At 51.8% G+C, this 136,866-nt stretch overlaps 2 protein-coding genes across 2 annotated transcripts; both read right to left on the minus strand.

Moving 5' to 3' along the window:
• Window positions 1-28,574: 28,574 nt before the first annotated feature.
• On the minus strand, window positions 28,575-111,227 carry LOC121062987 (ciliary neurotrophic factor receptor subunit alpha-like). The gene is made up of 9 exons (XM_040543299.1): window positions 111,153-111,227; window positions 50,611-50,803; window positions 49,010-49,127; window positions 48,040-48,206; window positions 41,163-41,310; window positions 34,048-34,060; window positions 30,817-30,819; window positions 29,787-29,967; window positions 28,575-28,720 (listed from the first exon to the last, which is right to left on the minus strand). Exons 1-9 carry the CDS (start codon window positions 111,225-111,227, stop codon window positions 28,575-28,577), a joined length of 1,044 nt encoding a protein of 347 aa, XP_040399233.1.
• Window positions 111,228-120,640: 9,413 nt separating this feature from the next.
• On the minus strand, window positions 120,641-131,817 carry LOC121062992 (endogenous retrovirus group K member 8 Gag polyprotein-like). The gene is made up of 2 exons (XM_040543308.1): window positions 131,639-131,817; window positions 120,641-124,539 (listed from the first exon to the last, which is right to left on the minus strand). The coding sequence occupies exon 2, from the start codon at window positions 124,474-124,476 to the stop codon at window positions 123,016-123,018; it is 1,461 nt and encodes a 486-aa protein (XP_040399242.1). The 5' UTR covers window positions 124,477-124,539; window positions 131,639-131,817; the 3' UTR covers window positions 120,641-123,015.
• Window positions 131,818-136,866: the final 5,049 nt, after the last annotated feature.

Here is a 136,866-nt window from a genome sequence, read left to right on the forward strand (position 1 = left end):
GCGGGAGCTGGAGCCGGGACGGCTGCTGGAGCTGGAACGGCTGCGGGAGCTGGAGCCGGGACAGCTGCGGGAGCTGGAGCCGGAATGGCTGCGGGAGCTGGAGCCGGAACGGCTGCGGGAGCTGGAACGGCTGTGGGAGCTGGAATGGCTGTGGGAGCTGGAGCCGGGACAGCTGCGGGAGCTGGAGCTGGAACGGCTGCGGGAGCTGGAGCCGGAACGGCTGCGGGAGCTGGTACGGCTGCGGGAGCTGGAGCCGGGACAGCTGCGGGAGCTGGAGCCGGAACGGCTGCGGGAGCTGGTACGGCTGCGGGAGCTGGAGCCGGGACAGCTGCGGGAGCTGGAGCCGGAACGGCTGCGGGAGCTGGAGCCGGAACGGCTGCGGGAGCTGGAGCTGGAGTGGCTGCAGGAGCCGGGACTGGAACGGCCGCAGGGTCTGTCACTAGGTTGATAGTAGCATCAATTGCAGCTCGATAGGCACAAGCCAGACCCCAGCACGCCACAGTGATTTGTGTCACTTTGGAACTGCCAGAGTCATGACACCTTTTTTTCAAGCATTCTACCAGTTTTTTAGGATTTTGCAGTTGTTCAGGGGTGAATGTCCAAAACACTGGAGGTGCCCACTGCCCTAGAAACCTGCCCATATCCTCCCACACTCCCTGCCACTCGCAAATATCCCGCCTCAAGACAGATCTCCGGATGAGATTCCTAAGTAGTTGTTTAACCTTAAACAAAACCTGAAGCGCATTCAGGAGACATAACAACAAGAACATGCTGGTCTGAGTATCCCAAGGATATTCAACATCTTGGAGAGCTACCGTAACTAGCTCGGGGGATAAGAGGGTGGTGAAGGAGGAAGGGAGAGTGAACAGGTAGGAAAAAATATCTTCCCCTGTCCCCTCCAGAGACTGACTCAGTACAAATACCAGGTTAGAGTCACGACCAGATACTTCATCATTTCATAAGCCATCGTTACACCACACAGTACCATAACAATCTTAAACCAGGGCCCGGAAAGGGTAAACAGCACGACAGGGAGCACATACAGAAAGTAACTTGCTATAAAACTCAATTTGGGAAACAGGCACAGCAGACTTGAGATTAAGGCAATCAACATTGTGACTAGCAACTATTAAGCAGGTCGAATACTTATACCAATTTTAGTTTAACACACTCTGGTCAAATCTGTCGATATCTCAACCCTTCGAGCCCCACGTTGGGCGCCAAATGGGCTGTTGTGGTTTAGCCCGGCTGGCAGTCAAACACCACACAGCCGTTCGCTCACCCTCCCCCCTCCCTCTCCGGGATGGGGGAAAGAAACGGGAAAGTGAAGCCTGTGAGTTGAGATAAAGACAGTTTATTAAGACAGGGAAAAGAATAACAACAATAATAATAATAATAATAGTATTAATAGTAATAATGTGTATGAAATAAGTGATGCACAATGCAATTGCTCACCACCCGTTGACCAATGCCCAGCCCATCCCCGAGCAGCCGGCCACCCCTCCACCCCGGCTAGCCACCCCTATATATTGTTCAGCATGACGTCAGATGGTATGGAATACCCCTTTGGCCAGTTTGGGTCAGCTGTCCTGGGTCTGTCCCCTCCCAGCTTCTGCTGCATCCCTAGCCTGCTCGCTAGCAGGACAGAGAGAGGCTGAAAAGTCCTTGGCTTGGTGTAAGCACTGCTCTACAACAATTAAAACATCAGCATGTTATCAGCGCTCTTCTCATTCTAATCCAAAACATAGCACCCTGCCAGCTACTAGGAGGAAAATTAACTCTGTCCTAACTGAAACCAGGACAAGTGGACACCAAGGTTGCTTTAAGGATGGGGATAGATTTAAACCTGGCTCTTTCCTCTGGCAGCCCCAGCAGCTCCCACTGCCGTGAGCGGCAGCATGCCAAAGACTGCATGCTGCAAGCCAGGGGCGAGCTCACAGCTGAGGAGGGGAGGCAGAGAGAGGAGACATTATGCTCCCCGCTATTTATAGGGGCTGCCATTTGCCAGGGCTTGACTGGCAGCAGCAAGAGCTGAGCTGTCACCGAGGGAGTCAGAAACAGCAGCCAGAAACCTGGGGACATGAGAGCAAACCTGCCAGCCCTCGGAGGGCTCCTTATCCCAGCTCGCAAGCGGAGCCACATGGCTCACCAAGATGCCTGGCTATTAAAGGGAGAAAATGCCAGTGAGACGATAAACAGGGGGAAGCGAGCCAGCACCCAAAATCCATGGGGAGTTGGCAACTCTTCCCTTGCACAGCCACCAGTCCCTTTCCCTCTGCTCTTCCTTCATCTCCCCGTGTTTCGCCGAAGGCTGTGCACGTGCCCCTGTGTTGGGGGGCAGAGGAGAGGTGTTGGGAAGGGGATGCTTGGCATCCCCCTAAGTCCTTTGCACCTCTGTGAGTGTTATGAGCAGCCTGGCGACACATTCAGGCCCCGATGGTGTTTAGGCACTTGGTCTGAAATCATCGACGGGTTGGTTTGGGCTGCTGAGAGTTAAATCTGTGGAGAGCACAATGAGCCACTTGGAAAGAGAGTTTTTAGAGCTCCATATTAGTTTTGCTCTCTTTTGGCCTCTCTAGTATCTGTGTTTTCCACCAAAAGAAGTCCAGGGAGGGATTCACTGAAGGACCATGACGACATTTGATTCTGACTTTCTGAAGACATGACATTTATAGCGTGAGATAGCAAGCAACAACCAAAGAGAAGTGGAACACGAGAAATTATTTCCAAAGGAAAACTTGAATGTTTCCTTCCAGAAAGGCTGGCTGTAATGCCTGGATGCTGCTGGACTCCACCTCGCCTCTCTCCTTTTGCTCAGGGTGGATTTCTCTGGCTCTGGGCAACATTTCCCCTGTGCTGGACCTAAGTAGCTGGATGCTGCCCACAGAGCTGCCCCAAGACACCTTGGCCCAAGGAAGGGACTTGGCTGCTTCCCAAAGCCACCAGCGATTACAAGTTGTCTTTTGGTCTTTCAGACACAGGGATATATGACTCATGTACTTGCTCCTCAGTTGTTCAGCAGAATAACTCCATCTTCCCAGTAAATCTCAGCAGAACTAAAAGGATGCTGCTGTTCCTGAACTGCCTTCTCTGGCTGGGGATGCTTCTGCCCTGCCTCCCACACCAGCTCCACCAATGTCTTGGCCCTGCTCTGGCTGTCTGGCTCTCCTGGAGAGACCCCCTTAATCCTCCCAGGTTGGTGTAAAATCAGATTAGGGCCATCCCTGGGATCTGCTGCTGGCTGCAGATAAGGGGTTCCTTCCCATGCCTGTACTCCAAGAGGCTGCTCCTGGTCATAGCTGGGAGAGAGAGAGTAGAACTAGGATAGGATAGGACAGGACAGGACAGGACAGGACAGGATAGGATAGGATAGGATAGTTCAGTTGTCAGGGACCTACCAAGATGGTTGAGTGCAAGTGCCTGAGCACTTGAGGACTGAGCAGACACTGAAGCCTGGAGATGAAGGCATTATCCAAATGCCTCTGTGCTGGGTCTGTCTGGAATGGAGTTAACTTTCCCTGCAGCAGCCCACACAGTGCTGTGCTCTGCACTCGTAGCTGGAACAGCACTGGTATCACTCCAGTGTTGTGTCTATTGCTGCATAGTGCTGGCACAGCATCAGGACTCCCTCCAAGCCCCCAAGAGCCAGCAGGCTGGGGGTGGGAAAGTGATGGGGAGGGGACATCACCAGGGCAGCTGACCTAAACCAACCAAAGGGATATTCCATACCACATGATGTCACACTCAGCAATAAAAAGGGGGGCTCTTGTGCGGGAGGGGGCTGTCCTCCTGAACAAACGAACAACCGTTATGCGTTTTGAGGCCCTGCTTCCCAGGACGTGGCTGAACATCGCTCGTTGATGGGAAGTAGAGAATAACCTTTTTTCCTTTCCGTGTGAAAGGAAAGAGGCCGTGGTGGAACTCAGTTGCCCACCCGAGTAAAACCACCACAGCCTCTTGCCCAGTGAGACGCATGAGGCAACAGCCAGCTCTCTGTGGAGCCCCTTGCAGTGGTTGAGCACCCTCACAGGAAGGACATTTTTCCTGATGTCCCATGTGAATGTCCCCTGGCGCAGCTCTGTGACCTTCCTGCATGTCCTCTTGTGCATTAGCCTATGCCTGATAATTGCTTTGTTCTTTAACTACTTTCAATATCCCTGAGGATAATCTTCTCTATAACTTTTTCAGGAACTGAGGATAAACTAAAAGGTCTGTAGATGCTGTGATTTTTTAGGGGGCTCGCCACTACCTATTGCACCAGGGCATTGCTCATCCAGCCCTGAACTTCTCTTGACATCTTACTTGCTTTTGCAAAGACAGGACTGAAAATGAATGAGATAAAGCAGCCAAAATGAAGGGAGGGAGAAGACCAGGAGGGTTCCCCTGTGCAGGAAGCACTGTTTTATTGGCTAGCTCCAAATGCCATAAGGGGCTTTTCAAAGAATCATAGAATGGTTCGGGTTGGAAATGGTCTTAAAGCTCACCCAGTCTCCCCCCCACCCCCCACCCCGCCATGGACAGGACACCTCCCACCAGCCCAGGTTGCCCAAAGCCCCATCCAGCCTGGCCTTGAGCACTGCCAGGGATGAGGCATCCACAGCTTCTCTGGGCAGCCTGGGCCAGTGCCTCACTGTTATAAATTACTCTTAGTCAGAGAGAATTTGAATTAAGTCAATTAGTTTATTGAGTAAGCGATCAGCAAGCAAAACAGCGCTGGGCGGCCGGGGAGCTCATGCTCCTCCAAACGGCGCGCAACTTCCCCCTTTTGCAGTCCCCTTTTATCATCAGGCTCTTCCGGGGTTACGTGGCTTTCTTCTACGCGGCTGCGTCAGTTGTTGCTAGGGAGTCGTCTCTGTCCCTCTGGTGGTCGCACAGATGAAGGCAGTCATCCCTCTCTCTCTTCCTTATTTGGTTATATTAGTCCTCAAGACAGGGGAGTACGTTATCGGTTTAGCAACCCACTATTTACACAATGTTCCCTTAGCCATGTATCTGAGATATCCTGTTTCTGGGGGATGTCTCAGCATTCCAACCTTGAGCAACTCCCTTTGTTCCCTTCTTAATGTAGCAAAATAATGAACAAACATTCTTATTGTCCATCACACTCACCACCCTCAGAATAAAGAATTTCTTCCTTTTATCTAATCTAAACCTAACCACTTTTAGTTTAAAGCCATAACTCCTTTACCTATCACTATACTCCCTGACAAAGAGTCCCTTCCCAACTTTCCTTGAGAAAAACAAAACGAAAAAAAACAAAACAAAAAACACTTGCCGAGGTGATTGGCTCTGGGGCAGACGCGTTCTGCTGCGGAGCGGGGGATCGAGACAGGCAGGGCTTTTGTTTTCGGCATCGAGGCCACTCGAAGCAGCCGAGGGAGCCGCCAGGACCCGGAAGCCCTCGCGAGGGAGGCTGACGAGGCATAGGCGGAGCCAGCAGCGCCCCTCTACCCTGACGTTCAAAAGCAGCCCCTAGGGAGCACGAGCGACCAGGAGCGCGGCGTGTCAGAAGGGCGGGGCGCGGCGCGGCGCGGCAGGGCGAGCAGACAGGGCGAGCAGGCAGGGTCCCTCGCCGCTCTTCGGCAGCAGTCTTTCCCTTCGGTACTTGTAACCTGCCTGCGAGGAACCTGGTCATGGTATCAACCAGGCAGAAAAACATGGCCTCTGCATCTCTTGCGGTCTCTCCAGCCGCAGTCACTGATGTGGCTACTCAGACGGAGGGCTCGGGGAAACACGCAGCCATCCAGGTCTTGGGCTGCAGGGTGTGCCTGAGTCTACTGTCGGTGTCCGACAGCAGCAGCGAGGGGTATGCCTGTGGCAGGTGTGCCCAGATTGAAGAGCTGCTCAGCCAGGTAGCAGAGCTTTGGGAGGAGGTGAGCAGGCTCAGGAGCATCAGGGAGTCAGAGAAGGAAATTGGTGGAGGTGTACCCTACCCTCTCTGAGACAGACTCACGAGCCTGCCACAGCACAAATGTCTCCTGCTATGCAGAAGACAAAAGTTCCCTCATTCCGCCAGGCAGTAGGAGGAGACCTAGGCCAAGGGGGGGAATGGAGGCAGGTTCCTGTTCGGGGTGGTAGGCGAGCCCTGTCCCTGCCCACCTCACCTTCCCATCTACCCTTATATAACAGGTATGAGGCTCTAGAACATGACAGTCAGAACAACGAAGTAGACGAAAGCCCGTCCCAGTTGGAGAGGGTGCCTAAGGCAAGGCAACCTACCCCCCCGCATTGCTACATCAACTGTCAAAAAAGAAAGAAGGGTTATTGTCATGGGGGACTCCCTTTTGAAAGGGACAGAGGGCCCAATATGCTGACCGGACCCAACCCACAGGGAAGTCTGTTGCCTCCCTGGGACTCGGGTGAGAGACTTCGCTAAGAAAGTCAAGCGCCTGGTACGGCCCACCGACTACTACCCGCTACTGGTCTTTCAGGCTGGTAATGACGAGGTAGCAACGAGAAGTCCGAGAGCGATCAAAAGGGGCTTTAGGGCTTTGGGGCGACTACTTAAAGGATCAGGGGCACAGGTTGTGTTTGCCTCTGTCCTTCCGATAGGGGGGATCGATGCTGACAAGCAGACTCATCACATTAACACGTGGCTTCGGGACTGGTGCAACCAGCAGAATTTTGAGTTTTTCGATCATGGGAAGGTCTACGCGACACCGGGCCTGCTGGCACCAGATGGGATGCGCCTCTCTCAGAGAGGGGTGAGGATTTTTGCTCAGGAGTTGGCAGGGCTGATAGATAGGGCTTTAAACTAGAGTCGAAGGGGGAAGGGGATAAAACCAGGCATGCCGGTGATGAGCTAAGGGATGGTGTGCTCGAATCAGAGGGACTGTGTGCTAGTGAGGCCCTTCGGTCGGCTACACAAGGTGCTGCGTGTAGGGAGGCGCATTTGAAGTGCTTCTACACAAACGCACGCAGTATGAGGAATAAAATGGATGAGCTAGAAGTTCCGACATCATCGGCATAAGCGAAACCTGGTGGGATGAGTCCTGTGGCTGGTGTGTTGCAATAGATGGTTACAGGCTCTTCAAGAGGGACAGGCAGGGTAGGCGAGGTGGCAGGGTGGCAATATATGTGAAGCATGGGCTGGACTGCGTGGAACTTCAAGTTGGGGATGGCAAAGTTGAGAGCCTCTGGGTAAGGATTAAGGGACGAACAAATAAAGGGGATGTCGTTGTGGGAGTCTATTACAGACCACCCGGCCAGGATGACAATGCCGATGAATTATTCTTTGCAGAACTAAGAGATGCCTCGAGATCAACTCCCCTTGTCCTTATGGGGGACTTCAACTTGCCAGACGTCAACTGGGATTACCGCACAGCCGACACGAGCAAGTCCAGGAGGTTCATAAAGCACCTAGATGATAACTTCTCGGTGCAGGTGCTAAGGGAGCCAACTAGGAAAGGTGCCCTCCTAGATCTGTTGCTGGAGAACAGAGAGGGTCTTGTGGGAGACGTGGCAATTGGCGGCCGTCTCGGTCACAGTGACCATGAAGTGGTTGAGTTTAGAATTTATGGTGACAGAAGGAAAACTGCCACCAAAACTTCAGGCCTGGATATGGGGAAAGCAGACTTCAGGTTGCTCAGGGAACTAGTCAGCAAGGTCCCCTGGGAAGCTGCTTTTGAAGGCATTGGCGTCCATCAGTGCTGGTCAATCTTTAAGCACTGCCTCCTAAAAGCACAAGATCAGGCGATTCCAAAATATCGGAAGGCAGGAAAGCAGGGCAGAAGGCCGGCCTGGCTGACCAGGGATCTTCTACTGGAGCTTAGGCGGAAAAAGAAAGTGTACGGCTACTGGAAGGAGGGTCAGGCGATGAGGAAGGAACACAGGGATGGTGTTCATGTTTGTCGGGAGAAAATTCGTGTGGCCAAAGCCCAGCTAGAGTTGAAGCTGGCCATGTCTGTGGGAGACAATAAAAAAGGTTTTTTAGATATGTGAACAGAAAAAGGAGAACCAAAGAAAACATAGGTCCGCTACTAGATGGGGAGGGTCTCCTCACAGACAGTGACATAGGCAAAGCAGAGATGTTTAACGCCTTCTTCGCCTCTGTCTTCAACACTGATGATGGGCTTCGGGACCCAGGGTACCCTGAGCTGGAGGACCATGACAGTGGGAATGACAAACTCCCAACCGACCCTGAACGTGTGCGGGATTTGCTGCTCTACCTGGATCCATACAAGTCCGTGGGTCCGGATGGGATTCATCCCAGGGTGCTTAAAGAGCTGGTGATGTCATCGTGAGACCTCTCTCAATTATTTTTCAATGATCTTGGGAATCTGGAGAGGTCCCATTGGACTGGAAGCTGGCAAATGTGCCAATTTTCAAGAAGGGTAAGAAAAAAGACCGTAGCAATTACAGGCCTGTCAGTCTCACGTCAGTGCCTGGTAAAATTATGGAGAGGATGATCCTTGAAGTACTGAAGTGCACCTGGGGGACAATGCAGTCATTGGTCCCAGCCAACATGGGTTCATGAGGGGTAGGTCCTGCCTAACAAATTTGAATTCTTTTTATGATAAGATCACCGATCTAGTCGATCAAGGGAAACCAGCTGATGTGATCTTTTTGGACTTCAGCAAGGCTTTTGACACAGTTTCCCATAGGATCCTACTGGACAAAATGTCCAGCATACAGCTAAAAAAAAAAACCATCATACGATGGGTGAGCAATTGGCTGACGGGCAGGGCTCAAAGGGTTGTGGTAAATGGGGCCACATCTGGCTGGCGGATGGTCACTAGTGGGGTCCCTCAAGGCTCTGTTTTAGGGCCAGTCCTCTTCAATGTCTTTATAAATGATTTGGATGTAGGACTAGAAGGTGTTTTGAGCAAATTTGCCGACGACACCAAACTTGGAGGAGTTGTGGACTCGGATGAGGGTGGAAAGGCCTTGCAGAGAGATCTGGACAGATTGGAGAGCTGGGCGATCACCAACCACATGAAGTTTAACAAAGGCAAGTGCCGGGTCCTGTACCTGGGACAGGGCAACCCTGGCTATACGTACAGACTGGGCGACGAGATGCTGGGGAGCAGCCCCGCAGAGAGCGATCTGGGGTTTGTGGTTGACAGCAAGTTGAATATGAGCCAGCAGTGTGCCCTGGCAGCCAGGAGGGCCAACCATATCCTGGGATGCATCAAGCACTGCATCGCTAGTCGGTCGAGGGAAGTGATTGTCCCGCTCTACTGTGCGCTGGTGCGGCTTCACCTCGAGTACTGTGTGTAGTTCTGGGCACCACAGTACAAGAAGGACGTGAAACTGTTGGAGAGTGTCCAGAGGAGGGCGACGAAGATGGTGAAGGGCCTAGAGGGGAAGACATATGAGGAGCGGCTGAGGTCACTTGGCCTGTTCAGCCTGGAGAAGAGGAGGCTGAGGGGGGACCTCGTCGCAGTCTACAACTTCCTCACGAGGGGGAGTGGAGAGGCAGGTGACCTCTTCTCCGTTATCACCAGTGACAGGACCTGCGGGAACGGTGTTAAGCTGAGGCAGGGGAGGTTTAGGCTGGACATCAGGAAGAGGTTCTTCACCGAGAGGGTGTTTGCACACTGGAACAGGCTCCCCAGTGAAGTAGTCACTACACCAAGCCTGTCTGAATTTAAGAAGAGATTGGACTGTGCACTTAGTCACATGGTCTAAACTTTTGGGCAGACCTGTGTGGTGCCAGGAGTTGGACTTGATGATCCTTATGGGTCCCTTCCAACTCGGGATATTCTATGATTCTATGAAAACAAAACAAACAAACAAACAAAAAAACACTTATTTTGGTGCAGCCCAGGACACAGCTGGCTTTCTGGACTACAAGCACATGTTGCTGGCTCATATTGAGCTTCTCATCAACCAACCCCCCCAGGTCCTTCTCAGCCCCTCGCACAGCCTCGCTGCATGCCGTGCTGATGTGAACCCTTTATCCTGATGGACCCCTTGCTCCACTAGGCAGCGGCATTGCTGGAGGAGGGGGCTTGACCCGGGGATGGGCAGGGAGCAGGTAGCAGCCCCCAAATTGGACCCGAGGGGGGGTACTCAGAGAGGCTTTGGGGACCCCAGAGAGGGGACCAGGGGCATCACTCCGGGATGCCCAAGCAACCGGCGGCTTTTTTGCTTGGGCTGCAGCTGCCCTCTGCTGGCAGCTGCCGGGGGCTGAGCTCGGCCCCGCCATTTCCTGAGCCCTTTGCCCCCTCCGCAAGGGCAGCAGGGCCCAGAAGCTCCGGGGATGGCTGTTTGGGGTTTTGTCTCTGAGCAAACAATACTCTGAAAAGCCAAGGTGGCAAAATATACTAGAAAAACAAAAAACAAACAAACAAAAAAACCACCAGTAACTATGCTTGAAGCAGAGAAAATAAAAAAAAAAAAAAAAAAAAGAGAAATAACGACGGTTTATTCCCACCTGCACATGTGGTCCATGCAGGCAGGTCTGCTTTCCTGGTGAAACACCCATCTGCAATACAGCAAACTCCAGGATGCTGGGGGAGCCCCTCTCTTAGCCCCTGCCTGCTGCTCCCTGCCTCTGCAAGTAGCCATGGGGCAAGCAAGGATGGCAGGATGGCAGCTCCTCAGCACAGCACAGCTCTCTGCACCCTATGGGACCCATGCCCCAAAGCTGTGTCCCTGAAGTTGCAGAAAACCCACTTTGGGCAGCTGAAGCTGCTGGTTCCTCACCCCAGTGCTATCAGCAAGTGGATGCAGAGCCAGAGGACCAAGAGAAAGTGCCATTCAGCACCCTACAAGGCCTCTTTGAGCTCCCTTTGAGCCTCTGCCATGCGAGGATCCTGGGACCATGACAGAGACTGATGTCTTCAGCGCTGGCAGGCTGACAGCTGTCCTTCCTGCCGCCCCGTGATGAGCCTGCCGGCATCTCCCAAGGGTTGTGGCTGAGGCCAGGAGTGGGGCTGGATGCTGCCCCAAGCTGGCATCACAGAGGATGCCTGTCAGAGAGAGATTTCCCAAGAGGGGACAGGCTGTGCTCCCTCCATCACCATTCAAACTCCTTCTGGGTTTTGAATTTTGCAGGCACAGCCAAAGGATGGTGCACTGGGCAACAGCTTTTTGATCTGGAAAAGGGCAAAAGTGTCCAGTTGGAGCAGTGTTTTTGAGCAGCCCAGAGCAATGCTCCAGGCAGAGCCTGGCACCTAGGGGAGGAGTAGTGTGATCCAGGGGTGTCTGTCCATCACAAAAAGATGGACCTTGAGCTGAGAGGCAGCAGAGGAAAAGAGGATATGGTAATTAATGGCAAGCACCCCTTGAGCAGGGCCACGTATGGATGGAGAATAGCTCACCTGTATATAAAGGGAGGGAGTGACAGCCACCCCCTGCACCAGGAAGAGATGTCGTGGTTGAAGCACAGCGAGGGAGATTGAGGTGAGACATCAAGAAAAGCTGATATCTACACCCAAACCGATCACCTGGAGCGAGGTGTGGGTTTGTAGGACAAGCTCAGGATGTTTTAGTGCCCTGCTGTTGGAGGTGGGATTTTCTAAGGGCCATGAGCAAGTTGTGGTTCAGAGACAGCCATAATATTTTCTGCTTAGGATCACTGGGAAAGCACAGACTGGGGGCACCCCACCCGTTGGGTCTGGAGCACCTGTATCAACAGGAGACGAAACTGTGCACTGAGATCAGTTTTCCTGAGCACAACTGTTGTTTTTTTTTTAACCCATCCATGAGAAAAAACACCTGTGGAGGAGCAGGTGCCATTCTCAGGGGCACAAGCAGCACGGCAAGTGTGTGCAGGGGGAGGAGGGAAGATGGGGACGTCTGTGAGCAGAAACGAGGGATTTGTGCATGGTGACATAAAACCATTATCTCCAGTAAGCCCCTGGGATTTGCTGTCTGATTGAGTTATAGCTGGTTGCTGGAAACTGATCTGAGGCTCGTTATTGGGGTCAGGGTGAGAGGTTGGTGTGGGAGAAGGGGAAATATCCTCCCTTAAGGTATGTCTCTGTCCTTGTCTGTAGGACTGTGCGAGCTGCTCCCATGCAGGGTCCCAGGCAGTGTCCCCAAGGTGGGGGTCCCCACGGGATACGTCACCAGTGGAATAGCACATGTCAGTAAATCCATGGGTGTTTGAGGATGTCCTGCAGCCTTTGCAATAGACCTCCAGCACGGACCAGATGTATGAAGGTATATCATCCATGAGGAGTTTCCTTCTGCTGAGGAAGCTGGCAAAAACGCTGCTGGGGAGATGTATTTCAAGACAGGACCTTCTTCTGTCTGTGCAGGTGCTGCCAGCTGAGCTGGGAGCTGCAGACCCCATCCCCATGGCCACCCCAGGATCGTGCAGCCCAGAAGCACCCAGCCTGCAGCGCAGCACAGCCGTGCGATGGCAGCACAGACCGCTGCCCGTGCTGCAGCCAGAGCTGGAGCAGAGCAGGGCTTGCACATCGCATCCAGGGCCGGCTCCTGCAAACAGCTGCATGTCAGGCAAAGGCAGTCCAGAGGGAGTGACCTCCTGAGAAGGATGAAGAGGATGGACTGGGGAGAGACCTCAGGCATGGAGCAGGCAGAGGATCAGATGAGGTGAAATTCTGCAGCCAGAGCTGCTGCCTTATCCCTGTCTCAGTGCCCCAGCAGGCAACACTCCTGGGAGGCACCCTGCCTTCAGGATGCTCACACTGCAGCGGTCCTGCTGCCTCCCCCCAGCCTGCAGAGCCTCGCTGTCACAGCCCTTTGGGGGTCCCTGTCTGGTATCTCCATGCCACCACCTCGCTGGGGCAGGGAGTGGGGTCAGCCCAGCCCACTGCCTGCACAGAGCCCCACAGGGGCTAGAGGCTCTCTGGTGGGATGGGAGACTGGTGCTGCTCCTGGAAGGGCTGGGGATTGAGGCTGGGCCTGGGAGAGGTGGCAGCACAGGGCATATTTGGGCTGTGAGCTGCCAAAGGGACCAGTAGGCTTTTGGGAACAGCTGGCACTCAGTGGGGTGAGGAGACGGGGTGGTTCAGGTAGGACTCTGCTGCTAATCTTGCTAGCATTCCTCATTGTGGACATTTGTTAGAGACAGAAAGGCACGGGGGGGCGGGGGGGGGGGGCGGTGTTCCAACATTTCCCCAGGTACATGATGCCCAGCCCAGCACAACCAGCTTCCAACGGACTGTGATGGGACAGACTCTGCTTTCTGCACCTGCATTTGCCAAAGGGCACCAAAAAAGTGCAAAGACAGTAAATTCAGGCATCGGTCAAATTTGTCCTTGACCAGATAACTTGGAAACATTTGAGAAAGACCCATCTTCCCCCCTGTTACAGCACACAGTGACACCAGGAAGATGTCACACCCCAAGGATTCCCCTACACCAAGAAGAGAGAAGGTTGCTCCATCCTTGGAGCACAGGGAGAGCATCTACCCATGAGCTGCAGACAACCTTGGTACCTGTTATAAAGTTATATTAAATATCAGCACCTCCTGGATTTCATCTTCCTTCCTTTACGGTTCCTGCAAACATCCGCTCTCTTCAGAAAAGCTGCTCTTAGGAATGCAAAGTGCTGGGGGATGCCGGGCTGTGTGGATTTAAGCACCGTGGCAAACCCAGCATCACCCTGTTGCAGTGCGGCGCCCAGATGGCGAATCACCGGCCTCCCTGCTGGGATGTGCCGCAGCAATCACACGGCGGCTCCCACCCCAGCTGTTGGACTGAAGGCAAGCACCTCTGCTCGCTCACGGCTGTGGCAGCTTCAGAAAGCATCAGGGGACCAAGAAAGGCAGGCCTGATGCCGCAGACAAGCCTCGGGTGGGTGAGCTGGGGGCACAGCTGTAGGACCATGTTTCGGGATCTGGAGGGGGTTGCTGGTGGTTCCCATGTCCTGATCCTGCTATTGCCCTCACCCCTAAGCCCCAGCCCTGTCCATGCTAAAAGCTTCAGGGCAATGTGCATGCAGGCTTCCCTGCAGGACTGAGCAGCCAGTCATCCCAACAATCCCAGCAAAGCCGGTGTAGTGGTGTGAGCGAGCCACCCCCCTCCAGCTCAGGCATCTCACCGCCTGGCACAGCCCATAGCGCGGGTCATCCCCAAGTCCTGCCATGCACCAGGCAGAGGGCATGGACATGGGGCAGGCAGGTCCTGCTGAGCTGGGACTCTCCTAAGTCTGTCCCCAACATCTCTGCAGCTGGGGAAGCTGCGGACTCCCCTGGTGTCTCCTTCCAGGTGATTTGCAGATTGTGATGATAGCAAGGACAATTTATTCTCAGCCATCTGATGCTTTCTCACCCGAGCATACTCCCACACCAAGGGAGTGCTCAGCAAAACACACTTTTGGAGAAGAGTCCCCCGAGACTGCAAGAGTCCATGGGCTTCATCTCTGCAACTTATAAAAATTTTACTACAAATCTTCTGGCCCAACTGAGCCAAGAGTTTGCTCCATAAATTACAACCAAGCCAGGGATTAGGAGTACTAAAAACAGACATACTTCGCAGCTAAAAATAAGGCACGGCACAAGCTTGAAGATTTGTTCTGCCTAGAAGTTTTCTTACACCCAAACTGTATGAGATAATGTGCAACAAAGAAATGCTTAGCGGATCCATCTGCTTTTGGACACATTTGCCTGTGCTTTGGAACGAGGCAATGAAACCACAAAAGAAAGTGGAGTTAGATGGTGTCACGGAGTGCAGTGAAACTTTCTCCAGACAAAGGAAAAGGCGACCCCGTCCCCTCGCAGCGCTGTGCTTACCCTAATCCTGCAGCCCTGGAGAAACTGCATCCCCTGTGCTCCTGGGGCCTGGAAATGCCTCTTGTTTGCCCTGACTTTACAGCTGGAGAGCATCCAGGGAGCCTGGATGGGGACCCTGCAGGGACCCTTTGGGTGAGTGAGGCCATATCCTGTCCCTTCCGGGAGTTTGGGCATGTGGAGCTGTTTGGAAAGGAGTGAACCCTGCCAGCACTGGTTCTGGGTGTTGTTCCTGAAGGTGGCTGGGGTCCTAATGGCCCCGAGGAGGCTGCACACCTTGCTGTGCTGGTGGTGATCAGCATGGACCTAGCTCTGGTTGCGTGCCCAGCATGGAAGTGAGTCCAGCCCTGCGTGCTGGCAGCAGGTCCCTTCCCTGGATAGGGGTGGGTGCAGGAGCTGTTATCTGCTCCCTCAGTCTGTCCATGAGGGCAGTCGAGATCCAACCAGGCAACCAAAATTGTTCTCTGTATATTTGGGTCGAATGCTGGAACAAGGGTGTCACGGCAGCACTCCTCACTCACTTCATTTCCATTCCACACAGACACTTGTGTATGTGTGTGTGGATGCTCCTTGCAGTGCCTCAGCTCAGCCACGTCTGAGGTTTTCTCCATACAACCCCTGTTTTTCCCCACACTCCAGCTACACAGAGACAACACTACCCTGTGCATTTTGTCCACTGCTCCCTTCTGCTGAAGCAATGGGAATGATCATTCCCAGACCATGATTTCTCCACCTCCCTATGTGCTCTCCTGATGCTTGGCTGAGCGTGCTTCCGGGTGCACCTCCAGCACCATGCTGGTAACCCCCAAATGGGGTCCTGGCTGGGAATGGGATGCCTCAGATCACCTCCTCCCTGCTCTGGTGCTGACATGGGCTGGCAGAGGTGATGATAGCTTGGGGGCTGTGTATCTTAGGGACAAAGCATGGGCCAACACACACTGGAAACTTCACTTACTGGGAGGATTTTGAGCACTAGCAGGGAGCAATGTCTCCTGTTCTCTCCAGGATAACATCTCTCTGGAGTCCCACCACCCTGAACTGCTGGGCATGGCAATATTGCACACACAGGCCAGCATTTAGGATGGGGGTTCTGCAGAAAGCGCTGGCTGGCGGGATGCACAAGAGGGAGAAAAGCACCATTTGACCTTTGGGACATGGCAGCATTCTGCTGCTCTCCAGACCTTTGCAGGGAACTGATGCGCCTTGGGGACACCAAGCTGTGGGGTGAGATTTGCCCTAATAAACACTATGTCCCTGCTCTGCTCCTGGCACTCCCCAGCAGTGGCCCAGCAGGCTCACACTGCTGATACTGGGAGCAAAGCAGAGGGACCACACGCAGCACCATTGCAGTGTGAGATGCAGGGTCACACTGCGGTGGCACTCATCACAGCTACATGTGCTGGGATGTGGCATGTGTCCCTGCTCCAGTGCCAGGATTTGCTCGGGTGTTTGCAGAGTTAAGCCTTTTCCTGTGCAGCCTGGTGTGTGAGGTTTGTGTAGAGCATGGTGAGCGCTTCTGGGGGCTGCTGGCCACTCTGACAGCAGGAGCCAGGGGATAAATCCCCCTTCACAGAGGGGCAGTGGGTGGAGAGATTCTGGAGCCAGCAAAGCAGGACATGAAGCCTTGGAGGCAAAGCGTGGAGGAGGAGGTTTTTGATGCCTCGAGACCTTCAGCACTGCAAGCCAAGGAAGTACAAAAGGAGCTGGGAACAGCCAGGCTGGCTTAGCCAGCAGGACCAGCCGTATAACAGGAGCAGAGCAGGGTGCGTTCCTCATGCACAGGCAGAGGACACCCAGCCAGGAGCAGGACGGAGTAGCACAGTGCAGCCACTGTGCAGCACAGTAAGTCTGGTGGGACAGTGTGAGCATTGCCATCACGTGCAAGGTGTGGGTTGGCACGAGCCTGGCCTCCCTCAGAGATGGAGCCACGCTGGCTGGCTGTATATTAGAGAGCTGCATTTCTGTCAGAGAGTCCTCGGGTGACATAGAGAGCTCTGGGAGTGAAGTGCCTGTCATTTATCAGCCTCCCTGGAGTCCTTGTGGCAGGAGCAGACTCCACGGCACGTGCTTTGGGCCACAGAGGTGCTGCCTCCGGGGCTTTGCAGAGCAGTGCTGGCTGGCAGCGAGGGTGGCCATGACTGAAAGAGCCTTTATGGTCCACAAGGGCAGCAGTTTTGATGTGCAGGTCCCAAGCCAGCAGTGGGGCATGGGGAGAAATGTGACCTTGCAGCTAGATGCTGGCTGGATGCTTTTCTAACCCAGCACCTCAGGGCTGCATGCTGCACTGTGAGGGTCATCCCAGGCTGGTTAATCTTTGTGCTGTGGCCAGGATCACAGCACTGAGGAGTCTGAAATGTGTCCCGCAGCAGCTGGAGTTATCCCTGTCAGAATGAGTTTTTTTCTAGGGTTTGACCCAGCAGCTGCAGGGGAGCAGAGAACTGGGAAAAGCAGCACCAGGTCGGTCAGCATCAGCACTGTGAGCACAGCCAGGAGATGCACAGCCTAACAAAGCCAGGAATCACAGCTACCCTGTGACCCTGCAGCTGTCACCCTGTCCCCTGTCTGGGGCAGAAATAGCTCAGCCTTCCCCTTTCTCCCAAGCCACCGCAGCACCAGCTCCACAGCAGCACCCACTGCAGCTCAGCACCAGCTGGAGAATTTGCTGGGGACCTGCAGCCTCAGGTGTGCTCAGGTGGTCATCAGGGCCACCAGGAGAGAGCCAGCCCTGGGAACATACAGACAAAGTTGCGTTTTCGCAATAGAAGGTGTTTTTGCAGTGGAAAATTCCACTAACCTTGCATATTCAAAAGTCATTGTGCAGCATAGCAGTGGGGAGTATGTTAAGCAGATAAGGGGAAGGTCCCACTGTCCCAAAATAAGGAGGATAGCTAAGAAAAACAGGATGAGCAGCATGAAATCAGTAAAAACAAAAATCACAGGCCCTAGTCACGAGAAAAGAAGGAAAAAAAAGGAAAAGGAAAAAATTAATGGTTGGTCAAATCAAATTGTACATATATGGTATAGAAGTGCGTCGAGTAGGTTGTGAACCTGTAGTACTCAGCAAGTAAGTAAAGAGGGGAGAAATCAGGTGTCGGGTAATAGGGAATATAAGGTTATGATAAACTTTTACTGTGCGCTCCTGCTTGCAGGACGCCCGCCATTGCAATGGCGAATAAAATAGCTTCACAGAAGACCCTGTCTGAAGAAAATTATTGAGATTTTTCTCACAGCGCTGAGACCAAGCTGTGGTGCGTGGTGAAGCCATCTGTTTCCATCCTGCAGCTGCTGTCCTTCCCATTGCAATTTACTCTGACTCCTATAATTTATTCATCCCAGGATGCACCTTGTACATCTGCAGTATCATTATTCGAGACGTCATTAGCTTGAAAATTTTATAAACCTCTGTGCAGGTGATAAGTTGAAAAGTTAAAGAAGGTTATTGTGGCAGGAAAAAAGGGGTATTTGCTCAGTGTTCATCTCACACCAGAGAGCTGGGCTCTGGGGGGCTGTGGAGGGAGATCAGCAGGTTGGTGTGAATGAGTAAACTGTTGCCAGCTCCCAGCCAGCTCAGCCAGCTGCAAATCCCTCCCTTCAGGGTCCACGTGCTGGCCAAGGGGCCTACAGGCATTTCCACATCTTTCTCCCCTCTTGCCTCCTCAGCTGCGCTGTTTCCTCAGGCTAATGACAAGAGGGGCTGAAAATCCAGATGTGCGCGTCTGAACTTGTTGCCCCTGTTTCTACCAGTGTCTGTGATGGGGCAGCCCCAACATCGCTGCACACCTGGGTCAGTCTGTCTGCTGACTTGCTGCCTGGTGAGGGTTAGCAGGATCCTGGATCATCTGCCTGCTGCCTGTTGGCTCGGATGCTGCAGGGCTGGATAATCCACCTTCCACCTCCCCTCTCTGTGCACCTAATCAGTCCCTCTCACACCTTGTCTCTGTCTCCTGCGGGTCACCATCCTGCAGTGCGGGTACATCACGCACTGGTTAACTCCGTTATCGAAGCCCTGAGCTTTGCCATCAGTCAGTAGCAGTCCAAGCTCAAGCTTCAGCCATCATTTCCCAGTCTGCACAGCCCTCTCCACCCTACTGGCATCTTGTGTCTCTAGAGCCACCTTTGCCTAGGATGCTCCAGGACCAGCCTGGAAGGATACAGCTGGAGGGAATTCACAAACCCCAAGCAACAGGAGGGGAATGAAGCATGGGGAGATCTGCAAGACATGTCAGCCCAGCTAGGACTGAGAAGTTCCCAGCCTGTCCAGCTCTTCCAACATGGCCAGATTGTCTCACCTCTTTTCCTTCCTTCAGGGACACCTACACATTAAGGTTACTGTTCCCCATCCCTCTTTCTTCACCGTGATTTTCTGTGTATGGTTTATTGTGGGAGATGGAAGTGAGAAGCCTGAAATGCTCCTTCGCAGGAGGACAGTCTCATTCTGCTGCCTGGCACGGGTAGCCCTTGCCTGCTGGGGTGACTTTGCTCCAGGGTAGTTCCCCTATGCTTTTTGGCGTGACAAGTCATGGGCTGTGAGAATCACCTCTCCCACATTCATAGACCCAATTCTGGCAATACCAGAATGGGCCAGGCTTCCCATCCCATCTGACTTCGGTGCATTGCTCACACCAGAGACTGTCCCCATACTCCTCCCCACAAATTCCTGGCTTCTTGGGAGCAGAGTGGCCTCCTAGCAAGGCCTGGTTATCTTCTGCAAACCACGGTGTCCCTGGGGACTTCATGACCCTCAGCAAGCCTTGAAGATCCTGGATTGACCCATGCGTCATAGTGAGCTGGGACAGAAAAGACATCCCTAAACTGCTGCTGTTGCTGCTCATCACTGGATTTTGGTGACCTGCACTGCAGTGAGGTGTGTTTGGTGGGTGTTGGCTGCTTGTCCAGATGCCATGCACAGAGGGACACTTTGGAGACAGGTCACCACCTGCCAGGATGGGATGGAGCCAGACAACTGAGAAGAGGTAGCTGGAGGAGCTACACTGAGACTTTGACCATGATGATTACTTCTGGAGTGCAGAGACCAAGCAAGACTGAGCTCGATAGCCAATGCTGGCAGCCAAAACGAGCTCCTCCTTGCTCTGCTGCTGCATTGACTTTCTTCTCCCCATGCTGCACCACTTCCAGCCGCTGATATGCAAGGAAAGTCTTTTTCTAATTGTTCCTGACTTCAGACTGCTGCCAGGTAAACAGCATGGAAATTAGTGGAGACAAGTAAATAATTTGTAAATAATCATTTATTTATTACTTTCCCCTCCTTTCCCTGTGCAAGCAGATTACAAGATGCCTCAGAAGTGTTCGCAATTTGGAGTTAGTTCTCTTGTGAGGCATTTCCCACTCCCTATAAATAACTGATATAAATGAACAGATCAGAGTGAATATTAAAGGCCTGAAAATCCAGAGACTTGCACTGCTGAGTTGAGTAAGTACCGCCCCAGCTCCTCGAATAGATGAGCTATCCAACGAAACAGCATGAGGAGGTTTCATGGTGCTGTAATTAAAGTGTACGCACATTTGTTAGTCAATGGCTTGCCGGTGGGGTAGGGTAGGTAGTGTGCAGAAGAGGATTGGTGCACTCTGAGAAAGAATGCTGTCTTGCTGCTGAGGGCCCATGAATGTCTTCTGGACATTAATAAAAACATTTGCTTTTGGGGCTGGTTCATGCTATACTGTGTTCCTGCAGAGCTCTTCATGGGAAGCAAACACGACTCAGCCAGCTGGACTGGGCTGACACTGGAGGATCACAGAGGAGCTTTCTGGATAGCCTTGCACATCTGTAAATTACCTGAGCAGTGGTAGAAGGCATGCACGGAGGGTTTGCGCCCCAAACCCGCTGACAGCATGAGGATACGCTGACTTCAAAGAGTCCAAGGCCGGGCTCACACTTGTCTTCAGCCAGGTGCTCTGTGCTGGGCATTTATCCACCTTCAAGCTCAGCCACCTGCTTTGTGTTATTTTTTTAAAAAGATTATTATAATTCACTCAAAGAAAGGCTCTCCACCCCCTACTTGGCTCCCGAGGCAAGGATTCAAGTCAGCACTACATGAAACAGGGGAGATTGGAGGCAGGCTGACATCTCTGATGCTCTTGCAAAGCCCCCTGCCAGCCCTGTGCTCGATGCTCTCCAGCCTGGCCAGACCCGCTGCCCAAGGTGATGTTGGCAGGATCATGGCTGCATCTGATCCTGGGTGTTTTTCCCAGTGTAGATCTTAATCGTCTCTTGGTGTTTGAAGGATGGGCAGGGGCTCCCGCACTCAGGGACATGACCTGAGGCAGGTGGCAGAGGTTCTTTCATGTCCCCTGGGTGATGTGAAGGCTTTGGGATGGCAGCAGGGAAGAGGGACTGGATGATCTTTCCGGATCCTGTTTGTTTCTTTCATCCGTGGGCTAGGAGGTCTTGGTGGGACTTCAACCAGTGCCACATATCTATGGTCCAGGCACCCACATGATTATGGTACCCAGGGGATGCCAGTAGTCACCCGCTGTCCCCCCAAAGGGCATGAGCCCTCTCTGGGCATCCTGCAACACATCTACAAGTATGGTGCAGGCCTTTTGGCTCCCCTGGGCATCTCCCCAGCAGCCTGTGTGTGGGCAACCCTGCCGAGAGCACCCACAGAGCAATGCAGCAGGCCCTGGAGCAGGTCTCTGCTCTGGAGCAGACATCCCTGGAGACATCTTTTGGTACCAGATGGCTCCAGTCCAGCCTGGAAAAGCAGGACGACCTCCACTGGCCATGATGGATTCCCATGGAAGCGCTGTGTCTTACCCATCTCTCACCTGTCCCAGTGTCCCCCTCCCCGCTCTCGCTGCCTTTGCTGAGCCCAGCTCCACTCTCCAGATTGAGGGGACCATTCCCACCATAGGGATGGGCCCAAAGCCGCGCACAGCTCCCCCTTGCTGGATCCCCCATGCATCTGCAGTCCCTTCCCCTCTCCATCAGCCCCATGCATCTGCACTCCAAGGTGGAGTGGGATTTATCCTGCCCCAGGCGCTTGGTGCGAGGGGTCAGCCCTCATAAACCTCGCTGGCACCTCAGCCCAAGCCAGCTGCCTCGCTCATGCCCATGGGGACAGCATCCGTGTCCCAGGCACGTCAGGATGGTGCCTGGGACCATCCTTTGGACCAGCACCCATCCTGGTGGGTCCAGGGCACGTCGTGGTGGCAGTGGACAGGCTGAGCACTCCCCTCCCTGCTTCAAGCCCTCCAGGTAACCCCGGTCTGTGGGAGGCAGTGTGAAGTCATTCTGGTCCTCCAGCAAGCCCCTCCAGCTGCCTGGAGACAGCGCAGATTGTGGGATGTGTCTGGTGACTGATGGGGCCTGAAATCCATATTTATGTGAGATGATATTGGGAGCTTTAATTTTTTTATGAGTGAAGGGTTGGGGGGGAGGATTCCCAGGGCAGCTCGGAGGGGAAGTGGGGTTGGGGGCGGTGGGGGTGTGTGTGTGAGACACGTTTTGTCCCATTGACCCCCAGATGCAGGAGTTCTCCACAGATAAAAACAACATCTCGTCACATCCGAGCAGCGGGAGCAGGTGGGGAGGAGGTGGGACAACGGCTGCCAGCAGCCAGCCTGGAGCGGGGATTCGGAGCTGGGCTTGGAGCTGGCCCTCCGGACCAAATCCTCTGCTCAGCCCCTCCTGCACACTGCTAAGGTCCAGGCGATGCCCCTTGGTCTGTGCCCGTGGGGTTGCTCCAGGCTCAGCCTCTTCCCCAGCAAATGAGTCATGGAAAGCACTACTGAGCTGGTCACATCCTCCCCCTGAAGGACAGCCCACTCACCAGAGTGACAGACATGACTTTTCCAGTGTTCAGAGCCTGGTGAGATGCTGTGGACACTATCAAATCCTGCCAGTCCTCCTGAAGAAGCTGCCCTACTGCTCTGCAGCCCCACAGACAGCACTGTGCATACTGGTGGTTTCTACATGGGTACCCATCTGTACATTGCTCAGTCCTGGTTTAATCCCTGCGAACTGTTGTTCCTAGCCCTACATAACATCTTACCATTGTGAGAAACCAAGTTGTGTTTTTGCAGTAGAGAATTACTCTTCTGTATTCCAAGGTAGTTGTGTAGTCATAATAAGGAGAAATGCTAAGTAGATAAGTGGACAGTAGGCCTCACTGTTCCAAAATAAGGTGGAAGCTTGAGAAAAACAGGATGAACAGTGTGGGAACAATAAAACAAAGATCCCAGGTTCTCAAAACATAAGAAAGGAGAAATTAAAGGGTTGAAAAGAAGAAAAATTGTACATATATGGTATAGAGGAGCGTCGAGTAGCTTGTGAACCTGTAGTACTCAGCCAATGAGGAAACAGGGGAGGTGATCAGGTGTCGGGTAATAGGGAATAAAAGGTTATGTTTTGTTTACTAAAATGCGTTCCTGATTGACAGGACGCCCGCCATTGCAATCGCGAATAAAATAGCTTCACAGAAGATCCTGTCTGAAGAAAATTATTGAGAGTTTTCTCACACCATGCCACTGAGGAGCAGGTCAGATCCACCACTGCTTTTTTCTGCCCAGAAAATGGCTTTGTCCAACATTAAGTACCAGAAAGACAGAAACTAAGACAAGACGGAGTCTGGATGCCAGCTCCTGGGTGCCCTGTGCTGGGTGGGATCCTGCTGGGAAATGACCTGGAGCTGCCGTTTGGCCAAGAAATCTTGGAATAAGAGGGCAACTAACTACCTGTTGCACTCCTAGGGCTGGTGGCTGAGCCTGTCCCCAGGGCCACGTTGTCATCAGGTGACTTTTCCAAAGGAAGAAGATGCCCATGGGGAGCTAAGAGCCATGTGCCATCAGCATCCCATGGTCTAGGCTGTGAGGTGGCCACCGACATCACATGGTGCCATTCCCAATGGCAGGATGGGGACTTCCAGGAGGTACCCAGCTCACCCAGCAGGAAGATCCCAAGGATGGTGGGGATGGAGCAACCTCTCCCCAGACCGGCCGGAGTGCCTGCACACAACGACTCCCGCCCGGAAAGAAGGAGGGGGGGCAAGGCCTCTTTGTAACAGAATCTCGTCTGCATGGGCCCCTTTGTTGTTATTACATTTATTTATTGATCCCCCTTGGGAAAACCTTCGCGGTGCTGGACTTGCTGGGGCTTTATTAATGGGGGTGGGGGGTGAGGGAAGGGGAGGGGGCCAAGCAGAGCACTCGGACCATCTGTTCCCACCAAAGGAATGGAGCAACAATAGCCATGTTTATAAAACTCCTCTGCAACAAATTGTGTTTGTGAAAGGAGAGATTCCACATCAAAGGCTCCTTCCATTCCGTCTGCTCGGGGGCCCCTCCATCATGGCCTCTTCTAACATCCTGCATGGATTGCTCCCTCTTGGTCCCCCCAGCCACAGGGCAAGGTGACCCCAAAGAGAGTGTGCATCAGTCCGTTCGTGTATGATGGCCTGGGGGATTTTCCAAGGGGGATTCGCTCAGAAGCGATAAATCTCTACCAAAAGTTATTGGGTAAAGTCTACCAGGTGCCGGTGGTGGGAACGCCAGTGTGCTAACCATGAGTGAACAGGAGACTTGTTCCTGGTCTGGTTTCATTCGGTCTGCTCAAACAGCTTTGGTTTTGCTCAAATTTCAGATGTGAAAAGAAAGGAAGAAAAACAAAAAACAAGGAAGGGAACGGAGCTTGGTCATGTCAAAACCAGCTTATGGGATCTTTCTTCACGGAAGAACTTCATGTTTGGCTTTGCTCTAAGCTTGTATTAGATTATCTGTTACAATCAGACATAAAATAAAGACCATTAAACAGCCATGAAATATTTTGACTGAATGTTTTTTTTTTTGACTGATTTTTTTTTCCCAAAAAACTGATCTTTATGTGCTGGGAAGATGCAGGGACCCGTTCCGCCTGGCTGATGTATTGGATTTCATGCAATGATGTCAAGCTGAGGCAGGGGAGGTTTAGGCTAGACATCAGGAAGAGGTTCTTCGCCGAGAGGGTGGTTGCACACTGGAACAGGCTCCCCAGTGAAGTAGTCACTGCACCAAGCCTGTTGGAGTTTAAGAAGCGTTTGGACTGTGCACTTAGTCACATGGTCTAAAATTTTGGGTAGACCTGTGTGGTGCCAGGAGTTGGACTCGATGATCCTTATCCCTTCCAATTCAGGATATTCTATGATTCTATGATTCTATGTTATACAATGCACAGGTCTCTCCGAGCACTGTAATTCCCTTTCTTCCTCTATGGATTTATACTGCTAAGTGGATGGACTTTCTGCTTGGCAGGGACTCTCCCCTGGACCTTCCTGAGTTAGAAACATCTCCGCACATCTGTAGGCAATATCGCTGGGGCACCTCATGAGCGGGCTTTTATGACACCCCTTGCTTTATGGACTGCTGCTCGATCCGGAGGGGCTGACAAACAGCTTCCTGCATCTGGCAGCAGGACCCCAGGTGACAGAGGGTGCCCAGGGCTGGGTTCAAAAGCTACCACTCCCCATCAACTCCTTATTCAGTTGCCCTGGGCAGCAGGAGCACTGCTTCCCTGGCCCCTAAAATCATCTTGAGAAGGCGAGGTTTCCTCTCTGTTTAATGCCCTGAGCCAGCAGCCAGCCCTAGGAAGGGCTGGGAGAGCCTGGTGGAGATGAAGGCAATCTGTCTGTCTGGGATGCTTCCCCCAGGCAGGGGCTGGGCCTGACATTTTCTTCCCTGCTAAGAGATGTCCCTTCCCCCTGCCCCGAGAGCCATCTGCTATGGTAGATTAGCCTGGCTTTTAACGCTGTGAATCCATAATTAGTGCATAATGAATTACCAGATGTTTTTAACACTAATGAAACATTAATAAATGATGGAGGCATGTTGTCTGGTAATGGGACATTAACCAGTGAACCAAGGCAGCGCTGTCTGAACCAGAGGTAGGGCTGTGTGGGGCTGAGCTGTCCTCTGATAAAGCCCCAGCACAGCAAAAACCACAGTGAGAACTTGGTGGGTGCTGGCAGCTGGCTTGGTGCTGCCTTCAGGCTTTGCAGATCCAGGGATGTGGTTATTTCAATTCGCTCTGTCTGTCCATCTGCCCGCCCATCCATCCATCCATCCATCCATCCATCCATCCATCCATCCATCTTTCCCTCTTGTGAGGCATGAGATCTGGGGTCAGGCACACCAGAATGCAAAGGTAAGGCCAGGTGAGGGTAGCACACAGGGAAAGCGCTGCTCAAAGTACCTGTTCCCTTCCCGTCCCTCCCTGCAGACCTGGAGAAAAAGGAAGGTAAAGGGACTTGTGGTGTGCTCCAAGCTGGGACCAGCTGGACACAAAGGTCCTGAGAGCCCCTTGAGCATCTCCATCATAGGCTGCAATGCTACCCTTGGCAGACATGGCTTTGCACTCCCTTGTGGCTGGTCCAGCTGCTGTTGGGACACTGGGCATTAAAATTGGGCCACGCTGCAGATGGTGGGAGCTGGTCCCTGCTTTGGCTTCATCTGTGGCTTGTGGTTCCCACCCCTTCCTTTGCAGCCCCCCCAAAAGAGACACCCCCCCAGCACATGCTGCTTCATATACTCATGGATATGTGTGCCCACCAGGCACCACAGCAGAGGGAAACTGAGGCATGGCCCTTGTCCCCAGGGCTGCAGTGCTTGGAGAAATGGGGGTGCAGACCCATTGCACCCTGCTCCAGAGCCCAAGCCACCAGTGCAGGCTGTCCCCACGCCCGGTCCTTGTCAGCCCTGCCCTTAATGGAATTTTAATTCAGAGCATTTGGGCCACTGCCACTTTTCTGATGTCAAATTATTAATCAGACAAGGAAAGCGCATTAATTGGGACTGTGTTGTCTCCTACCTCTGGAGATGCCTCCAGCTCCCCATCCTCCTGCATCCCCAAAGGGTGACAGGGTACGACCAGAGCTCAGGGGCATGGGGTATCCCCCAAGACCCAGAAATGGGGACTGGTGGCACCCAGCCACCTCCCTGACACAGCATGGGTGCCACATGAGGTGGTGACAGCCATCCTCTTTACATCACCAGTGGGTACCCCCCCGAGCATCCTTGCACCTTCTCGGGATGTCCTGGAGGCCAGGTTTTGGGTCCCCCCTTGGGGAGGTGGTGCTGTCTGTGTCCCTTTTGCTACTGTCTCCACAGCCTCCCTGTCACAGCTAGGGCTGTGCCTGGGTGTGGGAAGCCAAACCCACCCGGCCAGAGGGGAAATAATGCCTGGGGCTGCCAGTGGTCATGAAATGATCATTTAATGAAGACCGTCTCTCTCGGTGCATGTGTGTGTGCGTGTGTCTGTGTGGGCTTTTTTTTCTTCTTCTTTTTTGTTTTTATATATATACATCTACAAAAAAATCAAATACAGCATGTCAACAGTTGGAATAGTAGGACGTACGGTATTAAATATTGCGCTTGGGTCCGGGCAAGGACAAGAGGAGCTGTCTTTACAAAACAGGGCCTGGGGTGGGATGGGGAGGAGAGCAGAGCAGGACTGGGGACAGTGGGGGACAGGTCTGCAGGGCTCCAGCTCTAGTGCGGACAGCAGAGCTATTCTTATTTTGTTGAAGAGTAAGACAAAGACATTGATGGAGATGATTCCCTGTATCTAACGTGATTTAAAGAGCGTGGGGGTGTGGGGATGGGGGTGATGAAGGCTTGTCTGGGCGCAGCTAGGGGCTGGCCGGAGCGGCAGGCTCTGGGATGCTCTTCCAGAGGGAGCTTGGGCTTTTATCTCTGTTTCAATCCCTTTTATCCCATTAAAACTGAGCCAGCTCCCTACTTCCCACCACACTTGTGAAAGCCACCAGTTCACCCCTCCACCGTCCCCTTGGAGGGGACCGAGCCCCCACCCTGCACCCCTCCAGCTTTTCCATGTGGTCAAGAACTCGTGGTGACGAGTCCGGTCCTTGGGGTTCCCCCCTTGACCATAGGCTGGGAGTGTCCCCCCCAAATCTCCCGTCTCCTCTTCTGAGCACGCCACCATGCTCTCTGTCACCTGTGTCCTGGCGGTGTGGCGGTGGCACGTCTTTGGTGTGGCAGGTTAGCTGTATGAGCGATGGAGGGGCTGGCCCCCAGGGTCCAGGGCTGAGGCACGGTGCCTGGGCTCGCTGTGCCTTGCTGGGAGAGGGGACAGGGTGGGTGGTAGGAGGACAAGTGCATGTCCTCTCTCTGGGCTTGGTGAGGTTTTCAGGGCAGGTCCCCGGGGGCGGGGGCGGAGGCGGCTCTGTCCTCTTCCACAGCGATGGCGGGAAGCGTGATACATCCTCAACGTGTGTAAAATTGAAGAGATAAGAGACTCAAACTGGGAGGGAGGTGGAGGGAGGGTGGTGGGGGTGGTGGCAGTGGTGGTGGGAGGTTGTCTCCTCTGGGCTGTGATGGACAGGGATCTGTGATGGGGAGGAGAGGGGTCACCGGTCTCACTCTGGGCTCAGCTGTGTGAAGCCACCGATGTGGTTCTGAGAACACACCAAGCTGGCTCTGACCTTTTCCCAAGAGGAAATTCACCCCTCCCTAGAACTTGTGCATCCAAAGCCCCCATGTCCTCCTCCCAGGGCCAGACCCCACCTTTCCACCCCTGGCTGTGTGCCACCGCCTCTCCCATTGCCACCACTAATGTCATGCATGGGGGGACACAGCCAGAGGGGAGCAAAAAAACCTGTGCCCATGGGAGTTGCAGTGGGATGGCTCCTCCATGGGTAAGTGACAGGCTGTGGCACCTGGTGGGTGGCACACGCTCGCCCACAGGGCAATGGTGGCACATCCTTTATGCCCCATCGCTGCTGAGCGCGAGGCATCTAAACCCGACCCCTTTGCAGGCTTTACGGAAAATGTTTGAAAAGCCATTTTGAGATATTCCCGCCAGAACGCCTGATTTGGAAAAGCAGTCAAATTCCCAACCATGTCAGAGCTCCTGGGCCCTCCATGCCCTGCCCCCAGCACCCAACCCCATCTCTCATGCCCCCAATTTGGGGCATACTCACTAAATAAACAGGACACCATAAGCAGCCAAGACCAGTCCAGCTGTCCAACACACTGCCACGGCCCCACTGCCCACCATGGCCCCCTTGTCGCAGATTTTAGTGGTGGGGGGTGGCACGAAATAGGAGGTGCTGGCGCTCGTCGTCTCTGTGGGGAGGGAGAACAGGTGGTGAGGGGAGCCGGGGCACCCCAAGATGCATCCCACGGGGACAGGGCACCTTCCTGTCCCCAAATTGCCCCTCGCTTGCTGAACTGGGTGGCTGGGACAATGAGACGGGATAGTGTGGTCCATGGGACTTTCACTGCTCTCACACAGAACACAGAAGGTCCCAGTGTGTGCCATGCCCATGCTGGCCCTCCCCTGGCCCCGCACAGGACCTGCAGCCACCCCTGCCAGCATTGTCCCCAGCCCCGTCTCAATGCCATCCAGCAGGGTCTGGACATGGCACACCCCTGGGTCCCCAGTCCTGTGTGTCCTCTTCCGAGCTGCCTTGTGCCCTGCAGCCACCTGCTGTCAATCCAATCCAAACCTTGCTGGGACCCAGCCCCATACTTGGACCAGGGACCCCCACCCTGTGCTCTTGGTGCCATCAGAGGTGGCATTTGCATTTTGCCCACACACCTCCTCCCCGTGTGCACATCTGGCCAGTTGTGCCCGCACTCCTGGCTGGAAAAGCACCCTGTGTATGCTCACACACACACATGTGTCCCCGGCACCGAGCGGCTCCCGGCACTTCCCTGCCTGCCCCCCAGTGCTTCCCAGCCAGCCTGCAGCTGGTGCCAGCTGGGGGAACCGCGCAGGGCCTGCTCCCATCCTTCTGGGAAGCTGAGGGCTGATAACATGCATTTGGACATGGTCCCAGCCCTTTCCTAGAAACAGAGGGTTGTTCGTGGCTTTTATTTCTAATTGGCATCGCTCCGAGCCTTTGTGCGGGGTCGGAGGTGTGGAGGGGAGGTAGGACTGGAGAAGGAGAGGGGCAGAACTCCAGCGAATAATAATAAATCCCAAGCTTCCCCATTGCTCTTGGAGCATTCCAGTGAGGAGGATGCCAGAGGCAGACAAGCTGAGTCAGCACTTCATGGGCCACTGTCTGACCTGCTGCTGGGGCCACAGTGGGGGTGAAGGCATGGGCTGAAGGGCTGTGGCACCCCCAGGGCTGGGGGACCCCAAGACGCCCAGGTGCAGGGTGTTTGTGTCAGAGGGGGGTCTTACCTGTGACCTGGGCCTCCGTGGTGAGGTGCTTGGGCTCTTCCGTCCAAGGGGTGGCATGGACAGCCACGCTCCAGTCATTCCATGTGCCGATGTCATTGTCTTTGGTGGCCGCCTGGATGATGTACTCCTTGCCCGCATAGGCATCTGTGATGGTGTGAGACGTCCCGTCCAACAGCTCGACCTGTGGGCAGTAGGGTGCGGGGTCAGCTCAGTGCGGGGGGAGCAGCCCAGAGGGGTAGGGGGCAGCCAGAGGAGCCCCCTGGCACTGGGAGGTGTAAGGCAATCAGTGGGTTTAGCCCAGCTAGAGGGTGATAAAGAGACCTCATGGCACTTATGTGAGTGAGGCTATCAGGCTCTTCCAGCAAAAAGGCAAAACAAGGGTGTTAAGGGCTGGGCTTGAAGCTGGCTGTGCACAAAAGGCAACAGGTGGGGAGTCAGCCCTTTCACCTGCATGCCCCCTGACATCCTCTGAACCAGCCTGGAGGCTTTTCTGGGGAGGTTTTGGCCAGAGGCATGAGCACTGAGCCCAGCACAGGGGTGCAGGGGGAGATGCTCCAGCTGCAGCTAAGCCAAGGGTGCAGCGAGGCTCCGTCCTGCTCCCAGATTTGCAGAGCCAGAGTGGAGCTACTTCCTCTAGAGGTCACCAGAAACTAGTAAATGTGCGGGCAGGCTCCGCTCAGACATGTTGGAACTCTGGGAACCACGCACCCGTGGCAGTGGGACCCACACAGAAGTGACAGCAGAGGAAAGCTCAGCACCCACACGACCTGCTGGGGACGGAGACAGGCTGCTCGGGGCTTCTGGGGTCACTGAAGGGACCATTGTAGGATCACATTGCAGAGGTTGTGCTGTGTACCGCTGTGAACCCTTAAGTGAACACTTTAATACCCCACTGGCTTAGTTTCCCATCCGCCCTGCCTGTGTGTGGGGTACGGGGGCACCCAACCCCTGTGTGGCTGTGGGCTCCCCTCTGAGCAGCCTCTTCCTTCCCCTGTGCCCGGCTGATGCAAACCGTCTTCTCTGCCGACACGTGCTGATAATAAACGTGTGGGGGGATGAGGGGTCTGATGCAGCCCATCTTCTGGGGGAAGGGAGGGCATGGTGCTTGGCCTCCCAACCTGCTGATGGCTTCAAGCCCAAGCGTGGTGTCGAGGTCCCAGTGGCTTTGTCCAGCTCCGGGGACAGGGACATGAAGCAGGGCAGGTGCCACAGCATCTTTCGTGCCCGGTGAGCCCCAGCACCCAGCCAGGGCTTGCAGTTGGAGTGCAGGAGCAGATGGGGTGGTTCAGGGCGAGAGTGCCCAGGAGACAGCAGCAAGGTGGGTGATGCTGCCAGGAGCAGACTGCGGCGCAGCATCCCACTGCCCCAGGGAGCACCGACAGCTGAGTTTTATTAAGAGCTTGGTTCAACAACATGAGCAAGATGGAGCCGAAAATTTCTGCCTGGTCTTTGATTGCATCCCATACACTAAAGAGAAACAAGCCAGGAGGGCTGCACTGCTGGGGTACCCGGGGCACAGCACAGCAAACCTCCCCATGGGACAAGGATGCCCTGGCACAGTGACTGTGCACACACAGGGAGGTGTGTGACATGGCAGCACCCTGCCAGGGACGTGTGTGACACACCAACACTGCCTGGCTAGCAACTGGCATGCTCAGTGCCATCACCCCGCTCCTCGCAGGGGTACCACAAAGGCAGGAACCCCCTTTGAGAAATAAGCAGTCCTTTTCCCATCTCGCCTACACAGCATGCTCAACACCCCAGCGCAGATTTAATCCTTCTGGTATACAAACCTCACCCCCCAGCTTTTACAGCCACTTTGGAGATCCCCACCAGGGAGGGGGACACTTTTGCATTTCTCTCTGTGGGTGAAAGCCTTTCTGCCCTCATTCCCTCCTCGAGTGCCACATCCAGCCTGCTGCACACCAGGCTCTGCGCTCCCGGCTGCTCGCACAGCCCGGCCCGGCCAGCTCAGAGCCCCACATCTGCAGCACATCTGCCGGCACGGAGCAAAGGGCCTCCCACTGACCGCAGGGTGCAAAGCTGCTACCAAACCCACAGGGGAGCAGGAAGAAAGGTGTGCATCTGTCCCACTGATACATTTTTGGGGTTGTATGGGGGGGACGCTGAGCTCTGCCTCTCCTTGCACCCAGGGCTTGGTGCTGGTGCAGTGCAAAGAGGTGGTGCTGGCAGTTATTTGGGGTCCCAGGCAAAGAGCTTGCAGGTTTTAGGGTCCTCCTGCAGTCTTCAGCGCTGGAAGCAGGCGCAGCGTTTCGTATTATTCAGCCAGGCTCTGGGGGTTGAGCCGCCACGGGTGCCTTTAACACTCCGATCATGATCCTGAGGCCTAAAACAGCCCTAAAACTGCTCCAGCACAGCTGTTGCTACTCCTAGGCTGGGCTCAGAGGTCAGAGCATGCCATGGTGCCTGTTCCCTGTCCCCCCCGTGCCCTGTCCCCCGTCACCCCGCTGCTTGATGTCAGGAAGAGCGGTTGGAGCCATGCCATGGCAGCGCCGGGTGTCACCGCTCATTTGGGATGATGGCGAGATGAAAGGGGCCATGGCTGCAGGCTGCTGAGGGCCACCCCAGTGTGACACTGATCCCAGGGGTGGGCGGGAGGCAGCCCACAATGACCCAAGGGGCAGGGTGTGGCCGCAGCCACCTGCACAGGGAAATGCCTGCACGAAGGGTGCTTTGCATGGGGCAGGGGCAGGCAAGCCCTCAGACCCCGATATGGCTCCATGCTGGGTTTTCCTGTCTTTCCAGCATGCTGAAGAGGCAGAGAGCCAGCTCTGGGATCACATGTGCTGCCTCTCATCTCAGAAACAGGGTCAGGCTTGTAGCAGTCCTGTTTAGTGGCTCATGGGTCCCTGGCACTGTCTATGCCCAGCATTGGATGCTTGCTTCCCGGAGCGGGCAGAGCCATCCTGTCCTGTAGGAAAAGGGTTTTAGCCCATTTTACTTACAGGATAAGTGAAAAGGGAAATTCTAGGAGGTCTGGGCATAAGGGAGGATGGGGAAAAGAAGAGGAGGATGCCAGTCCCTCCTGCAAGACGTGGCTGAGCATGCCTCCAAGCTGCACTGGGTGTTGGCCGAGACCCATATTTACCCCACCCAGCTCCAGCCCTCCTCTGCCCCAAACCCAAGCTGGATCAGGGTGCCCAGCAGGGTCAGGCTCTGGGCACCTACCACTGTGCCCAGCAGACCAGAGGGGACAACCTCTGCAGCTGCTTCTCATGGGGACACACCTTCATGACCCAGGCACCCAGAGATGTAGAGCGGCACAGGAACCAACCTGTGGGTTGTGAATCACCTCGCGTCCTTCAGGTTAAATCCATGTGTCACGCATGTCCTGGAGCATGGCCAGGTCATCATGCTAGTGGGGACAGCAGGAGCCTGAAGCTGCACGGTTCAAGCCTGGCTGGGGAAAGCAAGAACCAGGCAGGAGCAGATCATCCCACTGGGCTAGGAAGCAGGGAATGAGCAGGGGGCTTGGGAAGACATACTGGGGTTATCCAGCTGCCTTGTGGGTTCTCTGGGGCTTTTGTCACCCTCTGAGCTGTCTTGCCTGCTCTCCGACCAGGGTCAGAGCAACCCTGCTGAGGTCCTGCTGGCTGCTGCTCCATTTTCTCCAGCCCGAAGAGCCTCCCAGCTCCCTTCCACTCGGGAGCAATTCCTGCCACCCCCAGGGTGCAGCCAGTCTGTAGCTGAGTGTTTGCAGTTGAACATTGGAGGCATGATGGGGTCAAGGCTGTGCCTTGCCTGTGAGGATGTTCCCTAGGACTCAGGCTGGAGCATCTTGCTTGTGGGATTAGGATGCTGCCCTAAGCTCTTTAGACGGCAGATAAAAAGGGCAGGCATAGACTATGGCATCCATCTCTCCCCATATATAGGATGTCCTGAGCTGTAGCTCAGGGTTTGCAAGTGGCATTTCTGAGCTGGGCAGCTGGGGGATGCATCCAAGAGGGGGTAGCTTTGCTGTGGTGGCTGAGAAGTTCCTGGGTGGTTGAGCACAGAAATGCAGCAGCAGCAGATGGGAAAGCACATGGGGAGCAGGTCCAACTGGACACAGACAGGGAGAGGTGGGGGGGAACAGACTGGGGAGGTTGTGGAGGGATGGATGGACACACAGCATCAAAGGGAGAGGGAGAAATTCCTTAATCCGCATCCCTGCCACACAGAGACAAAAGTTGGAGGAAGGCCGTGCATGGTAATTTTTTTTGGACAGGGGGTCTGCATTTTGCAGCCTGCCTTTGTGCACCTGCCAAACGTCACTCCGGCTGGCTGTGAAGCGCTGCCCAGATTAATGAGGGATCAGTAGCCAGTGCAATGCAGAGCTATTAGCATTTGGAAAAAAAAAAAGAGAGAGAGAGAGAGAGAGAGAGAGAGAGAGAGAGAAAGAAATGAAAAAAAAAAAGCCCTTGAGCACAGTAATTAAGCCGACAGCTTGCTTAGGACAGCATGGGCTGGTGTCCCATCCCGTCCCATGGCCACAGACCCCATGAGCCCATTTGGGAAGATAAAGGCCGGTGCCAAGGGCTGGCCAGTGCCACCCACAGCCTGGGCAGCGTGGGTGCTGCAGGACAAGCCCCTGGCCACCATCACATGGATGGGATGGGCCAGGCACCCAGGGCAGGTGGAGGGGAGGATTCCCTGCACTCCTGGCCAAGCTGGTCTTCAGATCCACATGTGGTGGGGAGGCAGGGGGCTTGGGGACCTCCACAGCATCCCAGAGGACATCCATGTGTGCCATGTCCCAGCCCCAGTCGTGCTCATCGGTGACAGATGTAGGAGAGATGCTGCAGGTCCCCATCCCTGGGACAGCAGCCCCTGGGCTCCCCCAGCCCAGATGGCCTTTGAAAGGAGGCAGAGGGAGAACCTCAACCCTCCCTGCCCTGGCAGCTGTGCCGGGGGCTGGGGTGTGTTGGAAAGCAGTGGAGGGGGTGATGGGGGGGATCTGATGCCTCTCTCTGCATCCCACATGACAATGTGTTTGCAGCTCTGCTTTCCATTCCTTAACACCTCCGGCTCCCCAGTGCTGTTCCCAGCACAGGAAGGGGGCAACCCACTGCAGGAAGGGTGGCCCTGCCACCCCGCTGGGTGACGAGGATGCTGGCAGCCCTTGTGGGATTCAGCACTGACCTGTGAGGCTGGGACTGAGCAAACCCAAAAACAGACTTTGAGCTCCTGCTGGATGATCCCCCAGGTGCCCTCCCAGCAGCATCACCTGCCCCAAGGCTAAGGAGATGTGAAAACTGTCCCCAGAATGGATATCCAGACTAAATATTTCCCTTCCTCCTTGGAAAAAGAAATCCATTGCTCCACATCAAAGGACAATCCCCTTTGCTGCCATCTTCACCCCCATCCTTTCAGATATGGAGAGGCAGCCTCTGTGCACACCTGCGAGGCTGGCAACCTGAGGTTGTCCCCTTCTGTCATCTGCTGATGCACCACTAATCTTCCCAGATTTAGCTGGGATGGGTGGGCTTCAAGTCAGAGGGAAAATCAGAGTTTTGGAGAGGAGAAAAATGTGGATACAGTGAGCACCAAACCCTCCATGTATGCTAGTGCAGAGACCACACACCTACCCCAGGTGTTATAATGATCCTGGGCAAGCCTGGCTTCCCCACAATAAAAGAAGCCCACTGTCTCTTGTAGGGCTGAAGCTCATCTGCTCACCCAGTCTACTCCACAACCTGCAAGCAGGGGAATGCAGAAGGAAAAGCCACAAGTGACCAGCCAGAGCACAGCTTGGGTCTGCCAAGCATCGTGCCTCCTCGGGGGTCTCCCCAGGTTATCCTGGATAATGGGGGAGCCAGGACCAGGAGGATGAGGCCAGGTGCTGCCATCAAGCTGCGATGAGCTTTGTGGGATTCACTCATGTTATATGGGCAGCTGCTGGTTTAGGTGCCTTCATTCTCTGCAGCCCCGGGGGGACCAGCTCCTGGTGGGCTTTGTCCTGCCCCAAACCAGGGTTAACCCCCAGAGCTGGGTCACAGGAAACAGCCACTGGTACCTGTGAAACGACGTAGCCAGTGGCAAAAAGAGGTTTTGCTTTTCCCCTTTCACAGCCATGTCTGGAGATCAAATAAGTCTGACGTTAATTACTCATAAAAGAACCTCCAAATGCCTCCTTTTCCTGCCGCACTTCAGGAATCAGTTTGGCTAACTCCAGACAAAACTTTCTCCTCGGTCTCTGGAATAACTGAAAGGCTGGGAAAAGTGAAGGACTCTCCTTCCCCTCTGCTTCCCCTCTGCCAGCCGGGTAGCTGAGGAGCCCAGCGGGGTCTAAGCCATTGTCCCTGCTGTCACCCCACCGAAAAGGCTGCTGCACCACTGCTGTGCGCCGCTCAGCCCCAGCCATCAGCCTGGGAGACGAGATATTGCAGGGCTCCTCCGCAGCCTGGCTTGTCTCACAGCAGATGAGGCTGAATGGCTCCCTTCTGGCTTAAAATGAAGAGCATCTTTGAAAGCACAGCTGTAATCTCGTTAATAACGGGACTCTTTCTCCAGTTGTGCCTTCCCCTCCTGCCAAGTGACAACTGTCTGAGCTCGCTTTGCTTGCTGCCGCAGGAGGATGGGGTCTGGGATGCTTGGGGCACTTGGCACCACTCTCCAGGCAGTGCAAGATGCATTTACCATGCAAAAGCCTCCTCCTGCTGCTGGGGCTGATGCAGTGGCCTGGGGGAATACAGCAGACATGTCTCCTACCCTCATCCTCCTCTGGAGCCTCCTCTAGCCCTACCTATCCCATACTGAGCTGCAAGTGACACGATTTCAGCCTCAACATTTCACTCCTTCCTATTAATCCCCCCTCCTTTTTTTTTTTTCCTTTTCCTTTTTTAATCACTGACTTTGCAGCTGGGAGGGGAAGGGAGAGAAGTGCTGCAGTAAAAGCTACCAGGTGTGAAGCTGTAACAGCACTGGGTCAGGGTGACCCCCCTGCCAAGGTTGCCTGGAGAGGAATGGAAGTGCAGGCAAAGCAGCACAGTGGATGCAAATGGGCGCAAAGAAGTGTGCCCGATGCAAAGTGATGTTGCTGCCACCCTGGTGGGGACGTGGCTGCAGGTCACACTGATTGCCTTCCCTCCTCTTGCTTGACATGGGATGCATTAGGACATACTTGTGGGTTATGATGCAGGTATGTGTTAGGACATACTTATGGGTTATGTCAGCCTGTGATTCACACATTTGACCAAATATGTTGCTTTGCCTGGGGAGATGTCCCTAAACCTGCCATGGCTGTCACCCTGCAGCAGTCCCTGCACAGACCCCTGCTCGTGGTCCCAGCTCCTGATATCCCAGCATGGTGTGAGGGCCTATGTTTGCTCTTCTATGTTTCCAGCCTTTGCAACTGCTCACGTATGTGGCTCTAATGCTTCCAAAACAGAAGAGGAAGGAGAGAACCCAACCACATTATTAGCTTTAAATATCTCATGACCTTTTACTGCAAATCTCAAGATCTGAGGCGCAGCCCACCTCACGGTTCATTAACATTTCATGTTATCAGCACGACCAATGGGTTCAATTAGACTTCACGAGGGCATCTGCAAATTGCTGGCAACTCACCAGAGGAAATCCTCCCTTGGCCTGGCCGCCGGCTCAAGAAGTACCTCTGAGCACCACCAGGTTCCCAGCCCGTGCACTGAGCCCATCAGTGCTCAGCGCATGCCATCTCTGTAAGAAACGGGAATGAGGAGGTCCTGACCCAGCTCCCAGTGGGAGCAATCTGGTGCACGAGCCATCCTGGGCTCCCCAAAGTCCCCTGGGACATCCCTGGACACGCAGCCACCTGCGGGGACGTGTGCATGGCCGGGGAGCCGCCTGCCCTCCTGCAGCCATGCTCGCGGGGAGCCAGCCTGTGCGCGCGGAGATGGCTGCTGTCGTGAGTTAACCGAAGAAGCCTGTAAAACCAGAAATAGGCTATTAGCAACCCATTAGGAAAGGGTATCCAGTTCCAGCCTAGGGAATCCATTAGAGGAACATCTGAGAGCATTAGGAGAGCTCGCCTGGGGCCAGGATGGGGCTATAAAACAAAAGAGGAAACCACGCTAATCTGGCTTGAATTACAAATTTAAAAGCAGGAGAAAAATAAAGGATACCCTAAACATTTAACGTTTTATATTTAGGAGACAGAACGTGAGATTCTGCCACAAGGAGAGAATAAAAAAACCCAACTGTTTAGGCTACAAATATCCCATCTCTCTTCTGGCAGGAAAGAAACTGCCAGCCCCTCTTCCAGAAAGGGAAGAGTGTGATGTTGAAATTGCTCAGCTTTCTGGGCAAGCTCTGTGCCGGTGGTGCAGAGGGGAGTCAGCATCCACCTGATGTGACACCAAGTCTGGTTATGCCACATTTGTGTCCTGAACAGCCAAGAAATGCTGGTGGCCAGGTTTGGCGGAGCTGCTGCGAGGTAGCACAATGGTTCTGGTGTGAGGATTATCCCACACAAATGGACGCTCATCATCTCTCTGTGCTAATAAATCCCAGAGCGCACGCTAATAACTCACAGAACAAACTCCAACACGAGAGCTGCTAAGCGGTCTGAGCGGAAATGTGCTGCTGAGCCAGGGAAAGGGAGGGCCGACAGGATGCTGAGGCTCAAACGCACCTTTGCAAGCACTCTGCCATGCCAGGGAGGGGACAAAGGTCCCCACCACATCCCTTGCTCTGCACATCCTGGGTTGGACGCCCAAGCATCACCGGGCTGCCCCTGGGGGGGGGGGGTCTGTGGGTGTGTGCTGATGGCTAGCTCGCCCAGCAGCGCTCTCGATAAGATCCACCGCTCCCGCCACGGATGGCTTCATCTTCTGGTGCCAAGGCCTGGCATTATTAAAATCCTAAAAGGAAGAGCCTGGGAGAAAGCAGACGCTGATTGCATCAGGCCCTACAGTATTCGACAGCTCAACATCCATCTGATCCTATTAGTGCTCATTCGGTCCTGTCTGCCGAGGTGCTGTGCATAAATCAGTCCCTGCACAGATAATGGGAGATGGAGGGGAGGAAGGAGAGTTGCTGCTTCTGCCAAGAAATGCCACGTGTGAGCACGGATGCCTGTGGCTCTGGCCAGTCCCTGGTGCTCCTTGTAGCTGTGCTCCCACAGGGATGCGGGACATCCCCATGTGGCACCCAGCCTGCCAGGAGAATTAAAACCGTGCCGTGCAAACGTGGGTCCTGCTGCATCCTATCTCAAGGCACCCGTCCCTCCGAGGAGAGACCCACCACCATCTCAGGACACGCTGGGTGGCTGAGCCAGGCTTGGTCCCACCAAGCCATGCCCTTCCCTCTCCTGGGCTGGATTTTGGGGAACAGAGGTACCCTCAAGGTGCCAGCGAGCAATAGGTTTAGAAAAGCAGAGCTCAGCACGGCTTGACTGTGCTCACAGCATGCCAGCACCATGGGGGTCACTTCTGGGGGCAAATCCCTGCATTTGCAGAGTGCCCATGTGGGCTAAGCAGGGCTGTGGCTGCTCGCATCAAGGGGGCCCAGGGCTCTGGCTGCTGCAATGCTGCCATCCACGGTGTTCGGGAGCTGATTTGAATTAGGTTTCACAGATAATTCATCTGATGAATAGTGGCAGTTTTCCTCAAATCATCCACAAATCAGATTTTTCATTACGCAGCCAGAAGGGTAGGGAGTCAGAAAGCAAGTCTGGTACCTCTCCTGTTGAATGTTTGCACTTGCTCACCGAGGAAATTATTCCCCAAACACACTTCTCCATCAGCTAGTGACTGGGAAAATGTGTCTCACAAGGGGCCATGGATTACAAGTGGTACCAGAACCACCATGCCCTCGTGGGATTCTGGGAGAGGATCCCTTCCAGCTCTCCATGCATCCACCCAGAGGACTGCTCTCCCTCCACAGCTCAGGGCATCTTTAATAAGGAGAAAACAAGTTTTGACTGCCCTGAAGCTGCCTTTTGCAGCCAGGGTGCCTTGCCATCAGTGTCTCTAATACCTCCCACCACCACTGTGTGCTTGAGAGCACTGATGGAGATGCCACACTGTCCCCTTGGAGTTATGGCTCCCAGCACCTACTGGGGGAGGCACCGGCCAGCCTGAGGGTGTTGAGGCAGGAGGTGGCTCGCTGGCACTCATCACAGGGACCAGGCTGCGGCGGGGGAAAACATCAGCTTTTTTTCCCCAGCAGTTTCACGAGATGAAAAGATTGATATTGCATTTCATATTTCCCATGCATTCTCCCCATTTTTCCATGATTTGAACATTCCCCCCCCCCCCCCCCCCCCCCCCCCCCCAATGGAAATACTATCCCAAGCAAGTGAATATCCAAACTCCCCCATCGCTGCCTTACCCCGGCAGAGTGCTTGGCGGCTGCTCTCTCCCTCTCCATGAGAAGAGAAGGGCAAGGAGAGACAAGTGGGAGAAACCTCTCCCAGCCCCTGTCTGGTTTTCAAAGCTGTCAGCAAAACGCTTCAATCTGAAACAAGACCCGTGTCGCTGCCTTATCAAAGAAAAACAACAGAAAGAGAAAAAGCCGCTGGGATGACAACGTCTTACAGAGACACAAGCATGGCACAAAGCCTCTCATCCCCTTTTCGAGCTATTTTTCTCCCTAAGAAGAGCTGTCTGGCAGAAAATCCCACTTGGCTCCACAGCACAGGTGAGCTCCCCAGGGACCAGGTGTTGACTCCTATTTGTCTTTTTTGGGGGGCAAAATGGCTCATCAAGCAAAACACCACTACGCTTGCCTAATTGGCTTTCCTCTGGCCCAACTCAGCAAAGAGAAAGAGGGGATGTCGGATGAGACATGCCAGCGCGGCAGCACCTCTCATCCAGCGGCAGATTGCTTTCCTTCACAAGTGGAGCATGCAAGCAGCGCACAGGGGAAAAAAAAAAAAAAAGCCTGTTCGTTATCTTCCTGCAGCTAACAAATGAAATCCGTCCTCTGGGCTGCCAAGGATTTCACTGACTTTTTTTTTTTTAAAGAAACAAGAAATAAAAGTAAGAGGGATGATAATATCACGGCAACCGCTCCATTACCAACTGTGCTCTGAGTTACGGTGAGCGGTATTTTATCTTCAGTTCAAAATCTAAATGTGGCAGAGGCACATTTAAATGCAGTGACATTTATACTTTGAATGCCTTTTACATCTCATTGGCAGGTTTTATATAGAACATATGTATGGAAAATAAATACAGGCCATGGATTAAAATAAGGAGAGGGGAGAGCCTGCAGAGCACATTTGTAGTCAGAATGTGACTTGAAAGAAAGAGGAAGACAGAAGGGAGGAGGGAAAAAGGGAATAAAAGGGGTTGTGTTGCTTGAGCAGTAAATAGACGTGTTTCAGTCCCTGACCACTCATTGCCAGCACATCCCCACGTTGCCACCGCGCTGCCTCCTGCTCATCGTCATCACAGGATGAGGGGCCGATACCGCAGGAAGAACTTGAGTGGGAAGGACTCGGGGTCAGGCCAGGATGAGGGGTTTTGCCATGCCACCTCCAGCTGCCAGGGGTTATTGGGCACGGGCTTGGCCACCACGCTTTCTGGAGGGTCTGGCTTTACTGGAAGAGAAGAGTCCGGCTGTTAAAGCCCAGGTGACGGCTGATGAGCGACAGAAAAACACCTTTTTGTGTCCACAGGTCAGGTCAGAGCCATGTCTGTCCTGGCACAGAGTAACCACCACCAAGGAGATGACAGTGCTGGCCAGAGCAAACTGCAGCCCTCCTCCCCACGGGTACTGGGGTCACGGCAAGGAGCCCACCAAGCCCAAACCCCATGCTTTCCTTGCTCCTCCTGACTGCTGGGAGTCTGACCCACCATCAGACTTGCTCATCCCACAGTAACAAGGCAGAGTTTGGCCCTTGGTTTAGGGCCAGGGATCCCAGATGTTGGCACATTGTATTCACAGCAGGCAAAGGACTGATGCTCACCTTCCATCCCAGGTCTCTCTCACCCCTGCTCTGCTTTAGGAATAGGGTGATATTTTCTTACTACCTGACAAGTATTTCAAGAGAATATTAATTGGCTGCTAGCTATACAACGTGATTGGAAGTTGCTGCTACTTTTAAGTGCTGGGAGCAAATGCTGTTATGAACGGCACTGCCTGCTGCAGGGTGAGCCCTGCTCCTCACCAAAAGTCTGCTCAGCTCCCAGCAGCTCAAGCTCCCACTTTGCAATAGCAAAGCTCTAAAAACTCCAAAATACAGGTTGTACAGGGACCTGGCAGGCAAAGGCAGCCTGGCTGCAAAACACATCCTTCCTGAGGAGCTGTGCATAGGGACATCCTGCAGGCTCTGCTGTAGGCTTGGGAGCTGGGAAGGCGTAGGATTGGGGCAGCTGGGGTGAAGGGGGCTCTCTGTGCACTCTGAGAACAGTGATTCACGTGCCTCTTCGTGTTCCAGGGTTGTTCTCAACATCCCCAAAATCCACATGAAGTATGCATGAAGAAACTGTCACTCCTGGCCTGAAAATCTCTGGATTAAGCAATGTAGCCCTGTTCTGACCACCTTGAGCAGAGGCTTATGAAAGCACCAGTACTGATCTCCATTCCCAAGCATGAAGTAGGGATGCTGGGGCCAGGAGGAGCCCATCTCAGCACAGTTACCCCATCTGAGAACGTGCAGCAAGGGGTGACCCTGCAAGGCAGCAGGAGTTGCTGCCAGAAGGATGATTTGCTGGGACTGCAGTGCTGAGCTACTCCAGATGGCTGTGTAATTCCCCTGCTCACTTTGAATCCCTGGGCTTGGGCTGGATATCAGCTTCCATCGACAGGGCCTTGGAGTCCAAACACATATGGAAAAATGTAAATCCATCACTGGCTCAGCGGGCTGAGCGAATGCAGATGACTGCAAACCGCGGCTCCCCGGTAAGAGATGAAAGCACTGGGATGTGGATGGCCACAATGGGATGTCAAAACTCTGAGCTGAGCCCTGGTGTAATGCAGGGGACTCCGTTTTGCTTTTTGGCATGCCAACCCAGAGCCATGACAGAGGGATGCTCAAATGCAGCCATGCCAGGCAGGGCATGTGCGCTTGGGCAGCAATGGGAGATGCTGCTGTGGCAGGTGGGAGGAGAGCAAAAGATGGTGCCCTAATGCTGAGGGGGGAGCCAGCCCTCCAGTTTGCAGGGTTGTGACCCCCCTCACATGGGTCAGTGGCTGTCTCTGGCCACTGGGGAAGGCTGTCCTGGCTCTGAGCGTGCGCAGCAGAGCTCCTGGCTGCAGCGAGCCTTCAAATGGTGCCACATGTTAATGGGAAAACCAGCAGTCCCCAGCACGAGGGCTGCGGCTGCCTCCCCACGTGTCTTCCCCTGTCCGTGGGACTCCTGCCCAGGCTTGTGTGAGTGCCAGCCCCTGCAGGAGCACAAAGCTGGAGCCGCTCCTGCCACGTCCCTCCAGCAGGGCGGAGATGCGGGAGCTGGGACACAGGGCCCCACATCACCTCTTGCACCTCGTCCAGTGCTTGACCTTGAAGGAGTCCTTCATCCTCCACAGCATCCCAGGTCCCTGCTCCACACACAAGGACAAGCACTCCACTTTCCCCCGGCTTTTGTCTGCCCAGTCCATTTAGAGAGCAAATTGCGAGGCAGAGGCTGTCTGGCTGTACGTCAGCGAGCATAATAGAGCCCTGTCTTCAGTGTGGGCCCTCAGGCAGTAATGCAATATAAGCAATAATAGTAATAATAATAATGGATGATGGGCATTAGGCTGAGCATTGGTTAAGCGGCCACAAAAGTAGATGTAACATTATCCCACAGAGCTGACGGAGCATCTCCAAACATTCCTGAGAAGGAGACACGGGATTTGGCCAGGACGCAGCTCACAGCTTGTCCTGCTTCACTTTCAGGATGAGAAAGGGCCCAGCGGTTCTCTCTGGTTTTTGCTGTCAGGCCAAGCTTTTCCTAAAGGCTCTGCAGGCTCACACAGGACCACAAGTGTTTATTGAAGGTGCTGCCTGAGCCCGACCCCTCGCCCACCACGCACCCGTCCTTCCACCCAGCACTGAAATGGATCCCCTGCGGCCGTTAAATATCCCCTGGCATTTTCTCCGAGAAGAACGATATTAAACTCCATGTCTTAGCCAAATGTCAGTCTAGGTAATTTAATTCTGCCTCCCTAAGTAGTATGAATTGAACTGACCTTCTGCCTAGGCAACTGTATACCTGTGTTCAGGGACTGAATTCCTCACAGAGATGGGCACATTCGTCCTCACGCAGCCCCTCTGCAATGCTCTGTCTTAATCACCCCAGAGTGACAGCGGGGATGATCGAGCAACTTTCCCAAGGTGACACAAGGGACAGGGATGGCATATGTGGCAAGGCACCCATGCCTGCATGGCCACCTTCCTCCTGTCCCGAGCACTGTCCCCTTTTTCTAAACAGACTCGTCCCAGCAGGCTGGCATGGGGTAAGGCAGGAAACTCCATTATTAACCCTTTGGCTCATTTACAAAACCTCCCAGCTCCTTTGGGGTGCAATTCCCCCTCGCTGGGGTTAGCACCCAGCAAGCCCTTGTGCCCTCCCTTGCTCAGCTCTCAGGGCAGCTGCAGCCTTGCCTGCTCTCACCATCTCACCATCTCACCATCTCACCAGCCCAGAATGATCAATGCTACCAGTATGCTACATTTTTAATGATGTGCATCTTCTCTTGCTAATTTGCCCCAGGCTCCCATTAGAAGGCAGGTGTTGTCACGGAGGCGGGATGCTGGCCTTGTGATTGTCCCTGCTTTGCTGTGGGATGCTCATGCCAGCTGTGTGGAAGGGGGGGGATACATTCTTGAGGGCCATTAATGTTCCAATACTGCCCCAGCCACGCTGCCTGGCACCTTCTTCTGCCTCCAAGCCTGCTCCTCTCCTGCTCCTCCAGCCCCTCTCCCACCTCCTCCTGTCTTAGGACCGGAGCCCTGATGCCTGCAGGGCTTTGCACAGCCTTGCCCTCCCCACGCTCACCTTTATTAATATTGATACCTTTGCAGAAAACATAATTATGAAAAAAATGTCCAGCAGCGAGCCAGGGAAGAAGGCAGCCCGGATGTCCTAGAGATGAAAGATGGGGGCCAGAGGGCTGGAAACCCTCTTCCAGCCATCACTGGAAATGGAAACGCAGAGCAGCCCCTCGCAGCTGGCTGCTAATAACAGGCACCACGCAACCACCAGCAAGGTATCGGCTCGGGATATCAAAAGAAAGCACCAGTCATTTTCCACTCAATTAGAGTCATCTTCCAAGCAGCTGGGGAAGGGATTTTCTGCTGGGGACTCGGGGGGGGGGGGGGGGGGGAGGAGAAGAAGCAAAACCAAAGGTCACTTCTTCCCAAGGCTCTTTTTGTGACTGGTCAGTGGGTGGTCCCAGCAGGGAGCGGCCACGGCTCTGCGCTCACCCTGGCTCCAAGCTGGGCACAAGAGCAGGATTTGTGCCTGGCCTCGAATGCCTGTGTCCTTTGGCATCAGTGAGCCAGTGCAACGGTTTTGTCCTGAGACATTTTTTTTTCTGCTCCTCCATGTAGCAGAGCAAAGCCCAGCATAACTTTAAAGATGAGAGCTCAGCCCGGGTGATGCCGGTGGCATCTGCTGGGTGCCACCAGCTGTGCTGAGACACATGCTCACCCCTGCACTGCCGCATTTGCAGCTATGGAGAGGAGACCCCCAACGAGGTGCAGACATGCTTGTGCAAGGAGAGCAGGCAGGCTGAGGCTCTCCTCCCACCCAAAGTCGCCCAAGCAGAATTGCCTGGCAAAATGTACTAATGCAGAGCACTTGTTTTTAATTGGAAACAACACCAGGAAGGCACAAGGAGAAGCTCGGTGATGGGTATGTGGCTGTTGCTTCGTGGTGGCTGAGTTCATCCTGAAACGACTCTGCTAAGCCTGTTGGCTGCCTGCTTAAATGCTCACTCACCATTGCCTCTGTGCTTCTTATGTACAGCAGCCATAAAATAACCCGAGGAGGAGAATTTCGTAGCTGTGCAGAATGTGGAGATTTTAAGGCCATAAGACAGTGAAGCTCCGCGCTGTCCTGTCACCCCTTCCCTAAATGCCTTTGAGCATCTGCCATGGGGTGCTGGGGGTCTCACCCCCCTGCAACCGCTGGGACACATCTGGTTCCCCTGCATCCCTCCGAGCTCTCTGGGAAGAGGCAGTGATATCGTGCCCATGCTAGCAGCTGGCCTTGCTCACTGCTCCTCTGACCAGGCTGGGTTCAAGCTCCTGGGCTGAATCCGGCTTGTGCCGGTGCTGGGACGGGTGGGCTCACAGCCGGGCGTGCTTCCCAGGGGGGGCTGCCCTTGTGTGCTGGAGCGGAGATGGGCAGATTCCTCCTCCTGAGGTGGTGCTGGCTGTTTTGTTCAGAAGTGGCACCAGATGTTCGCAAAGCCAGGCAGGACATGGGTGGGATGCAGATGTTACAGGAGGATGCCCTGAACTCCTGCAGGAGGGAATGCAAGGAACTTGGAAAATGCAGCTTAATTGCTGCCCTGGGCCTGCAGGCTGGAGGTTACCTTCGTTTAAGGAGTTTATCTTCCACGAAGACAACAATTTCCATTTAAGGACACCTGAATGGCTGGAACTCCACTGCTTCCCTGCTAAGCTCCTTGTCTTGTTATAAATATTCGCAGTGCATCAAAGAATCAACTTTGGACATGGACCACAGCTGTGGGGACACAAAAGGACAGTCCCTGCTCCAAAATAATTTCCCCACTCTGTTCAGAGCTGGCACCTTGATTTTTGTTTGATGTTTTCCAGGATTTGGGGTAGAAAGGAAAAATCTGTGACAGTGGCGGAGTTCCTCTTACTGCACTCTGGCACTTCCAGCTGCTCAGGACTGGCACATGCAGCACATCCAAGGCATTGACTGCAGCAGGCTGCACTTCAGGGATTCATTTCTTTGTTTCTTTGGTCCAGTAGTTGCCACGTGTAACCAGCAAATTGTTTTTCAACTTCTTCCTGAACTCCTCTCTCCCATTTTTCCTATTCTTTGAGAATGGACAATCTTGTCACTGTGCTGGCTGTTATCTGCCTTTGGATGGTGGCAAAATCCCTGTGCCCAGCTCCCTGCTTTGCCACTTTTCTCAATGAATTGCTTGCTTCACGACCATCGCTCCACGACCATTCGCACTGAATTGCTTGCTCAGCAGCCACGAGAGACCTGGACCACAGGGGATGGGACCAGGCTGAACACCTGGCCACCAATGGGACCATGTGCATCCTGCCCTGCTCCCCCAGCATGCTTAGGTGCCAGCAATCCCACATGCTGGGGGGGGTCCTACACAAAGCATCCTCCAGCACCCTTTGGCAGGAGCCAGGTCCATCCGGCTCCAAAAGAGACCCACCTCTGGCCAGAGCTGAGCCATGAAAGATGCCTCTGGGAGAGCAGATTTAAGAAAAGGAAAAAACATGCATGACAGCAGCTGGGAGAGAGGAGTGAGAGCCAGCCCTGCAGTCCCCCAGGTCAGTGCAGCAGGAGGGCAGGATGTGCTCCAGGCATGCAGCAGCAGTTCCCCTGCGGCCTGTGGAGAGGCCCCTGGTGGAGCAGGCTGTCCCCCTGCAGCCCATGGGTCCCCCATGGAGCAGATCTCCATGCTGCAGCCCATGGAGGAGCCCCTGGTGGAGCAGGTGGATGTGGCCTGGAGAAGGCTGCGGCCTATGGAGAGCCCCCGCAGGAGCAGGCCCCGGGCCGGAGCTGCAGCCCGTGGAGAGGAGCCCACACAGGAGCTCAGTTCGGGAAGGACTGCATCCCATGGGAGGGACCCCACGTGGAGCAGGGGCAGAGAGTGACCATGAAGGAGCGGTGGAGATGAAGCGTCAGGGACTGACCACAACCCCCATTCCCTGTTCCCCTGCACCACTTGGGGAGAGGACATAGACGAGGGCGGATATGGGGGGAAGGCTTTTTTAGTTTGTTTTTAGTTTCTCACTGCTCTAGCTTGTTAGCAATAGGCAATAAATTACATTAATCTCCCTATGCTGAGTCTGTTTTGCCCGTCATGATAATTGTTGAGCGATCTCCCTGTCCTTATCTCAACCCTTGAGCCCTTTTCATCTTATTTTCTCCCCCTCTTCCTTTGAGGGGAAGTGAGAGAGCGGTTGTGGCAGAGTTTGGCTGCCCAACAGGGTGAAACCACCACAGGGGGGACACCAGGAGGATGCCAGCATGGCTCCATCTCACGCACAGGCAGGCAGAGGCTTCACCTGGAAAGCCTGGCCCTTCCCTGGCCCATCTCTCCGGCAGGAGATGCTGTGCACAGAGCAAGCCAACCCCAACACTGGCTCAGAGAGGCCAAGTTCTGCTGCGGAAGTTACCTATGGCAAACTCGTCAAAGGTGAGAGTGGTGGAGTTTTTGCCCAGAGCATTCGTGACTGTCAGAGTCACCTTGTACTTCACCGTCGAGAAGAGCTGGAGGTATCTGATGTGACATCTATTTTTGGGAAAGATGTCCTTCTTGCAGACCATCTCTCTCGTTCTGTGTCTAGAAAGCAGGGATGAGAAGAGCTGTTACCTACAGACCAACACTTGGGATGGGGATGCACAAACACAGCTGGAGAGGAGGAGGCAGGAGCAGCAGAGCAGTGTCCCCGCTCTGTCCGAGGTCCCCATGTGCCATCTGTCCCACAGCCAAAGGGCTGCCTTCCTCCTGGAAGATATGTTATCCTGGCTGAAAGTCTGCAGAGAGACCAGGATGAATGTCCTCATGCTGGCCCCAAGCAGTACCTGCTGCTGCTCTTCCCCCACCCCACTGCAAGGATGAGACCCCGCAGGGGCTGGTTCTGCCTCTCCTGTGGGAGGATCAGGCTCTCCTTTCTGCTGGAGAAACAAGCCCCAAAAGCTAAGGCATGGCATTATAAGGGTTGTTCCAGGGTGGGGGATGATGCCATGCCATGGCCAAAACTGGCTGAGGGGCACCGCTGCCTGGCCACTGCTGGCACACTGTAGAAGGGAGCATGGCTGTGCCAAACTTGCCAAAAAACACCAGGCACAACTTCCAGCACGAACAAGTGGTGGAGATAAGATGGACTTTGGGGCACAGAAAGGGGATATGGGAGCTGGTGGCTTTGGCAACCTCCTCTGGGTGAACAGGAATTTCTTGAGGCAAAGCCCCAGTGCCAAGCAGTGAATTTGGATGTCCCTGCAGCATCCTTCCCCAGGCCCATTTTTTGGACACCGATCCCATATGCTCAGCACAGGTGAGACCCATGGCACCATCTGGGACCTGCTCCAGACTGCGGGGGACAAGTGCTTCCCCTGCTGCACCCTTCCCTCCCAGGCACTTACATGACAGAGATGTTGAAGGAGTTGGGGATGTAGGTGGGGCTGGGCAGGTGCCAGCTGCAGTAGAAACCCTTCGGGTAGTTGTTGGACCGGCACATCAGCACTGGCTCTTTCGGTGGAGCTGCAGAGGAAAGAGAAAGAAGAATTATTCATCAAGGTGGGCTTATCACCAGCTCCTAAATAAGGGGATGTCCCTTCTCTCCCAGCTGGAGGGGGGACGTGCTTTTCAAGGAGAGCCCTGGCTGTGTTCATCAGCTTGAAGCATGTCGCATGTGTGCTGCTGAGGTCCACCATGAGACTTTGCCTTGGACTGTGCAGAGCTGCTCACCTCCTCCCCCAGCAGGTCACCTGCTCTGATGAGATAAGGGGTGGCAGAGGAGGTTGGCGGGTACAGGGAGAAATTATCTTCAAGGCTGATACAGAGACATTTCTGATGAGGAGGAGGTGCTGCTCTCTTGACCCCATTAAGCTGCAGTGCTCATGGCTCTCTCTGCCACGTCCCTGGGGAGCAATAAACTTCTTGTTGAGGGATGATTCTCACAAAGATCTGAGGTCCATAAAAGGATGGAGAAGGACCACATACGGCAAGATGCAGTGGAACAGCCTGAAGCCAGCAGGAAAAATCCGTCTCTGCAGGAGGACTGGCTGTGTTAAAGCTCAGCAGCAGCAGAGTATCCCATGCCCATCACAGGGATGGAGGCTGGGTCCTGCATCCCAGGAGTGACGGAGGCAGCCAGAAACGGGACGAGCATGCAGCAGGGAGCAGCTACCTCTGGCCTTGTCAGATGGTCCTAGAGATTAGAGGCAGAAAGTTTTAAACCCAACCAAGTGCTCATGCTGCACTCGGCTTTCCCAGACATACAAACACGCTGTGATCTTCGCAGGAGCATAGCCAGAGCTGCAGGAAGTCTCTGAAATGCTGAGGGCTGGTGCCCGCAGGAGGAAACCTTTTAGCTGATAAATTTGGCCCTTGCAGGTTGGTAAAATCATCTGAACTGACACCGAAGTTGACTCCTCTCAGTACCTGGACCCTTGTGCTGCTGAGAGCAGAGGTGGGCTCTCGCTGCGGCACCTTGGCACAGCACCGCGCCAGAAAGTACCCAGGGCTGTGTGAGAAACTAAATTGTGTTTTTGCAGTAGAGAATTACTTTTCTGTATTCCAAGGTAGTTGTGTAGTCATAATAAGGAGAAATGCTAAGTAGATAAGTGGACAGTAGAAGGCCTCACTGTTCCAAAATAAGGTGGAAGCTTGAGAAAAACAGGATGAGCAGTGTGAGAACAGTAAAACAAAGATCACAAGTTCTCAAAACATAAGAAAGGGAAAAAAAAAGGGAAAAAGGAGAAATTAAAGGGTTGAAAAAAAAAAGAAAAATTGTACATATATGGTATAGAGGAGCGTCGAGTAGCTTGTGAACCTGTAGTACTCAGCCAATGAGGAAACAGGGGAGGTGATCAGGCGTCAGGTAATAGGGAATAAAAGGTTATGATTTGTTTACTAAAATGCATTCCTGATTGACAGGACGCCTGCCATTGCAATTGCGAATAAAATAGCTTCACAGAAGATCCTGTCTGAAGAAAATTATTTGAGATTTTTTTTTTCTCACACCTTTGACTGCTGTCTCTGCGGCCCATTGGGAATTGCTGCTGCCTGATCAGTGACAGCACCTCTGCCTGGCTGGTGACAGCACAAGGACAGCCCTTGAGGATGAAAGCAGCCCTGGATGCCCTGGCAGAGGCATAGGGTTCTGTCTCTCTCGTCACCTCTAAAGCCCAGTTGTCTTTGTATCCTGAGTCCCACTGTGCAGGGAAAAAGTGTAATTGATCAATTTTAGAAACCACTAAAAATGATCTACAATAGCTTTTGCTAGCCCTGCTAGGTCATAAGATAATGGACATTAAAACTGTGGCATTTTTATATATAGAAAAGTTATTTTAGGTCATTTTTGAGGTTTCTGAAATGGATCAGTTATAATTTTCCTCTCCCGCTGAGGGCTATATGTACTAAAGATGCCTTGTTCCACAGGTGGAGGGATACAAAAAAATAGTACCCATAAAACTTTTAAGAGGCCTCTAAAACACTTCTGTAGGAGGTATTTCTTCTCTTTCACTTGGGGCGCATTCAGGCCCCGGGCTGCTGGGGGATACCAATGTTACATTGTGCTCACGGGATGACCTGCCTAACTCATCATCCCCAGCTTGTGCCAGCAAAACCTCCAGGGCCCATGACAGCATTGCGTGCTCCAGCCCTCACACAGCCTGCGTGCATGCATGCACTCTGCCCCATGCAGGGGACAGCCCCAGCACCAGGCTCGCTCCTGCCACTCCTGTGCCTCATGCCCTGCTTGTGCCAAACGTGACGGGAAGCCCCCTCCTCGTCCTCACCCAGAGATGGCTTTCGCACCGCTGCCACGACCAGCCCTGCCTTGCAGCTTTGCTCATTTGTGCGCCGTAAGCATGTGCAGATAAATAAAAATGCACCCAGGTGGCCAAAAGCAAAGCTGCAGCGGCTGAGGGCATGACGGGGACCCAAATGGGCTGGAGATGCCAACCCAGAGCATGTGGGGAGCAGAGACATCACTGTGGATGTGGGAGCAGCATGCCTGCATGCACACCTGCCCAGCCCCTTTTGTTCCACGCACACCAGCTGCAAACTCAATGCATTATTTATCTAATGCCACTTTTCCAAAATTGTATGTGTACAACAGGCTGGTATGAAACAACAAAGAAAACAGCAATGAATAAATCATATTTCCACTGCCCGGCTGAGCATCCGTCAGCCACACACCCTCTGCCTGCTCACTCCCAGCAGCATGACTATGGCTGGGACAGTCCCTTCTGTCACCCCAAATGTAGATGTGGCCGTGTCCCATTGCTGGATCAAGGGAGGGAGGTGATGTTCCGACCATGCTTCTCTTTGCTCTGTTACCCCTCATCTGTGCTGCTCTTGGCCATCCTCCCGCTTGAAATTACACACCAAAGACAGATCCCTCTCTGGAACTCAAACCATCGCAGGTTAGCACCAGAGATGCCCACACTCAACCAGCACCTGGCCCAGCCCCAAACCCTCCTGTGACAACACCAAAGCACATGAAAAAGCTCCTGGCTGCTCTTCCCCAGGAGGTCCTGAAATGGGCCAGGGACACTGTGGCCCTACCCGTCCTCAGTGCAGGGACCCAGGGCTGTAACTGAAGTCCCCCAGCCCCACTGCCACCTAGGAGCCAGGTCCCCAGCTTCAAAGAGAGAGAATTTATTCCCCAGAAGGTGCCGAATAAAAGGGTAGACTCAGCAAAAGATAAATTTCTTAAAGGTGCTGTTTTATACTGATTAAGGCTCATGAACCAAGCTATGGATTTTCTCATTTCCCTTGCAGAAAATTCACACTGAGAGGCAACGCTGTAAATTCGGGGAGGAGGCACGCAGCATTACTCACCCGTAACAGAGTTCAGAGCCCTGCTTACACGCAAATCGTGGTGCAAGCTCCGAGCCCTAAATGCTGCCCTAAATACTGCAGGGCAGCGTGATGAGCGAGAGCACCCCAGGTGACCCCTTTTGGGGTGCCAGGCCAGGTGCTGTTGGGACCATCATGCCGTGGGGGTGCTGGGCACCTCCAGCCCTCCCCTGGGACCCTGATGTCCCCTGGGGCCACCACAGCAGAGAGCCACTCCCCACCAGCCCGTCCTCCAGCAGAAAGCATGGAGTAGCTTTGCTCTGAAACAGTATTAAATATTGAACAAAGGCAAGCAAATCTGTTATCTGGGATAATTGGGAGTAAATAAAACATTTAACCAAACCAAATGCAGCTGTTTCTACTTGGAGCCGGCACAACAGTGTGGAAGCCAGCTCAGCTACTCCATGTCCTTGTTATGGCAGCTGATTATTGTTTTGTGTACAACGGTAGCACCGCCAGCCCTCGGACGGGGACGGGACTCGCGGTGCTGCGTGCTCACGAGGGGCAGGGGCTGGTGGGGCAGGAGGGCAGAATGCAGCCGCTGGGGAAGTGCTCCGGGCATGGGAAGCCCTCAGCAGGGCTGGGATTTGCTCTCCAGCCCAGGGAGTTCACATCCAAGCCAGCTTTCCTCCCCCAACATGTCTGCGAGGAGATTTGCCTGTAACACAAACCATTTCAGAGCCAGGTCACTGGTTCGCACATAGCCCCGAGGCAGGAATGACCAAACCTCCTTACCAGCTGCTCGGTAGCCTCTGGGACCTGGCGTGCCAGGCTGCCAGCCAGGTCCTGCAGACCTGAGGAGTGGGGTGGGATGAGGGGCTGTGCAGATCCCATGGGAAGGTACCGGCAAATGGGGCCATGGGTAGACAAGGGGATGGAGAGTGTGTCCCTGGCCACGGCATGGGGCTGGAGCATCCCGGGATGCCTGGCTGCTGTGCCCAGCATGAAGGGGCTGATGTGCTTTTGCTTGCTCACCTCTGGGGTCTTTCCACCTCTGGGGAACAGACCCCGAGATCCAGGGACTGAGGTTGATTTTCCTTTCTGGAAAGCAGTTTTGCAGGGAAGCCCCGAGCTTTCTTCCTTTGCCTTTTCCCCCCACCCTCCAAGGTCAAACAGTCCTAAACTCTCAATAAACTGTCATAGGGGCTCCAGAGGATTTCCAAAGGCTCTGGTGGATTCCCCACCACTGGAAGTCTATAAATCAGGGCTGAGTGTTCTCCTAGCTGCTCTGCTGCCCTTCAGTGATGTGCCTGGGCCATGCAGGAGAGCAGCTGCTAGCAGCAGTCCCCCATGCCTCCCTAGCATCCCATGCTGGATGGGCTGCTGGAGATGCAAACGCCTGCCCCTGCAATGGTGTGAAGGCATTCGGGTCACTCCCTGAGACGAGCAAGCCCAGGACGACCATTTTTTTAGGAGCTAGACATTTAATTCCAGGCAAGGAGCTAGTCAAAGCAGCAAATGGTTTCATTTCTACTGGGAGATTAAAACAAACATGGAAATGAGGTGGGTTGGTTGAAATCTGAATCCAAGAGATTTGGCTGGAGAGTATCCCAGCCAAAAAGGAGATAAAGGATAATAAGAAGGATTTTTTTAAGCGTATAAACAGTAAAAGGAAGACTAGGGATAATGCTGAACGAGGAGGGTGTCCTGGTAATGGGGGACGCTAAGAAGGTGGAGATACTGAATGCCTTCTTTGCTTCGGTCTTTGCTTCAAAGACTCCCCCCAAGGACTCCTGGACGCTGGAGGGAGGAGAAGGAGTCTGGGAAATGGAGAGCTCCCCTCTGGTTGAGGAGGGAGTGGTTCGGGAGCGTTTGAGTGGGATCAATGCACACAAATCCATGGGCCCTGATGGGATGCATTCACGTGTGCTGAGGGAGCTGGCAGAGGTGATCGTTAAACCGCTCTCTATCATCTTTGAAAGGTCTTGGAGAACAGGAGAGGTGCCTGAAGACTGAAGGATAGCCAATGTCACTCTGGTCTTCAAGAAGGGCAAGAAGGAGGATCCGGGAAACTACAGGCCAGTCAGTCTCACCTCTGTCCCTGGAAAGGTGTTGGAACAGCTCGTTCTGGATGCCATCTCCAAGCAATTGGAAGAGAAGAATGTTATGAGGAGTAGTCAGCATGGATTCACCAAGCGGAAATTGTGCTCGACCAACCTCGTTGCCTTCTATGATGGCATCACCAGATGGGTAGATGGGGAGAGAGCAGTGGATGTCATCTACCTTGACTTCAGCAAGGCTTTTGATACTGTCTCCCATGACATCCTGATAGCAAAGCTGAGAAAGTGTGGGATAGAGGAGTGGACAGTAAGGTGGGCTGAGAACTGGCTGACTGGCCGAGCTCAGAGGGTGGTGATCGGCGGCGCAGAGTCCGGCTGGAGACCTGTGACTAGTAGTGCTCGCCAGGGGTCGGTGCTGGGTCCGGTCCTGTTCAACATCTTCATCGACGACCTTCATGAGGGAATAGTGACCACCCTCAGCAAGTATGCCGATGACACAAAGCTGGGAGGAGTGGCCGACACACCAGGAGGCTGTGTTGCCATTCAGCGAGACCTGGACCGGCTGGAGAGATGGGCAGGAAGAAACCAAATGAGGTTTAACAAGAGCAAGTGTAGAGTCCTGCACCTGGGAAGGAACAACCGGACATATCAGTACAGGCTGGGGGACGACCTGCTGGAGAGGAGCTCTGCAGAGAAGGACCTGGGGGTCCTGGTGGACGACAGGTTGGCCATGAGCCAGCAGTGTGCCCTGGTGGCCAAGAAGGCCAACGGGATCCTGGCGTGCATTAAAAGGAGCGTGGCCAGCAGGTCAAGGGAGGTGATCCTCCCCCTCTACTCTGCCCTGGTCAGGCCTCACCTGGAGTACTGTGTCCAGTTCTGGGCTCCCCGGTACAAAAAGACAGGGATCTCCTGGAAAGAGTCCAGCGGAGGGCCACAAAGATGATACGGGGCCTGGAGCATCTTCCCTATGAGGAAAGACTGAGAGACCTGGGTCTGTTCAGCCTTGAGAAGAGAAGACTGAGAGGGGATCTTTTTAATGTTTATAAATACCTTGTGTGTGGGAGACAGAGGGATTTGGCCAACCTCTTTTCAGTGGTTTGTGGGGACAGGACAAGGGGTAATGGCCACAAGATGGAGCACAGGAAGTTTCGCACCAACATGCGAAAGAACTTCTTCACAGTGAGGGTGACGGAGCACTGGAACAGGCTGCCCAGGGAGGTTGTGGAGTCTCCTTCTCTGGAGATATTCTAGGCCCGTCTGGACGCCTACCTGGGCAACCTGCTCTAGGGAAGTTGGTTTGGCAGAGGGGTTGGACCCGATGATCTCTTGAGGTCCCTTCCAACCCCTACAATTCTGTGATTCTGTGATTCTCTGATCCCAGCCCTGCAAACTGGCCCCTAAGAGTGCTGTTAATATCCACATCCCTGCCATGGATGCTGTCTGACACCAGGCTCATGGTACTGTCTGCTGGGACTCATGGAAAGCAGGGCTTGTGCAGCCCCAGACAGCTGGGTTTTGTCTGTTTGTTCAGTATTTCTGTTTGTTTTGCCCCATCTGGGGCTTTTGAAGTTGAAATGAGCACCTCGAGGTGTCTGTGGAGCACCGGAGCCTCCCTTGCAAGGCTGCAAAATGCCCCCAGTGCTGCATAGGCAGCACCACATCTGCAAGAGGGTTGTGTTACTTGGAAAAAAAATGCACATCATTATGGGGATGTTAAACCCTGTGCGGAGTCTGAATGTAAGTGGAGGCTGCGGTATCGTGGAGCAAAAACCCCGCACAAAGCACCAGGCACCTCCCAGTCCCAGCTCCTGAAGTTTGCCCACTCCTAGTAGGGGCAAAATTTGCAGCTATAGCAAGCCGGGGGGGTGGGGTGGGGGGTGGGGGTGGGTTGCCCACCTTCCCAGCTCTGTAATCCTCCTGGGACTACCACGTGGGCAGGATCCCTGCTGAAGCAGTATCTCTGCTCATCCGCTGCAATGAAGCCTGATTGCTCCTGGTGAGCCTTGCACACGATGCAGGCTGCTCACTACAGGCGCCAGGCTGCTGGCTGGCCCCATGGAGGCTGTGTCCTCGCAGAGGGAGCTGCTCCAGGCATTTTAAGTTCCCCTGACCAAGAGTTTGCTTGGTGACAGAGGTCTGGTAATGCAAAGTGACCTTGGTACAGCTGTGCTGCAGGTCCTGCAGATGGTCTGCCTATTGTATTTGATGGGAAAGCTGAAGGGCACAGGTGGCTTCCTCTGCAAAATGCCAGGTTTCTATGCAGAGTGACTGGGAAAAAACACTCATTTAGAGAAAAACACACACAGCCTTTAAGCAGAAAGATCCTCTGAGCGGAGAAAAAAGTCTGTTATGTGCCGAGACTCATTTTATCTTCATGGCTTGGTTATTATCCTGCATGATGCCCCCTTTCACTGCTAGCATGATACGACATGACCCCGTATCACAACGAGAGCAGTTGGTGTTGCAGCCAGCCATATGACAGCACGAGAGTTACAGATGGCTACAAGGAGCTGTGCAGGCCTGCTGGCCTCTCTAACAACAAATCCATAGCCATGGATTAACTGTCTGCTGAAAGAGCTGGTAGCATTTCATCAGCCCTTCACACCCCATTGATAAAAGGACTCCTGGTATGAGGGGAGACCAAGAAACCACTCTTCCCCTTTCCCATCATACAGTCACAGAATGTTAGGGATTGGAAGGGACCTTGAAAGATCATCTAGTCCAATCCCCCTGACGGAGCAGGAACACCTAAATCATGTCACACAGGAACACGTCCAGGTGGGTTTTGAAAGCCTCCAGAGAAAGAGACTCCACAACCCCCCTGTGCAGCCTGTTCCAGTGCTCTGTCACCCTCACCGTAAAAAAGTTTTGTCTCATATTTAAGTGGAACCTCCTATGTTCCATCTTGCACCCATTGCCCCTTGTCCTATCATTGGGTGTCACCGAGAAGAGCCTGGCTCCATCCTCCTGACACTTGCCCTTTACATATTTATAAACGTTAATAAGGTCACCCCTCAGTCTCCTCTTCTCCAAGCTAAAGAGACCCAGCTCCCTCAGACTTTCCTCGTAAGGAAGATGCTCCACTCCCTTCATCATCCTTGTGGCTGTGTGCTGGACTCTTTCAAGCAGTTCCCTGTCCTTGAACTGAGGGGCCCAGAACTGGATGCAATATTCTAGATACGGTCTCACTAGGGCAGAGTAGAGGGGGAGGAGAACCTCTCTCGACCTACTAACCACCCCCTTCTGATACACCCCAGGATGCCATTGGCCTTCTTGGCCACAAGGGCACATTGCTGGCTCATGGTCATCCGGCTGTCCACCAGGACCCCCAGGTCCCTCCCCTTCACTGCTTTCCAGCAGGGCAGTCCCCAACTTATACTGGTGTCTGAGGTTGTTCTTGCCCAGATGCAGGACTCTACACTTGCCCTCGTCATATTTCATTAAGTTTCTCCCTGCCCAATTCTCCAACCTGTCAAGGTCCTGCTGGATGGCAGCACAGCCTTCTTGTGTGTCAGCCACTCCTCTCAGTTTAGTGTCATCAGCAAACTTGCTGACAGCGCACTCCATTCCCTCATCCAAGTCATCGATGAATACATTAAACAACACTGGTCCCAGTACTGACCCTTGAGGGACTCCACTAGATACAGGACTCCAACTCTACCCCGTCCCATTAACCACAACCCTCTGGTTTCTTCCCTTCAGCCAGTTTACAGTCCACAAACTTGGGTGGAAAATAACAGAAAATTGCCTTGCAAGCCAGGATGGACAGATGGACGTGTCCCTCTGCTCTTAGGGCTGAGAGATGGAGGAACAGCCTGTGCAGGACAGACCTGATGTGCCCCAGCTGCAACTCAGCAAAGCAGAATTGACATGATAGGAAAGGCAGTAAGTCAGCCTGCAGATGTCCCTAAATGCTCTCCACGGAGCTGGCAGAGCCATTTTCCCCTGCCAAGACCAAGTGGAGGATGCGCGCAATGGGTCCAAGCATCTTCTGCCAGCAAGGGGTGGCACATCCTTTCTCTGACCACCCAAAGGGCTGTGCTCTGTAATGGAGAGGGATGGGTGTTACTGGGAAAAGCTGGGGAGGCTCCACAGGGACAAAGCCCTGGGGATAGTTGTGCCATAGAAAAGTCCTAGGAAGGTGAACCGACTTCCAGTGGGAGCACCAGTGGTAATGGTGTGGTGGGTTACTACAGCAAGCAAGCCCATGGCTGATTCTGGGACTTCCTCCCCCTACCAAGGGGCTCGCATGATGCTCTAAGAGCTGGGAGGCACCAGTGGGGACCCAAGTTCCTGAGCTCTTCCACCACTGTCCTTCCCCCACACCATGCAGCAGGGACCCTCACCATAGGAAAAGAAACAGGCACACAGGCCGATCCCCCTGTGGTTTCCACCACAATGGTAAAACTCATTTTCTAGTCTGCTGAGCACAGGAGCTTGCATGTGATCACTAGCCAGGCGCATCATGCCTCACTGTGCACCTCCATCCCCTCCGAACAGCGGGCATCCTGCTGAGCTCAGCAGCACCTCTCCACTCCTGAGCAACACCACTGTGTTTTCCTGCTGTGCCCCAAGCCTCCCTAGTTGTCCCAGCAGCTAGCACAGGTTGTGGCAGGTCTCCAGGCTCCTGCTGATGGCCAGGCATGGAAGCGTCCCATGGGAAATCACAGCAAGAGGGTTAGATGGACAGATGTTAACATCTGGATTCAATGCCCTCAATCCTACGTGCCTCAGTTTCTCCCTTGTACAGCGTGCTCTCAGCTGCAGCAACCACAGTGCAGGCAAGGCACCGGCATGGCAGGATCCGACCTGCTGGGGTTTGCGGCTTGACTGGAGCCAGAGGCTCTCCGTGACTCATCCTAAGGAGTCTGGAATTCAAGGCTCCGGCTGGAGGCTCCCCTTGGGAGTGCTCTGGGCTCAGCTTACAATGCCCCTGGGAGCAGGCTCGGGCATAAACACGGATGGAGAGTACAGCTCACCTGTCTGGTTGGAGACATTCACTTGGACTCCTGTATGGGCACGGGGGTACCAGGACGGCCCCCACAGCAAACCCCTGTGCACGATGCAGGCTTGCACTGGCCACTGCTGCCTGCAGTGTCTGTGTTCCTGCCTCTCTGCAGAGCAGAAGTGCACTTCAGCATAGAAAAGCATCCTTTCCCAACCAGCTCTCCACCAGCAAAGCTTCATTACCCAGCAGTGCACGCTCCTTGCCCAGCGCCTGGCCATCAGAAACACATGCACACACATGCAGACCTCATTATACCTTTGCAAATCCAGCAGGGGCCAAGGATGGTATGCTACAATATACAGCTCTGCTTTAGCTCATGCAGCCCAGCCTACAAAGCACACAGCTCTTTGCTGGCAGAAGTCCTCCAGGCTTCCGGCTTTGCAGGTCAATGTTTTTCAGCTTGGGCTCTGCAGACCTCTGGCTGCTTTGTAACACTCCAGAATAGATAATTAAGCAGGTTTAAGCCATCCAGCTGGGCTCTTCTAACAGAAATCTGCACTGGGGGAAATGCTTCAGGCTTTGCAAACTAAAGCTAGGAAGGACATGCCAGTGTGCTGAACCTGGGACAAAGGGCAGCACATGGCGCTGCCCCATTCACGGGGAGTTTTGCACCACGGTGGATGCATCCTGCCTAGGGCTGTGGTCAGGGACTGACCCTATGTACCGATGTATGCAGATGTGCAAGGAGAAGTTTTAGCCCCTTCCCCTTGTCTGCTGAATGGAGATGAAGGTGGTTTCTTCCCCCACTGCAAACCACATGCACAAAGCCCCTTCCCTAACACCAGTCTCCCCAGCACATGCCCCTGAGCAAAGGAAGGAGGTTCCATCAGCCTCCAGACTACCTTAGCTTCAATTAGCACCCAGTGGCAGCTGAGCCTAAACAATAATCTTTCAGCAAATCCTACACCAAGAGATCAATGGGCCATACGCCAGACTAATACTGCTTTAACCCCTCCTGCCTCCATCACTGTCGATTGCTTTGCAGTTTCACTTCACTTCTCCACCTGATTGGCCTTGCTGCAGCACTCATTACAAGGTGACATGAATTGCTTTTCCCCTCTGTAACAAGCCTGCCACAGACCCAGCTCAATCCTTCCTCTTCTCCTTTTCCTTATAATATGCCACAATTATATTGGCTTCTCTGCATGGATCCGCTCCATTTAGTGCTGCCCAACACTTCTTATCCTGAAAGATGTTCTTTTAATCCACAGGACAGGCTGCACATCTTGCAAGTTGTTCTGCTGCTGCTGATACGTGTCGTGTCCCAGCATGTGCTCTCCTGAGCATGCTTCATGGTTCCTTTGCTCTGCTCCTACCCTAGCAAAATCATCAGAAAACAGAGATGAGGATGCTTGGTCTCAGTGTCTCGCTGCGGCTGTGCTCCTGTTTTTTTGGGCTTTGCTCAGTCACCAATGTAGCCCCCTTTGCTACAGCCCCATACTCCTCCAGGTGGTGCCTGGAGCCACAGCACTTTGCTCCTCCAGCCTGACCTGAGATGGACTTTGCAGTCCCAGGGCACGATCCATAACTTCAGGCACTGGAAGCCCTTCAAAGCAGACAAACTGAGCAGCACCTCCAGCCCAAGTCCAGACGGATGCATGTCCCTCAGCTGGCAAGACCAGGACACTTCGGCAATGCGAGATGCTGGCTCCCTGGGATGGCTGCGTGACTTCCAAGGTGAGACCTTTCCAAGCTTTTGGAGACTAAATCAAGCCAAGCCCCTGAAGTGCTTAGTTTCCACTCCAACTGTCACAGCTTTATGAGATCTTCCATTCCTGGCAGCCTTCGAAAATGTAACAGGCATAAAAAACAACAGGCATAACCCATGGACAAGGATTGTTTCCTCCCTTGCCAAGAGGAGATCAGTGCTAGGACAGGCCGCGGCTCTTCCTCAGCAGCCAGAGCTCATGGAAAGAGCAAAGAGCAGTCCCCAGTCCACCACAAGTCACCTTGTTGGCAAGCCCTCGGTGTCCCATATGGCTTCTCATGCTTTCCAAAGGGCCCTGGCAGCTGGGGGTGAACTCCCACACCAGCAGGAACCCCTGGGGCTTCATTCTGGACTCAACACTCCAGAGCTCCTCTGGGGACCTGGCTGGACTGCAAACCCCAGCCCTCCCCTTTTAGTGTTTGTTGATATGTTTAATGAAGTCTAAAAGGTTACTGAGAGACGGTTTTCCTTGCCACTGGCACAACTAATGAGCCCTGGCAGACTGCAATCCTCTCAGCATTTTCTTCTCATCACAGATGTCAACTATCTTCACCAGCTTTGAGGGATTTCAGATTTACTTGTCCAAAACCTGACAAATCCACTCTTAAAAAAAAAAAAAAACACAAAAAAACCCTACAGCTTTGCGATCCACTTCAATACACCAGCTGACGGAGGGGTTCATATTTTTGTTAGCAGAGCATATTTCTTAATAATATTTCCTTCCCAGCTGTCACATAGGCCCAGGGACAAATCCTTGCTTTGCTCCACAATCTCATCTCCATCAGCTCCATTTCCAAAACCTCCTTCCATCTCCAGGAAGGGGTACACTCAGTGCAAGTGCCTCCAGACAGACTTGTATAGCAAACACAGGTAGCTACAGACCCAGCTTAGCCCCGGAGAGGAATGAGGACAGCAAAGGAGACAAAGCCACAAAGAGCAGATGCCTGCCTTTGAATGGCAGCCTGCAGAGTAATTTAAGAAAGCTCTGTCTTGCAGTAGTGCTCCAGTCCTGATGGCTGCACATATATAGTCAGTGCTGGAGCCTTTGTGTGAGGGGTAACGTGTCCTCACTGAGCCAGGCTGTCCCCTACCTCTGGCAATGCTCTCCCCCATTGCCCTGCTGCTTGCACTTTCACCCCTTGCAGTGGGGAGGAAGCAGTTCCAAGGCAGAAGCATCTCCTCATGGTACACCCTGGGACCAAGGTCTACCAGGTACAGAAAATGCGAATACCACCATGAACCGACACTCGTTTAGCCTGAGGATAGACTGAGCTAAGACCTGTGCCTATACACTGAGCAAGCCCTGATAACATCCTTCCAACGCCAAGATGTGTCCTTTTATTGATCTAGCACCATGCCTCTGTTCTGGCTTTCTGAGCGCTCCGTGAAGCCAATGTGAGCAGCCTTTTGGCTTCAGGATAGCTTGCAGAGAGTGAGGGATGCAGGGGCAGGTAGAGGCTGCACCAAACTGTGCTTCCCAACCAGAAATGTTCTGCAATCAGCTTATGCGCTGAGCAGGGCTGCAGTTTGGATCAAGGCTGGTGTTTCAGCTAGCTGGATAGTGAGAGCATCCAGAATTATAACAGGAAGGATTAAAAAAAAAATTGCTAATGGGGAATTAATTGTTAATGTGGTATCATCATTGCAGGAGGGTGTTCCCAGTGTGGCCCTGCAGGGATCTGCTCTTGGCCTGTTGCTAATCACTCACCTTATCAAGGAGAGGAGAGGAGAGGAGAGGAGAGGAGAGGAGAGGAGAGAGACACCTAAGAAAGGATGGCTGTGAACACAAAACAGTTCAGGGAAGACTGATTTGAGCAATGGGGAAAAAACAATAATTGGTTTCATGTAAGAGGATGCTCAGTGTAAGCCCAACCACTGGAAGATAAAACATGACCCGGATGGTGTCTTTAAGTACTTGTCTGGGGGTAAATTTTTGTACTCTGAAATCTAGCAGAGAAAAGCACGAGGAGGTCCAAAGGCTGGATGCTGAGGCTTCCCAAATTCAGGGGAGAGGGAGTGCAGCTGAGGTCCCCTGGGACCCACTCAATCTTGGGGCTGGTTCTGCATCTCTCATCAAGGCAGGAAGATGCTCTAGTCTGGCTTCTGGCATGGACACACACACTACTCCCTCCCAGCCTTGCATATGGGGTCTTTGGAAGAGCAAAGAGGTGAGAAAAGCTCTAGGACAATCCCTAACCTCTGGCAACTGCATGCTAGGATGGTGCAGGGCATCGCTCTGTCTTGTACTGAGCTTCTTGGACCTAGTATAGTGATGCACCTCACTTGCTTTAATAAGAGTTCTAAAAACAGTTATATATAAGATGAATGATGCAGAGCAGATGTCTCAGACCTCTCAGTCACTGGGACCAGCTCTGAGCATGGCTTCAGCACCCATGAAGCCTGTTCTCGGTTGAAATGAACACCAGCTGCTCCAGGGAAAAGCAAAGGGGAAAAGCACAGCACCGCCTGTCCCTTTGCAGAGCAGAATGCAAAACCAAGGCAAGCATGAAAGATGCATCTCCCAAACAACCTGCCAGGCTCCAGGCACTGGTGCAGGACATCCCCAGGAATTACACACTGTAACTATACTTCTACTTCAAATTTTTGTAATGGGGAATAATGGGACAAAAATCAAGCAGAGAAAATGGTTGGATGACCCAGGCTTTGCAAACCCTGTTTCTGAAGTGATCAGTGGGAGCAAAGCTCTACTCTTTCTCCTAGGGGGTAGGGAAGGATGCTAAGATAGCCTAACCTGCTGAGCAGGCACTAGCAATAGATGGCAAAACCGGACGTGAGAAAAGCAGCAAGGGATGGAAGAGAGAAGAGGCTCACAATCCATCTTTGAAAATTCAGCAATGTGCAAAAATAGAAATACTCCAGCTGTGAAACAGAGGGGGGAAAAGCAAGGAAAAATGCCCAGGGGACTTGCATGGGTTGACTGATGCAGAAGGAGAGACAGTCGCATCTCCATCAGCTGTCATAAAAGCTTGGACAATGTGGCAAAGAGCGAAAAGAAGGTACCCACTGATGGTTTTCTCATGGAGAAGGCAATTTGCATGGCTTTGCTGTGCATTTCGAAGGCTGTTTACCAGCCCAGGCTTTGTCTTAGCTGAAATGTGGGCAGCATCTCTAATGAGGCGCATGCGAAAGGGAGCTCCTGGGAGGCTTTGCAGCAGAACCGATTGCAAAAGAGGGAAAGTAATGAAACAAAATCTCTCTTTCTTTTCCTCGGTTGAGGAATGATGGGAGCTAATTGCTTGTTGCTGGTGAGAAAGAGAGGAGATAGCGGCTTCTCTGCTCATCAATAAATTAACCCTGGCATGTGGCATCTGAAACACATTCATTTCCAGAGACGTTTCTCTCTTTCTCTCCTCTCCTGGGTGAAAACATAATTATTGTTTAAACGTGTTAATTCAGCAAGGTGAGGATCAATAAAGCAGAATTACTCCTCTTTAAAAGCAGAGAAATCTCAGTCTGGGACAGATGTGGATATAACTCCAGCACAGCTGACGGATGGGGAAGGGGCTCGGCTTGTGGCAGGAGCCCGGGAAGAAGAGCTGCCTCCTGCCCGGGCTGCTGCAGCACCCGGGTGTACTGGGAACAGCAGAGCCCAGCTGTGGGCAGTCACAGCAACGACTAGGAAGAGCTGGAATCACCCCTGCATGTACACTTTATGGCCTGCCACATCTCCAGTGTGTAAACCTTTCCTATGTAAGGAGTTTTGGCAATGCCCCGGGGCTTCTCCCTTTCCTTTGAGGGTGCCCAAGCCCCACTATGGAGGTGTCTGCCCTGCAGGGACCTCTGCCCTGCAGGGCCCCCTGCCAGCCCTGCTGTCACATGCCTGAACCCCTGGCCAACCACATGTGCAAGCCTTGCAGCAGGCAGCACCGCTTCTTTGCTCTGCTGTGCTTTCCCTGTCCCTGTCCTCTGGGCAGAAGTAAATCAGACACATGCCCAGACCGTGCCACTATGCCAACCTGTTCCGACAGCTAGCTCCTGCAAGCCTTATCTCTTTTTCTGTCCCCTTCCAAGTCTACCCCATGCATCCCTTTTTTCTCTACTAAATTCAAGAGCATCCCAGTGGCTGTACAAAACCACCCTTGCTGGCCCAGGTCAGTGAGCTGAGCGCTGTCACAGCCTGCCAGAGCCACCCAGTGGGACAGATCAGCAGCACGGAGAGATTGCTTTAGCAGCAACTGGATTAGGGTATAATGCTGTCTAAAGCAAGCACGGTGTGGGGCATCACCAGGATCAAGCTGTCCTCCAGAACAAGATTGTCCTTGGGCTCTGCTCAGGGAGGGATGGAGAAACAGCAGCTCCTGCAGATCCCCTCAGCTCTGACCTCCTCCACCTGAAAACCTTGGGGTTTGGGGAGCATTCCTGACTCCTGCATCCTGGACAAACGCGCCCTTCATTCCTCCAGCTCCAAGAAGAAGGACTGAAGATGAGCAGCAGAGGGGTTAACACATGAGCAACCTCACCAGCGCCACACCCAATGCTGCTTTTATTAATTCATGTGGCACTTCGCAGGACTCTCCAGTAATCACCAGGGTGCACGTGAGAGCCAGAAGCAGGTGGGCTGGCCTCACTGCGCCTTGCTCCTGCTCACTTAACAGCTTGTCACATCCTCCTCATTCAAGTATTCAGTGCTAATGCATCTCTTAAAGTGCTTCATGAGCTATTAAAGTCGAGCGTGCCTCAAGAACATGATAAATGGACTCTAATCCCGTCTTAGAATCATAGAATCATAGAATATCCCGAGTTGGAAGGGACCCATAAGGATCATCAAGTCCAACTCCTGGCACCACACAGGTCTGCCCAAAAGTTTAGACCATGTGACTAAGTGCACAGTCCAATCTCTTCTTAAATTCAGACAGGCTTGGTGTAGTGACTACTTCACTGGGGAGCCTGTTCCAGTGTGCAAACACCCTCTCGGTGAAGAACCTCTTCCTGATGTCCAGCCTAAACCTCCCCTGCCTCAGCTTAACACCGTTCCCGCAGGTCCTGTCACTGGTGATAACGGAGAAGAGGTCACCTGCCTCTCCACTCCCCCTCGTGAGGAAGTTGTAGACTGCGACGAGGTCCCCCCTCAGCCTCCTCTTCTCCAGGCTGAACAGGCCAAGTGACCTCAGCCGCTCCTCATATGTCTTCCCCTCTAGGCCCTTCACCATCTTCGTCGCCCTCCTCTGGACACTCTCCAACAGTTTCACGTCCTTCTTGTACTGTGGTGCCCAGAACTACACACAGTACTCGAGGTGAAGCCGCACCAGCGCACAGTAGAGCGGGACAATCACTTCCCTCGACCGACTAGCGATGCAGTGCTTGATGCATCCCAGGATATGGTTGGCCCTCCTGGCTGCCAGGGCACACTGCTGGCTCATATTCAACTTGCTGTCAACCACAAACCCCAGATCGCTCTCTGCGGGGCTGCTCCCCAGCATCTCGTCGCCCAGTCTGTACGTATAGCCAGGGTTGCCCTGTCCCAGGTACAGGACCCGGCACTTGCCTTTGTTAAACTTCATGTGGTTGGTGATCGCCCAGCTCTCCAATCTGTCCAGATCTCTCTGCAAGGCCTTTCCACCCTCATCCGAGTCCACAACTCCTCCAAGTTTGGTGTCGTCGGCAAATTTGCTCAAAACACCTTCTAGTCCTACATCCAAATCATTTATAAAGACATTGAAGAGGACTGGCCCTAAAACAGAGCCTTGAGGGACCCCACTAGTGACCATCCGCCAGCCAGATGTGGCCCCATTTACCACAACCCTTTGAGCCCTGCCCGTCAGCCAATTGCTCACCCATCGTATGATGGTTTTTTTTTTAGCTGTATGCTGGACATTTTGTCCAGTAGGATCCTATGGGAAACTGTGTCAAAAGCCTTGCTGAAGTCCAAAAAGATCACATCAGCTGGTTTCCCTTGATCGACTAGATCGGTGATCTTATCATAAAAAGAAATCAAATTTGTTAGGCAGGACCTACCCCTCATGAACCCATGTTGGCTGGGACCAATGACTGCATTGTCCCCCAGGTGCACTTCAGTACTTCAAGGATCATCCTCTCCATAATTTTACCAGGCACTGACGTGAGACTGACAGGCCTGTAATTGCTACGGTCTTTTTTCTTACCCTTCTTGAAAATTGGCACATTTGCCAGCTTCCAGTCCAATGGGACCTCTCCAGATTCCCAAGATCATTGAAAAATAATTGAGAGAGGTCTCACGATGACATCACCAGCTCTTTAAGCACCCTGGGATGAATCCCATCCGGACCCACGGACTTGTATGGATCCAGGTAGAGCAGCAAATCCCGCACACGTTCAGGGTCGGTTGGGAGTTTGTCATTCCCACTGTCATGGTCCTCCAGCTCAGGGTACCCTGGGTCCCGAAGCCCATCATCAGTGTTGAAGACAGAGGCGAAGAAGGCGTTAAACATCTCTGCTTTGCCTATGTCACTGTCTGTGAGGAGACCCTCCCCATCTAGTAGCGGACCTATGTTTTCTTTGGTTCTCCTTTTTCTGTTCACATATCTAAAAAAACCTTTTTTATTGTCTCCCACAGACATGGCCAGCTTCAACTCTAGCTGGGCTTTGGCCACACGAATTTTCTCCCGACAAACATGAACACCATCCCTGTGTTCCTTCCTCATCGCCTGACCCTCCTTCCAGTAGCCGTACACTTTCTTTTTCCGCCTAAGCTCCAGTAGAAGATCCCTGGTCAGCCAGGCCGGCCTTCTGCCCTGCTTTCCTGCCTTCCGATATTTTGGAATCGCCTGATCTTGTGCTTTTAGGAGGCAGTGCTTAAAGATTGACCAGCACTGATGGACGCCAATGCCTTCAAAAGCAGCTTCCCAGGGGACCTTGCTGACTAGTTCCCTGAGCAACCTGAAGTCTGCTTTCCCCATATCCAGGCCTGAAGTTTTGGTGGCAGTTTTCCTTCTGTCACCATAAATTCTAAACTCAACCACTTCATGGTCACTGTGACCGAGACGGCCGCCAATTGCCACGTCTCCCACAAGACCCTCTCTGTTCTCCAGCAACAGATCTAGGAGGGCACCTTTCCTAGTTGGCTCCCTTAGCACCTGCACCGAGAAGTTATCATCTAGGTGCTTTATGAACCTCCTGGACTTGCTCGTGTCGGCTGTGCGGTAATCCCAGTTGACGTCTGGCAAGTTGAAGTCCCCCATAAGGACAAGGGGAGTTGATCTCGAGGCATCTCTTAGTTCTGCAAAGAATAATTCATCGGCATTGTCATCCTGGCCGGGTGGTCTGTAATAGACTCCCACAACGACATCCCCTTTATTTGTTCGTCCCTTAATCCTTACCCAGAGGCTCTCAACTTTGCCATCCCCAACTTGAAGTTCCACGCAGTCCAGCCCATGCTTCACATATATTGCCACCCTGCCACCTCGCCTACCCTGCCTGTCCCTCTTGAAGAGCCTGTAACCATCTATTGCAACACACCAGCCACAGGACTCATCCCACCAGGTTTCGCTTATGCCGATGATGTCGGAACTTCTAGCTCATCCATTTTATTCCTCATACTGCGTGCGTTTGTGTAGAAGCACTTCAAATGCGCCTCCCTACACGCAGCACCTTGTGTAGCCGACCGAAGGGCCTCACTAGCACACAGTCCCTCTGATTCGAGCACACCATCCCTTAGCTCATCACCGGCATGCCTGGTTTTATCCCCTTCCCCCTTCGACTCTAGTTTAAAGCCCTATCTATCAGCCCTGCCAACTCCTGAGCAAAAATCCTCACCCCTCTCTGAGAGAGGCGCATCCCATCTGGTGCCAGCAGGCCCGGTGTCGCGTAGACCTTCCCATGATCGAAAAACTCAAAATTCTGCTGGTTGCACCAGTCCCGAAGCCACGTGTTAATGTGATGAGTCTGCTTGTCAGCATCGATCCCCCCTATCGGAAGGACAGAGGCAAACACAACCTGTGCCCCTGATCCTTTAAGTAGTCGCCCCAAAGCCCTAAAGCCCCTTTTGATCGCTCTCGGACTTCTCGTTGCTACCTCGTCATTACCAGCCTGAAAGACCAGTAGCGGGTAGTAGTCGGTGGGCCGTACCAGGCGCTTGACTTTCTTAGCGAAGTCTCTCACCCGAGTCCCAGGGAGGCAACAGACTTCCCTGTGGGTTGGGTCCGGTCAGCATATTGGGCCCTCTGTCCCTTTCAAAAGGGAGTCCCCCATGACAATAACCCTTCTTTCTTTTTTGACAGTTGATGTAGCAATGCGGGGGGGTAGGTTGCCTTGCCTTAGGCACCCTCTCCAACTGGGACGGGCTTTCGTCTACTTCGTTGTTCTGACTGTCATGTTCTAGAGCCTCATACCTGTTATATAAGGGTAGATGGGAAGGTGAGGTGGGCAAGGACAGGGCTCGCCTACCACCCCGAACAGGAACCTGCCTCCATTCCCCCCCTTGGCCTAGGTCTCCTCCTACTGCCTGGCGGAATGAGGGAACTTTTGTCTTCTGCATAGCAGGAGACATTTGTGCTGTGGCAGGCTCGTGAGTCTGTCTCAGAGAGGGTAGGGTACACCTCCACCAATTTCCTTCTCTGACTCCCTGATGCTCCTGAGCCTGCTCACCTCCTCCCAAAGCTCTGCTACCTGGCTGAGCAGCTCTTCAATCTGGGCACACCTGCCACAGGCATACCCCTCGCTGCTGCTGTCGGACACCGACAGAAGACTCAGGCACACCCTGCAGCCCAAGACCTGGATGGCTGCGTGTTTCCCCGAGCTCTCCGTCTGAGTAGCCACATCAGTGACTGCGGCTGGAGAGACCGCAAGAGATGCGGAGGCCATGTTTTTCTGCCTGGTTGATACCATGACCAGGTTCCTCGCAGGCAGGTTACAAGTACCGAAGGGAAAGACTGCTGCCGAAGAGCGGCGAGGGGCCCTCCCTGCTCGAACTGCCACGCAAACTACCGCGCCCCGTCCTTCTGACGTGCCCTGGTCGCCATGCTCCCTAGGGGCTGCTTTTGAACGTCAGGGTAGAGGGGCGCTGCTGGCTCCGCCTATGCCTCGTCAGCCTCCCTCGCGAGGGCTTCCGGGTCCTGGCGGCTCCCTCGGCTGCTTTGAGTGGCCTCGATGCCGAAAAAAAAAGCCCTGCCTGTCTTGATCCCCTGCTCCACTGCAGAACGCGTCTGCCCCAGAGCCGATCGCCTCGGCAAGTGAGCAGTCCCTGCCATCAGTGGGATTAATCCAACCTCCCACCCCACTTCTCCTGCCAGAGTTCCTGGCTGGCAGGGGATGAGTCCAGGGGATGAGGGGAGGCTGCAGCAGGGCACAGGGTAAACTGTGTGCAGGGGAGACAAGCAAACCCATTGGGTCTCCGATTCAGTGCCTCTGGGGAACAGCCAGATTGAGTGCAGACCTGCAGCTGCCTTACTAGCCTTCCTCCAGCTCTTATACCCAATATTTCAAACTCTCTCTGTGCCCCCCAGCTCCTTTTCATGTCCCCCAGTGCAGAGCAGCCTCTCCGGCTCCTGCAGATGGAGAGAGCCCTGCCTCCCTTCACGCACTCCCTCCAGGTGCCTGTTGATGCAATTGGGTCTCAGCAGCTCCAGTTTTGAGCTGGTGCCCCAGACACCTCCCTGCTAGATGCAGCTGGGCAAGGGAAGGGGGAGGGGTGTAGGGACAGGAAGGATGTGCTGCCAAATCCCTGAATCCTGCCAGCTCATGGAGCAGAAGGTGGGAATCGCTTCAGCTTGCCTGGAATGGCTGCCATGAGGACCCAGGACCATGCTCTCCGCACTGGCATGCTGCAGCCAGTGGCAAAACTCATTGCCAGCACTGGCAGGGAGCAGCCGTTTGTTTCTGCCTAGACAACACATTTCCACTACACAGATTCCTGAAATACCTGCACCTGGTGTGCATCTCCCCAGGTTTGGGCTGTCATCCCTGCAGCACAGAGGGAAGCAACACAGTGCATCCAAGGGATGCTCCAGCAGCCTTGACACTGGCTCCTTCGAGGGTCCTGCTAGCACAACAGGACCAAGCAGCATTGCACACAGCTGAGCACCGAGACACTTTGGGCAGACACGCTGGGAAGGAGCTGGAAACATTCCCCCAGTGACACCCAGCAAGCTTCCTCTGTATCCAGAGCATGGCTGTTCCCATGCAACGGGGACATGGCACCAAACTCCAGCTGCTTCATGTCCAGGCAAGCAGAGCTGGCAGCACCCAGCAGCATAAAGTCACCCAGCTGGATTTAGAGCAGCTCAGTGGGCTGCTCCGGCTGGGTTCATCAATCCCACCAAGACCATGGACATACAGACATCTTCATCAGTGCTAATCAGCAAAATTCCCCACTATCATCCAACAAAAGCAACTGCAAACAGGTTTACTGCCAGGAAAGCCAGGGAGTTTTGGGGGGGGGCATTCTGTTCCACTTTAGCAGGACTGCTATGGGTGACACCCCATGGCAGGACCCAACTGGCTGCCCCAAAACTGTCCTGCTCCAATCTGGACCCAGAATTGCATGGGGTCCTCCAGCTCCCAACGCCACCAGCAACTCTAAAATTCAGTCTTTCTAAAGCCCCACATCCTCTGCTTCGCTGGAGAGGCATGAGCTAGTGACGGACACAGAGGGTGGGTGTCACTGAGCAGTGAGGACAAAGTCCCCCCAAGGAGGTGAGAGCTTGATGAGGCACCAGAGATGGTCACAGGGTAGGGCGACAGGCATTGGGGCTGCCAGGTTGCCACTTCTTCCCACCCTCCTTTCCCTTTACAGTGCAGAAAATGGGGAGTAAAGGGATGGGGAAGGCTGCAGGGGTGCCCTGGGACATGCAGGGGTCTGGGCAGGACGAGGCACACTGAGGGGGACCAGTGGGCACTGGTGGGATGCAGGATGCCCAAACCCTGCAGGAAGGGACGCACACATCAAACAGAGGAGAAAATGATGACATCCAAAAATATATTGAGCAAATGCAGACAGCATTGCCAACTCGTGCTAGGAGAGAGTCCAGAAGAGCAGCACCTGCATTTTTGGGACCCCCTGGCGGGAGAGCTGGCACAAGACTCACCCTGCTGGCTGTGCCTCCTAGCATACACCACCACCACTGCAGCGAGCACCATGCAGCAGGCTGACGGGACGGGGTTAGCCATCTGTGGAAGCAAGCACAGGCAGGAGCAGTCAGGGTTTGTCCCGGGGGAGCTTGCAGGCAGCGCGCCCAGAGCCACACCATGCCGGGCAGGACCAAGGGGACCGCAAGGAGATGCCACGCAGCAAGATTTCAGCTCAGCAACAGGGGAACTTATTGCAAAAGGAGGCATTTTGCTGGCACACGCTTCATCGTTCAATGGCCTGTGGCACTTTCCAGCAGAGCTGCCAGCAGACCCAGGTGCCTGCAGGCTACAATTCACCTTGCACAACTGCTGCAGTTTCCTCCTCTCCTTTTCAGCTTCTCCCTCAAGAAGTCAAACCCTGGTGCTGGGATCTCTTTGGCAGCTGCAGCATCACCCCAGGAGCTGCCTCCATCCAGGGAGGTAGCTGTGACCTGCTCACGTCCCTGCTTACCCTAAAGATGAGCCAGCAGGGTTAGGATCCCAGGAGATGGGGCCATACCCAGGCTCTTCAAAGCAGCAGTCTGTGCTTAGGGTGTGCAAGATGCAGATCCTGGCCCGATGCAACAGCAGCAGCATTTCTGGGTGTGCAAGAGACGGCGTGACCCTCACTTGTCACGCAGCACCTCCTCTTGCAGCTGGGGTCGATGGAGGGGACCCGAGGCAGGAGGGAGCTTCTGGGGATGGCAATGGGGAAGGGCCCAGCTACCAGCCCGCCTGCCAGGAGGTGAATAGCACCACGTGAAAAGCAAATTACACCTTCAAAACCATTTAAACCTCTCTAATCTACAACGCTGTATCGGTAACACGCCTTTTAATCTGGAACATGAGTACGGGCTCGTTAGCCAGATGGCATCCATTTAGACCTAAATAAAGGGGGAGCTGTATCGGCCAGCAAAAAAAAAAAAAAAAAAAAGAAGACAAAACATATCCCGTTACCTAACATGGCCCTTGCATGGAGCCCAGATGGCCTCGGGTTCGCAGCAGGACATGAGCCTTTGCAGGGCTGGAGGGGAAGGCGAGTGAGGCTGGCAGGGGTAGCACTGTGGGAAAGGAATTCGCAGGGAGCTTTGTGCTGTTTCACATGTCCCTGAATTTAGAGATAATGAGGAAAACAGCAGTAGAACCAAAAACTTGAGCAAGGTCGAGATAAAGTAAATTGGCTACAGTGTTAAAGATGAGCTTTGGGCAGTGGCCAATTGCTGGCTGGCTCGAGGCGCGTGTCTGAGGGTCTCTAACCAATCGTATGGCAGATTCGGGCGCGTGGACAGCACGTGGGGCTACAGGGAAAGTATATGTAGTAGTGAAAAAGGGCAATAAAGGTCTCCTGTTCAAGAGCCATCAGGAGTCCGTGTCTTGCATCCCTTCATAGCATCAGCAGGTTTTGGGGTGCAGCTGGACCAGCCTGGCCCCAAATGCCTCTCAGGGGTAGGGATGCTGGGAAGGATTGGGGTGCCGAAAATGGGGAGCCCAGAGAAGGGACAGGGACATCGCGGTGGCCTCACTGCTGGATTTGTGGCACTGAGTTTGCAGCGTGAGGGCTGTGGCACCACAGGACGGATGTGCTGGCCCCAGTCCTCCCAGGTCACCTTGAGCAAATCACTCTGCCCGTGGCTCAGTTCCCCCGCCTATAAAGCAGAGATATTGAAGGTGACCTTCCTTGGAAAGCTCCAAGCGAGGAGCACTAAGTGCTAATTACGACATCGTTATCATTCACTCTGCTTCTCTCCTGTTCCTCCTTTGCTGTGCCCGCTCCCCACTCTGCCTCCTCCACGTGTCCCCTGTGTCCACTGTGCCGCAGCTCCCCTGTGTGACACTGCTGCCACCCCAGTGTCCCCATCCCACTGGAGATGTCCCCAGGGACTGACACCTGCAGGATGGGAGCCCCCTGGCCCCCCAAGCAATCACCCTGCTCTCTGAAGCATGAGGTCTGCTCGCTGTAGCCTTAAGCTGGTTCGCCTCAGTGCCAACGTGATCCCAAGCATCACTCTTCCCATTTCGTACCTACAGGTCCTTCTGGGGACCAAAGCCACCTTCCCTCCCTGGCTGCTCCTCCTCTTATCTGTCATTAAAATAATTGCTGCTGCCTCTGCCTGTGTGCCTGGCAGCCTCACCTGAGGCCAGACCTGTGCGGAGACAGGTACCACAAGGAGGTGATACTCGAGGGTGATGCAGGTTGGCTGCAAGGGGGAAATAGAGAGCAGGGACATGGCCAAGGTCCTTTAGGAGCCCCCAGACCCCCAGTGCTGGCACAGAGATCTCACCACTCTTCCTTCCCCCCTGCAAAACTTCATTTCTTCTCAGAGACAAGCCCTGCAGCCAGGCAGGAACCAGAGCTATTTCAGTGTGAAAAATCTAGACAGAAAACCAACTTTTTCTCACTTGATTTTCAATTTCCCATGCAGTATTTGCTTTGTTTGCCTGTTTTGCCCAAAGCCATTTTTTTCCAAGCACATAACAAAACCTCCACAATTTCTGCAGATGCTTCTAATGCAAATTTCCATTTGCTGCATGTGCTCATTTAATGGTTTCTCTAACAGAAGCCAGCACCCTGGCAAGTGGGTGCACAGGACAATGAGCAGCAGAGCCCCAGCCATGCTCAAACAGGTGGGTCCCCAGGCTGCGTCCCCATTCTGGCAGGAAACATATGAAAGGTGACAGTGGGGAACTGCATTTATTACATAGCAAGCCCAGAGGTGGGGAACTCAATTTTCTGCAGAAAAGCAGTTTGGACAATATTTGCTTTTGCCCCTGTAGTGAATCATTTCTTGGTAGGAGAGTGGAAAGTGGAGCTCTGATGGTCATTCTTAGAAGCTGATTCAGTGTGGGCATGAGTATGGTCGCCCTCTGGCAGCTCTCAGTCTACACCAAATGCATTTTGAGCAGTGCTTCCCCTAGGTCGGACCAGGCTCTGTGTAAGCAAGATGTGGCCATGTGAAGTCCAGAAGCCACCCCAGCAAGCAGGGTTGGGGGCACAGCGATGTGCTATTAACTGGGGTGGTGTGATGGGGTGGGAGCAGTCCTAGGGCTGGCAGCAAGAGGGAAGGGGATTGTGTAAACAGGCAGAAAGGAGGGTGCCACTCTCTGCTGCACAGCCCCAGGATCCTCTTCTGCACGGGCAGAAGGACGGATCCTTTCCAGCTCCCCCTTAAAACGATCCCCAAAACCATAGGGACACTTGCTAGTAATGGGGTAGCAACCAGCTATGGCCAGCTGAAAACAGCTCAGCCAGCCTGAGGGCATCTGCCAGAGATGTGCAAAAAAACCCACCTAGTTTTAAAACCTCGCATTTGCACAACAAAGCCTTCTGTAGGGAAATTCCCCCGGCTCTACTGTTACAGGGCCCGGCTCTGAAGTGGTGATCCAGGAGAGAAAAAAAAGCTCCATTAACTCATTTCCCCTCCATGTGGCTCCGCTGCAGCCTTGCCAAGAGCCTTCCACGGGCTCTCTGCAGCACTGGTACTGCAGGCGCCGGCTGTAGCTGCTACGGTGTAGGTGCTGTGGTGCGCCCATTCTGTAGACACCAACTGTAGCTGCCATGGTGCACCTGCACCGCACGCACTGCATGCAGCCCCCAAGGTCTGCCTGCACTGCAGGTGCCAACTGGAGACACCACAGTACACCTGTACTACAGATACTGATGGCCGGTGTTACGCACTGCTACCCTGCAGATGCTGCCTGTAAATGTCACTGTATACTGCGCATGTTGACTACGGACACCCCAGCACACCTACCCTGCAGGAGATGTCACTGTCTGCCTGCCCCTGAGATGCGATGCAGATAGTGGCTGTAAGCAGTGTGCCCACACTAGAGGTGCAACAGACACCTCCTGGGCACGGGCTCAATGGGGACAAGCTGACCACAGCCACCCTCGATCGCTCAGCCAGCCCTCTGCTAGCAGAGCCCATGCCACTGCTGTCTCCAGCCTGGGGACCTCGGGTGCCGCCAGCTCCTGTGAGAGCTGCGTGGGACAGGGACATGAGACATCCCCAGCCCTGGTCCCCATGGGGGTTGCACCTCTCATGGTAGCAACGCAAGGGAAAATAGAGAAAAAAACCCTTGTGTTGTGGTTTAGCCCGGCTGGCAGCCAAACACCACACAGCCGTTCGCTCACCCTCCCCCCTCCCTCTCCGGGACGGGGGAGAGAAACGGGAAAGTGAAGTCTGTGAGTTGAGATAAAGACAGTTTATTAAGACAGGGAAAATAATAACAATAATAATAATAATAATAATAATAATAATAGCACTAATAGTAATAATGTGTATGAAATAAGTGATGCACAATGCAATTGCTCACCACCCGTTGACCGATGCCCAGCCTATCCCCGAGCAGCCGGCCCCCCCTCCACCCCGGCTAGCCACCCCTATATATTGTTCAGCATGACGTCAGATGGTATGGAATACCCCTTTGGCCAGTTTGGGTCAGCTGTCCTGGGTCTGTCCCCTCCCAGCTCCTGCTGCATCCCTAGCCTGCTCGCTAGCAGGACAGAGCGAGAAGCTGAAAAGTCCTTGGCTTGGTGTAAGCACTGCTCTACAACAATTAAAACATCAGCATGTTATCAGCGCTCTTCTCATCCTAATCCAAAACATAGCACCCTGCCAGCTACTAGGAGGACAATTAACTCTGTCCTAACTGAAACCAGGACAGATATCCACCCCTTATTCCATACCATTTATGTCGTGCTCAGGTTACACTCTTTCCAATACCTTCTAATTAATCACCATTTTCATCTATGGTATATAGCAACCATGGTAGTGATGACATACAGTGTTATATGATAATTAACATACTACAATTCAACTCATGGGCTATTCTCACCCAATATTAGGTCCCCTTGAGGTACACACCAGACCTCCCCATTCTTTTGCATTACCCACCAAGTGCATCCAGGTCCCTGGGCAAAAGCAATCCCACGAATGGGCTTGCCTTTTCCTGAGGCAGGAGTAGCCCAGACTGTCTTACCCAACATGTTTCTTACGTGCACTACAGGGACTTTATCCCCTTCTACAGTGCGTAACAGGTTTGATTGGGCAGGTCCAGCTCGGTTGGCAGATCCTCTAGTATTGACTAACCAGGTGGCCTTTGCCAAATGTGTGTCCCAATGTTTGAATGTCCCAGCACCCATTGCTTTCAGTGTAGTCTTTAACAGTCCATTGTATCGTTCAACTTTCCCGGAGGCTGGTGCATGATAGGGGATGTGATACACCCACTCAGTACCATGTTCTTTGGCCCAAGTGTCTATAAGGTTGTTTCGGAAATGAGTCCCATTGTCTGATTCAATTCTTTCTGGGGTGCCATGTCGCCATAGGACTTGCTTTTCAAGGCCCAGAACAGTGTTCCGGGCGGTGGCATGGGGCACAGGATATGTTTCCAGCCATCCGGTGGTTGCTTCCACCATTGTAAGTACATGGCGCTTGCCGTTGCGGGTTTGGGGGAGTGTGATGTAATCAATCTGCCAGGCCTCTCCATATTTGTATTTCAGCCATCGCCCTCCATACCAAAGAGGCTTTGACCGTTTGGCTTGTTTAATTGCAGCACATGTTTCACAATCATGAATAACCTGTGCTATAGTGTCCATGGTCAGGTCCACCCCTCGGTCACGAGCCCATCTGTATGTTGCATCTCTACCTTGATGGCCTGAGGTGTCATGGGCCCATCAGGCTATAAATAATTCACCTTTATGTTGCCAGTCCAGGTCCACCTGAGCCACTTCAATCTTAGCAGCCTGATCCACCTGCTGGTTGTTTTGATGTTCTTCAGTAGCCCGATTCTTGGGCACGTGAGCATCTACATGGCGTACCTTTACAACCAGGTTCTCTACCTGGGCAGCAATATCTTGCCACAATGCAGCAGCCCAGATGGGTTTGCCCCTGCGTCCCCAGTTGTTCTGCTTCCATTGCTGTAACCACCCCCACAGGGCATTTGCTACCATCCATGAATCAGTATAGAGATAGAGAACTGGCCACTTTTCTCGTTCAGCAATATCTAAGGCCAGCTGAACGGCTTTCACTTCTGCAAACTGACTCGATTCACCTTCTCCCTCAGCAGCTTCTGCAACTCGTCGTGTAGGACTCCATACAGCAGCTTTCCATCTCCGATGCTTTCCCACAATACGACAGGACCCATCAGTGAACAGGGCATATTTCTTCTCATTTTCTGGTAGCTTGTTGTACAGTGGGGCTTCTTCAGCACGGACCACCTCCTCCTCTGATGATATCCCAAAGTACTTGCCTTCTGGCCAGTCCATAATCACTTCCAAGATTCCTGGGCGACTGGGGTTTCCTATTCGAGCCCACTGAGTAATCAGTGCAACCCACTTGCTCCATGTAGCATCAGTTGCATGATGTGTAGAGGGGACCCTTCCTCTGAACATCCAACCCAGTACCAGCAGTCGGGGTGCCAGGAGGAGCTGCGCTTCAGTACCGACCACTTCCGAAGCAGATCGAACTCCCTCATATGCTGCCAATATCTCCTTTTCGGTTGGAGTATAGCGGGCCTCAGATCCTCTGTATCCCCGACTCTAAAACCCCAGGGGTTGACCTCGAGTTTCCCCAGGTTCTTTCTGCCAGAGGCTCCAGGTGGGACCATTCTCCCCGGCTGCATTGTAGAGCACATTCTTTACATCTGGTCCTGTTCGGACTGGCCCAAGGGCTACTGCATGAACTATTTCCTGTTTAATTTGTTCAAAGGCTTGTCGTTGCTCAGGGCCCCATTCAAAAGCATTCTTCTTACGAGTTACTTGGTAGAGCGGGTTTACAATCAGACTGTAATTTGGAATATGCATTCTCCAAAACCCCACGACACCTAGGAAAGTTTGTGTTTCCTTTTTGCTAGTTGGTGGAGACATAGCTGTTATTTTGTTGATCACATCCATTGGGATTTGACGACGTCCATCTTGCCATTTTATTCCTAAAAACTGGATCTCTCGTGCAGGTCCTTTAACTTTATTTTTTTTTATGGCAAAACTGGCCTTCAGAAGGATTTGGACTATTTTCTTCCCTTTCTCGAAAACTTCCTCTGCAGTGTCACCCCACACAATGATGTCATCGATGTACTGCAGGTGTTCAGGAGCCTTCCCCTGCTCCAGCGCAGACTGGATCAGTCCATGGCAAATGGTAGGGCTATGTTTCCACCCCTGGGGCAGCCGATTCCAAGTATATTGGACTCCCCTCCAAGTGAAAGCAAACTGTGGCCTGCACTCTGCTGCTAGAGGGATGGAGAAAAATGCATTAGCAATATCAATTGTGGCATACCACTTGGTTGCCTTTGATTCCAGTTCGTACTGGAGTTCTAGCATGTCCGGCACTGCAGCACTCAGTGGTGGCGTGACTTCGTTCAGGCCACGATAGTCCACTGTTAGTCTCCACTCACCATTAGACTTTCGCACTGGCCATATGGGACTATTAAAAGGTGAATGGGTCTTGCTGATCACTCCTTGGCTCTCCAGTTGACGTTGGTGGACCTCTTCAAAACGTTTCTCCAAAGTATTCTCTTTTAGTTGGTGGCCACTGGTTCGTTCAGGTGGGGGGGAAAATAAATTCTCTTTAAGTTGGTGGGACTCTTCAGAGAGTTTCTCCACAGCCGAGACGCAGGCCTGTAGGGAAGAGGAGAGATTTCCTTCGTACTCCCGGAGTTGTTTAGCCATGTCACCCACTGTGGGATCTTCACCGTCTTTCCAGGTTATTATTGTCAATGAGCTGGCCCATGATGATGGTGCATTCCGTACAAACTTCCGCCACATGGGTCGAGTACACTGGACTTCATCTGGATCTGTGGATGTTTGTGCATCGTCTAGGTCCTTATAAATTACTTCCCGTACGGCTAATTCCCTCAGGTACTGAATTCCCTTCTCCATGGTGGTCCACTTGACTGGTACACATACAAGTTCTTCCTTGTAGGGATACCTTTCCTTCACAGCTAACAGGAGACGCCTCCAGAGGCTGTGAGATCGTGCTCCATCTCCAATTGCTTTGTCAATATTTGCATCTCTAGCAAGGGATCCCAACCGCCTGGCTTCCCTGCCCTCTAATTCCACACCATTGGCTCCAGTGTCCCAGCACCGGAGCAGCCAGGTGACAAGCTGTTCACCTATACAGCGACCAAAATCTTTTCGCACATCTCATAGCTCACGCTGGTATAGGGTTCGGGTAGTTACTGTTGATTTTTCGACATCCTCATCCTCATCTTCATCCTCCTGCACACTTGATGGCCCAGCCCCGTCTTCTCCACACCCAGACTTAGCAGAAGACTTTCTGCGTTCTAAACGACCTGAGTCTCTATACCATTTTTTCACCTTTTCTACAGGGGCAACTTGCACTGCTACAGCTCGCTTCTCTGACCCAGCTACAGGGTCTGCCACAGGGGTTGGAATACCCTCTGCAGGGGCAACTTGCACTGCTACAGTTCGTTTCTCCGACCCAGCCACAGGGTCTGCCACAGGGGTTGGAGTACCCTCTGCAGGGGCAACTTGCACTGCTACAGTTCGTTTCTCTGACCCAGCCACAGGAGTGGGAGCGGCTGCAGGAGCTGGAGCAGCTGCAGGAGCTGGAGCTGGAACAGCTGCGGGAGCTGGAGCTGGAACAGCTGCGGGAGCTGGAACGGCTGCGGGAGCTGGAGCTGGAACAGCTGCGGGAGCTGGAGCTGGAACAGCTGCGGGAGCTGGAGCTGGAACGGCTGCGGGAGCTGGAGCTGGAATGGCTGCAGGAGCCGGGACTGGAACGGCCGCAGGGTCTGTCACTAGGTTGATAGTAGCATCAATTGCAGCTCGATAGGCACAAGCCAGACCCCAGCACGCCACAGTGATTTGTGTCACTTTGGAACTGCCAGAGTCATGACACCTTTTTTTCAAGCATTCTACCAGTTTTTTAGGATTTTGCAGTTGTTCAGGGGTGAATGTCCAAAACACTGGAGGTGCCCACTGCTCTAGAAACCTGCCCATATCCTCCCACACTCCCTGCCACTCGCAACTATCCCGCCTCAAGACAGATCTCCAGATGAGATTCCTAAGTAGTTGTTTAACCTTAAACAAAACCTGAAGCACATTCAGGAGACATAACAACAAGAACATGCAGGTCTGAGTATCCCAAGGATATTCAACATCTTGGAGAGCTACCGTAACTAGCTCGGGGGATAAGAGGGTGGTGAAGGAGGAAGGGAGAGTGAACAGGTAGGAAAAAATATCTTCCCCTGTCCCCTCCACAGATTGACTCCCTGATGAAAAAAGGCAATAGGTGTAATTGCTAATAGTTTCTGAGATATGGTTTCCAAAGTATAGAGTCGACGACAGTGCTGAGTACAAATACCAGGTTAGAGTCATGACCAGATACCTCATCATTTCATAAGCCATCGTTACACCACACAGTACCATAACAATCTTAAACCAGGGCCCGGAAAGGATAAACAGCACGACAGGGAGCACATACAGGAAGTAACTTGCTATAAAACTCAATTTGGGAAACAGGCACAGCAGACTTGAGATTAAGGCAATCAACATTGTGACTAGCAACTATTAAGCAGGTCGAATACTTATACCAATTTTAGTTTAACACACTCTGGTCAAATCTGTCGATATCTCAACCCTTCGAGCCCCATGTTGGGCGCCAAATGGACTGTTGTGGTTTAGCCCGGCTGGCAGCCAAACACCACAGAGAGAAAGGGGAGAGAAACGGGAAAGTGAAGTCTGTGAGTTGAGATAAAGACAGTTTATTAAGACTGGGAAAATAATAACAATAATAATAATAATAATAATAATAGTATTAATAGTAATAACGTGTACGAAATAAGTGATGCACAATGCAATTGCTCACCACCCGTTGACCAATGCCCAGCCTATCCCCGAGCAGCCGGCCCCCCCTCCACCCCGGCTAGCCACCCCTATATATTGTTCAGCATGACGTCAGATGGTATGGAATACCCCTTTGGCCAGTTTGGGTCAGCTGTCCTGGGTCTGTCCCCTCCCAGCTCCTGCTGCATCCCTAGCCTGCTCGCTAGCAGGACAGAGCGAGAAGCTGAAAAGTCCTTGGCTTGGTGTAAGCACTGCTCTACAACAATTAAAACATCAGCATGTTATCAGCGCTCTTCTCATCCTAATCCAAAACATAGCACCCTGCCAGCTACTAGGAGGAAAATTAACTCTGTCCTACCTGAAACTAGGACACCTTGTCACTTAACAACTTACACAAGAGGCTTGTTAACAGCCCTGAAACCTGGCCTCGAAATTCCCCATCAGCACTGAACCTCACTTTGTAGCTTAAGAGGAGAGAAAAGAAAGGCATTATCATCTCCTTAATGTGTTCTTCAGAAAGCCTTACCTGCAGGGTCAGCCCTGCCACTTAGAATCATAGAATCATAGAAACACAAGGTTGGAAAGGACCTACAAGATCATCTAGTCCAACCGTCCTCCTATCACCAATACTACCCACTAAGCTACTAAATCATATCTCGTAGCACCTTGTCCAAGCGCTTCTTGAACACCGCGAGGGACAGTGACTCCACCACCTCCCGGGGCAGGCCGTTCCAGTGCCACAGACGTTTTTCTGGAGCCTCTGTTCGAGTGGGGTCTTGGGTTTTGTTTTATTTCAGCAGATGCTTCCACCTCGCATCAATGATGGGAGATGCTGGTGGTTCTGGCATTTCCCAGTTCCCCTGCTTAGAAGCTGGAGAAATCACCCAAGATCAGTGAATTTTGGGGCAGGTCCTGCTCATGCTGCTTCTCCAGGCTATGATTGCAGCAAGACCAAGCTCTTGGTGTTGCACTGAAATTTAGCACTATGACTTCCAGTCTTTGGTCACAGAAACAGAAAATTCATGATGGGAAAAAAAAAAAAAAGACAAAAGCAAAACAAAACCCCCAAATGCCCCATCAAGCAAAAAGCTCCAAACTTTTCAGAAAGGCCCTGCTGTTGTACTCTGGGTTCAGTTTGTGATTTCCAGGCAAACACTTGCAGCATTTTTAGGTGCATGTGTCGATCTGCTCGAGGGTAGGAAGGCTCTGCAGGAGGTTCTGGATAGGTTGGACCGATGGGCTGAGGCCAACTGTATGAAGTTCAACAAGGCCAAGTGCCGGGTCCTGCACCTGGGGCACAACAACCCCAAGCAGAGCTACAGGCTGGGAGATGAGTGGCTGGAAAGCTGCCTGGCAGAGAAGGACCTGGGAGTATTGGTTGATAGTCGGCTGAATATGAGCCAGCAGTGTGCTCAGGTGGCCAAGAAGGCCAACAGCGTCCTGGCTTGTATAAGAAGCAGTGTGGCCAGCAGGGCTAGGGAAGTGATTGTCCCCCTGTAGTCGGCTCTGGTGAGGCCGCACCTCGAGTACTGCGTTCAGTTTTGGGCCCCTCACTGCAAGGACATGGAGGTGCTCAAGACAGTCCAGAGAAGGGCAACAAAGCTGGTGAGGGGTCTGGAGAACAAGTCTTATGAGGAGCGGCTGAGGGAACTGGGATTGTTCAGCCTGGAGAAGAGGAGGCTCAGGGGCGACCTCATCGCTCTCTATAGGTACCTTAAAGGAGGCTGTATTGAGGTGGGGGTTGGTCTATTCTCCCACGTGCCTGGTGACAGGACGAGGGGGAATGGGCTAAAGTTGCGCCAGGGGAGGTTTAGGTTGGATCTTAGGAAGAACTTCTTTACTGAAAGGGTTGTTAGGCATTGGAATGGGCTGCCCAGGGAAGTGGTTGAGTCACCATCCCTGGAGGTCTTTAAGAGACGTTTAGATGTAGAGCTTAGTGATATGGTTTAGTGGAGGACTTGTTAGTGTTAGGTCAGAGGTTGGACTAGGTGATCTTGGAGGTCTCTTCCAACCTAGATGATTCTGTGATTCTGTGATTTCTTATTTTTGTTTGTAGGGCAGCATTGCCCTTCAATTTCCCCCACCATTTTGCTCAAAGCCCTGCTTTTTGCCCTGAGGACCATCTGTGACCAGGCTGATTTATGAACTCCCAAACACACCTTATAAAGCTCTGGGGCAGAGAAAGACATCACAGCTTTAAAGTCCAACCTGTATCATAGTCACGCTGTCCTAAGCGAAACAGAGAGGAAAGGGAAAAACAAAATTAGGGAAGGAGGGGGATGCCCATAATGAAGTGCTAACATTCTGCATCAAAAAATCCTTGCATCCTTGCTCTGGCATGGTCCTGCATAGAAAAGCAGAACTTCAAAGAGTTCCAATTGCTCCTGTGTTTTCTTTCTTAGTGCAGGTGGATCAGGCTGTGTACTGGATCTGGCTGGGATGTTAACTTTCCCTGCAGCAGCCCATACAGTGCTGTGCTCTGCATTCGTAGCTAAAACAGCAATGGTATCACACCAGTGTTGTGTCTGCTGCTGAGCAGTGCTGGCACAGCATCAGGACTCTCTCTAACCCTCCCAGAGTCAGAAGGCTGGGGGTGGGCAAAAAGTGAGAAGGGAACATCACCAGGGCAGCTGACCTAAACCAACCAAAGGGATATTCCATACCATATGATGTCACACTCAGCAATAAAAGATGGAAAAAGGAGGAAGAGGGGAGGGGTGGGCTCTCGTTGCGAAAATGTCTGTCCTCCCGAACACCGGCTACGTGCCCTGCTTCAAGGACGTGGTCAAGCATTGCTCATTTGTGGGAAGTAGAGAGTAATTTCTTTCCTCTGCACTTCCACACAGCCTTTACTTGTTGTTTTTTTCTTTTCCCTCCCTTTTCCCCTTTCCCTTTTTTCCCTTTAGCTAAATTGTTTAATTAATAATAATTTTTCCATAATAATTATTTTTCCTTCAATTAAATCATCCTTATCTCAACCAGTGAGTTGTTTCTTTCCTTTTCTTCTTCCCCTCCTCTTCTGAGGAGCGGGAGTGAGAGAGCGGTTGTGGTGGAGTTCAACTGCCTAGCAAGTTAAAACCACCACAGTGCCATGCCTGGTGCACGACAGGGCTCTGGATCTGCAGGATTGAGCAGGACTGATCTGCAGGATTGATCTGTCTTGTTTTTCCTGTTTTTTTCAAATGAAATCATCCTGCCCAGTTTCTGGCTGCTTCCTAAAACTGCTTGAAAAATTCATAACGAAACAAAACTTCTAGAAACCATTAACATTTCCCTGACCTGTGCTGAAATTGTCAGTTCCCTTCACCTTCAGTGCTGCTATCCTCATCGGAAAAAGTTGGTTCTTTCCCAAAATTTAACCCTTAACTTCAGAAAACCTCTAGAAGAAAAAAAATGCCATTTGTGGGAGATAACCCATAGGAAAAAGGCTTCAGAGACTCTCAGCAGTGGTTAAATGGATATTGCTGCTGTACTGAGGGCAGAAATGGCTTGGGAAAATGGTGTGAAAGGGGACTTTTCTGCGGAGCACAGTGTCCCCCATCAGAGCCCGTCCCACCTGCGCTCATTTTGCAGAGGTCTGGCAGCACAAGGCGACGCAGGCACACGCAGTGATTTATTCAGGGGCTCTGGCATGGTGGCTTTGAGCAGGAAAGCGCTGCACAACTGCACTAATTGTCTGCTGAACATCTGTCTCTCCCCTACTACCACAGGGCCAGATGAGCCCTCTTGCATAGCCGAGGATTAGCACGGGAAAAAGATTTTGTTGACTGCGTGGTTTTGGATGGGAGGAATGAAAAAAAAAATCCTGCAGATTCCCCTGGAGTGAAGCGTTTTAGGGGAAACCACTCGGGGGCAGGAGGGGAATTTGCAGTCGAAACCAGGGAACTTGTCAGAGCCGGCAGAGGGCGCTTACCCCCGTGCTTACCCCTCCAGGAACTGCAGGCACAGGCAGATTGAGCACCTTGCTCCAAACCACAGGGATCAGCAGCATCAGTCCCCTGCTCCTCAAGTGACACAAGGGCATCTATTACTACCCGCAGGGTAGTGTTCTCCTCCCGCCCAAACCCCTCTCTCATTTCACTACAGCCATAAATGAAACCTGGGAAGATTAACAGAGCAAAACTGCAGGGAGGAGAGGGGCACAGCTGTGTTCCCCCCAGCCTCTCAGTCCACGTTTGGTGATAGGCTCTGGGAATTGGAGCAGCCTCAACAGTACAGAGCTTGTGCAGGGCTCCCTGCATCTGGGCTGCAGGCTTTAAGGAGAGCTGAAGTGGCAAAGCCCAGTCCATCGGTGGTTTTCCAGGGACTCCATTTCCCCAGGAGGAAGGGGGATTCCCTGATGGCACCGGAATTTATATCTTTTATGGATAAACTGCTCGAAATAACAAGGAGGAGGAAAACAAGATGGAGTTTTACATTGACAACCCTCCCAGGTGGTGAGGGCAAATGCTCTAACACTGCTTCGTGGGCATGTAAGAAAGGAGAAAGAAATTTCAGCCTCACCTGGTCTGCTTTTCCTTGCCCAAAAAGCTAGAAAAGGCCAAAAAATCATAGGTCTATCAAGTGTAGAGTGGTCCCTAGGGGAGGGTCTGCAGCCTCCTGGAGGACACTGTGATCTCCCAAAGCTCCCTTGATGGCCAGGGATGGAGACAGCAAGGCAAGGGACCAGAACAGACTCCTGGAATACATCACCCCCAAACAAAATGGGGGGACTCCTTACAGGACAGCCAATGGAGGGGACATTGAACTTGAGGTAACTGAACTGGGTGGTGGGGATGCGTCCCTCGTCTTCGCTCTGCATCCCACTAACCTCGTCTCACGGGCGAGAGGAAGAGTCCGTCCATCATTGCGTGACAGCTGCCAACTGCGTTAACAAGGCTCATGGAAACACGCGTGCAAAAAGCCTGACAGAAGCCAAAAAAACAAACCAGTGAAGAGCAACAAAGTTCCTGGTGTTGAATTAGTGCAAATGTCTTGTGAGCTGGGAATCTTTTTTTTTTTCCCTCCAAGAACATCAGGGGCCAGCAACTCACACTGTAACACAAACAGAACATCACTTAAAATCAACTGGTGCTTTTGGCCAAGTGAAAACTGTTGGGATTTCTAAATATGGCCCCTGGGAACATCAGCCCAAGCATTCTTGGGAAGCATCTTGGAGCCTGAACTGTCTCCCAAGAATAAAAATGGTCGGTCCAGCACAACAAAAGAGCCATCACATGACAATAACTATCACACAGGCACACAAATTAAGCAATCAATCAAAAGTGCAATACCCCAGAAAACAATAGCAAGCGGTGCTGTCCTGGTTTCAGCTAGGACAGAGTTAATTTTCCTCCTAGTAGCTGGTAGGGTTCTGTGTTTGGGATTTAGGATGAGAAGAATGTTGATAACACCCTGATGTTTTAATTGTTGCAGAGCAGTGCTTACACCAAGCCAAGGACTTTTCAGCTTCTCGCTCTGTCCTGCCAGCGGGCAGGCTGGGGGTGCAGCAGAAGCTGGGAAGGAACAGACCCAGGACAGCTGACCCAAACTGGCCAAAGGGGTATTCCATACCATCTGACGTCATGCTAATAGGGGTGGCTAGTCGGGGTGGGGGGACTGGCTGCTCGGGGATAGGCTGGGCACCGATCAGTGGGTGGTGAGCAATTAGTAGTAGTACTATTATCATTATTATTATCATCCTTCATTTCCTGTCTTAATAAACTGTTTTTATCTCAACCCACAGGCTTCACTTTCCCGTTTCTCTCCCCCATCCCAGAAAAGGAGGGGGGAGGGTGAGCAAATGGCTGTGTGGTGCTGAGCTGCTGGCCGGGTTAAACCACAACAGGTGCACATCATACTGGCAACGGGTGAGCAAACCTGACCTGCAATTGCCTCCCTTCACACATGGACTATTGTGTTCCCTTCTCCACAGACATCACAGCAACGGAGGGTTTCTTTAGTTTTGGCCTTTTTATCAAAGCTTATGGAGCAGGAACATTTCTTGGAGAGAATACAGGTATCCGTACTCCAGCGAAAGCATTTGGTCTGGGCTCGGCCATGATATAAATCAATGGTTATTCCGCAGGGATGTGACAGAGCAAAAATTAGATGTAAAATTTGCCAGACGGCAGGAAACAAACTCAAAATTGTTGCCGTCTCTCTCGAGTCGGGGAGGAATTCCTGCCTTAAAGGTTCAGGATCGCCTGCGTGTGCGTAGCTTAACATAATGATGTCCCCTGGGCAAAAGGAGAAAGAAGAATATTTAAAGCCTCCTGCCATTTCTCATCTTCCATCTCATCTAATTGCACCCTGCTGCAAAGAGACACCGTCTCTGCCCCTTTGCACACCGAATTAGGGGCTTTGGGGACCAGCCACGGTGCCTCAATGGCACAGCCATCCCCACCCTGCAACACCCGGGGGCCCAGATGCATTCGTGAGCAGATCAGGCATACGGCTGCATGCTTGCAAGTGTATTTTAAAAATCAGACCCTGCTGGCAGGCAGCTCGCAGACAGCGAGCGGGGTCAAATCCCATGAATAAATTGCTTGGAGCAAGTGGTTTGATGCGCCATTATTCATAACTAATGCAGTCCTAGTAAACAGAAAATGGAGGCCAAATATGCCTGTATAGACGCCACTGACCTCATCTGTTTTCATCCTATTTGGTGAGTAAAATCAGAGCAGAGGAGAGCTACCGCCATCCTCTAAAAGAGGAAATGGACAAAAAGCACCCCCTGGTTTCCCTACAGCTAGGGGACAAGGTGGGAGTGTGGGCAGCAAGGACGTGAGCCAAACTCACGGTTAGAGCAGAAATTTGGTCTCACCGCTGCACAGACAACCAAAACCAAACTGCCACCTCTCCCACCTCTTTCCTAGTGTTACAAAGAGCACTGCTTGCACGACCCAGAGGAAAAATAGAGCCGGTGGAGGAGACGTGACATCTACACCCTCCAAAGGAGGATGCTCTCCTCCCATTTCCCAGGAAGCATCTCCAAGCCATCACAATGGTCGGGGTGCTGAGCTCCCACCCAGCCAAATGCCCGTATCCCCCCATTTTCCTCAGCTCTGTGGAGGTGTTTTCTCCAGCTGTGCACACCAGGCAGCCAGCAGGAGTTGGGACATCAGAAGATGATGCAGGGGCAGCGGCAGGGGAAGTCCTCACAGGCAAGCACAACCCCACCAGCCACACTAACAGCCGAGACACCTGCAGGAGCTCAAGCAGGATGAGATCAAGCTGATAAAGCACGTGCTTTGGACACCTGATGGGGCCCTGAAAGCAACCTCTTGCTCCAAAAGCAGGTTGCTCACTTTTTTTGGGAGCAGGCAAGCTGTAGTGCATTTCACTGCCTCTTCACAGCCCAGCTTGAGATAGCCAGTGAAATTAAAAGCAAAACAGAAAAAATAAAAAAATAAAAACAAGGAAGGGAAGAGGGAGCAACCAGCCACTCTTCCACCCAGCACAGTGATTGTGGGCTGCCCAGTACAAACATCAGCCAGCTGGTTAAAGCAAACACCAGACACAACTTGTGTGGTTTCACACAGCAATGACCAGCAGAGTCACTGCCAGGGCATATTCATGAGCAGAAAACCCAAGTGCAGAAGGGAAGAGAGAGCTCCAAGAAGCACAGGTTTGCTGATGCTGATGCAGCCTCCACAGCAGAAGCTGCTTACAAGAAGCTGAAGGCTACAAACCAGGGCACAGTCGTGCTGTTTCTGCTCTTTCTTATACTCTTTAAGAATTATATTTATTTCAATTTGGGCAATATGTAGGAAAATGGTGAAGTTGGTTGTGATCACTCTTCCCTTGCTTCCTTTCCCAAATAACACAAAGTTTAAAGACATTTCAGCTGCAAGCTGCTTCTGCTGTGAAGATCCCAGCTCAGCTCCTCCAGAATTTACCTTCAGGGAGAACTGAGCCATTGACCTGCAGGCTGCAACATTCATCTTGAGTGCAAAGGGAAATACTTCTGTAAATGACAACAAAAAATTATTGCTCTGTTTAGAAGTTACAGCCCATTAAAAAATTGCCCTGATTTGAATCATTGACTTTTCAAAATAAATACTATTCTTTCATCAATAAGCTCAAAAAATAAGCTAACCACAAAACCCTTTGGAAAAAAAGAAACATAAAAATGATATCTTTACACATTAATAACATCTATTGATCTAACTGTAAACATATGTCCACATACATAATTTCACCATATCACTCATCAGTAATACTCTACACTTTTCATATTAAACTCTGCTATTCCCATGAAACCAAAATCCTAAGTATTTTACTGAAAAGGCCCTTGCCATTTAAATGCACAATAGTTGCATTTGAAAGTATTAACACTAGGACCACATTTAGTCACTCAGACCAATATTAACCATTCGTAATGTGAACGGGGTTGTAGGAATGTCAGAAAACAGAAATGAATTTTTGAACCGCCTGGCTGCGGTTCATGTCACTGATGCGGCGTATAGATTTCATAATTGCCGCCATGTAGACGGGATAATCTCCCCCTTACCACCTCCTGGCCCCGATGTTGCTGCAGCTGGCTCAGCAGAGCCCTGCACCACTGTGCAGAGCCAGGAAGTCCAAACGTGCAGATGCACGCATTCAGCTGGGTGCTCAGTGGTGGTGCTGGGCGTGGAGAGCATCCCACCCCTCTGCATTCTTTGCAAGGGAGAACCCTCCACCGCCCACCTGGTGAAGCCGATGTCATTTATTGATAGTGTCCCCTTGAGGCAGGCAGGGGACTATGTATGAGAAACACTCTGCTAAGCATAATAAAAGTGAGGGGAAAAGCCACACTCATAAAACACCAAACAGGAGAAGCTGAGAGGGGGCACTGGGGGTGCCACGGCTCGCTTTGTCACCTTCTGCCACCCCGAAAGACCTTGCAGCATCTCAGCACTGAAATTGCTTTACTCGTTGTGGGACACCCGAGTGCTTCGTTGCTCCCAGCAGGACAAAGTGGTCCCTGACCAGCCAGGCTGGGTCCCCACTGGAGGAGGAGGGTGACAGGCGAGCTCCTTCCCCCCTGGGAGGTGGCAGGGAACGTCCATCAGGCACCTGCCAGCACGGCCAATTCACTTCCATTTGGAAAACTAAAGAAATAAAATGAATCATTTTCTTAATTTGAAAGGGTGGCAGGAAGCAAATATGCCTTGGGTTCCTGCCAGCACTCGGAGGTCTGCTGCCGCTGGCTCAACCGCAGGGTTTTGCTGGGGGAAATGCCAGCCACCTCTCCTCCTCTCCCTGCGGGGCTGAACAGTCCCTACCTGGGGGCTGCGAGGGCTCCCAGTCTGCTTCCCTTGCCCCCACTCTCCGAAACTGGTGTGGAGCCTGGAGGCTGGGGCAGCTAGAGAGGATGAAGCCAGGAGGATAAGGATGGCACAGCCCCCTGTGCCCAGCTCCAGCCCCCACACTACTCCTGGACTCGGTAAGACCCCAAAGCATTGCCACATTTATCAGATGATTAGCCACGCAAAAATCTCCTCCAGCTTAAAACCCCTCAAGAGTGTATAAAGGGAGGCATCCTGCATCCATGCTCTGCCATTTTGGGGTGCTGGTTCCCATGACCCACACCCCCCCAGAAATGCATTCTTTCTGCCAGGGGCCAGCCAAAGCTGCATCCCTATGGGTTCAGCTCTAGAAATACTCCCCCGACCCTGATTTTCATGATTTTGGGGACAAGCTGGCAATACTCATTTTCACTCCCCACCTCAGCTGCCCTCAGCTTAGACAAACTTCTCACAGGAGCTGGCCTCACCCTGGCTCTGAAGTGCCTGACCCTAAAAGATCTGCTCCTGTTTGGTCCAGGGAAGGGAGAAGGAGCCACCAGGAGAGGACCTGGCTCCGAGATGGGAGCTGCACCTGGGCTGCGTGCTCCCCCCCGCAGATGCGTCTTCCTCACTTGCAAGAGACAAACTGTCTCTCATTGCTTTTTTCCTCTTTCCCCCAGCCCGACCAAGGCAAATCCCCAAATCCCAGCTCCTTCCTGCCAAAGACGTGCACCTGCAGAGCAGCTGGTGCCAACATCCAGTGCAGAGCCAAGCACAACAAACGGGCTAAAGAGCCCTCACTGCACAGAGACCAGATTACAAAAACAGCTGTATTTCACCCCAACTCTATTAAACTGTCCTGGGTTATTGCTCCATTTCCTTTCCCACCACAGAGGATCAAATGAGATTTCTGTGGCCGCACAGAGATGCTCACACGTCTTCCCTTCAGCTGCCCCTTCTGTGCTCTGCGCGGGGTGAGACCCGCCTTGGGGCGGCATGGCTTTGCATGCAAATGATTTATCCTCAAAGAGGAGTTTTCACTGTTGGGAAAACACAAGTGGGAGCACATTCCCATGCAGGGCTACCCGACGGGGCACCCAAACCCTTGCTAGAGCCTGAGAGAGTGCTGCAAGCCGTGGCCTCCTTGCAAAGCCCAGGAGGTGCCCACAGGATCCGACCCATCTCAGTGCCAGGCTCTTTGCACAACAATTAGCACAACTGGTTGTTAGCGGAGGAACAGGGCAGCACTGTGAGCATCCCTTGTTTTACCTTCAAACTTTGGGGTTTCTTCTGGTGGATCGAAAGCCCACTGCAAACCAGACGCCTTGTTTACAAGTCAGAGAATGTAAAAGCTTCACAAGAGATTCAGGGCATGGCTCCCGTTAATTTCACCAAGTTTTACACATCTAAGCCAAGAGTTTTCAACAAAACAAAACAAAAGGAAAAAAAAAAAGAAAGAAAGAAAAAAAAAAGAGGCTTGCTTCAAGGTAAAAAATAGCCAAGAAAAATGAACTTCGCTTCCACAGGCTTTTAGAAAGAGAAGTATCTGAAATGCAACAGTTCTTTCAGGCACTCTGTAGGCTTTGCAAATAGATAAGGGTGTTTGGAAACTGAAATCATGAAAATTTCCACTGCCTGTCTTGTCACAGTATCTGCACACACACACGGCTCAGCCACCAGCAGTGTCTGGAGAGGAAATGCAGAGAAAAAGGAACAATTTCCCATGAAAACTTTGCATCTGTTTTCCAGAAACACTGCAGCTAAAGGTAAGAAACTCACATGGGAGCAGTGCAGCTTGCAAAACAGTCCCAGAAAGCCAGCTTTGAACGCGACAAGAGCGTGCACACGATGGATTTGGTGCAGGAAGCCGCTGGCGCTACGGGGACCTGGTGCTGCTCATCAGCCTGGAGCCCCAATGTCCCCGTGCCCCAAAAACCTCGTCCTCGGGTGGCAGGGCTGGGCACAGCCAGAAGGGAACGGGCAGGTCCCCGCTGTGAAAGCAAGCTGCTCCAGATCGATGTAAACACATGCTGGCAGGAGGCACCGGGTAAATAGCTTGCAGCAGCACAAACACCGACCAGTAGCATTTTCTGGGCAAAGCAGCATCCAGGCTTTCAATCAAAGCTCAAGGCTTTACTTTCTTAGGCTCTTTATCACGCTGTCAGGAGGCTTTACCTCTCCCGTCTCTCTTATAATCACACACACGGGCTCTGTCCCCCAAATCCTCCCCTCTACATAAACTGCTTCCTGGCCGTTCCCAGAGCAGAAAGGGGAGAAATTCATCGTGTGAAACATCAGGGTCTCCGATCTTCATAAAAGTCAGTGTCAGAATGCAGCACCATATTCTCATACCATGGACAAGTTTCAGAAGTGCCTTCAGGACACCTGGTACCAAAGTGGAAATGACTTCAATGACACTGGCTGCAGGCTTAGCTGAGAGATGAGGTCTGGGTGTGGATGCTAAATGAGCCGTTAATCCCATATTCCAACAAGAGGCATTTCTCTTGCATCAAGGCATTGCTTTTCTGATATTGCAAAGAAAAGCCTGGTTCCAGCTGATGCTGGCTTGCTCTAAAGCATTGCAAATACTGACTATGCTGCCAGTCTGTCTTGCGGGGGTGGCATTTCACCTCCCTGTTCTGTACAAGTTTTCAGAAACACAAAAACGATTTGTGAGAAAAACTAAAGTGCACAGGACAGCAAAAGAAAAGGAGGGAGCTGGGGAAGCGTGGTAGTGGTCCCCAGAGGAGCAGCAAGGAGGGAGAAGGCACGGATTTGCTTTTAATGTTTTCCCTGAGAAGACATCGAGCAGCTTCGTCTCAGCCCCCCGTCTCTGCTAACGCAACACCCCCAAGACACGATTCTCTGCAGGAAAGCAAATGGGGCGACAGGATCTGCTGCCAAACCCTTGCGTCTCGGGGGCAGGTGGGGCGGGGGGGGGGGTGGCGAGAGGAGGGAGCGGAAATGAAAAACAAATCCCGGAGCCGGGGATGTGCCGAGGGGCGGCTGCGCCGCGGCGTTATCCCTGTCGGCAGGGTGGGCTCCGCGGGAGAGGGGATTAACCGCTGGCATCCCGAGGAGCCGGCTGGGGGGAGGGGAGCTGCTCCAAAAGGCAGCAGGAGGGCAAGTCTTGCTGGGATGGCTTTATCCTGGGGATGGCAGGGTTGGCCGAAGCACCGGTGGGATCTGGAGGAAATGAACGAGCTGGTGGTCTTCCCGCTTGCACCCTGCTCATGGTGGCACAGGGAGGAGACAGCCCCCTGTCCTGCACCATGAGTCCATGCCTGCCTCGTCCAATGTAGGAGAAGTGAAGGGGATGCACATGGAGGAAGGAAGGAAGAAAGAAGGAAGAGGGGAGATGATGGCATTAAAATATAAATGAGATGAGATGGCTGTGTAGACACTTTTAAACCTACCCATATGGGAAAACACAAATAACCAGGTCCCCATGCACCATTAGCACATCACTTATTAATCACCCATTAATGAACGGGCTGCAGATAGAGTCCCATCTTCTCCTGCTATACTATTTTTTGGTGATTTTTCCTCCCCTCTCCAATTTTCTGCCAAGAAATCCCTCCTAAAGGCAACACCAGAGAGTTGTGCTTTCATTTCTCTTTTTCTTCCTTTCAACTGAAGCTTTAAAAGAAACAAACACAAGCAGAATCATCTCCACAGCAAGCTTCCCTCTGGTCCTTTTTTACCATTTCCTCCATGTAGGACTCACTGCACACTGATGAAAGCCCAGAGCCCCTTTGGAAACTTGCATGCAGCTTCTCTCCGCAGCTCTGCCTACAAAAGCACATTCGAACCTCTAACCTTTTTTATTCCAGGCAAATTATTGGCAAAGTGAGCACAAGCCCCAAAGAACACATTACGGCTCTGTTACTATTTACTGAATAGCTTCAGTGGGCCAACAAGTTGCTTGCAAAATTATCTGTTTTTCACCCATAACCTCCGTGGCTGACTGCTTCTCATGCCATGGGCAAGGCACCAAAAGAATAATTCTGCATTGGTGTTGAAAATAACAGTACCTCTTGCCAATGCTAATGGGTTGCAAGGTATGAGTAGCCATGCAGCCCTTTGTTCAGGTCAGAGATACAGCTTTGCTTTCCGAATTCAGTAATAATTTCAGCAAAATCATGGTCACAAGAGATGCAGTTTTGAAAGGAGTCAAGCAACTCAACACTCCACTATTTAAAAAATGAGCATACAAACATAAAAACACCCCCACACACACACCCACACACTCATACACATACCACCTTATTTGATCAGACTTCATAAAAACCAGATGCTATCTTGGAAACTAACTTCCTTGGGAAAACAAACTGTCTGTAGTAAATCCCTGGGCCGGCACAGGCAGCTGCCCCAGTGCACTGTCTGCACGAGGTTTGATGCTCTGCCTGTCTGAGGACATACAGGGGCAGCCTTAAAGCACTCTGCAAAGCTCCTCAGAGCAGCAGAGAATGGTGAGATGTCAAGTAACCGCTAACGGGGAGTTGGACTTGGTGCTGGGGTTCGGGGTGACGAAGGCAGCAGAGCAAAACTAAACAAAAATAAAATAAATGTGGATGTCAGCAGGTTGTCAGTGTCTCAGAGGCACCACAATAAAACGCGTGCAGCAAAGGGCTGGCGATAAAGCGAACAAAGGGCTGGGTGACAGCGGAGGCTCTGTGCTGTGGGCTGTCAGCGCCCAGAGGTGGCGGGGCCAGGGCGAGCAGGAGGGGATGCGGCCAAGGTGGGAGTGTGGGGCTGCGGGTCGCTGGCGCACCCCAACAAGTGAAGCCTGGAGCCACTGCGTGCTCCATCGCATTGCCATCAGGGATGTGGCCAGCACAGCACAGGCTGGGCTCCTGCACGCTTACCCAGGGTCGCCCCAAGAAATGGGTACTCACTCACTCAGCACGGAGGGATGCCTGATCTGGGTATTTGGCAAAAGGGAGAACATGGAGCTGTCGGAGCAGTCACGAGCACCGCAGCTGCACAAACTGCCTGCCGAGTAGATGACTTACCTTGGCCCCCTCCAAGATCTTCTCGGAAGTTTTTTCCCAGCTCAGAGCCGGGGACAAGCACTACCCCAGCAGGGCAGAGACTCGAGCTGCCGTCCCAGACCAGTGCGTTAAATGTGTTGGCTTGGGATAGGACTCAGCACCGACAGTCACCGTCAGCCCAGCCCAGCCCACAGAGTTTGCTCCTCTGTTTTAAATCTTGGATTTATCCGTGTGATCAAATCTAGCTTTCCTGCCAACAGGAAAGCTGCTGCAGGGACCACGGGCCAGCACAGCCGCATGTGGCATGGTGCAGGATGCTGCTGCAGCTTTGGTCTTGTCCCCCATCACAGCATCCCCCCAAAAAGCCACACAAGCCCGGGCAGCAGCGCACAGACCAGGATGGCAAGCCCAGACCCTTCTCCCATGCCAAGCCCAGAGTTTCTAGCAGAGGTTTCTAGCAGGCTTCTGCCCTCTGTTAAATCACTCCAGGTGGCAGAGAAGCCATCAACCAGCTCCGTCCCAAAGCAATTCCAGGGGCCTGGATGAGTGTCTGGCATTGCGCAACCCGGCACAGCAGCCCAGGAGGGGTCCAGCATCCAGTTGGACTTGCAGGACGAATGCGAGGCCCTGATCCAGGAAAGCACATGCTGATCTTTCAGTACCCGAGTCCTCCTAACCCCTGCCATCTAGAGGAAACTAACTTCAGATGGCGAGGGAGAGAGGAAGGGAGAATTATCTGCACTGGAGCCGGGGGAGCAGGATGCCTCGGGGAGTGCTGGCCGGAGGTCGCACAGGAAAATGCCGTGTCGGAGCCTGGACGTGAACCCAAGTGTTGGCAGGTCCCGGCCTGGTCCCCAAAAGACTTTCCCTGGCACTGCAACCAATAGAGAAAGAGAAAGCTCCGGCCTGTTACCTGGGAGGTACAGGCTCTGCTCCGGGCTCTGCAGCAGTTTCCAGCCCAGGGAAGGGTGAAGGTGCTCCCAGCTCTGCCCTCCCCATCTCCAAATGCAGGGAAAACTCTGGTTTTCTGCTAGTTTGCCTCCTCAGATTGTCCAGTATGGGCAATGGAAGGAGTCTGTAGGCCCTACAGTAAATAAAGACAGAAGGGTTTATAATACGGTATTTTTCAGAGGTGGGAGCAAGGAGGAGGAAGGGGAACCCATCGAGATCTCCAAACCTTTGTTTCCCAACCTCCCTCAGACTGTTTCCTCTCATATTTTTGTGCTACTTCAACCAACATTTATTTTTGGAAAAATAAACCAAAACAAATGACAATAAATCCAGGGGAACTGCTTGGAGAGCTCCGGTTCCTGGTGGGGACCTCCCGACCCCACCGAAACCCCAAGCCTGTTCCTGTACTGCAGGAGAGGGGGACGGTGGCAGCAGCAGGGTCCTGGGCTCGGGGTAACTTCTCATCACGTGCGGAGATTGGATCCAGATGCAGAGAGGGGACGGGGAACCACGGGAAATCCCTAGGCAGGGAGAAACACACAGGGGAGACTGAATTCAACTGCTGCAGGGTTAGGACCAAAGATGCTATAGTAGGATGAAACACTGAGAGTGTCAGCGAAGGCAGCACCCACAGCCACACAAAGTCCCAGTACTCTGAGGGTACTCATGTCACACATAGATGTGTTTTCAAGTGCATAGATCATGTTTTCAACTGTCTCAGCTTGGAGAGCCCTCTTCTCCCTCCCCAAATAGGAGTTTGCAAGGGATGAGAATCTCTGGCAACTAATGTAGATTGAAAAAATAGCCTAAATATTTAAGTGAATCAGAAAAATAAAAAAGAGAGAGGACCCCTGTTATTTCCTGCCTGCCATTAGGTGCACCGTCTTAGAATGATACAACAATCAAACCATCACACGAAACCCCAGCAGGAACCCCAGCAGTTTTTATTCTCCAAGGCATTCTGCAAGCTTTAGAGACACCTTCCAATACAAAACACTTTAAAGGGTCAGCTTGAGATGATGAAAACTGAAAAAAAAACAACCCCCCAAAGCACAAACTCTTTGCTTAACTGCAAATACAGCCATGGGGACATGGTTGACCCAAACCATCAGTGCCAAGGGAGATGTGAGCTGATGGGCATCCCTTGCTAACCACCAGAGGCTGAGCATGTCTTTATTTCATCTCAGATCCCTAATGGAGTCTCCTAGGTTGTTTTGTCACCCAAGACCGTATAAAGTTTATTTAAAAAAAAACAAAACAAACAAACAAACAAAAAAGACAAATATGTTGCAGTCACTATCCTGAACCAAAGCTCCTGGCCACAGATCAAACGATACCAAATGCATGTATTTCCTGAACAGGGCAAGACAAGTCAAAACAGCACAAAAGAGGAAGCTAGACCATGCAGAAGAGAAATGGGCAGGCAAAAACAAACAAACAAACAAACAAATCTATTTTCTTAGGACTGATTTCAGGAGACAGTTCTGACAACCCATATATTATATCAAAGGCAGGGGCCATCTGGCCAAATCTGAAGAGCCCTGACTCAGTGCCCCCCCCCCCCCCCCCCCCCCAGTTGGTTGTGATCACTCTTCCCTTGCTTCCTTTCCCAAATAACCCAAAGTTTAAAGACATTTCAGCTGCAAGCTGCTTCTGCTGTGAAGATCCCAGCTCAGCTCCTCCAGAATTTACCTTCAGGGAGAACTGAGCCATTGACCTGCAGGCTGCAACATTCATCTTGAGTGCAAAGGGAAATACTTCTGTAAATGACAACAAAAAATTATTGCTCTGTTTAGAAGTTACAGCCCATTAAAAAATTGCCCTGATTTGAATCATTGACTTTTCAAAATAAATACTATTCTTTCATCAATAAGCTCAAAAAATAAGCTAACCACAAAACCCTTTGGAAAAAAAGAAACATAAAAATGATATCTTTACACATTAATAACATCTATTGATCTAACTGTAAACATATGTCCACATACATAATTTCACCATATCCCTCATCAGTAATACACTTTTCATATTAAACTCTGCTATTCCCATGAAACCAAAATCCTAAGTATTTTACTGAAAAGGCCCTTGCCATTTAAATGCACAATAGTTGCATTTGAAAGTATTAACACTAGGACCACATTTAGTCACTCAGACCAATATTAACCATTCGTAATGTGAACGGGGTTGTAGGAATGTCAGAAAACAGAAATGAATTTTTGAACCGCCTGGCTGCGGTTCATGTCACTGATGCGGCGTATAGATTTCATAATTGCCGCCATGTAGACGGGATAATCTCCCCCTTACCACCTCCTGGCCCCGATGTTGCTGCAGCTGGCTCAGCAGAGCCCTGCACCACTGTGCAGAGCCAGGAAGTCCAAACGTGCAGATGCACGCATTCAGCTGGGTGCTCAGTGGTGGTGCTGGGCGTGGAGAGCATCCCACCCCTCTGCATTCTTTGCAAGGGAGAACCCTCCACCGCCCACCTGGTGAAGCCGATGTCATTTATTGATAGTGTCCCCTTGAGGCAGGCAGGGGACTATGTATGAGAAACACTCTGCTAAGCATAATAAAAGTGAGGGGAAAAGCCACACTCATAAAACACCAAACAGGAGAAGCTGAGAGGGGGCACTGGGGGTGCCACGGCTCGCTTTGTCACCTTCTGCCACCCCGAAAGACCTTGCAGCATCTCAGCACTGAAATTGCTTTACTCGTTGTGGGACACCCGAGTGCTTCGTTGCTCCCAGCAGGACAAAGTGGTCCCTGACCAGCCAGGCTGGGTCCCCACTGGAGGAGGAGGGTGACAGGCGAGCTCCTTCCCCCCTGGGAGGTGGCAGGGAACGTCCATCAGGCACCTGCCAGCACGGCCAATTCACTTCCATTTGGAAAACTAAAGAAATAAAATGAATCATTTTCTTAATTTGAAAGGGTGGCAGGAAGCAAATATGCCTTGGGTCCCTGCCAGCACTCGGAGGTCTGCTGCCGCTGGCTCAACCGCAGGGTTTTGCTGGGGGAAATGCCAGCCACCTCTCCTCCTCTCCCTGCGGGGCTGAACAGTCCCTACCTGGGGGCTGCGAGGGCTCCCAGTCTGCTTCCCTTGCCCCCACTCTCCGAAACTGGTGTGGAGCCTGGAGGCTGGGGCAGCTAGAGAGGATGAAGCCAGGAGGATAAGGATGGCACAGCCCCCTGTGCCCAGCTCCAGCCCCCACACTACTCCTGGACTCGGTAAGACCCCAAAGCATTGCCACATTTATCAGATGATTAGCCACGCAAAAATCTCCTCCAGCTTAAAACCCCTCAAGAGTGTATAAAGGGAGGCATCCTGCATCCATGCTCTGCCATTTTGGGGTGCTGGTTCCCATGACCCACACCCCCCCAGAAATGCATTCTTTCTGCCAGGGGCCAGCCAAAGCTGCATCCCTATGGGTTCAGCTCTAGAAATACTCCCCCGACCCTGATTTTCATGATTTTGGGGACAAGCTGGCAATACTCATTTTCACTCCCCACCTCAGCTGCCCTCAGCTTAGACAAACTTCTCACAGGAGCTGGCCTCACCCTGGCTCTGAAGTGCCTGACCCTAAAAGATCTGCTCCTGTTTGGTCCAGGGAAGGGAGAAGGAGCCACCAGGAGAGGACCTGGCTCCGAGATGGGAGCTGCACCTGGGCTGCGTGCTCCCCCCCGCAGATGCGTCTTCCTCACTTGCAAGAGACAAACTGTCTCTCATTGCTTTTTTCCTCTTTCCCCCAGCCCGACCAAGGCAAATCCCCAAATCCCAGCTCCTTCCTGCCAAAGACGTGCACCTGCAGAGCAGCTGGTGCCAACATCCAGTGCAGAGCCAAGCACAACAAACGGGCTAAAGAGCCCTCACTGCACAGAGACCAGATTACAAAAACAGCTGTATTTCACCCCAACTCTATTAAACTGTCCTGGGTTATTGCTCCATTTCCTTTCCCACCACAGAGGATCAAATGAGATTTCTGTGGCCGCACAGAGATGCTCACACGTCTTCCCTTCAGCTGCCCCTTCTGTGCTCTGCGCGGGGTGAGACCCGCCTTGGGGCGGCATGGCTTTGCATGCAAATGATTTATCCTCAAAGAGGAGTTTTCACTGTTGGGAAAACACAAGTGGGAGCACATTCCCATGCAGGGCTACCCGACGGGGCACCCAAACCCTTGCTAGAGCCTGAGAGAGTGCTGCAAGCCGTGGCCTCCTTGCAAAGCCCAGGAGGTGCCCACAGGATCCGACCCATCTCAGTGCCAGGCTCTTTGCACAACAATTAGCACAACTGGTTGTTAGCGGAGGAACAGGGCAGCACTGTGAGCATCCCTTGTTTTACCTTCAAACTTTGGGGTTTCTTCTGGTGGATCGAAAGCCCACTGCAAACCAGACGCCTTGTTTACAAGTCAGAGAATGTAAAAGCTTCACAAGAGATTCAGGGCATGGCTCCCGTTAATTTCACCAAGTTTTACACATCTAAGCCAAGAGTTTTCAACAAAACAAAACAAAAGGAAAAAAAAAAAGAAAGAAAGAAAAAAAAAAGAGGCTTGCTTCAAGGTAAAAAATAGCCAAGAAAAATGAACTTCGCTTCCACAGGCTTTTAGAAAGAGAAGTATCTGAAATGCAACAGTTCTTTCAGGCACTCTGTAGGCTTTGCAAATAGATAAGGGTGTTTGGAAACTGAAATCATGAAAATTTCCACTGCCTGTCTTGTCACAGTATCTGCACACACACACGGCTCAGCCACCAGCAGTGTCTGGAGAGGAAATGCAGAGAAAAAGGAACAATTTCCCATGAAAACTTTGCATCTGTTTTCCAGAAACACTGCAGCTAAAGGTAAGAAACTCACATGGGAGCAGTGCAGCTTGCAAAACAGTCCCAGAAAGCCAGCTTTGAACGCGACAAGAGCGTGCACACGATGGATTTGGTGCAGGAAGCCGCTGGCGCTACGGGGACCTGGTGCTGCTCATCAGCCTGGAGCCCCAATGTCCCCGTGCCCCAAAAACCTCGTCCTCGGGTGGCAGGGCTGGGCACAGCCAGAAGGGAACGGGCAGGTCCCCGCTGTGAAAGCAAGCTGCTCCAGATCGATGTAAACACATGCTGGCAGGAGGCACCGGGTAAATAGCTTGCAGCAGCACAAACACCGACCAGTAGCATTTTCTGGGCAAAGCAGCATCCAGGCTTTCAATCAAAGCTCAAGGCTTTACTTTCTTAGGCTCTTTATCACGCTGTCAGGAGGCTTTACCTCTCCCGTCTCTCTTATAATCACACACACGGGCTCTGTCCCCCAAATCCTCCCTCTACATAAACTGCTTCCTGGCCGTTCCCAGAGCAGAAAGGGGAGAAATTCATCGTGTGAAACATCAGGGTCTCCGATCTTCATAAAAGTCAGTGTCAGAATGCAGCACCATATTCTCATACCATGGACAAGTTTCAGAAGTGCCTTCAGGACACCTGGTACCAAAGTGGAAATGACTTCAATGACACTGGCTGCAGGCTTAGCTGAGAGATGAGGTCTGGGTGTGGATGCTAAATGAGCCGTTAATCCCATATTCCAACAAGAGGCATTTCTCTTGCATCAAGGCATTGCTTTTCTGATATTGCAAAGAAAAGCCTGGTTCCAGCTGATGCTGGCTTGCTCTAAAGCATTGCAAATACTGACTATGCTGCCAGTCTGTCTTGCGGGGGTGGCATTTCACCTCCCTGTTCTGTACAAGTTTTCAGAAACACAAAAACGATTTGTGAGAAAAACTAAAGTGCACAGGACAGCAAAAGAAAAGGAGGGAGCTGGGGAAGCGTGGTAGTGGTCCCCAGAGGAGCAGCAAGGAGGGAGAAGGCACGGATTTGCTTTTAATGTTTTCCCTGAGAAGACATCGAGCAGCTTCGTCTCAGCCCCCCGTCTCTGCTAACGCAACACCCCCAAGACACGATTCTCTGCAGGAAAGCAAATGGGGCGACAGGATCTGCTGCCAAACCCTTGCGTCTCGGGGGCAGGTGGGGCGGGGGGGGGGGTGGCGAGAGGAGGGAGCGGAAATGAAAAACAAATCCCGGAGCCGGGGATGTGCCGAGGGGCGGCTGCGCCGCGGCGTTATCCCTGTCGGCAGGGTGGGCTCCGCGGGAGAGGGGATTAACCGCTGGCATCCCGAGGAGCCGGCTGGGGGGAGGGGAGCTGCTCCAAAAGGCAGCAGGAGGGCAAGTCTTGCTGGGATGGCTTTATCCTGGGGATGGCAGGGTTGGCCGAAGCACCGGTGGGATCTGGAGGAAATGAACGAGCTGGTGGTCTTCCCGCTTGCACCCTGCTCATGGTGGCACAGGGAGGAGACAGCCCCCTGTCCCGCACCATGAGTCCATGCCTGCCTCGTCCAATGTAGGAGAAGTGAAGGGGATGCACATGGAGGAAGGAAGGAAGAAAGAAGGAAGAGGGGAGATGATGGCATTAAAATATAAATGAGATGAGATGGCTGTGTAGACACTTTTAAACCTACCCATATGGGAAAACACAAATAACCAGGTCCCCATGCACCATTAGCACATCACTTATTAATCACCCATTAATGAACGGGCTGCAGATAGAGTCCCATCTTCTCCTGCTATACTATTTTTTGGTGATTTTTCCTCCCCTCTCCAATTTTCTGCCAAGAAATCCCTCCTAAAGGCAACACCAGAGAGTTGTGCTTTCATTTCTCTTTTTCTTCCTTTCAACTGAAGCTTTAAAAGAAACAAACACAAGCAGAATCATCTCCACAGCAAGCTTCCCTCTGGTCCTTTTTTTACCATTTCCTCCATGTAGGACTCACTGCACACTGATGAAAGCCCAGAGCCCCTTTGGAAACTTGCATGCAGCTTCTCTCCGCAGCTCTGCCTACAAAAGCACATTCGAACCTCTAACCTTTTTTATTCCAGGCAAATTATTGGCAAAGTGAGCACAAGCCCCAAAGAACACATTACGGCTCTGTTACTATTTACTGAATAGCTTCAGTGGGCCAACAAGTTGCTTGCAAAATTATCTGTTTTTCACCCATAACCTCCGTGGCTGACTGCTTCTCATGCCATGGGCAAGGCACCAAAAGAATAATTCTGCATTGGTGTTGAAAATAACAGTACCTCTTGCCAATGCTAATGGGTTGCAAGGTATGAGTAGCCATGCAGCCCTTTGTTCAGGTCAGAGATACAGCTTTGCTTTCCGAATTCAGTAATAATTTCAGCAAAATCATGGTCACAAGAGATGCAGTTTTGAAAGGAGTCAAGCAACTCAACACTCCACTATTTAAAAAATGAGCATACAAACATAAAAACACCCCCACACACACACCCACACACTCATACACATACCACCTTATTTGATCAGACTTCATAAAAACCAGATGCTATCTTGGAAACTAACTTCCTTGGGAAAACAAACTGTCTGTAGTAAATCCCTGGGCCGGCACAGGCAGCTGCCCCAGTGCACTGTCTGCACGAGGTTTGATGCTCTGCCTGTCTGAGGACATACAGGGGCAGCCTTAAAGCACTCTGCAAAGCTCCTCAGAGCAGCAGAGAATGGTGAGATGTCAAGTAACCGCTAACGGGGAGTTGGACTTGGTGCTGGGGTTCGGGGTGACGAAGGCAGCAGAGCAAAACTAAACAAAAATAAAATAAATGTGGATGTCAGCAGGTTGTCAGTGTCTCAGAGGCACCACAATAAAACGCGTGCAGCAAAGGGCTGGCGATAAAGCGAACAAAGGGCTGGGTGACAGCGGAGGCTCTGTGCTGTGGGCTGTCAGCGCCCAGAGGTGGCGGGGCCAGGGCGAGCAGGAGGGGATGCGGCCAAGGTGGGAGTGTGGGGCTGCGGGTCGCTGGCGCACCCCAACAAGTGAAGCCTGGAGCCACTGCGTGCTCCATCGCATTGCCATCAGGGATGTGGCCAGCACAGCACAGGCTGGGCTCCTGCACGCTTACCCAGGGTCGCCCCAAGAAATGGGTACTCACTCACTCAGCACGGAGGGATGCCTGATCTGGGTATTTGGCAAAAGGGAGAACATGGAGCTGTCGGAGCAGTCACGAGCACCGCAGCTGCACAAACTGCCTGCCGAGTAGATGACTTACCTTGGCCCCCTCCAAGATCTTCTCGGAAGTTTTTTCCCAGCTCAGAGCCGGGGACAAGCACTACCCCAGCAGGGCAGAGACTCGAGCTGCCGTCCCAGACCAGTGCGTTAAATGTGTTGGCTTGGGATAGGACTCAGCACCGACAGTCACCGTCAGCCCAGCCCAGCCCTCAGAGTTTGCTCCTCTGTTTTAAATCTTGGATTTATCCGTGTGATCAAATCTAGCTTTCCTGCCAACAGGAAAGCTGCTGCAGGGACCACGGGCCAGCACAGCCGCATGTGGCATGGTGCAGGATGCTGCTGCAGCTTTGGTCTTGTCCCCCATCACAGCATCCCCCCAAAAAGCCACACAAGCCCGGGCAGCAGCGCACAGACCAGGATGGCAAGCCCAGACCCTTCTCCCATGCCAAGCCCAGAGTTTCTAGCAGAGGTTTCTAGCAGGCTTCTGCCCTCTGTTAAATCACTCCAGGTGGCAGAGAAGCCATCAACCAGCTCCGTCCCAAAGCAATTCCAGGGGCCTGGATGAGTGTCTGGCATTGCGCAACCCGGCACAGCAGCCCAGGAGGGGTCCAGCATCCAGTTGGACTTGCAGGACGAATGCGAGGCCCTGATCCAGGAAAGCACATGCTGATCTTTCAGTACCCGAGTCCTCCTAACCCCTGCCATCTAGAGGAAACTAACTTCAGATGGCGAGGGAGAGAGGAAGGGAGAATTATCTGCACTGGAGCCGGGGGAGCAGGATGCCTCGGGGAGTGCTGGCCGGAGGTCGCACAGGAAAATGCCGTGTCGGAGCCTGGACGTGAACCCAAGTGTTGGCAGGTCCCGGCCTGGTCCCCAAAAGACTTTCCCTGGCACTGCAACCAATAGAGAAAGAGAAAGCTCCGGCCTGTTACCTGGGAGGTACAGGCTCTGCTCCGGGCTCTGCAGCAGTTTCCAGCCCAGGGAAGGGTGAAGGTGCTCCCAGCTCTGCCCTCCCCATCTCCAAATGCAGGGAAAACTCTGGTTTTCTGCTAGTTTGCCTCCTCAGATTGTCCAGCATGGGCAATGGAAGGAGTCTGTAGGCCCTACAGTAAATAAAGACAGAAGGGTTTATAATACGGTATTTTTCAGAGGTGGGAGCAAGGAGGAGGAAGGGGAACCCATCGAGATCTCCAAACCTTTGTTTCCCAACCTCCCTCAGACTGTTTCCTCTCATATTTTTGTGCTACTTCAACCAACATTTATTTTTGGAAAAATAAACCAAAACAAATGACAATAAATCCAGGGGAACTGCTTGGAGAGCTCTGGTTCCTGGTGGGGACCTCCCGACCCCACCGAAACCCCAAGCCTGTTCCTGTACTGCAGGAGAGGGGGACGGTGGCAGCAGCAGGGTCCTGGGCTCGGGGTAACTTCTCATCACGTGCGGAGATTGGATCCAGATGCAGAGAGGGGACGGGGAACCACGGGAAATCCCTAGGCAGGGAGAAACACACAGGGGAGACTGAATTCAACTGCTGCAGGGTTAGGACCAAAGATGCTATAGTAGGATGAAACACTGAGAGTGTCAGCGAAGGCAGCACCCACAGCCACACAAAGTCCCAGTACTCTGAGGGTACTCATGTCACACATAGATGTGTTTTCAAGTGCATAGATCATGTTTTCAACTGTCTCAGCTTGGAGAGCCCTCTTCTCCCTCCCCAAATAGGAGTTTGCAAGGGATGAGAATCTCTGGCAACTAATGTAGATTGAAAAAATAGCCTAAATATTTAAGTGAATCAGAAAAATAAAAAAGAGAGAGGACCCCTGTTATTTCCTGCCTGCCATTAGGTGCACCGTCTTAGAATGATACAACAATCAAACCATCACACGAAACCCCAGCAGGAACCCCAGCAGTTTTTATTCTCCAAGGCATTCTGCAAGCTTTAGAGACACCTTCCAATACAAAACACTTTAAAGGGTCAGCTTGAGATGATGAAAACTGAAAAAAAACAACCCCCCAAAGCACAAACTCTTTGCTTAACTGCAAATACAGCCATGGGGACATGGTTGACCCAAACCATCAGTGCCAAGGGAGATGTGAGCTGATGGGCATCCCTTGCTAACCACCAGAGGCTGAGCATGTCTTTATTTCATCTCAGATCCCTAATGGAGTCTCCTAGGTTGTTTTGTCACCCAAGACCGTATAAAGTTTATTTAAAAAAAACAAAACAAACAAACAAACAAAAAAGACAAATATGTTGCAGTCACTATCCTGAACCAAAGCTCCTGGCCACAGATCAAACGATACCAAATGCATGTATTTCCTGAACAGGGCAAGACAAGTCAAAACAGCACAAAAGAGGAAGCTAGACCATGCAGAAGAGAAATGGGCAGGCAAAAACAAACAAACAAACAAACAAATCTATTTTCTTAGGACTGATTTCAGGAGACAGTTCTGACAACCCATATATTATATCAAAGGCAGGGGCCATCTGGCCAAATCTGAAGAGCCCTGACTCAGTGCCCCCCCCCCCCCCCCCCCCCCCCCCCCCCCCGACCTAGCCCTTATTTTAGCAGAGCAGAGGGTTAAAGTCCTGATTACAGAACTGGAAACACAGTTAACCAAGAGAAAAATAAACAAATTACAAAAAAAGCCAAAAACACAGTTCTGGATTATATTTAACACTCAAATTCCTCTTTAATTGCTCCAGTGTCTCAGCCAGCTTACAGGGGAGGAGCAGGGACTAGCAAATTATCTCCCCCCCAGCACCGCTTCCCCCTGGGGAGGACCATGAGGTCCCATGGCCCTCTGGCTGTCCCATGGCTCAGGCATGTCCAGCTTGACCCCAGCAGCAGCATGTCATGTAATCCCTATTCTGTAATAGCTGCAAGCTGCTCCTCTGCACCAAGACCTGGGTAATGCCTTCCAGCCTGAGATTTCTGTTGCCCTAGGGAGGCATGAGATACCTTCATGGGGACAAAAAAGCGTGGAAAAACGTATTTAGTCTTTAGCAAATAAGCTAAAGCTAACCGTTGCCCAGAATTGGGATCCAGGCAGAGCCTAGAACCACTCATTACCCAAAGTGGTGGGAAAGCCTCCAGCACCTCCAGCCACAGCAAGGTTTCCCCCATAATAACGCTAAAAATCTGATTGGGAACAAAGTCCGAAGCAAAGGAAAGACAACTCAGCCCAGCCGCGCATCACAGGCTCCAAACCAACATTTTCCCAAGCCTCATTAGGGATGATTTAGGAAGGCTGACACCATCATTAACCTCTGGCCATGTCCCCACTGCCTGCAGGGAACTTTGCAGCCTGCCCGGACTGTCCAGCAGCACGGTGGTGGAAGATTGCAGTTTTATCCACCCTGTCAGCACAGCTAGGTGCTTTGAGGGGGACTCGTGGCATTGCCAACCCGGCCAGGAGGAAGGCGCAGTGCTGGCTCGGGGGGACGAGCCCCACAGGCAGGCACGGAGCAGCTTGGCATGGGCAGTGGGCACTAATAACCCACCATTTGCAACCCCATCTGGTTCTGACACGTCCATTATTCAAAGGCATTTGGCAAAGACCTTGGGTAACTCGTTGCCAGTGTCGGGGTGAGTTCACAAGCTCATGAATTCCCAAACTATTCTCTGTTTGTGCTCATAGCCGAGCAGTGAATAGGATTTTGGCAAATTTCAAGGGAACTAGTGTTTTCTAAAAACACCTGCCTTCGGAGCCTGCAAAATCCCCCAAATTTCCATCCCCATTTAAGGCACACATCTAGTCCTCCCAGAGGCTGGAATAAAATGAAAACTTGTCTGCAACTACACAGACTAACAGCACATAACAGCCCAGTACATAAGGGTAGGAAAATCCCCAGAACGGCACAGGGCAATGGCCTGCCCTCTGCAAATTCATCTCCAGGAATGTCTCAGACTTGTCCCTCCTGTGGATACATCTGCTGTGTACCCACTCTTGCACAAGGGTGGCACAGCTTGGGGAAGCCTTAGCATGGACTTCCTTGCAAGCCCTCTGCCCTTCAGCTCCACCACAGGGCACTGTAAGATATTCAGAGCTTTTTCTCCCTTGCTTTTATTATTATTAAATGAGCCACATGACAGGCCTTATTAAACCAGACCTAAATCATGGCTGCCTCTCCCTAGACCCTGCGTAACGCACCAGCCATTAAGCATGCAATTAGCCCACATCCACAAATATGCATGAGGCTCCCACCAGCCACACATCACCTGCAACAGGACCGCTCATCTGCCCCACTGCCTAACAAGCCTCCCAGCAGGGGGTCCCACTGGATCCAGCCACAGCCATTCCTGAGCTTCCACGAGGCACAAAAAGCCCTCCCTTTCAGATAACATGCACACCTGGACTGGAAGAGCTGCTCACATGTCCTTGACAAACAGAGGAAGCTGAGGATGCCTGGCTCAAGAGATGTGCCTGCCCCAGAGCCCAGCCCAGGCCATGGGAAAATGGGTCAGTCCACAGCCCTCCCTACAGCCTGAAACACGTGCAAAAATGCAAAAAGCTTCCCCATATCCCACCTGAGCCCCATACCCGCTCCCTTGTGACCTGTGCTCCTCCAAACCCCTTCCCATCCCTCTGCCAGGCACAAGCTGCTCTGACAGCACATCGGCGGGTCTGGGCTTTTATTCCTCCGCTGCCGCATACGACCAGGGGACGTATCATTCAGCAAAGCCAAGGAAGCAACAAGCAGTGTTAACCATTAGCATGTGTGTACAGAGACCCCTAATAAACTTTTTTCCCTTTGCTCTGGGCCACTAAATCCAATTCAGCAGAGCTCAGAGCTTGTAACAAAGCTGCAACATATTTGTCAGATCCCCGACTAGACCCATGGCTCAAGCATTTTACAGTGCTAATTTATCTCACCATATTACATCATTTTCATTTCATCCCCCCAGATCCCATTACTGCCAGCGTACCTTGTAGCCAGCGTGTAATAGTAATTGGTATTATTAGTGATGTACCCTCCTTGAGCTGCTCTCTATTTGCAAGCGGCACAGAGACCTGCTGGCAGATCGAGGATGAGGAAGGGCTGGAAGGGATCCTCACCCTACAGGGCTCCACAAATGTCACTCCCAGGCAATGTTTACAGCAGAGTTTTGCTGCCCACTCCCTGCTGTGATCCTTCAGGTACTGCCCACCCCTGGGGTTTTTAACCTTGAGCTAATTTCAGTGCCTGCATCCAGCCTCACACACACTCCCATTTGTGTCCTTGCCTGGGGCTCAGGGGACAGGATTTGGCCAATTCAGAGTGAAAGGGGCTGCAAAACATCCCTGGAAAACGGGATGCAGGGGAGAGGGCAGCAGAGCCAGGTAATGAGGACTCCTGACACTATATTTTGGTGAGGTTTCCCCTCTTCAGTGCAAGCTATTGCTTTTCCAAGATCAGCATAATTAAAACCATGCAGTTTTAACTAAGTGGGAGGCTGCACTAGACAAACGGTGACAATTCCCCTTTTAAGATGTCCTTGCCTGGCATTTATGGACTTGTTAAATTTTAATTCATCATTCTTATTTTTCAAGCCCAGCAGCAGTGAGCACCAGCTTCCCTGGCCCTCGCAAGGCTCAGCAGGACACAGGTCCCCAGACAGTGTCCCTATGGCTTAGGAGAAGACCCCAAGCCTCTCCAAACACAATGCTGGATTATCACAGGCCCATACAAAGCACATAGGCAAGATGGGACAACCCCTTGACTACGGCTGGTGGCTGTGGTGGTTTCCTAAGGGGCTACAGCCCTGCAGCATCACTGGAGCAGAGCCAGGGAAGCTGGGCACACCGGAGATGCTGTACCCCTCCATGCAGGGAAGCAGAAAGGGCATCCTCTCCGATGCCCGCTGGATGTAAACTGAGGACAAAACAGGTACGTGAGCGCTTTAATTCACCTCTCACCTTTCCACCGGTCCAGACTCCTTGTGACGTTCCCAATTTCTCATCAAAGTCCGTGGGATTCTTCTGGCTGCTCATGATCGGCTGACTATCGCCACTCAGATCCGGGAGTTTCTTCAACAAAGCAGAAGAGACAAGCTGTCAGGTCATCCGGTGCAGCTCTGTGCTTGCTTTGAGTTTAGGAAACCACCAAGGGATGGAGGCATCTGTTTCCCAGCCCTAGCAGCCACAGGTAACCAGTGTCAACACAAAGCGAGTTCAGATGCAGAGCCCTTCCATGTGAGAGTCCCAGCCCAGACCCAAAGCATGCATCTGCTTGATTATTTTGATTTAGAGACATTAAATGGGAGGGGGGGATTACAACAGCTTGGGACATCTCTAAAGGAAGGCAGCAACAGTCCCCGGCCACAACAGTGCAGCAGTACTAAAACATCAGCCCAGCACCCAGGCATTTGCTCACAAGTTCTTGCCCTGCCTGAGCCCTAATCCCACAAAGCCTCACACAGAGAGGCCAGTGCTGCTGAGCCCGGGCGTGTGAAGAGGAAAGCATGCACACCTTTGTGGCACGGATGCCCAGGAGCACAAACAGGCGAGAGGACTTTATGCTGTGTCTGACATGCTGCCTAGTGAGGTGGAGTCTGGGGTATTACTGTAACCATTGGTGCCTTGGGTTATAGCAGCAAATATGCTTTTTGTGTTAGACAAACAAATTATCAGCCGAGATCTGGGCTCATTATCTAGCTCTTGTGGCTGAGCTTGTTTTGTTTCCCTCCTCCTTTTTAAACACTTTAAGAAAAAAATAGAGTCCTATGGTTCTGCATTATTAAAAAAGAAAAATAGAAGGAGCCAAACTCCACTGGTAAGAGGAGAGTCTCAGAGTCGCTCCTGGGGAGACGTTTTCCCATGGGCGACTGCAAGCCTGGAACACGATGTGCTTTAATTAGCACCCAAGCTGACAAGCTCCACCAGAGCCCGCCGCGGGACCCTGTCCAAACCAGGAAGGAGGATGCTGCAGAAACCCAAACTGCAGCCCCTGCCCACCCCCAGCCGCCCGTGAAACCCAAATAAACAAATAACCCCCCCAAAACTCCACTGGGCATCTGACTGAGAAACCCTCATTTGCAAAGTGATGGGAAATAATTAACAAGTTTTTCCAGAGCTTAAAAGGAGGGAAACAGACCTTTTGTCACAGTGGCAGCGCACAGCATAGCATAATTTACCACACTTTTAAGGTGTCAGCCACCAAGAAATTTAACTCCAGCTGCCCCGAGCCGAACCCCCGCAACACCCCATCACTCACAGGCCACCCTGCCCGGCACCCCGAGCTGACAAGCGACTTCCAAGGAGGGGAGAGAGCCCCTCTCCGCTGAGTCTGCTTTGGTCTTCACTGCCCACGCAACTTGTATTTCAATTTTTTCTTACGCTGCAGATGAAGCAGAGCAGACGAAGCCAGGGCAAAGCAAGCAGCAAGGCCTGGTCTATTGATACCTGGGCTGTCTCTCTCACGTGGCAGGGATGTGACAAGTGACACGGCTGTAGTGCAGGGCACACATGGGTGCCACATCCTCTGCTCAAGCTGCAGGGATGTGGCTTATGCAACAACAGTGCATTACACTGGTGACAAAGCTCAACTTCACAGCACCTTGTCTGAGAGATGTCCCTGGAACCTGCTCGCACCTTGAGGAAAGACACCACCCCACCTCCCGGTGGAACAAGCCACCTCTGCTGCAGGGCCCGCAGCCCAGCTTTCTCCACAGGAGTCACAGTGTGAGAAACAAAGTTGTGTTTTTGCAGTAGAGAACTAATTTTCTGTATTCCAAGGTAGTTGTGTAGTCATAATAAGGAGAAATGCTAAGTAGATAAGTGGACAGTAGAAGGCCTCACTGTTCCAAAATAAGGTGGAAGCTTGAGAAAAACAGGATGAGCAGTGTGAGAACAGTAAAACAAAGATCACAAGTTCTCAAAACATAAGAAAGGAGAAATTAAAGGGTTGAAAAAAAGAAAAATTCTACATATATGGTATAGAGGAGCGTCGAGTAGCTTGTGAACCTGTAGTACTCAGCCAATGAGGAAACAGGGGAGGTGATCAGGTGTCGAGTAATAGGGAATAAAAGGTTATGATTTGTTTACTAAAATGCGCTCCTGATTGACAGGATGCCCGTCATTGCAATTATGAATAAAATAGCTTCACAGAAGATCCTGTCTGAAGAAAATTATTTGAGATTTTTCTCACAATTTGGGGGCTCATCCGGGATCTTGTCGCCTGCCGAAGAGTTCTAGCCACCACAGACAGGAAGGTGCACCCCACTGATTTCAGCGGTCCCGTCAGGGGTGGTGGGTTGTCTCGGTACGGCCGGCAAAGGACCGAGACTGTTAATCTGAAGACAGGATCTGCGAAGCTCTGGGGAGAAGGGAGGCTGGCACTGACATACACAGACACAGCCCACATATAGTTCAGCCTGGATCGGGAACAGGCACGGGGATTACTGCTGATAACCTGGACCGGGAAGCCGTGCACGGACTGAGGTAAGGGAAACTTTACCGTATCTTGCCTCAGGTTGGGTTCGGGGAGACTCTGGTGTGGAGTGTGAATGAGACGCGCTTTCAGTGCGAAGCGAGTGTGGAGTCCCGATCCGCGAGGTTCTGTAGTCCCGCGAGGGGACGAACGAGGTCCTCTTGGCTGGAGAGGGACGAAGCGAAAGAGAGACGAGTGAAAGAGAGTCTCGGGGGTTTGGGCCCTTAGGTGTACGGTACCCCGAGCACGGTGAAGTGAGGTGCTTGGCAGTACACCCCACCTCTGTCCTAATCCTAGGTGAAGGCGTGTGGTACCCTGTGGGTGGTAAAGTCCACAGCAGCACGTCAGGAAGAGCTGGGGATTAAGGGTTCCAAGAGTCAGCAGGGTGGGGGTGGAGACCCCGGGATTGTGCCTAAAGATAGCCCTTTGGAGAGAATGATAAGGATTTGGAAAAACAACCCAAAAACTAGGGAAAAAGATTAAAAGATATATAATTAAAAAATGGTTTGATATTGTGTAATTGTCTGGCCTAAAAAGCCAATAAAAGGAACTTCAGTATTTTGGCCAAAATACGGGCCTGATGAAAATTCAGGCTTGAAATTTATATGTAAACAATAAGGTTCCGTTTTCGGAGGAGGAATCAAGTTATGCTCCCTATAATCCTAATATTGCACCGGAGGCAGCGGAAGCTGCTCCAGGAGGGGGACAGGGACTGCAATTGACACTGTCCCTGGAGAAGTCACACCGGGGAGCGCAGAGCGGAGGAGGCGGAGGGGTCCCGGTGGGGCCTCGGGGCCGTGCGGGACCGACGCGGGGCCGGTGCCACTTCCCCCTTACCAGCAGAGAGGTTAGGAGTTTTAAGAAGGAAATGAAGTCTTTAATTGAGGGCCTAGCAGAACAGTCAAATCCGTTTCTAAGGCCTAATTTGTATTCCTGGGGGGGAAATGTCAATCTTGAGTATGTTATTCCCTGGAAAACAATGTTTAGGAGGGGAATGATTTGCCAGGCAGCTATGCAAGAATGGGAAAGAACTAACACCCCCCCCCAGACCGAGAGTAATTCCGATGGAGCAGAAATATCTGCTTATCTAACTGCGATAATAACAACCCACAACACAGAAATCATATGAGAGACTCGGGGCCAGAATGAGAAAGTACTCGGGGATGAATCCTGAGGACCCAGTAGCCCAAGGGCTCTTTAAAGTTCATTTTGTGATTAAAGCCTGGCCAGATATGCAGAAAAAGCTCCAGAAGGTGGGAGGATGGAGTGAACAGTGCAGGTAGTATGAAGGTATATGCCAGGAGGGGAGATGAGAAGGAAAAGTAGAGAGCGAAACAAATGGTATTCACAGTGTACCAGGTAGTGAGGCAGAGGGCTAGAGATAGAGGGACTTTCGGGAGTCGGGCACAGGATGGAAAGGGGAGGAAGAGAGATGAAGGAAGGACAGACAAGGAAAACTACCTGTGTTGCAGCCTAAATCCTAGCAGGGACAGGCTTTGAGAAGATGTTTTAAGTGTGGCCAGACCGGCCACTTCAAATAGGAATATCCGGAGTGGAAGAAGGAGGAGAGATTGTTGTTATAAATTCAGAATAGGGGAGTCGATGCTTCTCAGAAAGCTAGTTCCCGGATAAATGAAAAAGTGCACCTCAAGGGCTCCTCAAGTGTACCTCAATGGGGATCACACTGCAGTTATCGTTACAGGCAAAACAGACTTAGCATAGGAAGATTAATAAAATTTATTACCTATCACTGATGGGCTGGAGCGACGAGAAACAAAGAAACAAGCTGGGGGCATCTTCCGCCATCCACTCTCTTCTACCTCTTCCCTGCCCTGAGTGGCATGGAGGGGGCCGGCAGTGGGGGCTGCCATCATTTTGTGGTGCTTCGTTTCCACTGCTCCTTCATGGTCACTCTCCCCCCTGCTCTGGTGTGGGGTCCCTCTCGTCAGGTTCCGACCTTCCTGGTCTGTTCCTGAATGGGCTGCAGCGTGGAGATCTACTCCGCTGCGGTACACCATGGGCTGCGGGGGGGTCTGCCTTCCCCACCAGGGGCCTTTCTGTGGGCCGCAGGGGGACTTCGGCTCCGGCACCTGGAGCACCTCTGCACTGCACTCCTCCTCCTCTGCACTGACCTTGGTGTCTGCAGGGAGGTTTCTCACTCCTCACTCTCCCAGCTGCTGTTGTGCAGCAGTTTTTTTTCCTTTTCTTGGATGTGCTGTCATAGAGATTTAAACTGCATTGCTTATGGCTTGGCTCTGGGCAGCAGTGGGCCCCTTTGGAGCTGGCTGAAACTGGCCCTTATTTATCTAACATGGGGCAGCTGCTGGATTCTTCTCACAGGGGCTACCACTGCAGCCCCCTCCACTACCAGAACCTTGCCATTGAACCCAATACACTGGGGCAGCTAGGTCATTACTGGCCTGTAAAGTATCAGGGCTTAAATTAACTAATGAAACCCTAAATGTGATGGGGGTAGAAGGGGCTGGGATAACAGTGCCACCTTTGGGGGGGATACCAAGCTGAGACTAGGGGATAAAATGATCACTGGGCAATTATTGTCTGCACCCGGGGCAGGGACTAACTTGTTGGGAAAGGATTTGATGATGAAATTGGGCATTCAAATAGTAAATTGTTAGGCTGGAATAACAGTGTTATTAATGGGGTGCTCTCAGACCCTGAGAGCAAAGATATATTCACCTCTGACTGGAAAGACCCTGAAATGGGGGCGGAAGCAACAATACAGATGGACAGTTTTACCTCAGGGGTTTACAGGGCCACCAATTTATTCGGGCAAGTTCTAGAACAAATTTTGGAGTAATTCTAACCTCCAAAGGAGGTGTTACTGTTACAATATGTGGATGATCTTTTATTGTCAGGACAGGAGAAAACAGTTGTGAAGGAAGCCACTAACAAGCTATTCGACTTTGTGGGAAAACAGCGCTTGAAAGTATTGGAAAATAAATTAAAATTCGTAGAAAGAGAAGTCAAGTATTTAGGGCATCTAGTGTCTGAGGGGGAATGAAGAATAAATCCAGAGGGGATTCAGGGAATTGTTGAGCTACCCCTACCCAAAACTAAAAAGAAGTAAAAAGTTTTAAGAGAAAGAGGTTTCTAAGGAATGAGGAGTGTTGTGGTTTAGCCCGGCTGGCAGTCAAACACCACACAGCCGTTCGCTCACCCTCCCCCCCTCCCTCTCTGGGATGGGGGAGAGAAACGGGAAAGTGAAGCCTGTGAGTTGAGATAAAGACAGTTTATTAAGACAGGGAAAAGAATAACAACAATAATAATAATAATAGTATTAATAATAATAATGTGTACGAAACAAGTGATGCACAATGCAATTGCTCACCACCCGCTGACCAATGCCCAGCCTATCCCCGAGCAGCCGGCCCCCCCTCCACCCCGGCTAGCCACCCCTATATATTGTTCAGCATGACGTCAGATGGTATGGAATACCCCTTTGGCCAGTTTGGGTCAGCTGTCCTGGGTCTGTCCCCTCCCAGCTCCTGCTGCATCCCTAGCCTGCTCGCTAGCAGGACAGAGCGAGAAGCTGAAAAGTCCTTGGCTTGGTGTAAGCACTGCTCTACAACAATTAAAACATCAGCATGTTATCAGCGCTCTTCTCATCCTAATCCAAAACATAGCACCCTACCAGCTACTAGGAGGAAAATTAACTCTGTCCTAACTGAAACCAGGACAGGAGTCACGAAGTCCAAAGGAAAACAGATACTCCCTGATGGGAGAGAAATGCTGAATAAAGTACTAATGAGGCAAATATTAACTGTTTTACATCAAGAGGGTCATTGGGGAACTCAAGCAACGTGTGACGCTGTGCTATGGAAATATGTATGTGTAGGAATAGATATATACTGTGGCTGAACAAGTACGCAGGAGTTGTGTAGTATGTCAAAAGGTAAATAGGAAAATTATCTGCAGTCAGCCCAAAGGGGGGCGAGAACCAGGAATTCAACGCTTCCAGAATGTATAGGTAGATTTTACAGAACTCCTTACAGTAGGTAGATTTAAATACTTATTAGTCTTGGTCGATCATTTGTCAGGGTGGGTGGAAGCTTTCCCTTCAGTATCTGCTACTGCGAACATAGTAACTAAAGTAATTCTAGAACAAATAACTCCCAGGTATGGAATTGTTGAAAACATTGACTCTGATCAAGGAAATCACTTTATGTCAGAAATATTGCAAGGGCTAATGTGGACTCTAGGAATTAAGTGGAAATTTCACACTCCCTGTCATCCTTCCTCTTCTGGAAGGGTGGAGCAGATCAGACAGTAAAGAAGCAATTGACTAAGTTCTGGAAACTCAGCTTCCCCAAACAAAGTGCTTACCTTTGGCGCTTCTCCGAATTCAAACTGCACCAAGAAAAGATGTGGGAGTTTCACCATATGAAATATTATTAGGATTGCTGTACATGGACAAAGGGAATGAATTATCTCAGTTTGAGACAAAAGATGCTTTTCTTAAGAGCTATATACTGGGGCTGTCGTCCTCTTTGTCATCTCTCAGGACCTGTGGATCATTAGCTCAAACCCCACTCTTGGAAGTCCTGATCCATCCATTCTGAGCAGGAGATTGGGATCTGATGAGAACATGGAGAAAACTGAAACTGCAACCTGAGTGGAACGGACTGTTCCAAGTGCTCCTGACTACTGAGACGACAGTAAGAACGGCTGAGAAAGGGTGGACTCATTCCTGGGTAAAAGCATCAGTTAACCCTGATACCTGAGAGACTGCATTAACAAAGACTTTTAAGGTTAAAACTGTTAAAACTATCTATTGTAAACCTTTAACTTCTCCTTAGAAGAATTCTTAATGAATTAATGAGTAAAAGGGATTGAATTACACAGAACTGGAGTGTTTCCAGGGAACACTCCCTGGAAGTGGGAGAAAGGGGGATATTTAATCCCCACCAGAAGAATCCTTATTAGTTTGTGATTTTTATTGTTTTTCTTAATTATTATTTCTTAATTATTATAGGGGTGTATATATATAGAGAGAAATGATGTATTTTAAGTTTATCTTAGTAATACCTATTCCCAATGGATTAGTGATAGGATGGAGGGAAAAATCTGCATTTCCAATTAATCCAGAACATCTCTCGAGTTCTGTCTCGAAATAATTGTTGGATTTGCACCCAGATGCCTAGAAAGACTGAAAAGGCCTTGTCCCTGATTGCTATTTCCAGCAGCAACTGTGTCTGGATTCTCTAGGTTTCTAAAAAGGACAGATCATACTCAGTCCCGGGAAGGAATAGATTTTGAAGTTGAGTTCCCTAGACATAGTCCTGGCTACAATATACTGTGTTATCAAAGGTGCCTTTTAAACAACATTGATAGAAACTCAGGGGGCAATATTACTGACCCTGGGTGTGGAAATATCCATGAAGTAGGGAATAATCCATACTGTACCGAATATGTAGCTACGGGAATGCTAATATGAAGGGAATGACGACATGGACTCCAAGATAGTCGAGAAATGGAGACCCTTTATTGTCCCAATGCCAGATCTTATACAGTTTTTCTGAGCCCCTACACGCGCTGCACGTGGCTGGCAAACATAGTTACAGACTTCTGATTGGTGCATTCCTTTTGATCATGCATAGCCCTCTATAGGCCCGTCCGAGCCTAACAACTCCTTCTTATTGGTTCCCACTTTCTCTTATTCTAGGCTGGTTACCACTCTATGCCTCTGAGTAACCTTCTTCTTAACCCTTAGTGCACCGCTGTATCAATCAGCTCCAGTTTGTCACCGAACGGGTCACCCATAATCCCCCCTTTTTTTGTTTCTACAAGCCAAATCGTGCACAACGAACAATTAATCATTTGTTGCAAACATTGCAACAGGCATGGTATAACTATTATAATTGCAACAAACGCGATAAACAAAATAATCATTATCTTTTACCAGCTCCGTTAGCCACCCGGTTATTCCTAATCCCTTTAGCCAAGACTCCAATCCCAGTGAGCTTGTTGTTACCTTATCAGACAACTCATTCAGTTTTTTAAGCTGTTGAAATATCGTCTGGGCTGGATTGAGACCCATGCGGCGCCAAAACTGCAGAGGTGGAGGAGGGCGGTGGTCCCAACCAAGGCCGCACGCCACAGGCTGGCACCCATCGTGGTCCTTGTCCTGTGGAGACACAAGCATACCCTCGCCCCCAAGTTATTAGCTGGTATGGTCCTTCCCACCCCCCGGTATCCAAGTTTCGCATCATAACCATCGCTTTCCCTGTTTTAAATGATGTTAGTCCTGATTCCATTATTTTAAAATGCTTAATAAGGGGTGGTACATCTTCGTGTTGAAAAGGTAGTGTTAAATAATTCATAACATAGATTACTTTAGCTAACCTATTCTGTGGTGTCTCTTGGGTCTCCCCGTTTTTGTTTTGCTAGCAGGTCCTTTATTGTGCAGTGTACTCGTTCTACTATGGCTTGTCCTGTGGGTGAGTGTGGGATGCCTGTTTTGTGCGTGATACCCCAAGTGTGGAAAAATGCCGTTGTAGAGTGGCTGACATATGCAGGGCCATTATCTGTTTTTATTTCTTTTGGGATGCCAAGGGCGGCAAAGGCTGCATGAAAATGTGCTTGGACATGGTGGCTAGTCTCGCCTGCCATAGCCGTGGCCCAGATTGCATGTGAAAAGGTGTCTATGGATACATGAACATATTTTAACCTTCCGAATTCGGGAATGTGAGTAACGTCGGTTTGCCAAATCTGGAGGGAGGAGAGGCCCCTAGGATTGACGGTAGTCAGTGGGCCTGTCTGCTGTTGACAATCTGGGCAGGTTTGGACTATGAGTTTTGCCTCTCCTATGGGGATGGCAAATTGTCTGGACAATACTTTCGCTGCCTGGTGAAAGAATTGGTGTGACAAATGAGCCTGAGATAGCGTATTTAGTACCGGGACTTGCAATGCTACATTAGCTAGGTGGTCGGCTCGGGCATTCCCCTCTGTCAAGAAACCTGGTAAGGTGGTATGACTCCTAATATGAATTATGCAGTATGGATGGGTACGTTGCTCAACAAGGAATAGCAATTCCTTGAATTTTGCAAATAGTGCTTCATTCTGAATGTGCCTGATTTGAGATCTTTCAATTCGTTGTACCATTCCCACCGCATATTGTGAATCTGACACAATATTCACTGGGACCTGATGCCATTGTTTAAATGCCAATATTATTGCATGTAATTCTACTATTTGTGGGGAGCCTTGAATGTTTTCCATTATGTGATTCCACTGGCCCCCTTGTTCCCATGTAACTACTGCTTTTCCCGTTCGTCCTGACCCATCAGTGAATACAGTTTGTCCTTGGACAGGGTACCATCTACATAGGGGTTTAACCTCGAGTTGTACATTATTATAAAAGGTGAACATTTTGTGAGATGGGAGGTGTATATCTAATTGACCATCAAAGCCCGAAAGGGCTGCTTTCAGCTCAATGCTATTCTGGAGGCACCAGTCGAGGTAGTCCTTAACTATCGGGATAACAATGCTTTTTGGTTCCTCTCCAGCTATCTCTACGATATGTTCTCTGCCCTTCTTAATTAAGGCTGCAAACATTTCAATGCGAGTCGCGAATGTCTTAGTAGGTTGATGAGGTAAGAACACCCATTCTAGTAACAATAGTGGATTTGCTGCGGCGGGATCCCATTGCGCGATGATAGCTAAAGGTTGCGGATTCTGGTTGCATATGTAGAGCTGAATGGGTAAGTTTTCTGCGCGTCGTTGGCATTGTTGGGCTGAAATTTTTTCCTCAACGTTGCTTAAAGCTACTCTGGCCGCATTAGTCATGTTTCGGGGTGCATTAATGTCCGTGTCCCCCTTCAGAAGTTCAAACAATGGTGCTAAGGTCTGATTATCAATGCCGCAGAGCGTTTGTATCCAATTGATATTTCCTATAAGCTTCTGGACATCATTCAGCGTGCGGATTTCCGTTGTGATGGCTACATTTTGGGGTTGAATACTCTGTTGTAATATCTTCCAGCCTAAATATTTCCAAGGCGCTTCCGTCTGGATTTTTTCTGGCGCAATTGTAACCCTCTTTTTTGCAACTCCTGCTGTAAAACAGGCAGCACTTCTTGCGCTAAGCTCTTGGATGGGCTGGAGAGCAATATATCGTCCATATAGTGATAAATGTACACGTGAGGGAATTGCCTTCGCACAGGGCGCAAAGCTTCTGCAACGTATGTCTGGCATATAGTTGGGGAATTTTTCATCCCTTGGGGTAGTACAGTCCACTGATATCTGTCTATGGGTTCACTCCTGTTGATTTTTGGGACTGAAAAGGCAAATCAGGGAGCATCTTCAGAGTGAAGTGGTATAGTAAAAAAACAATCCTTCAAGTCAATAATTAGTATATTCCAATTTCGAGGGAGCATAGTAGGGGAAGGCAATCCGGGCTGGAGAGCTCCCATGTCTTCCATGACATTGTTTATCTGGCGCAGGTCATAGAGCAGTCGCCATTTCCCATTTTTCTTTTTGATCACAAATATTGGTGAGTTCCAAGGACTAGTTGTGGGGGTGATATGTCCTAATTTCAATTGCTCTTTAATAAGTTCTTGGAGAACAGCGACCTTTTCCGCTGGAAGCGGCCATTGATCCACCCACACTGGCTTCTCAGTTTTCCAGGTGAGTTTCATGAGTGGTCGCTCGTCAATGGCCGCTATCGAAAATTTTCCGGAGAGCTCAGGGTGAAATCGCCCTGCCCCATCACATCTCTTCCCAGGAGGCTGACAGGTATTGGGGCAGCATATGGCCGAACATGGCATGCCGAACCTTCGTGAGTTTTAACGGTAAGCATATATTTACTTTGGCAAGTATTGGAAACGCCACCCACCCCCATGAGGCCTTTTGCAGTTGAATCCAACGGCCATCCGCTGGGCCAGTCCTTTAGGGCTATTACTGTTACATCTGCCCCTGTATCCATTAACACTGTGACTGGGGCATTCAGGGGGTCGGCGGTCGGGTGATGTAGTGTCAGGGTCAATATAGGTCTTTTGGTGGCAATGGTCGAGGCCCAGAAGACTGACGGGGGTCCTGTTGACCCAAAACCCCTGTCACGTCGCTCGCACTGTTCTGCTTGGGGAACCGTTGCTTTAAATAATATTAACTGGGCAATTCTGGTATCCTTTGGCACGAGCACCGGTGGCGAGGGAGTCCATGCCATGGCTTGTATGACCCCTTCATAATCAGCATCAATAACTCCAGGCAGTACAAAAAGTCCTGTCAAGGTGGTGCTTGAGTGTCCCAACAGGAGCGCGCTATATCCTTTACCTATTGATCCCTTAATGTTCAGCATTATTTTGCGCACCCGAGTGTCCCAAAGGGTGCAGTCCTCTACTGTGGAGACATCCAAACCGGCGCTTCCTCAGGTTTTGGCAGTGAGGGAATCCACGGTGATATATTTGGCGAGGCCACTGGAGCGGTGCTCTGCTGTTGTTGTGATCCGGCTGTCATCATTACTTGAGGCGGGTCCCATGAGGGCAGCCTGCCCACCGCCGAGGACCGGGGCACTTGTGTCGTCCCACGGCCCTGCCCCACGCTCTGCCTCCCGTTTCCCTGCCGCGATTGCAGGGACCGACCTTCTGTGTTACATCTCGAGCAACACTGGCTAGCCCAGTGCCACCCTTTTCCACACCGGGGACAAGCAGAGGGGGGAGCAGGGTTACCGCGGCCTCCCCCCATGCCCCGCTGGGGGCATTCGACAGCAAGGTGTCCTGTAGCTTGACAGCGGAAACAACGTTTACCCATGATTTGAAGCGCTGCCGCAAAGGCTCCAGCTAAGGCGGCAGTGTGGTGTTCCACCGATCCAACTCGGTTACACGCCTCTATCATCTGCACTAACGTAGTATTAACTGGTAACGCTTGGAGTATCTTTTTACAGTCCGTGTTTGCGTTTTCTACAGCCAATTTTAACATCAATGCCTCTTTTGCCTCGCGATTGTCGACCTGTTTATCTACAGCGTCCCACAATCTATCGGTAAATTGCATGTACGGTTCGCTTACTTGTTGTTTATTACTCGTAAATGAGGGTTCAACTTTTCCTACTTCTGGTAATTTCAACATTGCCTGGAGAGCCAGAGACGCAGACTGCCGCAAGATGGCATCATTGAGCCTAGCCTGCAATCTCGGGTCCAGCAATGGCTCAGTCCCCATTAGTTGTGGGATCCCGGCTCCCATAAGAGGGTCGCCAGGCTGTCTCTCCAGATTTTGTAAGGCGGCCGTTTCGCAGCCTTCTTTCCACTTTTGTTCCCACAGCAACTTTTGTGTTGGGGTTAAAATCATTGCGGCAATCTGGCGACAGTCGTAGGGCACTAACAATTGACCAGTCATGACGTTCTCTAACAACGACTGTGTAAACGGTGCGTGCAACCCGTACGTAGTCACCGTCTTTCGTAATTCTTTAATTAAATCCCATTGAAAAGTGTGATACTCATTTGGACCGTTGGCATGCACTTCTACCGGGAAAGCCATTCCTATTGGGTCCCCGTCCTTTAATGCTTCCCGGCATACCTGCTCCCATCGCTCCCGTGGATCAAAAACTCGAACTCCCAGGGAGGCATTGTTAAGGTGGGGCAATGTGGGAGCCGAGGGGGCTCGTGGAGTAGGGCTAAGCAGTGCGGGTTCGCGACCCTCTTCTTGATCGTCCCCCAAGTCTATTAAATTGTCCTGCTCTGGTGGCTCATCAGACTCCGATCCCGGAGCTGCTATCAGGATCTCCCGGGCGGTGGCGCTCTGTACCTTCTTTTCCACCTGCCACGCTCTTAAAGTCTCCGTTACCAGGCGCCACGTGGTCATAACCTCAGCAGCGGTCGCATCCCCGCTTGATGCTGCCTCCCACACTTTCTCCCCCGCTTGTTCCTGTTGTGGTTTAGCCCGGCTGGCAGTCAAACACCACACAGCCGTTCGCTCACCCTCCCCCCTCCCTCTCCGGGATGGGGGAGAGAAACGGGAAAGTGAAGCCTGTGAGTTGAGATAAAGACAGTTTATTAAGACAGGGAAAAGAATAACAACAATAATAATAATAATAATAGTATTAATAGTAATAATGTGTACGAAATAAGTGATGCACAGTGCAATTGCTCACCACCCGTTGACCGATGCCCAGCCTATCCCCGAGCAGCCGGCCACACCTCCACCCCGGCTAGCCACCCCTATATATTGTTCAGCATGACGTCAGATGGTATGGAATACCCCTTTGGCCAGTTTGGGTCAGCTGTCCTGGGTCTGTCCCCTCCCAGCTTCTGCTGCATCCCTAGCCTGCTCGCTAGCAGGACAGAGAGAGGCTGAAAAGTCCTTGGCTTGGTGTAAGCACTGCTCTACAACAATTAAAACATCAGCATGTTATCAGCGCTGTTCTCATCCTAATCCAAAACATAGCACCCTGCCAGCTACTAGGAGGCAAATTAACTCTGTCCTAACTGAAACCAGGACAGATATCCACCCCTTATTCCATACCATTTATGTCATGCTCAGGTTACACTCTTTCCAATACTTTCTAATTAATCACCATTTTCATCTATGATATATAGCAACCATGGTAGCGGTGACATACAGTGTTATATGATGATTAACATATTATAATTCAACTCATGGGCTATTCTCACCCAGTATTAGGTCCCCTTGAGGTACACACCGGACCTCCCCATTCTCTTGCATTACCCACCAAGTGCATCCAGGTCCCCGAGCAAAAGCAATCCCACGAATGGGCTTGCCTTTTCCTGAGGCGGGGGTAGCCCAGACTGTCTTACCCAGCATGTTTCTTACGTGCACTACAGGAACTTTATCCCCTTCTACAGTGCGTAACAGGTTTGATTGGGCAGGTCCAGCTCGGTTGGCAGATCCTCTAGTATTGACTAACCAGGTGGCCTTTGCCAGATGTGCTTCCCAATTTTTGAATGTCCCAGCACCCATTGCTTTCAGTGTAGTCTTTAACAGTCCATTGTATCGTTCAACTTTCCCGGAGGCTGGTGCATGATAAGGGATGTGATACACCCACTCAATACCATGTTCTTTGGCCCAAGTGTCTATAAGGTTGTTTCGGAAATGAGTCCCATTGTCTGACTCAATTCTTTCTGGGGTGCCATGTCGCCATAGGACTTGCTTTTCAAGGCCCAGGATAGTGTTCCGGGCGGTGGCATGGGGCACAGGATATGTTTCCAGCCATCCGGTGGTTGCTTCCACCATTGTAAGTACGTGGCGCTTGCCGTTGCGGGTTTGGGGGAGTGTGATGTAATCAATCTGCCAGGCCTCTCCATATTTGTATTTCAGCCATCGTCCTCCATACCAGAGAGGCTTTGACCGTTTGGCTTGTTTAATTGCAGCACATGTTTCACAATCATGAATAACCTGTGCTATAGTGTCCATGGTCAGGTCCACCCCTCGGTCACGAGCCCATCTGTATGTTGCATCTCTACCTTGATGGCCTGAGGTGTCATGGGCCCATCGGGCTATAAATAATTCACCTTTATGTTGCCAGTCCAGGTCCACCTGAGCCACTTCAATCTTAGCAGCCTGATCCACCTGCTGGTTGTTTTGATGTTCTTCAGTAGCCCGATTCTTGGGCACATGAGCATCTACATGGCGTACCTTTACAACCAGGTTCTCTACCCGGGCAGCAATATCTTGCCACAATGCAGCAGCCCAGATGGGTTTGCCCCGGCGTTCCCAGTTGTTCTGCTTCCATTGCTGTAGCCACCCCCACAGGGCATTTGCTACCATCCATGAATCAGTATAGAGATAGAGAACTGGCCACTTTTCTCGTTCAGCAATATCTAAGGCCAGCTGAACGGCTTTCACTTCTGCAAACTGACTCGATTCACCTTCTCCCTCAGCAGCTTCTGCAACTCGTCGTGTAGGACTCCATACAGCAGCTTTCCATCTCCGATGCTTTCCCACAATACGACAGGACCCATCAGTGAACAGGGCATATTTCTTCTCATTTTCTGGTAGCTTGTTGTACAGTGGGGCTTCTTCAGCACGGACTACCTCCTCCTCTGACGATATCCCAAAGTACTTGCCTTCTGGCCAGTCCATAATCACTTCCAGGATTCCTGGGCGACTGGGGTTTCCTATTCGAGCCCGCTGAGTAATCAGTGCAACCCACTTGCTCCATGTAGCATCAGTTGCATGATGTGTAGAGGGGACCCTTCCTCTGAACATCCAACCCAGTACCGGCAGTCGGGGTGCCAGGAGGAGCTGCGCTTCAGTACCGACCACTTCCGAAGCAGATCGAACTCCCTCATATGCTGCCAATATCTCCTTTTCGGTTGGAGTATAGCGGGCCTCAGATCCTCGGTATCCCCGACTCCAAAACCCCAGGGGTCGACCTCGAGTTCCCCAGGTTCTTTCTGCCAGAGGCTCCAGGTGGGGCCATTCTCCCCGGCTGCGGTGTAGAGCACATTCTTTACATCTGGTCCTGTTCGGACTGGCCCAAGGGCTACTGCATGAACTATTTCTTGTTTAATTTGTTCAAAGGCTTGTCGTTGCTCAGGGCCCCATTCAAAAGCATTCTTCTTACGAGTTACTTGGTAGAGCGGGTTTACAATCAGACTGTAATTTGGAATATGCATTCTCCAAAACCCCACGACACCTAGGAAAGTTTGTGTTTCCTTCTTGCTAGTTGGTGGAGACATAGCTGTTATTTTGTTGATCACATCCATTGGAATTTGACGACGTCCATCTTGCCATTTTATTCCTAAAAACTGGATCTCTCGTGCAGGTCCTTTAACTTTATTTTGTTTTATGGCAAAACCGGCCTTCAGAAGGATTTGGACTATTTTCTTCCCTTTCTCAAAAACTTCCTCTGCAGTGTCACCCCACACAATGATGTCATCGATGTACTGCAGGTGTTCAGGAGCCTCCCCCTGCTCCAGCGCAGACTGGATCAGACCATGGCAAATGGTAGGGCTATGTTTCCACCCCTGGGGCAGCCGATTCCAAGTATATTGGACTCCCCTCCAAGTGAAAGCAAACTGTGGCCTGCACTCTGCTGCTAGAGGGATGGAGAAAAATGCATTAGCAATATCAATTGTGGCATACCACTTGGCTGCCTTTGATTCCAGTTCGTACTGGAGTTCTAGCATGTCCGGCACTGCAGCACTCAGTGGTGGCGTGACTTCGTTCAGGCCATGATAGTCCACTGTTAGTCTCCACTCACCATTAGACTTTCGCACTGGCCATATGGGACTATTAAAAGGTGAATGGGTCTTGCTGATCACTCCTTGGCTCTCCAGTTGACGAATTAGCTCGTGGATGGGAATCAGGGAGTCTCGGTTGGTGCGATATTGCCGCCGGTGCACAGTTGTGGTAGCGATTGGCACTTGCTGTTCTTCAACCCTCAGCAACCCCACAACAGAAGGGTCCTCTGAGAGACCGGGCAAGGTAGACAACTGTTTAATGTCCTCTGTCTCTAAGGCAGCTATGCCAAAAGCCCAGTGGAACCCTTTTGGGTCCTTGAAATATCCTCTTCTAAGATAGTCTATGCCAAGGATGCACGGAGCGTCCGGGCCAGTCACAATACGGTGCTTTTGCCACTCATTTCCGGTTAGACTCACTTCAGCTTCCAATACAGTTAACTGCTGGGATCCCCCTGTCACGCCATAAATACAGATGGGCTCTGGCCCTTTACAGCTGGATGGCATTAGAGTACATTGTGCACCGGTGTCTACTAGAGCCTTATACTTCTGTGCGTCAGACGTGCCAGGCCATCGAATCCACACAGTCCAATAAACTCGGTTGTCCCTTTCCTCCCCCTGGCTGGAGGCAGGGCCCCTCTAGTCCTGGTCAGAATCTTCACTTCTGTGTTTAAAAGACTGCCTGCTAGAAGTTGGAGCAGCAAACTTTTCAGAGAACCCCTTTCTCCCGATTGTTTTCTTTTGCAACTCACGTACCCGTGCCTCTAGGGTCTCAGTAGATTTTCCATCCCATTTTCTCATGTCCTCTCCATGGTCACGTAGGTAAAACCACAGGGTGGTGCGGGGTGTGTACCCACCATATTGTCTTCTTTGCATGGATGCACGTTTACCCCTAATAGCCGAGACGCTGGTTTGTACAGGTGGGGAAGAAAATACACTCTCTTTAAGTTGCTGGACCTCTTCAAAAAGTTTCTCCAAAGTATTCTCTTTTAGTTGGTGGCCACTGGTTTGTTCAGGTGGGGGGGAAGATAAATTCTCTTTAAGTTGGTGGAACTCTTCAGAGAGTTTCTCCACAGCCGAGACGCAGGCCTGTAGGGAAGAGGAGAGATTTCCTTCGTACTCCCGGAGTTGTTTAGCCATGTCACCCACTGTGGGATCTTCACCGTTTTTCCAGGTTATTATTGCCAATGTGCTGGCCCATGTTGATGGTGCATTCCGTACAAACTTCCGCCATATGGGTCGAGTACACTGGACTTCATCTGGATCTGTGGATGTTTGTGCATCGTTTAAGTCCTTATAAATTACTTCCCGTACGGCTAATTCCCTCAGGTACTGAATTCCCTTCTCCATGGTGGTCCACTTGACTGGTACACATACAAGTTCTTCCTTGTAGGGATACCTTCCCTTCACAGCTAACAGGAGACGCCTCCAGAGGCTGTGAGATCGTGCTCCATCTCCAATTGCTTTGTCAATGCTGCATCTCTAGCAAGGGATCCCAACCGCTTGGCTTCCCTGCCCTCTAATTTCACACCATTGGCTCCAGTGTCCCAGCACCGGAGCAGCCAGGTGACAAGCTGTTCACCTATACAGCGACCAAAATCTTTTCGCACATCTCGTAGCTCACGCTGGTATAGGGTTCGGGTAGTTACTGTTGACTTACTGACATCCTCATCCTCATCTTCATCCTCCTGCACACTTGATGGCCCAGCCTCGTCTTCTCCAGACCCAGACTTAGCAGAAGACTTTCTGCGTTCTAAACGACCTGAGTCTCTATACCACTTTTTCACCTTTTCTACAGGGGCAACTTGCACTGCTACAGCTCGCCTCTCCGACCCAGCCACAGGGTCTGCCACAGGGGTTGGAGTACCCTCTGCAGGGTCAACTTGCACTGCTACAGTTCGTTTCTCCGACCCAGCCACAGGGTCTGCCACAGGGGTTGGAGTACCCTCTGCAGGGTCAACTTGCACTGCTACAGTTCGTTTCTCTGACCCAGCCACAGGGTCTGCCACAGGGGTTGGAGTACCCTCTGCAGGGGCAACTTGCACTGCTACAGTTCGTTTCTCTGACCCAGCCACAGGAGTGGGAATGGCTGCGGGAGCTGGAGCCGGAACGGCTGCGGGAGCTGGAGCCGGGACGGCTGCGGGAGCTGGAACGGCTGCGGGAGCTGGAACGGCTGCGGGAGCTGGAGCCGGGACAGCTGCAGGAGCTGGAGCCGGGACGGCTGCGGGAGCTGGAGCCGGGACGGCTGCGGGAGCTGGAACGGCTGCGGGAGCTGGAGCCGGGACAGCTGCGGGAGCTGGAGCTGGAACGGCTGCGGGAGCTGGATCTGGAGTGGCTGCAGGAGCCGGGACTGGAACGGCCGCAGGGTCTGTCACTAGGTTGATAGTAGCATCAATTGCAGCTCGATAGGCACAAGCCAGACCCCAGCACGCCACAGTGATTTGTGTCACTTTGGAACTGCCAGAGTCATGACACCTTTTTTTCAAGCATTCTACCAGTTTTTTAGGATTTTGCAGTTGTTCAGGGGTGAATGTCCAAAACACTGGAGGTGCCCACTGCCCTAGAAACCTGCCCATATCCTCCCACACTCCCTGCCACTCGCAACTATCCCGCCTCAAGACAGATCTCCGGATGAGATTCCTAAGTAGTTGTTTAACCTTAAACAAAACCTGAAGCGCATTCAGGAGACATAACAACAAGAACATGCTGGTCTGAGTATCCCAAGGATATTCAACATCTTGGAGAGCTACCGTAACTAGCTCGGGGGATAAGAGGGTGGTAAAGGAGGAAGGGAGAGTGAACAGGTAGGAAAAAATATCTTCCCCTGTCCCCTCCAGAGACTGACTCCCTGATGAAAAAAGGCAATAGGTGTAATTGCTAATAGTTTCTGAGATATGGTTTCCGAAGTATAGAGTCGACGACAGTGCTGAGTACAAATACCAGGTTAGAGTCATGACCAGATACTTCATCATTTCATAAGCCATCGTTACACCACACAGTACCATAACAATCTTAAACCAGGGCCCGGAAAGGGTAAACAGCACGACAGGGAGCACATACAGAAAGTAACTTGCTATAAAACTCAATTTGGGAAACAGGCACAGCAGACTTGAGATTAAGGCAATCAACATTGTGACTAGCAACTATTAAGCAGGTCGAATACTTATACCAATTTTAGTTTAACACACTCTGGTCAAATCTGTCGATATCTCAACCCTTCGAGCCCCACGTTGGGCGCCAAATGGGCTGTTGTGGTTTAGCCCGGCTGGCAGTCAAACACCACACAGCCGTTCGCTCACCCTCCCCCCTCCCTCTCCGGGATGGGGGAGAGAAACGGGAAAGTGAAGCCTGTGAGTTGAGATAAAGACAGTTTATTAAGACAGGGAAAAGAATAACAACAATAATAATAATAATAATAGTATTAATAGTAATAATGTGTACGAAATAAGTGATGCACAATGCAATTGCTCACCACCCGTTGACCGATGCCCAGCCTATCCCCGAGCAGCCGGCCACACCTCCACCCCGGCTAGCCACCCCTATATATTGTTCAGCATGACGTCAGATGGTATGGAATACCCCTTTGGCCAGTTTGGGTCAGCTGTCCTGGGTCTGTCCCCTCCCAGCTTCTGCTGCATCCCTAGCCTGCTCGCTAGCAGGACAGAGAGAGGCTGAAAAGTCCTTGGCTTGGTGTAAGCACTGCTCTACAACAATTAAAACATCAGCATGTTATCAGCGCTGTTCTCATCCTAATCCAAAACATAGCACCCTGCCAGCTACTAGGAGGCAAATTAACTCTGTCCTAACTGAAACCAGGACAGTTCCCAAGTCTCTACATCGAATATAGCTGAGGCCGTCGAGGGGACCCCTTGTTTTTGCAAAAACTTTAATAGTAGCTTTATCTTAAATGGGTCATATTTTTACACCCCTTTTTGTTAATAATTGCGTTAATAATGTTACTATTGCTGCTTCTTCTCCTGAGAGACTGGCTCCCATTGTGAATGCCCAGCCACTCACCTGTCCTTCAGGCGATGTCCCGGGGTTGAAGCTGCAGTCCAGCTGCGAGCTTGATTCGTTCGGCTGGGTTCCCTCTGGACGATAGTGCAGCGTTGCTCTACCCCTTATCACGTCGGGGTCACCATTTGAAGGGAATGACGACACTGACTCCAAGATAGTCGAGAAATGGAGACCCTTTATTGTCCCAATGCCAGATCTTATATAGTTTTTCTGAGCCCCTACACGCGCTGCACGTGGCTGGCAAACATAGTTACAGACTTCTGATTGGTGCATTCCTTTTGATCATGCATAGCCCTCTATAGGCCCGTCCGAGCCTAACAACTCCTTCTTATTGGTTCCCACTTTCTCATTCTAGGCTGGTTACCACTCTATGCCTCTGAGTAACCTTCTTCTTAACCCTTAGTGCACCGCTGTATCAATCAGCTCCAGTTTGTCACCGAACGGGTCACCCATACTAATATACATAGTGCACACCAGATACAACATGAGAATCCTGTAACCGGATGGCCTGTCCCGAATGGCAAGGGGTGGTATTGGCTATATGGCAGTAAAGCCAGGAAGGTGTTGCCCCTAGGATGGAAGGGAGCTTGCACCCTGGAGGCAATAATTCCAAATGTAACTATTATTGAAGACCCACAAAGCCAAAGCCCCCTTGAGACCACACGCAGAATTAAGCGGACTACAGATAATCCTCTAGTAAAATTCCCTAGCATTTCACAGTTTTGCAAGGTGGTTTTTACCTTGGTTAAGGGTGAGTGAATTAGAAAAAGCTATTGTAAATATCTCAAAATACAAAAATATTGTAAATATATTGAAGATCTAGAAAATAAGTTAGATAAGTTTGCAAAAATAGTACTCTAGAATCGAATAGTATTAGATTTATTAATAACCTCATAAGGAGGAGCGTGCACTATAATTAATACTAGTTGCTGTATATGTGTAAATCACATGGGATGAATTTGACTGATCTCAAAAATATTTGGAAAAAAAAAATAAAAAGCACAACAAGATCCTACATAGAGTAGCTCAAGATGACACTTCCTGGGGATTTAGAAACATTTGGGAGAAACTAATTTCCTAATTACCTGAATAAAATTGGCTCAAACAACTATCTGTTGGTATTGTAATAATAATGGCATTGTATATCTGTCATCCCCCGTGACATCCGAAGAAGAATATTGCACCTTAATGTTGGAAAAACTCAAGAGTGCGGTATGTGAAGAGGTGCAAAAACAACAATAGGAGTAAGAAAAGAAGAGGGGGGAATTGTGAGAAACCAAGTTGTGTTTTTGCAGTAGAGAACTAATTTTCTGTATTCCAAGGTAGTTGTGTAGTCATAATAAGGAGAAATGCTAAGTAGATAAGTGGACAGTAGAAGGCCTCACTGTTCCAAAATAAGGTGGAAGCTTGAGAAAAACAGGATGAGCAGTGTGAGAACAGTAAAACAAAGATCACAAGTTCTCAAAACATAAGAAAGGGAAAAAAAAAGGGAAAAAGGAGAAATTAAAGGGTTGAAAAAAAAAAGAAAAATTGTACATATATGGTATAGAGGAGCGTTGAGTAGCTTGTGAACCTGTAGTACTCAGCCAATGAGGAAACAGGGGAGGTGATCAGGTGTCGGGTAATAGGGAATAAAAGGTTATGATTTGTTTACTAAAATGCATTCCTGATTGACAGCACGCCTGCCATTGCAATTGCGAATAAAATAGCTTCACAGAAGATCCTGTCTGAAGAAAATTATTTGAGATTTTTTTTCTCACAACAGCATGGATTTGCCTTTCAGGATCCCAATCGGGGCCTCTAAATTGGGGCCAAACTCAGGTTTTGGAGGAATTCAGCATGTCCAAAGCAGGCCTGCAACTGAAGAACCTGGCTCAGGGCACGAGCCCTGCAGGCAGTGGGCATATCTGTGAGCTAGACTGCCCCCAAAACAGGGGATAGCCCTGACCACAGCACAGGGAGGCTCACGTAGGGTACAAACAGCAGCACAGAGCAGGGATGAGCCTTGGGGCACAGGACTTGCAGCAGCAGTCCTGAGATCCCCCCAGGTCACCTAGGACTCAAGGTCCCACAGTCAGGACACATCACCAAGGTGTCCTGGATAGGGACAAGGTGTCCTGCTGGATAGGGGCTGGCAGGGCTGTCCCCCAGCCTGTCCCTGCAACTCACACCCTTGTTTTGGCCATTGCTGTAGCAACAAGCTGTGCTAGGAGGATACAATGCAAAAGCACTGATTGTTTAACCAGGTCCCTCCTGCAAAACCCTGAAGGAAGGCCAGCACCCCTTGCACATCCCTAGCTGCTTCTTTGAGGAGAAAAATGAGAAAAAAAAGCATTTTTCCAAAAAAATCTCTCCCTACCCTCCCCATCGCCAGCATAAATCAGGGCCATATGGATCAGGGATCTACGAGTTATTTGCACCACCAGGAGGACCCCCCAGTTTTCCAGCCTTGAAACATTCCATACAACAGGCAGAGTGCAGGCTTTGTACTTCCACTTGCTCAGAGCAGAGCAGATCCTGCCGGGGAGTGGAGCTGCGAGCTGTGCCTCCGCACACATGCTATATATAATACACCCACTCGCAGCTTGTGCAGCTTGGTGCATGGAAGGTGGATTTTCATGGCATCAGCAACAAGCAGATCCCCCACACCTGGCTGCAAGCGTTCCTGACAGCGATCTGGCCCAGTCTCATGGCACAAAGGTACTAGAGTTTCTTCAGTACAATAATTTTCTTTTCTTTTTTTTTTTTTTTAAGCTACGGATAAAGTAATGCCTTTTTCTCCCCCAAAGCACATTCTGAGAGCAGCTTAAAACCTTTTTTGCTAAGTTTTTCCAAAAAAAAAATCATCCGGAGGCAGAGACATGCAAAATTTCAGTCCAAATGGTTAAAGGCTGGTGTAGTTTCAAGCAACTGAAGACAGAGACTTATAATCAGAAGTGTCAGACAACCTTAGTTATATTATTTCCTGAAGGAAATAGTTTTCCCTGCCGATGTCCAGAAGTTATTAAAAAAGGTTGACCTCACTGGAGCCAATCAAGATGGAGACAAGAAGCCTGTGATGGATTTTTAAGGCAGGCAAGTTCATGCATCTGTGTTTTTGGAGGCTGGGGGCATCTAGGTTCTTAGGACAGGTGTTCCCAAACAAGTCCGTCCCTGTGAGATGCCCATAGCCAGAATCCAGGATGCAGGCTCCAGGCAGGGCCACATGGGTGCCCCCCCTGCACCTGAGGGTGCTCACCTGTGCCTGATTGATAGCTTTGCCAAGACAAGCAAAGAAAAACAGCCGGTCGCTTTGTAGGTGTCAGGAGCACGCAGGCTTTTTGTCCATCTCTTCCCCCATGCCCATAAATAAAAGTGACAGCAACTTTATTTAGGACTTCTTGCCCTCTCAACTGGAAGAAGCGAAGAGTGAAACAGCTGAAAGGCGGCGGTGGGGGGGAGGATGCTGGAGGTACAGCTGGGGCTGGGTTTTGCTGTGGCAGCCCTTGTGCTCCTGAGACCTGCAGCTCCTCATCCTCCTCAGCATGCCCTTCTCTGCCCCTCCAGGCGCAGAAACCCCATCCCCAAACCTGCTGCCCCCATCACCTTCCAGGAACTGGCAGGGAGGCTCAAACATCTGGAGGCAGTCAGAGGCGGAATAACTACTTTCCTGCCGAAACTGGGATGCACCCTCCAAATAATTCAGAGGAGAAAGTCACCTATTTCCCCCAACACACAACGTTCAGATGCATAGCATTGGCCCCAAAACACAGCTCAGCCCCATGTAGCTCCCTATGATGGCTGAGTGGTGGATGCAGCATCTCCACCAGCATGCACCTGGTGCTGGCTGCTTTAGCTATGGCCTCCAAAGGCTCTTGCAACTCATGAAAAAGCTCCTTCTTTTAAAACCACAGAAAGTCTCAATAAGAGAAGGGAAGGCTGAGCTGGCCCCAGGCAGTGCCCCAGCCCAGGGGAGCACAGCCAGGGCTGGCTTTGGCAGGTCCCCCAGTTCCCTGCAGCATCTCCCAGCAGCACAGCACCTCGTGTATCACAGCGGTACTGCAACGGGCTGAAAACACAAGCTTTTTTCAACCTGTATCCTGCTTGCACTGCTGCTGAACTGGAGCTGAGCCCCACACAGGAATCCAGTCCCCAACAGGGGCTGCAGAGCTGATGCCGTCTGCATCACGGGGCCAATTCCCAGGTGCTCAGGAGCTGGGCTGCAGCTGTGCCATGCACCTAAACCCATACACAGGCACACACAGGGCTCATAGGAAGAGCCCTGCCCACCTGGAGAGGCTTGGGGTGGAAGCTGTGTGCAGCTCCCTGGGGAGAGAGGCTGCGAGTGACCTCATGGGTTTCTTCCACTGCTTCCATGAGTCTCAGAGCAATGACAGGCCATTTGTCAGCACCGGTGGCATCATCGCCAATCACATTTCTGAGCAGATATCTGACCTTGCTCGCATCCCCGAGACCCACGTTACCACACAGCTCACGCAGCCTCCTGACAGCTCCCAGGGGATGCAAAGCAAGGCCACTGAGGCCATAGGGGGCCAGGCTGTGACAGCCTGATCCCAACTCAGGATGCACAAAGATGAAGCCTTCAGCTGTGGGATGAGTACAGGAGGTTGCAGGCTTGTCCCACTGTGCTACATTTATCCCATCCGGTACCCAAGCAGAATCTCCCATCCTAAGCATGGAACTCAGTTATAAAGAAGGAAGATGTGTCACCAGAAGGGGTAGCCCAGGCTTTGTCTTAATCTCAAGAAAGGAAAAAAAGACCCTTTTTCCTACAGCATCCTGTGTTTCACCTCCATCTGTTGAAAAACCTGAGCTGTTGGGTGCAATCTGTTGTATGAAGTGCTGCACCCAGACCTTCACAGTCAGCCACGACCCAGGCTGAATTTAAACCCAGATCTGCTCAACAAGATGAGACAAAATCCAAACACAGTTCTACCCTGCGTTTCTGAGAAGAGCTAGTACCTGTATCCTGCAGAATAGATGAGCCATGCCCTGGGGGACAGCCCCAAGCCAGAAGATGCTGCCGTGCTGCCAC

This window comes from Cygnus olor, assembly GCF_009769625.2.
Source record: "Cygnus olor isolate bCygOlo1 chromosome W unlocalized genomic scaffold, bCygOlo1.pri.v2 SUPER_W6, whole genome shotgun sequence".
Lineage (NCBI taxonomy): Eukaryota > Metazoa > Chordata > Aves > Anseriformes > Anatidae > Cygnus > Cygnus olor.

What these genes read in the sequence shown, in the direction of transcription:
- LOC121062987 (XM_040543299.1), bottom strand. Translation starts at nt 111,227, where the DNA reads ATGAGCAGCCAGAAGAATCCCACGGACTTTGATGAGAAATTGGGAACG. An exon ending in CAGAGACAGCAGTCAAAGGT is followed by an intron (nt 49,128 to 50,610) that starts GTGAGAAAAAAA and finishes TTTCCTCTGCAG; the next exon opens with CTCCACCGAAAGAGCCAGTG. An exon ending in CTTTGACGAGTTTGCCATAG is followed by an intron (nt 41,311 to 48,039) that starts GTAACTTCCGCA and finishes CTTCTCTTCCAG; the next exon opens with TAAAGCCAGACCCTCCAGAA.
- LOC121062992 (XM_040543308.1), bottom strand. Translation starts at nt 124,476, where the DNA reads ATGACCACGTGGCGCCTGGTAACGGAGACTTTAAGAGCGTGGCAGGTG.